Raw genomic sequence first — 144,179 nt, forward strand, 5'->3', positions numbered from 1 at the left:
AGGATATGAGAAATATCTGGTTGATACTTTCGCAGCATAGAGACGTGAAAAACGTCGTGAATACCAGATAAAGACGGAGGAAGTGCAAGTCTGTAGGCAAGATCGCCTATTTTCTCGAGAATTTCGTACGGACCGATGAATCTCGGAGATAACTTTCCTCTCTTACCGAATCTGACGGTGCCTCTGAACGGAGAAATCTTAAGGAATACACGGTCTCCCTGCTCAAAACTCAGAGGTCGACGTCTGACATTCGCATACTTCGCCTGTCTATCTTGAGCTGACTTCATTCTGGTCTGAATGATCTTAACCTGCTCTGCCATATCTCTAAGCATCTCCGGTCCCAAATCTGGTGACTCGGACAATTCATCCCAAAACAACGGAGATCGGCACTTTCTACCATACAAAGCCTCAAAAGGCGCCATACCGATACTCGCTTGGAAGCTGTTGTTGTAAGAAAACTCGACAAGAGGCAAAGAATCCTGCCAACTAGTGCCAAAGTCTAGCACTACCGCTCGCAGCATATCCTCCAACGTCTGGATAGTCCGCTCTGACTGTCCATCTGTCTGAGGATGATAAGCTGTACTCAGATGCAATCGAGTACCAAGTGCCCCCTGAAGAATGTGCCAGAAGTGAGAAGTGAATCTAGGATCTCTGTCTGAAACGATCGACTTCGGCACACCATGCGATCTCACAACATTGCTAACATACAACTCAGCCATCTGATCATGACGATACGTCATCCTGTACGGAATAAAACACGCAGACTTCGTCAATCGGTCGATCACTACCCAAATAGCATCGCATCCTCGAACGGATCGTGGTAGCTTCGTGACAAAATCCATAGAAATGTGATCCCATTTCCATTCAGGAACAGATAGGCTGTGCAAAAGACCACCTGGTCGCTTCCGCTCTGCTTTCACTTGCTGACAATTCAAACATCGAGATACAAATCTCGCAACATCGTCCTTCATTCTCTTCCACCAGAACTGACTCTTCAGATCGTTGTACATCTTACGACCTCCAGGATGAACGCTAAACCGACTGCAATGAGCCTCTCGGAGAATACGCTGTCTCAACTCCGAAATATCAGGCACAATAATACGATTATTCACGAACAAAACATCATCTCTAACCTGGAATTCAGACTGATGGCCCGATCTGACTTTCTCTACTGAAATTTGGATGCTCGGCTCAGACTTCTGTGCTTCTCTGATTGCAACAAACAACTCTGGCTCGGCTTGAATAGCAAACACTCTGATAGTCTCCCTATCTGTTTCAAACTCTAAACCAGAAGTGCAACAATCATCGATCAACTGGGAAACACCCATAGTAGAAAGAGATAAAGAACAAAGCTTTCGGCTCAAGGCATCTGCAACTGCATTAGACTTCCCCGGATAGTACTTGATTTCACAGTCGAAATCCTTCAACAGATCTAACCATCTCCGCTGTCTCATATTCAGCTCTGCTTGAGAAAACAAGTACTTAAGACTCTTATGGTCAGAAAAGATCTCGAAAGACTCGCCATAAAGATAGTGAAGCCAGATCTTCAGAGCAAAGATGATCGCAGCTAGTTCAAGATCATGGACCGGATAACGAGTCTCATGCGGTTTCAGCTGCCTTGATGCATACGCCACCACATGCTTATGCTGCATAAGAACACAACCCAAGCCTCGGTTAGAAGCATCACAATAGACTGTGAACCCTCCAGTACCCTTCGGAATAGAAAGAATTGGAGCACTGGTCAGTCTCCTCTTTAGATCAACAAAGCTAGCCTCACAATCTGGAGTCCAGACAAAAGGCGCATTCTTCTGAGTCAGCTGGGTAATAGGCTTGGCAATAGACGAGAAACCCTCGATGAAACGACGGTAATAACCAGCTAAACCCATGAAGCTTCGGATCTCAGGTACTGATGTCGGTCTAGGCCAATTCATAACCGCTTCGATTTTGCTGGGATCGACAGAAATCCCATCTTCAGAAATAATATGACCGAGAAAGACAACTCGATCTAACCAGAATTCGCATTTCGATAGCTTGGCAAACAACTGCTCAACTCGCAAAATCTGCAAGACGATTCTCAAGTGCTCTGCATGGTCAGTACGGTTCTTCGAGTAGATAAGAATATCATCGATGAAAATAATGACGAACTCATCTAAATAACGCTGAAAGATACGGTTCATAAAACCCATAAAAACAGCTGGAGCGTTAGTCAAACCGAACGGCATGACTATAAACTCAAAGTGACCATACCTCGTTCTGAATGCGGTCTTAGGAACATCTTCCTCTCGCACTCTCAGCTGATGGTAGCCTGACCTCAGATCAATCTTAGAGTAGACAGAAGAACCCTGCAGTTGATCAAACAAGTCATCTATTCGGGGTAAAGGATATCTGTTCTTAACTGTAGCCTGATTCAATTGGCGGTAGTCGATACAGAGCCGCATAGAACCATCCTTCTTTCGAACGAATAGAACAGGAGCACCCCAAGGCGATACACTAGGTCTGATGTATCCCTTGGCAATCAAATCCTCAAGCTGCTCCTTCAACTCTCTCAATTCAACAAGTGCCATACGATAAGGAGCTTTTGAAATAGGTTGAGTACCTGGCACTAAGTCAATGCTGAATTTGACTTCTCGAATGGGTGGCAATCCAGGAACATCTTCCGGAAACACATCAGCAAAATCTCTAACCACTGGTAAGTCAACCAAAGCTGGGCTAGATTTCAGTACATCAACCGCATAAACCAAAAATCCTTCTGCACCTCTCTGTAACAAACGAGTCATAGATAACACTGAAATCAAAGGAATTCTAGATCGAGAACCCTTACCAAAGAATTTCCACTCGTCTGCCATTTCAGGTCTGAACCTGACAACCTTTAGAAAACAATCAACTGTCGCCCTGTACTTGGTTAAAGCATCTATCCCGACAATACAATCAAAATCTGACAGTCCAAGTACAATACAGTCGAATTCTAACAAATTTCCCTCAAAACAAAGTTCACAGTTCCTGACTAGTCGGACAGAAACAATTCCTCCACCCAAAGGTGAAGTAACAGCTACTACAGTAGGCAACAATTCAGTTGGCAAAGCATGCAATAACACATATTTCTCAGAGATAAAGGAATGGGAAGCACTTGTATCTATCAAGACATGAGCAGAATGACCAAAAATCGAACATTTACCTGCTATGACATCGTCAGGTGCTGCCTGAGCCTGATCCTCTGTCAATGCAAAGACTCGTGCTTGCTGTCTCGGAGGCTGATTTGCACTAGAGCTACCTCCCTGTCTGTTCTGCTGTTGCTGGGGTTGGAAAGAGTGCACTGCAGACGACTGCCTCTCCGGCTGAGCTGCAGGTCTAGACGAACTCCCACTCTGAGCTCTACCTCTATTACGTTGAGGGCACACTTTAGAGAAGTGTCCCGGTTGCTGACATGTGTTACAATTTCCGAAGACTCCCACACACTGATCCGGTGAGTGTCTTCCTCCACACTTGCTGCAGTACAAGGATGATGACCCAGAACTCGGTCCTGAACCGAATTGCTTCGAACCACTGGAACTGGACGAACTGTTCCCCTGTCTCTTGAACTGTTTACCTCTTGCCTTGTACTGATCCTTTCTGTTTCCCCCACTGTTTCCACCTTCATACCTCTGCTGCTGGTTCTGATGTTGAGGTGGCTGATTCTGGTACTGAGATGGTTGGTTCTGATACTGCCTCTGCTGCTGAGGTGCCCCCTGATTACCTCTTTGCCTTCACAAGCCTGCTTCTGCTCCCTTTGCGTAATTCATGGCATCCGCAAAGTTGCTAGGCCTGTTGGTGTTAACCAACGTGAAGACATCGGGGTTCAACCCGTTGATGAACTGATCTGCCTTAGCTTCTTCATCTTCGGCAATTAGCGGTGCAAAACGCAACAGACTATCGAACTTAGCCACGTACTCTTCAATGTTCAGATTCCCTTGCCTCAGATTTGCAAACTCTGCTCCCTTATCCTTACGATACGAGATAGGGAAAAACCGCTTATAAAACTCAGATTTAAAAAGAGTCCAAGTAACCTCTGTACCTCTACTCTCAATTGCTTTCTTTGTCATGATCCACCAGCTCTTAGCACCACCACGCAGCTGATGAATTAATAACCTGATTCGGCGGTCATCTGTGTAGTCAATGGAATCAAACAACTGATCCATATCATCCAACCAACTCTCACAGTCAACTGGATTTTCTGAACCCATCAACAATGGCGGATTGAACGACTGAAACCTCTTCAACAAGATTTCCATAGGAGTCGCTGAAGCATCCAACTGATCAACCTCAGTGCTAGCTTGCTCAGTCGCAGGGATAACTGGTGGTGTGTTTCTGTTTATCACTCGACGAGGACCCATCTGATAATCAAAGGTTAGCACACGAGATATCTCAATTGCTACCGTCAGTGCCCTTACAACCGCTTGGAATACCGAATACCAGTCGAGAACAGAAACAATTATATCTCAAGTAGATCATGCTTTATTAATTTAAATCACACAACCATGTAATTCAAATAATGCTCAAACAATAAAGCATGCTCGCATGGAATTAAGTACACAATTAAATAATTCAAACACATACGAGGAGTCATTGCACACAGACTCAATCTACCCAGCTCACTCTAGTTCGACCAAGAATCTTAACGCTTTGATACCACTTAATGTGAGACCTCGATTCTAATCATCTAATATCAGAATAAACAATAATTACGCATACAAGATCTAAGATTAAAAGAAAAGTTTTTTTTTTTTTTTTTTTTTTACACAGGGTGACGCGCGGGCGCGCCACCCGAGGCGCGGGCGCGCATACAGACCTGCCCGGGCCTCTGAGAAAGGGAGCAGAACGCGCGGGCGCTCCTCACCAGGCGCGGGCGCGCATGGCCTGCTGTTTTAGCTCAAAATAAGGCTCCAAAAGTGCAATCCAACACCCGGAAAGGCTCCGACATGATCCAACTAATACTTTTTCAACAACGAAGTATTCAATTACAAGAAAGAGTAGAACATGCATCCATTCTAAGTTTCAAAATCCAAAATACAAATCGAGTTCGAATACAAAACATATCAAGTTCGAGTTCTAACATGCTCCAATCTTAAACTAGATAAACATGCTAATTCGACTTCTAAACCGAGTCTCACTTCTACTACTTGCCCTCGAAGCTAACCATGCCTCTTCTGACTTGTTCCTGCCCCACCTATTGCCAAGTACACATACAAAACAAAGCAACAGCCGGATAACCGGTGAGAACGACATTCCCAGTAAAAGCAACATAACAAGTAATACAAGTAACAAACATTCTTTCAATACAATAACAAAATCAATAACATCGTAATGAATGCATGTCTTTAAACAGGGATATTAAATCTGATAACGAGGGATTGCAGCTGTGCCTTTGGGATCCCGAGGGTAAGATCACGTAACAACTCACCGACTCTCCAAATCGAGGTGGTGCCACGTATCTCACTCCTCTAGACTTTGAGCAACTATAATGAGTATGCTAGCACCAGACGAAATGACTACGACCTGGGCCACTCAATCATAGTTCCCAAACGTCTAAACAAAAAGGGCGGTTCTGCCCGCTGAAAACAATATTGGCTCAAGATGAATGCATAACAGAAACATAAAACATAAGCCAAAACAATCAAACAAAACACAAGTTCCTCATGCTAGAACAAGTGTAGATGCAAGTACGTGATTTCAAAAGGGAAAACTCGAGAACCACAGTCCCGAGTATGCTATCCCGCTGCGATGACTGCTTTTACCTTTCAATGCAGTAGCTCCAACTCTGGATAAGCTACAAAAGAGATTGTATAAACAACTACACAATCTAACAACAACAAGGCAACGGTTCAAGGAAAACTCTTTATACCGTTCTTCGTCCAACTCTCGACGAACAATGCTGCTAACACAGGGCTCGACAAACTCCAACGAATCTGTAAGAATTCAAGAGTTGATCAACAACCACGATCACTCACACACCAAGACTTCAATCAATACAAAAACGATTCGAAAACCCAAAACTCAAACCGACGGCATAACGGCTATAAACTGAACAAACCGGAAATGCAGACAGCAGTTCAATACCGATATCAACTCATATCAATGCCCAAAACAACAATAACAAAGCAAACCCATCAATCTAAAAATCCACATTTTCGAAAATGGCTTCCAAAAATCATAACAAATCCGAACGTCGCTCTAATTCAAAACCGACAGATAATAAACGATCAGAACTCTGTCTAGAACAACATACTCGAATCTCGAACGATTCTAACAACATCCAAAAACTAGAATGTATCCGATCGTAGAAGAACTTACAATATAACAGAGCTCTCACTGCAGTGATCGATAATCTGCCTTCAGAAATAAATTCCAACGGCCGGATCGAGCTCGGGATGAAATCTGGAAGCTTGAAGAATCGATTTCTTCAACAATGGAGGAGGGAGGCGTGAAGAGGAAGGTGATGGAGAAGAGAATGGGTCCAAAAGCCTTATAAATATCTATAAAAACCGATAATTGCGTTTTAGTCCCTGAAAAATCCAATTTTTGCAAAAAGGACCCTGATCAAAATCAAACCGGCTCGAGAACTCTGTAATCTCTGATTAACTCAAATAAATTCAATTAAGATAAAAACGGGGCGTTACAATGGGTAACTAATTGGAGCGATGAGATTTTCTTGAAGATGAGGGAAATAAAAAGTGTGTAATTGTACCTTTTTATATTTTGAGTAATAAAAGTTATTTTCTAAACTGAGTCTTTTTGTGAACAATTTGCTATTCTTAAACTATGTCGATGCAACTACTAAGTTCATAAGGGTAAACTAAAGTAGTAAACGCGAAAATCAATGTTATCAGGTAATGATTACACGCAATCAAGTTTTCAGAGATTTTTTGTCATAAACAGTGCCTTATTTCATGAAAGCTATTCGTAAGAGACTCTTGATATACTAAATATAATAAATGCTAGAAACGCTTCGATATCTGGCCTGTTCAATCTATAAAAAAAAAATTATGTGCGAATAATCATAATATTAAGCAAAAGAAATGGATAGTTGGAGAGTTTCTCATGATAATTTCATCGAGGAGAAAGTTGCTCGTCTACGAGCAAAAATTGATTCAGATGCAGTTCAGAGGTCCAGAGGCACTTGATCCTGAGGAGGTGCGTCGTCTGGAGAAGTACAAGCAAGTTCTTGGAATCAACGACACTGCATATGTCCTTGGTCGTGAGGGCATACTGCTCCTACTGTTGAAGAAGGAGTTAAGGGTAGTAACCCTTCTCCATGGCCTAGAAGAGGTGGAAGATGGTCAACTGGAAGAACATCTTCGCCTCTGGAAAATGGCTGTGGAAATGGAAATAGATATTGTAAAAAGGGTTTATTAATAAAATAAGTTATTTTGTTTGAATGTGTTGTTTATTTTTATTTCGTTTATTGCAAGCCTAAAATATACACTGCACAAGAATGTATTAGTATTCCTCCTTAAAATGTGCTTATAATAGGCAGAGAGGGGAGTTTTTATTCGAGCTTTAACCAAGTAAGATATCAACGAAAGGTTAGTTTAATAACCTTGCGAATAATTCAGTTTAGGTCATGCTAAACTTGTTAAGATAAGTTGCAATGGATAAACTAATTCTAGTTTAATTCAATATGTCCTAAAATATTTCAAAAGTAAGAAAACTTAGACTCTGGGAGTGGTTTTGTGAAGATGTCTGCAGTTTGTTGCTCTGTTGATATGTGCTCCAGCCTGATATTCTTCTTGAGTGCATGATCTCGGATAAAATGATGTCTAACTTTGATATGATTTGTTCTTGAATGAAGAATGGGGTTGTAAGTAATTGCAATAGTGCTGGTGTTATCACAGAAGATTGGTGAATCATGTTCTTCAATTCCATAGTCCCTCAACTGTTGTGGAATCCAGAGCAGTTGAGCATAGCAACTTCATGTAGGCAAGTACTCAGCTTCTGTTGTGGAGGTTGCAATGGATGTTTGTTTCTTGCTAAACCATGAGATCAGTCGATCCCCAAGGAATTGACATGATCCACTTGTACTTTTTCTATCCAGTTTACACCTAGAATAATCAGCATCTGAGTATCCAACTAGATTGAAGGAGTTGTGCTTAGCGTACCATAGACCAACATTTTGCGTTCCCTTAAGATACCTTAGTATCCTTTTTCCAGCTATGAAGTGGGACTGCTTAGGAGTTGATTGAAATCTTGCACATAAACAAACTGCAAAAACAATGTCAGGTCTACTGGTTGTTAAATAAAATAATGACCCTATTAGACCTCGATACATTGTGGCATCAACTGATATTCCCCCTTCGTCTTTGTCAAGTTTGACTGATGCACTCATGGGAGTTGTTGCAACTATGCAGTTTTCCATACCAAACTTTTTTGATTAATTCTTTGGTGTACTTAGTTTGGCTTATGAATGTTCCATTTTCCATTTGACGAACTAGCAATCCAAGAAAGAAATTCAGTTCTCCCATCATGCTCATCTCGAATTTTTCCTACATTAACTTTGAAAATCTTGTGCACAGTTTGGGGTTAGTTGACCCAAAGATGATATCATCAACATATATTTGAACTAATAAAGTATGGTCATCTTTTGTAAATTTGAACAAAGTCTTATCAACTGTGCCTATTGCAAACTCATGTTCAAGAAGAAATTTAGTTAAAGTGTCATACCAAGCTCTAGGAGCCTGTTTCAATCCATAAAGAGCTTTGTTTAAGTGATACACATAGTCTGGAAATTTATGACTTGTGAATCCTGGTGGTTGTTCAACAAAAACTTCTTCTTGGAGTTTTTCATTTAAGAAAGCACTTTTAACGTCCATTTGGTAAACCTTGAAATTTTTGAAGGAGGCATATGCAAGAAATATTCTTATGGCTTTCAGTCTACCTACTGGTGTATAAGTTTCATCATAGTCAATTCCTTCTTCTTGCCTGTATCCTTGGGCTAATAATCATGCTTTATTTCTTACCACAGTTCCTTCTTCATTAAGCTTGTTTCTAAAAACCCATCGAGTCCCAATAACTGATTGATCTTTAGGTCTTAAAACAAGATCCCAGACTTCGTTTCTAGTAAACTGATTTAACTCTTCTTGCATGGCCTCTATCCAACAGCTGTCAGCCAGCGCATCTTCGATTTTCTTGGGCTCTACTTGGGATATAAAGGCTGCATGAAGGAGTTCTTTAATCATTTGCCCTCGAGTCCTTAGTGGTTGAAAGAGTAGGTGCCCGGTGAGCCAACTTGTGGCTAAGGGCTTTGATGACTCTTTGTATAAACAATTTTTTGTTTAATATTATTTACACTTTTATTAATGGCAATGACTTTATCTTTCTTCATATTGTTATATTGTGATATACTATTGTTGTTTTGATAAAGACCTTGAATATACTATAGTGTATGTAAGATGTGGTAGAACATGGAGATGTCTATCATGAAACACATCTTATAGTCACTGTATATTCTAAACTGTTCCTAGTCGATTGAGCCGTCCGATAATAAGGATAAGGATCGCTCGAGTTTGAGACTAGCATTTGCGATGCAGAGTACCACGTTTCATTGGTAAGGAACATAGAGATGTTCGAAGCATGCAAATGGATATTCATATGATGAATGATCGAACTACCCTATCCGGACTTTCCAAGTAGTTATCACTTATCGAGTGGATAAAGTCCGCGGTTTTGGTTGTACACCATTAGTCCTTACTACTTGAAACATCATTGAGACGCTATATGCTAGTACTGTGCTTTGACTCGTTTACCGACTCTATTGGGGTCATCAGGTGTCAGGATTGGGTACAGTTACAACACATATAGGAGTCGATGCTTTGTTGTCAAGGATTCACCACATACTTGCGAGTGTGGATATCCTATGCGATCTGAGGAGATATTAGTGTGACGAATCTCTGGCCAGAGTACATGATGTGGTTTAAGAAATGGTTTCTTAGTAGCACATGCGATGTCACTATTTGATCTTCAAGATGTATTGCATAGTTATCGAATCTCGAACGACTCTCGATATACCAATGGTTGTTGATTCGATCGGGATATATGGATGAAGGGACCGTAATGTACGCTAACCAAAATCTATTGGTTCTTGTAGGCACTATCAGTGATACCTAGGGAATCATGGGGCGATGTTGCTAGGCGCTCTTACCATGATTCGATGGGCAAGTCGGAAATTGTTGTTTCGAGTCACAAGGAGTTGTGAGCCCACGGCTAGCTGTATCCCTGAACCATTGAGGGTCACACAGTGTAATGGATTTTTAATCCTCGTTGAGATAGTTAAATTTAAAGAGTTAAATTTAATGAACAAAGAAGTTGGACTTCTTAATTATGAGTAGAGGAGTAAGATTTCCTAAAATGACATAGGGATGGACATTTTTGGAAACCACTGAATTCGGATTCAGAAAAATTTATCTTGACTTTAAAAGGTGCAGAAATGGTTTCTGTGCACATTGGTGAAATCGGTTTATCAATCGGAGTCACGATGAATTTTATATTAATTTCTGAACATGCGGGCTTTGCTTGTCGGGCTTGAACTTATGACTAATGGGCCCTAAGCTGTTAGTGGCCTACATTATAAATAAGTTATTGCAGTACAGAAATTACACACAACAGGTCACAAAATATTTTTAAAACCCTAGCTGCGTTTTTAATAAGTGGCCGCCCCTCCCTCCCTCTGCTCGAAAAAATCCAGCCTGTGAATTTTGAATTACAGTCTGGTTTAACGGATCAAATTCGTTAATCTCTTCGTAGAAACTTCTGATAGATTTTCTAGTGCAATCTATCATAGGGATTAAATGTCCGTTCGTGGACCTGATTGAAGAACAGTTCATCCATCAGTTCCAGGGATATACAACAAGAGCAGAGCAATCTGTTGGTGTCCAAAAATCTCGATTCGAGATTAAAGGTAAAAATTTATAATTGTTATTTAATTTTTACACACACAATTTAATCGTAAGGTTGATAACCATTATGGAATCGTTCCATATAAAAATTTTAAACTTCCGATGCACCGGGTATCAATTCTGATTGATCTGATCGCCGCGTTTTACAACAGTGGTATCAGAGCCAGGTTGCTCAGATCAAGCGATTAAATTAATCGATTGTACAAAAATTTTTTAAGCCTCGGTTTTTGAAACAAAATAAATATTTAAAAATAAATTTTTTTTTTCGGGCAAAAACCCGTGCAGCGATTGGATCGCTGCCCGGGGCAGGGGCAGCGATCGTCGCTGCCCTGCGCAGCGCTGGGCGCTGCACAGGGCGGCGCACGGTGCTGCCCAGGGCAGCGCATGGCGCTGCCCAGCGCAGCGATTGTCGCTGCCCTAGGGGCAGCCGGGCTGCCCGGCCCGAGCCCTATGGGGCGCGGGCAGCCCGGGAATGTCCCGGGCGGCCCGCGGAAAATTAATTTTTTAATTTTTAAATTAAATTTTAATATGTTAAAATTCTATTTTTGGTCCGATCGAAAATTGTTTTTGATTGGTCCACGAGGCGTCGGATCGAATTGTTCGAGTCCGAAAATTTTAAAATTGATTTTTGGATAAATATGAATTTTTGGAAAATTTAAATATTTTATCCGTTAAATTGAATTTTGAAATTAATTATTTTTGGTACAATTGATGATAAGATATGATCTTATGGATATATTGAGTAAAATATGATTTTATGTATAAAATTGGATTTTATAGATAAAATATGATTTTATTTGATAAAAAGATAAAATATGATTTTGTATATAAAATAAGATTTTATGTATGAAATATGATTTTATCCTTTTAAATTTAAATTGTCATTGCATGTTATCCAATAAATTAATTTTGAATTAAATGTTATTGGATAAGGATGATCGATTGTCATGACCAATTTTGTAGGTGTATGTTAGGAATTTACATTTGTTTTTATTGTTGTTGGTTTTATTAATGGGTCTGGTTTATGGCCCAATATGAATTGTCATATGTAATAAAAGTGGGCTTGGTTTATGGCCCGTTCCCACCCCTTAAAAATGTATCCCCTACTTGTCATTGTTATTTATTGTAAATACATTAGATTTAGTGGGAGATGAAGATTTGAAGACGGTGGTGGGCCCAGCAGACAATAAAGACAGAAGAAATGTAAATTGGAAGCTCAATGTAATAGGATTGCATTGCATAGTGCATATTACCTAGGATTGGACTAAGACTCGTGATTGGCAACCACGGGTCGATTAGAAATGGAATCGATCATCCTATATAATATGTGATATTATAGTTGTATGGATGTTTTAGACAAAATTGTGTGAATCCGACAAGTATACAAAACTTTAAAAATGATGAGACAAATTTTCAAAATTAAAAATCCCTCATTTTAAATATGATTTAAAATTGATATCAAGATAAATAAAGGAAATTTAAATTTGTTTAAATGTTCCTACCTTCCATCAACGATCAATGTATGAGATGCTACCCGCGGATACGGTCCGGCTCATATTATTGGGGGGGCCCGTTCGTCGAAAAGCTGTACATTGGATCGACACATGTTGTAAGTTGGGTGGAACTCCCATGGGATCGGCTCATATTATTGGGGGATCCACATGGCGACCGTCCATCACAACTTAATATTGATGGGTCATCTTGACATGTCACAATAAACGGCGTCATATTATTGGGCCCTTATTGGACATGAGGTAAAAAAACATGGAGGTTGCTTTGGAAGCAATTGGGCTCTACCTTTTGAAAATTATGGTTGGCTGATATTATTCGGGACCATAGTTTGTCAATTGGACTCCATGTTCTCACTAAGGAAAACAGTTTCCCGTTTTCACTAGAGGGTAGTGAAATCGTTAAAATAGTGGGAGTGAGATTCATAAAATAAATTTCGCCTATTTTATGTCTTAGTAAATTACTTAAACAATCACTGATATTTGTCTGTTTCTTTTCAGTATTTCATAAGATGAATTCGCGTAATCCACTTTTCTCGATCCTCGAACAAAATAAGTTGACTGGCGCAAACTATACGGAATGGTTCCGTAAGTTGAAGATTGTCTTGACTTCGGAGAAGATGCTCTACGTGTTAGAAAAATCTCCTCCGAAGGAAGCACCAGCTGACGTAAGTCCGGAAGAGTTAGCCAAACTTGATACATGGTGGGACCATGATATCAAGACCAAATGCTATATGCAAGCCTCGATGTCTGATGAACTCCAGAGGCGATTTGAGGACACCGTGAATGCTGCTGACATTCACGTTCAACTCAAGGAACTTTTTGGGGCTCAATCGAGGGCTGAAAGGTTCGCTACTGTAAATGAGCTAATGACGTGTCGCATGCGTGAAGGGACTTCGGTCCGTGATCATGGGGTACGAGTGATTTGGCTCATACAGAAGTTGGTAACCCTTGATTTAGTGTTGGAGCATGAACTCAACGTGGATTTACTACTTCTGTCTCTTCCTTCTTCGTTTGACGGATTTGTGGTGAATTTCAATATGAACAAGATAGAGGCCTCCCTTGAAGAGATGGTCAATATGCTTGTGACATATGAATCCACATTAAAGAAGGATAAACTGGCTTTCTTGGTGGGCTCCTCTTCTTCTGCTAAGAAGGGGCCAAGTACAAAGGGCAAGAAACGTTCTGCCCCACCCAAGAAAATCGAACCCGAGAAGAAGTACAAGACAAAGGCTTCAAACATGGAAAAATCCAAGGATGTTTGCCATTACTGCAAGAAGCCCGGTCATTGGAAGCGTAACTGCAAGGAATATCTAGAGCAGTTGCGAACTGCGAAGGGTATGTTCTATATTGAAATAAATGTTTCACTTAATACTACTTCTTGGGTATTGGATACCGGATGTGGATCTCACATTTGCAATGATTTGCAGGTGATGACAAGAAGTCGCAGGCTTAGAATGGGTGAGACCCAGCTGAGGCTCGGAAATGGTTCCAGAGTTGAAGCTAAAGCCGTGGGAGATGTTTATTTAATTTTGCAGAACGGTTTTAAGTTACTTTTAAGAGATGTTTTATTTGTTCCGGATTTGATTAAAAACATTATTTCTGTTTCTATGCTTGATAGAGATGGTTACTCTTGCAATTTTGTGAATGAGATTTGCAATATTTACAAGAATGAATGTTTAATTGGAAATGGACAACTTGAAAACGATCTATACAACTTAAAACTAAAAGACGTTCCAATAAATTATGTTGATAAACCGGCAACAACAAACAAAAGGAAAATCGATAGCCAAAACCCGGCAAACCTTTGGTACGCTAGGCTAGGTCATATTTCCTCAAGGAGGATGAACAAGCTAGTGGGAGAGGGCATGTTTGATATGTCTGATATTAACTCTCTACCTATTTGTGAATCCTGCCTGAAAGGAAAAATGACTAAATCTCCTTTTAAGGGGAAACCTGAGCGTAGTCAAAATCTGTTGGATTTGATCCATACAGATGTTTGTGGTCCATTTAGAGTTGGTACTCAATATGGCCACACCTACTTCATTACCTTTACTGATGATTATTCGAGGTATGGGTATTTATATTTAATGAAATATAAGTCTGAAGCGTTTGAAAAGTTCAAAGAATTCAAGGCTGAAGTAGAAAACAAGCTAGGTAAAAGTATTAAAGCACTTCGATCGGAATGAGGTGGAGAATACTTAAGTACCGAGTTTTTGGACTATCTAAAAGAGAATGGGATTCTCTCTCAGTGGACTCCTCCTATGACACCACAGCTTAATGGTGTATCGGAGCGTCGTAATCGAACTTTGTTGGACATGGTTCGGTCCATGATGAGCTTCACTGAGCTTCCACCTTCGTTTTGGGGCTATGCGCTTGAAACGGCGGTATTGTTGTTGAACAACGTCCACACTAAAGCAGTGGACAAAACACCATACGAGTTATGGAATGGCAAAGCTCCTAAGTATTCGTACTTGAGGATTTGGGGATGTCCTGCTTACGTGAAGCGGACAGTGGGAGATAAGTTGGATAGTCGATCCATCTTATGTTATTTTGTAGGGTATCCGAAGAATTCAATCGGATATTATTTCTATTATCCTGCTGAAACAAAGGTGTTTGTTTCAAGGAATGCCACCTTCTTGGAGAAGGAGTTCTTATTGGATAAGAAAGGCGAGATGATGGAACTCGAAGAAATTCGAGAAGAACCCGAAATACAAAATAACGATCCTACACCTCAGGAACCATTGCTGGACACGCCTATACCTAGAAGATCCGAGAGGACTTCTAGACCTCCTATTCGATATGGTCTTCTTCTTGAAGGGGATCAAGATGAACCCGATGTTGGATGTGATCCAAGAAACTTCAAGGAAGCAATTTATGATGCGGATTCAAATTTATGGCTTGAAGCTATGCAGTCGGAAATAGATTCGATGCATACAAACCAAGTTTGGTCTTTAGTAGATCCTCCCGATGGAATTGTTCCAATAGGGTGTAAATGGATCTACAAGAGAAAGCTTGGGCCTGATGGTAAGGTATTGACCTACAAGGCGCGATTGGTGGCAAAAGGTTATACTCAAAGACAAGGAGTTGACTATGATGAAACCTTTTCACCAGTTGCAATGTTCAAGTCCATAAGAATCCTTATTGCCATAGCTGCATGGTATGACTATGAGATATGTCAAATGGATGTGAAGACTGCTTTTCTTAATGGAGACATTAAGGAAGAAATCTATATGAAGCAGCCTGAGGGGTACACATCCATGGGAAACGAGCATAAGGTATGCAAGCTTCAGAGATCAATTTATGGTCTAAAACAAGCATCAAGAAGTTGGAACCAGAAATTTGATGAAACAATAAAAGATTTTGGTTTCATCAAGAATCCGGAGGAACCATGCGTGTACAAGAAAGTAGTTAAGGATGCTGTGACATTCTTAGTACTTTATGTTGATGACATCCTACTCATTGGAAATGATGTAGGGATGTTGCAGTCAACAAAGATATGGTTATCAGGTAGATTCTCGATGAAGGATTTGGGTGAGGCATCCTATATTCTAGGGATACAGATCTATAGAGATAGATCTAAGAGAATGATAGGACTCACTCAATCAACCTACATCGACACCATATTGAAACGGTTTTCAATGGATGGGTCCAAGAGAGGACATCTACCCATGTGTCATGGAGTTTCTCTATCCAAGTCTATGTGTCCCAAGACGGATGAAGAGATAGAGAAAATGACACATGTACCATATGCGTCAGCCATAGGTAGTATCATGTATGGGATGATATCTACCAGACCGGATGTAGAATTTGCTCTGAGTGTCACGAGAAGATATCAAGCTAATCCCGGTCAAATGCATTGGAAAGCCGTGAAGGACATTCTTAAGTACTTACGAAGGACTAAGAATATGTTCATGGTATATGGAGGAAGAGAACTAAAATTGGAAGGCTATACCGACTCTAGCTTCCAAAGTGACGTGGATGACTCGAAGTCAACCTCTGGATTTGTGTTCATGCTCAATGGCGGTGCTGTCTCTTGAAAGAGTTCCAAGCAGGACACCACAGCGGATTCCACCACTTAAGCAGAATACATTGCAGCATCAGCTGCTGCTAAAGAGGCCGTTTGGATGAGGAATTTCGTCCAAGAGTTGGGCGTCATTCCTGAAGTTGTTGGTCCAGTCCCGGTGTACTGTGACAACACGGGTGTCGTTGCTCAGGCAAAGGAACCAAGGTCTCATCAAAGATCCAAACACGTACTGAGGAAATACCACATCATCCGGGAGATTGTGGAAAGAGGAGACATCACTGTCGAAAGAGTGGCCTCTGCAGACAATATCGCTGATCCACTTACTAAGCCCTTGCCAGGACCATTATTTGACAAACATCGCGAAGCAATGGGTCTACGTAGTATGACTAGTTGGCTTTAGGGCAAGTGGGAGATTGAAAGAGTAGGTGCCCGGTGAGCCAACTTGTGGCTAAGGGCTTTGATGACTCTTTGTATAAACAATATTTTGTTTAATATTATTTACACTTTTATTAATGGCAATGACTTTATCTTTCTTCATATTGTTATATTGTGATATACTATTGTTGTTTTGATAAAGACCTTGAATATACTATAGTGTATGTAAGATGTGGTAGAACATGGAGATGTCTATCATGAAACACATCTTATAGTCACTGTATATTCTAAACTGTTCCTAGTCGATTAAGCCGTCCCATAATAAGGATAAGGATCGCTCGAGTTTGAGACTAGCATTTGCGATGCAGAGTACCACATTTAATTGGTAAGGAACATAGAGATGTTCGAAGCATGCAAATGGATATTCATATGATGAATGATCGAACTACCCTATCCGGACTTTCCAAGTGGTTATCACTTATCGAGTGGATAAAGTCCGCGGTTTTGGTTGTACACCATTAGTCCTTACTACTTGAAACATCATTGAGACTCTATATGCTAGTACTGTGCTTTGACTCGTTTACCGACTCTATTGGGGTCATCAGGTGTCGGGATTGGGTACAGTTACAACACATATAGGAGTCGATGCTTTGTTGTCAAGGATTCACCACATACTTGCGAGTGTGGATATCCTATGCGATCTGAGGAGATATTAGTGTGACGAATCTCTGGCCAGAGTACATGATGTGGTTTAAGAAATGGTTTCTTAGTCGCACATGCGATGTCACTATTTGATCTTCAAGATGTATTGCATAGTTATCGAATCTCGAACGACTCTCGATATACCAATGGTTGTTGATTCGATCGGGATATATGGATGAAGGGACCGTACTGTACGCTAACCAAAATCTATTGGTTCTTGCAGGCACTATCAGTGATACCTAGGGAATCATGGGGCGATGTTGCTAGGCGCTCTTACCATGATTCGATGGGCAAGTCGGAAATTGTTGTTCCGAGTCACAAGGAGTTGTGAGCCCACGGCTAGCTGTATCCCTGAACCATTGAGGGTCACACAGAGTAATGGATTTTTAATCCCCGTTGAGATAGTTAAATTTAAAGAGTTAAATTTAATGAACAAAGAAGTGGGACTTCTTATTTAAGAGTAGAGGAGTAAGATTTCCTAAAATGACATAGGGATGGGCATTTTTGGAAATCACTGAATTCGGATTCAGAAAATTTATCTTGACTCTAAAAGATGCAGAAATAGTTTCTGTGAACATTGGTGAAATTGGTTTATCAATCTGAGTCACGATGAATTTTATATTAATTTCTGAACATGCGGGCTTTGCTTGTCAGGCTTGAACTTATGACTAATGGGCCCTAAGCTGTTAGCAGCCCACATTATAAATAAGTTATTGCAGTACAGAAATAAAAAAAAAAAACAGAGGTCACAAAATATTTTTCGAAAACCCTGGTTTTTTTCTAAAGTGGCCGCCCCCCTCCCCTCTGCTCGGGAAAAATCCAGCCTGTGAATTTTGAATTTGCAGTCTGGTTTAACGGATCAAATTCATTAATTCTCTTCGTAGAAACTTCTGATAGATTTTCTAGTGCAATCTATCAGAGGGATTAAATCTCTGTACGTGGACCTGATTGAAGAACAGTTCGTCCATCAGTTCCAGGGATATACAACAAGAGTAGAGTAATCTGTTGGTGTCCATAATCTCGATTCGAGATTGGAGGTAAAAATTTATAATTGTTATTTAATTTTTACACACACAATTTAATCGTAAGGTTTTGATACCCATTATGGAATCGTTCCATATAAAATTTTAAACTTCCGCTGCACCGGGTATCAATTCTGATTGATCTGATCGCCGTTCTCCAACAGTGGTATCAGAGCCAGGTTGCTCAGATCAAACGATTAAATTAATCGATTGTACAAAAATTTTTTAGCCTCGGTTTTTTGAAACAAAATAATTTTTTTTTTAAATTAAAAAATTTTTCGGGCAAAAACACGGGCAGCGAGAGTCGCTGCCCAGCGCAGCGTCTAGGGCAGCGACGTGATCGCTGCCCAGGGCAGCGATCGTCGCTGCCCTAGGGGAAACGACGGGCTGCCCGGCCCGAGCCCCTTTGGGGCGCGGGCAGCCCGGGATCGTCCCGGGCGGCCCGCGGAAAAATTAATTTTTAATTTTTTAAATTAAAATTTTAATATGTTAAAATTCTATTTTTGGTCCGATCGAAAATTGTTTTTGATTGGTCCACGAGACGTCGGATCGAATTGTTCGAGTCCGAAAATTTTAAAATTGATTTTTGGATAAATTTGAATTTTTGGAAAATTTATATATTTTATCAGTTAAATCAGATTTTATGAAATTAATTATTTTTGGTACGATTGATGATAAGATATGATCTTATGGAAATATTGAGTAAAATATGATTTTATGTATAAAATTAGATTTTATATGTAAAATATGATTTTATTTGATAAAAAGATAAAATATGATTTTGTATGTAAAATAAGATTTTATATATGAAATATGATTTTATCCTTTTAATTTAAATTGCCAATGCATGTTATCCAATGAATTAATTTTGAATTAAATATTATTGGATAAGGATGATCGATTGCCATGACCAATTTTGTAGGTGTATGTTAGGAATTTACATTTGTTTTTATTGTTGTTGGATTTATTAATGGGCCTGGTTTATGGCCCAATATGAATTGTCATATGTAATAAAAGTGGGCCTGGTTTATGGCCCGTTCCCACCCCTTGAAATGTATCCCCTACTTGTCATGGTTATTTATTGTAAATACATTAGACTTAGTGGGAGATGAAGATTTGAAGACGGAGGTGGGCCCAGCAGACAATAAAGACTGAAGAAATGTAAATTGGAAGCTCAATGTAATAGGATTGCATTGCATACCTGCATATTACCTAGGATTGGACTTAGACTCGTGATTGGCAACCACGGGTCGATTAGAAATGGAATCGATCATCCTATATAATATATGATATTATAGTTGTATGCATGTTTTAGACAAAATTGTATGAATCCCGCAAGCATACAAATTTTAAAATGATGAGACAAATTTTCAAAATTAAAATCCCTCATTTTAAATATGATTTAAAATTGATATCAAGATAAATAAAGGAAATTTAAAATTGTTTAAATGTTCCTACCTTCCATCAACGATCAATGTATGAGATGCTACCCGCGGATACGGTCCGGCTCATATTATTGGGGGGGCCCGTTCGTCGGAAAGCTGTACATTGGATCGACACATGTTGTAAGTTGGGTGGAACTCCCATGGGATCGGCTCATATTATTGGGGGATCCACATGGCGACCGTCCATCACAACTTAATATTGATGGGTCATATTGACATGTCACAATAAACGGCGTCATATTATTGGGCCCTTATTGGACATGAGGTAAAAACGTGAAGGTTGCTTTGGAAGCAATTGGGCTCTACCTTTTGAAAATTATGGTTGGCTGATATTATTCGGGACCATAGTTTGTCAATTGGACTCCATGTTCCCACTAAGGAAAACAGTTTCCCGTTTTCACTAGAGGGTAGTGAAATCGTTAAATTAGTGGGAGTGAGATTCATAAAATAAATTTCGCCTATTTTATGTCTTAGTAAATTAATTAAACAATCACTGATTATTGTCTGTTTCCTTTCAGTATTTCATTAAGATGAATTCGCGCAATCCACTATTCTCTATTCTCGAACAAAATAAACTGACTGGCGCAAACTATACGGAATGGTTCCGTAAGTTGAAGATTGTCTTGACTTCGGAGAAGATGCTCTACGTGTTAGAAAAATCTCCTCCGAAGGAAGCACCAGCTGATGTAAGTTCGGAAGAGTTGGCCAAACTTGATACATGGTGGGACCATGATATCAAGGCCAAATGCTATATGCAAGCCTCGATGTCTGATGAACTCCAGAGGCGATTTGAGGATACCGTGAATGCTGCTGACATTCACGTACAACTCAAGGAACTTTTTGGGGCTCAATCGAGAGCTGAAAGGTTCGCTACTGTAAAAGAGCTAATGACGTGTCGCATGCGTGAAGGGACTTCGGTCCGTGATCATGGGGTACGTGTGATTTGGCTCATACAGAAGTTGGTAATGCTTGATTTGGTGTTGGAGCATGAAATCAACGTGGACTTATTACTTCTATCTCTTCCTTCTTCGTTTGACGGATTTGTGGTGAATTTCAATATGAACAAGATAGAGGCCTCCCTTGAAGAGATGGTCAATATGCTTGTAACATATGAATCCACTTTAAAGAAGGATAAACCGGCTTTCTTGGTGGGCTTCTCTTCTTCTGCTAAGAAGGGGCCAAGTACAAAGGGTAAGAAACGTTCTGCCCCACCCAAGAAAACTGAACCCGAGAAGAAGTACAAGACAAAGGCTTCAAACATGGAAAAGTCCAAGGATGTTTGCCATTACTGCAAGAAGCCCGGTCATTGGAAACGTAACTGCAAGGAATATCTAGAGCAGTTGCGAACTGCGAAGGGTATGTTCTATATTGAAATAAATGTTTCACTTAATACTACTTCTTGGGTATTGGATACCGGATGTGGATCTCACATTTGCAATGATTTGCAGGTGATGACAAGAAGTCGCAAGCTTAGAATGGGTGAGACCCAGCTGAGGCTCGGAAATGGTTTCAGAGTTGAAGCTAAAGCTGTGGGAGATGTTTATTTAATTTTGCAGAACGGTTTTAAGTTACTTTTGAGAGATGTTTTATTTGTTCCAGATTTGATTAAAAACATTATTTCTGTTTCTATGCTTGATAGAGATGGTTATTCTTGCAATTTTGTGAATGAGATTTGCAATATTTACAAGAATGAATGTTTGATTGGAAATGGACAACTTGAAAACGATCTATAACTTAAAATTAAAAGACGTTCCAATAAATTATGTTGATAAACCGGTAACAACAAACAAAAGAAAAATCGATAGTCAAAACCCGGCAAACCTTTGGCATGCTAGGCTAGGTCATATTTCCTCAAGGAGGATGAACAAGCTAGTGGGAAAGGGCATGTTTGATATGTCTGATATTAACTCTCTACCTACTTGTGAATCCTGCCTGAAAGGAAAAATGACTAAATCTCCTTTTAAGGGAAAACCTGAGCGTAGTCAAAATCTGTTGGATTTGATCCATACAGATGTTTGTGGTCCATTTAGAATTGGTACTCAATATGGCCACACCTACTTCATTACCTTTACTGATGATTATTCTAGGTATGGGTATTTATATTTAATGAAATATAAGTCTGAAGCATTTGAAAAGTTCAAAGAATTCAAGGCTGAAGTAGAAAACAAGCTAGGTAAAAGTATTAAAGCACTTCGATCGGATCGATGTGGAGAATACTTGAGTACCGAGTTTTTGGACTATCTAAAAGAGAATGGGATTCTCTCTCAGTGGACTCCTCCTATGACACCTCAGCTGAATGGTGTATCGGAGCATCGTAATCGAACTTTGTTGGACATGGTTCGATCCATGATGAGCTTCACTGAGCTTCCACCTTCGTTTTGGGGCTACGCGCTTGAAACGGCGGTGTTGTTGTTGAACAACGTCCACACCAAAGCAGTGGACAAAACACCATACGAGTTATGGATTGGCAAAGCTCCTAAGTATTCGTACTTGAGGATTTGGGGATGTCCTGCTTACGTGAAGCAGACAGTGGGAGATAAGTTGGATAGTCGATCCACCTTATGTTATTTTGTAGGGTATCCGAAGAATTCAATCGGATATTATTTCTATCATCCTGCTGAAACAAAGGTGTTTGTTTCAAGGATGTCATCTTCTTGGAGAAGGAGTTCTTATTGGATAAGAAAGGCGAGATGATGGAACTCGAAGAAATTCGAGAAGAATTCGAAATACAAAATAACGATCCTACACCTCAGGAACCATTGATAGACACGCTTATACCTAGAAGATCCGAAAGGACTTCTAGACCTCCTATTCGATATGGTCTTCTTCTTGAAGGGGATCAAGATGAACCCGATGTTGGATGTGATCCAAGAAACTTCAAAGAAGCAATTTCTGATGCGGATTCAAATTTATGGCTTGAAGCTATGCAGTCGGAAATAGATTCGATGCATACAAACCATGTTTGGTCTTTAGTAGATCCTCCCGATGGAATTGTTCCAATAGGGTGTAAATGGATCTACAAGAGAAAGCTTGGGCCTGATGGTAAGGTATTGACCTACAAGGCGCAATTGGTGGCGAAAGGTTATACTCAAAGACAAGGAATTGACTATGATGAAACCTTTTCACCAGTTGCAATGTTCAAGTCCATAAGAATCCTTATTGCCATAGCTGCTTGGTATGACTATGAGATATGACAAATGGATGTGAAGACTGCATTTCTTAATGGAAACATTAAGGAAGAGATCTATATGATGCAGCCTGAGGGATACACATCCATGGGAAGCGAGCATAAGGTATGCAAGCTTCAGAGATCAATCTATGGTCTAAAACAAGCATCAAGAAGTTGGAACCAGAAATTTGATGAAACAATAAAGGATTTTGGTTTCATCAAGAACCCGAAGGAACCATGCGTGTACAAGAAATTAGCTAAGGATGCTGTGACATTCTTAGTACTTTATGTTGATGACATCCTACTCATTGGAAATGACGTAGGGATGTTGCAGTCAACAAAGATATGGTTATCAGGTAGATTCTCGATGAAGGATTTGGGTGAGGCATCCTATATTCTAGGGATACAGATCTATAGAGATAGATCTAAGAGAATGATAGGACTCACTCAATCAACCTACATCGACACCATATTGAAATGGTTTTCAATGGATGGGTCCAAGAGAGGACATCTACCCATGTGTCATGGAGTTTCTCTATCCAAGTCTATGTGTCCCAAGACTGATGAAGAGATAGAGAAAATGACACATGTACCATATGCGTCAGCCATAGGTAGTATCATGTATGGGATGATATCTACCAGACCGGATGTAGCATTTGCTCTGAGTGTCACGAGCAGATATCAAGCTAATCCCGGTCAATTGCATTGGAAAGCCGTGAAGGACATTCTTAAGTACTTACGAAGGACTAAGAATATGTTCATGGTATATGGAGGAAGAGAACTAAAATTGGAAGGCTATACCGACTCTAGCTTCCAAAGTGACGTGGATGACTCGAAGTCAACCTCTGGATTTGTGTTCATGCTCAATGGCGGTGCTGTCTCTTGGAAGAGTTCCAAGCAGGACACCACAGCGGATTCCACCACTGAGGCAGAATACATTGCAGCATCAGCTGCTGCTAAAGAGGCCGTTTGGATGAGGAATTTCGTCCAAGAGTTGGGCGTTATTCCGGAAGTTGTTGGTCCAGTCCCGGTGTACTGTGACAACACGGGTGCCGTTGCTCAGGCAAAGGAACCAAGGTCTCATCAAAGATCCAAACACGTACTGAGGAAATACCACATCATCCGGAAGATTTTGGAAAGAGGAGACATCACTGTCGAGAGAGTGGCCTCTGCAGACAATATCGCTGATCCACTTACTAAGCCCTTGCCAGGACCATTATTTGACAAACATCGCGAAGCAATGGGTCTACGTAGTATGACTAGTTGGCTTTAGGGCAAGTGGGAGATTGAAAGAGTGGGTGCCCGGTGAGCCAACTTGTGGCTAAGGGCTTTGATGACTCTTTGTATAAACAATCTTTTGTTTAATATAATTTACACTTTTATTAATGGCAATGACTTTATCTTTCTTCATATTGTTATATTGTGATATACTATTGTTGTTTTGATAAAGACCTTGAATATACTATAGTGTATGTAAGATGTGGTAGTACATGGGGATGTCTATCATGAAACACATCTTATAGTCACTGTATATTCCAAACTGTTCCTAGTCGATTGAGCCGTCCGTTAATAAGGATAAGGATCGCTCGAGATTGAGACTAGCATTTGCGATGCAGAGTACCACGTTTCATTGGTAAGGAACATAGAGATGTTCGAAGCATGCAAATGGATATTCATACGATGAATGATCGAACTACCCTATCCGGACTTTCCAAGTGGTTATCACTTATCGAGTGGATAAAGTCCGCGGTTTTGGTTGTACACCATTAGTCCTTACTACTTGAAACATCATTGAGACTCTATATGCTAGTACTGTGCTTTGACTCGTTTACCGACTCTATTGGTGTAGTGACCCTTACCTGGATCACCTACTAAACAGAACTTATGCATGCAATTAACTTAATTAAACAGATAACAGAATAAAACTGCGGAGACCAGAAATAATATACAATCCCAAGAAAAGGAATCTGTAATTTATCCAATAATATACAACCAAATCGAATAACTGTATAAACCCAAAACAACAGTAATAAAACATAAGCGAAGCTCCAGCTGGCCAACCACTGACTAGCCCCTCCTGGATCCACCCTCCTTGTCCAATCGCAAACCTGCCCCATGGAATAGGGTGTCCAGAAAATACAAAGTACGAGACGTGAGCATAAAACGCTCAGTGCGAGAGTATGAGTATACATGCATGCAAAGTGAACTCCCTATAGACTCGAGGTCAAGGATCAGATAACAGAGACAGACCGGGCCCTGGTATGTAGCACGCTGTGCCGTCACTTCAGGAGGTGGCTCCCATACCGAGATAACCGTGGATACGCCGGACCCAAATCGATGGAAGTCCATCCACTAACAGGATAGGGTACAACCCTACTAACAGACATCTCGAAAGAGATACAGCAAGATGCAAATGAATGCAGCATAATATCATGGCATATAAATCATGCAGTCACATAATACATGCATACTCAGTCAGGATATCTCGAACAGTATTTTCGTACCTCAATACAGTGCAAGCTCTACCAACTCTAGGTCCATGCCTATAGTCTGCTCTACACTGCCAAATGATACTACTATCATTAAAGTGCTCTAAAAGCCTTAACTAAGCTATTGCATACTCCTAAATATTTATAGGAAGCAAAAGCTATACCTTCGTCCGTCGTTAGCCCTTTGATGTCGATGCCTCCAGAACTTGGGCACAACTCTGCTACGACTACCGAACACCTCGCCGACCTCCGGACCAAGCCTAAGAAGACTAGAACAGCTCCAAAAGGACTAGAATGGAAAGGAGAACTCGGAATTGGCAAATGAAAGTGAAGTCTCGGCCTTCTATTTATAGACAACGATCGGAACTTCCGATCCTCGATCGAAACGTCCGAACCTCGATCGGAACGTCCGATCCTGCCATCGGAGCTTCCGAAGATCCTGATCTGCCACGTGTCAAAATATCACTTGTTGACTTCGGATAGGGGTGATCGGAGCTTCCGGTCCTGATCGGAGCTTCCGATCTTGCCACACGTCATGCCTGACGTAATATCGATCGGAGCTTCCGATCCTGTTCGGAGCTTCCGATCCTGATCGGAGCTTCCGAACTCATCTTCGGAGCTTCTGAACTCATCTTCGGAGCTTCCGAACTCTACCCAAGTAATTATGATTAATTCCTTAATTACTGATTTCGGGTACGGGGTACTACATTCTCCCCCACTTAAGATATTTCGTCCTCGAAATCAGATCTTAAGTACCGAATGCTAATACAGAAATCAGAAACATTTTTTATTCAAATCAAACGTTTACAGAGTTTGCAACTGAATACAACTCAAAGAATGAAATCAAAACAACTCAGGATGGTCTTTACGCATCCTGTCCTCAAGCTCCCAAGTAGCTTCCTCAGTGCCTCGGCGCTGCCACTGAACTAAAACCAAAGGAATGACTTTGTTCCGTAAAACCTTATCCTTATAATCCAGGATACGAAGAGGTTTCTCAACATAAGTCAAATCCTTGTCTACCTGAACCTCAGATCGCTGCAGAATATGAGATTCATCCGCCACATACCGTCTCAACAGAGATACGTGGAACACGTCGTGAATACTAGATAGATGCGATGGCAAAGCTAGTCGATAAGCCAAATCGCCAATGCTCTCCAAGATCTCAAACGGACCGATAAATCTGGGAGACAACTTGCCCTTAAGGCCAAATCTGAGAATCTTGCGGAAAGGTGACACTCTCAGAAACACTTTCTCCCCGAACTCGAACTGCAAAGGCCTACGCTTGATATTAGCATAACTGGCCTGACGATCCTGTGCAGTCTTAATCCGTTTCTTGATCTGATCAACAACGTCTATCGCCTGCTGGATAAACTCCGGTCCCTCAGCCTGTCTCTCCCCCACTTCTTCCCAGAAGAGTGGAGTACGACAACGTCGCCCATACAACGCCTCAAAAGGGGCCATCCCAATACTAGTGTGATAGCTGTTGTTGTAAGCGAACTTGATCAACGGCAAATGATCCTGCCAGGCTGAACCAAAATCCATGACGCACGCTCTAAGAATATCCTCTAACGTACGGATAGTGCGCTCTGACTGACCATCAGTCTCCGGATGATAGGCTGTACTCAAACTGAGAGTAGTACCCATCGCACGCTGAACACTCCCCCAAAATCTAGAAGTAAACCTGGGATCCCGATCGCTGACAATGCTCACAGGCACTCCATGAAGTCGGATGATTTCCTGAATGTACATCCGTGCCATGCAATCCACAGAGTACTCTCGGCTATAGGCAATGAAATGCGCTGACTTGGTGAGCCGGTCCACCACAACCCAGATAGCATCACAGTTCTTCGGGGAAACCGGAAAATGGGTCACAAAGTCCATAGTGATAAACTCCCATTTCCATTCCGGAATAGGCATACTATGAAGCGATCCTCCAGGTCGTCGGTGCTCTTCCTTGACCTGCTGACACACCAAACATCTCGAAACAAACTGATAAACACTGCGTTTCATTTCCTTCCACCAGAAACGAGTACGGAGATCCTTGTACATCTTGTTTCTCCCAGGATGAATATACTCAACTTAGTGCGATGCGCCTGAGACAAAATATCCTCTCGCAACTCTTCATCCTGAGGAATCACAAGTCTACCAGACAAACACAGAAAGCCATCTGACTGATAATGAAATCCAGACGAGCTACCCTCGTTAGCTAGACGAGCTAAACGCTGGGTCTTCGAATCAGACATCTGAGCATCTCGGATCCGCGAATACAAGGCTGGCTCAGATAATATCGCAAAAATCTGGATACTCTGCATACCTTTCTTATGCTTGAAGGTATAACCTGAAGTACAACAGTCACTGATCGCACTAGACATCGAACAAGACTGAAGTGCGGATAGTCGCACCTTGCGACTTAAAGCATCAGCGGTGAGATTAGCAGCTCCCGGATGGTACTTAATCTCGCAATCATAGTCCTTAAGCAAGTCCATCCAACGTCTCTGCCTCATGTTCAACTCAGCCTGAGTGAACAAATACTTGAGACTCTTATGGTCGGTGAAGATCTCAAATTTCTCGCCATACAGATAATGACGCCAGATCTTCAAAGCAAACACAATGGCTGCTAACTCCAAATCATGGACTGGGTAGTTGTCCTCGTGAAGCTTCAGCTGTCTAGAAGCGTATGCGATCACATGCCCATTCTGAGTCAGGACACAGCCTAACCCCTGAAGAGAAGCATCCGTGTAAACTACATACCCTCCAGATACTGACGGTAATGCCAACACCGGCGCAGAAGTCAACCGCCATCGAAGCTCACGGAAATTCTCCTCACACTCGGAGGACCACTCAAAATCCACACCCTTGCGGGTAAGCTGCGTCAATGGTCGAGCTAACTGAGAGAAGTTCAGAATGAAGCGATGATAATACCCTGCTAGACCCAGGAAACTACGGATCTCAGCAACTGTCGTCGGACGCGACCAATTAAGTACCGCTTCAATCTTGCTTGGATCAACAGAAATCCTTTCCCTGGATATGATATGGCCAAGAAAGACCACTCTATCCATCCAGAACTCACACTTGCTCAGCTTGGCATACAACTGCTCATCTCGAAGAGTCTGTAGTACTAACCGCAAGTGAGAAACATGCTCTTCCGTATTACGCGAATAAACCAAGATGTCGTCAATGAAGACCACGACAAACTTGTCCAAATACTCCCTGAAGACACGGTTCATCAGATCCATGAATATATCCGGCGCATTGGTCAAACCAAATGGCATCACTAGGAACTCGTAATGCCCATAGCGAGTACGGAATGCAGTCTTGGCTACGTCCTGTTCACAGACTCTCAACTGATGATACCCAGATCTCAAGTCAATCTTGGAGTAAACTGATGTGCCCTGCAGCTGGTCAAACAAGTCATCAATACAAAGCAACGGATACTTGTTCTTCACAGTGACTCGATTCAGCTGCCGATAGTCAATGCACAGCCGCATCGACCCATCCTTCTTCTTCACGAAGAGAACAGGAGCTCCCCAAGGAGATACACTAGGACGAATGTACCCCTTGTCCAAAAGATCCTGTAGCTGATTCTTCAACTCACGCATCTCTGACGGAGCCAGACGATACGGTGCTCTAGAAATAGGCGAAGTACCCGGCATCAACTCTATGCCAAACTCGACTTCCCTAGCAGGAGGAAAACCCGGAATCTCATCAGGAAACACATCTGGAAATTCATCTACAACAGGAATGCTCTCTATCCCAAAACTCTCAGCGGACAAATCAACTGCATAGATAAGGTAGCCTTCCCCGCCAGACTCTAGAGCTCGACAAGCTCTCAAAGCTGATACCAAAGGCATCGGGGGCCGTGCTCCCTCACCATAGAAAAACCAACTCTCACTCCCTTCTGGATGAAAGCGTACTAATCTCTGATAGCAGTCCACTGAAGCTCGATAGGTAGTCAACATATCTATTCCCATAATGCAATCAAAGTCGTCCATCGCCAGGACCATGAGATTCGCTAACAGAATGTTTCCTTCGAACTCTAAAGGGCAACCCATCACTAGACGCTTAGCCAAAGCAGATTGGCCCGTCGAAGTAGAAACAGACATCACTACGTCTAGTGCGATGCATGGTAACTTATGCCTCTTAACAAAACGTGCAGAAATGAAGAAATGAGATGCACCAGTGTCAATAAGTACAAGAGCAGGCATACCATAAAGCAGAAATGTACCTGCGATGACTTTCTCATTCTCCTCCACAGCCTGATCATGTCTCAGGGCAAACACCTGGCCAGAAGCTCGTGGCCTCAAATGTGAACTCCCAGCAGACTGTCCCTGCGACCTCTGCTGTACGGTGGCCTAAGAACCCGATCCTGAACCAGAACCAGAACCGCCTCCCCCAGACAGTGGACAATCTCTCTGGATATGACCAGTCTCTCCACAACGGAAACAAGCTCCAGAAGCTCTACGGCACTTGTCGGATGGATGGTTCTTCCCACAGTGATCACACTTGTCCTTCTTACCGAAACGGACAACACCTCCAGAACCAGAGGAAGAAGAAGATCCAGACTTCTTGAAAGTTTGGGCACGGGGACCCAAAGAACTAGCAGGTCTCGACTGAGAAAAAGACTTGTTCCGCCGAATGCTGTCCTCCGCCTGGTGACAATGGCTCACCAAACCCTCGTAGGACATGTCGTCACCAACCGCCACACGGTCATGGATCTCAGGGTTAAGGCCCTGAAGGAACAGATTATACTTCATCTCTGAGCTATCAGCAATCTCGGGGCAATAGGATAGCAGATCAAAGAACCTCTGCTGATACTCATCAATAGACATGGCTCCCTGTCGAAGACTCAGTAGCTCGCCTGCCTTCGACTGACGGAGTGCAGGAGGAAAGTACCGCTTTTGGAAAGCTGTGCGGAACTCGGCCCAGGTGGCCACTCCTCTCGCCGCAACAAAAGGTGCAGAAGTAAACCTCCACCATCTGCGCGCACGCCCATCCAAAAGATAGCCTAGGGTCTCCACCTTCTGCTCCTCGGTGCATTGGAAAGTCTGAAAAGTCGTCTCCATGCGGTCTAACCAGTTCTCCGCATCCTCCGGAGACTCACCTCCAACTAAGGGCTTAGGACCCATAGCTAAGAATCGATGCACAGTGAAACGCTCGTCGTCATGATGACGATGACGCCGTTCTCGACGAGGTTCCCGGTCGGCATCACCCCAACGCCCACCAACACTGCCATGAGAACTCCGGTCTTCACGATTTGACATCTACAAAAATATCTCAAGATGAGACTAAATCCCAAGAATTCTTTTGCATGCTCTGATACCATAAATGTAGTGACCCTTACCTGGATCACCTACTAAACAGAACTTATGCATGCAATTAACTTAATTAAACAGATAACAGAATAAAACTGCGGAGACCAGAAATAATATACAATCCCAAGAAAAGGAATCTGTAATTTATCCAATAATATACAACCAAATCGAATAGCTGTATAAACCCAAAACAACAGTAATAAAACCTAAGCGAAGCTCCAGCTGGCCAACCACTGACTAGCCCCTCATGGATCCACCCTCCTCGTCCAATCGCAAACCTGCCCCATGGAATAGGGTGTCCAGAAAATACAGAGTACGAGACGTAAGCATAAAACGCTCAGTGCGAGAGTATGAGTATACATGCATGCAAAGTGAACTCCCTATAGACTCGAGGTCAAGGATCAGATAACAGAGACAGACCGGGCCCTGGTATGTAGCACGTTGTGCCGTCGCTTCAGGAGGTGGCTCCCATACCGAGATAACCGTGGATACGCCGGACCCAAATCGATGGAAGTCCATCCACTAACAGGATAGGGTACAACCCTACTAACAGACATCTCGAAAGAGATACAACAAGATGCAAATGAATGCAGCATAATATCATGGCATATAAATCATGCAGTCACATAATACATGCATACTCAGTCAGGATATCTCGAACAGTACTTTCGTACCTCAATACAGTGCAAGCTCTACCAACTCTAGGTCCACGCCTATAGTCTGCTCTACACTGCCAAATGATACTACTATCATTAAAGTGCTCTAAAAGCCTTAACTAAGCTATTGCATACTCCTAAATATTTATAGGAAGCAAAAGCTATACCTTCGTCCGTCGTTAGCCCTTTGATGTCGATGCCTCCAGAACTTGGGCACAACTCTGCTACGACTACCGAACGCCTCGCCGACCTCCGGACCAAGCCTAAGAAGACTAGAACAGCTCCAAAAGGACTAGAATGGAAAGGAGAACTCGGAATTGGCAAATGAAAGTGAAGTCTTGGCCTTCTATTTATAGACAACGATCGGAACTTCCGATCCTCGATCGGAACATCCGAACCTCGATCGGAACATCCGAACCTCGATCGAAACGTCCGATCCTGCCATCGGAGCTTCTGAAGATCCTGATCTGCCACGTGTCAAAATATCACTTGTTGACTTCGGATAGGGGTGATCGGAGCTTCCGGTCCTGATCGGAGCTTCCGATCTTGCCACACGTCATGCCTGACGTAATATCGATCGGAGCTTCCGATCCTGTTCGGAGCTTCCGATCCTGATCGGAGCTTCCGAACTCATCTTCGGAGCTTCCGAACTCTACCCAAGTAATTATGATTAATTCCTTAATTACTGATTTCGGGTACGGGGTACTACAATTGGGGTCATCAGGTGTCGGGATTGGGTACAGTTACAACACATATAGGAGTCGATGCTTTGTTTTCAAGGATTCACCACATACTTGCGAGTGTGGATATCCTATGCGATCTGAGGAGATATTAGTGTGACGAATCTCTGGCCAGAGTACATGATGTGTTTTAAGAAATGGTTTCTTAGTAGCACATGCGATGTCACTATTTGATCTTCAAGATGTATTGCATAGTTATCGAATCTCGAATGACTCTCGATTTACCAATGGTTGTTGATTCGATCGGGATATATGGATGAAGGGACCATACTGTACGCTAACCAAAATCTATTGGTTCTTGCAGGCACTATCAGTGATACCTAGGGAATCATGGGGCTATGTTGCTAGGCGCTCTTACCATGATTCGATGGGCAAGTCGAAAATTGTTGTTCTGAGTCACAAGGAGTTGTGAGCCCACGGCTAGCTGTATCCCTGAACCATTGAGGGTCACACAGAGTAATGAATTTTTAATCCCCGTTGAGATAGTTAAATTTAAAGAGTTAAATTTAATGAACAAACAAGTGGGACTTCTTATTTAAGAGTAGAGGAGTAAGATTTCCTAAAATGACATAGGGATGGGCATTTTTGGAAATCACTGAATTCGGATTCAGAAAATTTATCTTGACTCTAAAAGATGCAGAAACGGTTTCTGTGAACATTGGTGAAATTGGTTTATCAATCTGAGTCACGATGAATTTTATATTAATTTCTGAACATGCGGACTTTGCTTGTCAGGCTTGAACTTATGACTAATGGGCCCTAAGCTGTTAACAGCCACATTATAAATAAGTTATTGCAGTACAGAAATTAAAAAAAACAGAGGTCACAAAATATTTTTCGAAAACCCTGGTTTTTTTCAAAAGTGGTCGCCCCCTTCCCTCTGCTCGGGAAAAATCCAGCCTGTGAATTTTGAATTTGCAGTCTGGTTTAACGGATCAAATTCTTTAATTTTCTTCGTAGAAACTTCTAATAGATTTTCTAGTGCAATCTATCAGAGGGATTAAATCTCTGTTCGTGGACCTGATTGAAGAACAGTTCGTCCATCAGTTCCAGGGATATACAACAAGAGCAGAGTAATCTGTTGGTGTCCATAATCTCGATTCGAGATTGGAGGTAAAAATTTATAATTGTTATTTAATTTTTACACACACAATTTAATCGTAAAGTTTTGATACCTATTATGGAATCGTTCCATATAAAATTTTAAACTTCCGCTGCACCGGGTATCAATTCTGATTGATCTGATCGCCGTTCTCCAACATGATTATGATTCTTTTGATGATATTGATATGAGATTATAAGTGATCTTGCTTGTTGGATTGTTTTGGATATTGTTTGGATTGCCGGTTTGTAGCCGTTACGCCGTCGATTCGTAAAATGTCAAGACTTTGATATTATTGATTAAAAGGAGCATGGTTTGAGTTGCATCTGATATTATTTGTTATTCGATATGTTATTTCTCAGCTTTCATTCGAAGATTGACGACTCGAGAATCCCGATTCGAACCGAGAAGGAGTTGAAGCAAGGTTTGCTAGCATTGTATTTGAAATGAAGTTGAGAAGCTGAGCAGATTTTGACATATTGTTGTTGATTGTATTTACAGATTTGAAGTACTTTCAAACTCGACATCGAAAGGTATAAATGACTGCTATTCAGATGGGATAGCAAACTCGAGATAGCTATATTTCTCGAGCAAATCACATACAACTTTGCTGTTGTTTGGTTCTATGTTTTTACGTGATTTAAATGAGTGTTATTGCTTTGATTGCTTATTTGATGTGATGTTCAAGATGTTTTACAGTATTGAATGCATACAGCTTATGTTGCATTCATCTTGAACTCCAGCCTATAAAGCATAGAGGGCAGAGTAGCCTAGAGTGCGAAATGACGTTGGGAAAATTATAATTGAGTGGCATGGATTGCAGCCTTTGTTTCCAGAGCTAGAAGACTCTCTATAATTGCACCCAAAGTCAGGAGATTAAAATACTTGATGCCGCCTCGATTGGGAGTGTCGGTGGTTTGATAGTATTTTATTCCTCGGGATCCCAAAGAACCAAGCTTTGTTGATACCAGACTTGATAGCTTATTCTTTTCAAACATGCATTGCATTTATTTTATAACATTAGTTGAGATTTTATTGTTATTGCATGTTTGTTATTTATACTGGGATTTTATTCTCACCGGAGATATCCGGCTATTTCTTTGTTTTGTATGTGTGCATGGCAATAGGTGGGGCAGGAGCTGGTCAGAAAAGACAGGGATAGCTCGAGATAGAGTCTTAGCATGTGAGGACACGGGTTTTAGCAGCAAAACATGTACTTTGAGTGGATAAACATGTTAGAAAGGATACAAGAATGTTGTATAAGTTGTTGAATACATGTCTTAGCTTGTGTATGGAAGCTTATCAGATGTTATTAGATTGCATGTATATTATTTTGAAGCTTGTATCAGAGTATGTGTTTGTATGTTTCAAGTTTGTACAGCAAAAATCTTTCCTGCATTTTTCTGGAATTGTAGCTCGCTCGATCGGTAGAAGTTCGCCGATCAAGCGAGGGCCTTGTTTTGAAAAATAAGGGGTTTGAGTTTTCTTGGCCGCTCGATCGGTAGAAGTTCACCGATCGAGCGAGGCCAAGAATTCCCTGGACCCGAGAGCTTCTAGTTTGAGCTCGCTCGATCGGGCAACTTTCGCCGATCGAGCATGACAATGTAATTTAAAAAAAATAAATAAATTTTTTAGCTCTTGGTTCTTTATATCCTTTGTGTACTTGATTAATTGTTAATTACAATAAATTGCCCTAAGATCAGATTAGCAACCCGGGTCCCCACAACAGGTGGTATCAGAGCATAAGTTTCTGGATTTAGTTAAAAGTTAATGAGCGGGGTAGATTGAGTCTGTCTGATTGTTTGATCTTATGCCATGTTGTATTTGATTATGTGCACTATATGCTAGCATGCTTTATATTGCAATAACTACGTGATTGCATGATTATGTGCATTTATTGCTACTGCATGCTATATATGCAATTGTATTCTAGATTATCCTCAGTCAGAACCTGAATTCTCATGAGAATGCATGAGAATGCTAATCAGAGAAGGATGGAATAAATTGCTGCATGTGATATTGTTTATGGACTAATCTGTTTGACAATCAGATATGCCTCCTCATAAAGCACCGGCCATTAGACAGCCATTAGTGGTTCCTCCAGCTGAACCAGCACCAGTACCACCGCCAACGGTTGAACCCCAGAATGCACAGGGTAGTACATCTGCTGATCCTTTGGATCCTACTGCTACTCCAATGGAGACTTTGTTGAAGCGATTTCAGTCATTCAAACCGCCAAAATTGAAAGGAACAGAAAACTCAGTTGATTGTGAAAATTGGCTTGAAGATATAGAACAGCTGTTTGAATCACTCGACTATACAGATGATCGTCGTATCCGACTGGTAATACATCAACTTCATGAAGTTGCCAAAAGTTGGTGGATTACTACAAAATGGGCATTGGAACAACGAGGTACGATTATCACCTGGACTATCTTTAAAACTGAGTTCTATCAACGTTTCTTTCCAATCTCCTACAGGAAGGATAAGGGTGCTGAATTTTCCAATCTAAGGCAAGGCAACTTGAATATTGAGGAATATGTGAACAAATTTTCAAGTCTTTTGAAGTTTTCTCCACATATAGCTGCAATTGATGAAGCAATGGCAGATCAGTTTATCAATGGCCTTAATCCAGATGTGTTTACCTTGGTGAACAGTGGACGACCTAATACTTTTGCCGATGCTTTGAAAAAAGCTAAGGGAGCAGAAGCAGGTATATTACAACAACGAGGAACACTGTTCATTCCCCAGCCATTTCCACAGCTTGTATCAGCATCAGTTCCACAGAATCCGCCACAGTTTCAGCAACCATCTCCCAGATTTGAGGGAGGAAGCAGTGGCAGAAAGGATTCTCGTTTCAAGCCTAAAGGGAAACAGTTTAAGCAGGCAGGTAATAGTTCTTCCAGTTCTAGTGGACAAAGACAGTTTGGTACAGGTCAGAGAACTGGTGAATCAGGAGTGTTTTGTGGTAAGTGTGGTGGACAACATGCTATCGATCAGTGCAAAGGTGTATCAGGTAATTGCAATATTTGTCGCCAACCAGGTCACTATGCCAAAGTATGTCCTCAACGAGCTATGGGTGAAAGTTCTTCTTGACCAGCACCTTAGGCAAAAAGGCAATCAGTGCATTCATTCCAGCCTCAGCAACAGACCAGAGCAGGAGGAAGCCAAACTGTTATTCAACCTCCTAGACAATAGGCTCGAGTATTTGCACTTACTGAGGAGCAGGCTCAGGCAGCACCTGACGATGTCATAGCAGGTAACTGCTCTATTTATGGTTATCCTGCCTATGTTTTGATAGATACAGGTGCATCACATACATTCATCTCTGAAAAATTTGTTATGATGCATTCTTTATCGTCTGAGCCATTGCCTACTGTTGTTTCTATTTCTTCACCTTTGGGTGAAGGTATTATCTCTGTTCGAATGATTCAAAATTGTGCATTGCAATATGACGGGAATGTGATTGATATAGATTGTATAGTACTTGGAGTATCAGATTTCGATTGTATTATTGGTATAGACATGTTAACCAAGTACAGGGCAACTGTAGATTGTTTCCAGAAAGTGGTTCGATTTAGACCAGAAATGGCATCTGAATGGAAATTCTACGGTAAGGGTTCTCGAGCCAAGATCCCTTTGATATCTGTATTATCTATGACCCGTTTATTACAGAGAGGTGCAGAAAGATTTCTGATTTATGCAGTCGATGTATTGAAATCCAGTCCAGCAGTAACAGATATTCCAGTTGTACATGAATTCGCTGATGTATTTCCTGATGAAATTCCTGGTTTACCTCCAGTCCGAGAGATAGATTTCAGCATTGATTTAATGCCAGGTACGCAACCAATATCCAAAGCTCCTTACAGAATGGCACCTATTGAATTGAAGGAGTTGAAGGATCAACTGGAAGATTTGTTAGCCAAGGGGTACATTAGGCCAAGCGTTTCACCTTGGGGCGCTCCGGTACTGTTTGTACAAAAGAAAGATGGTTCAATGCGCTTATGTATTGATTATCGTCAATTGAACAAGGTAACCATCAAAAATAAATATTCATTGCCTAGAATAGATGATTTGTTTGACCAGCTACAGGGTTCAGCTATCTATTTTAAGATTGATTTACGATCCGGATATCATCAGCTGAGAGTACGAGATGAAGATATTCCAAAAACTGCTTTCAGAACAAGGTATGGACATTATGAATTTATCGTCATGCCTTTTGGTTTAACCAATGCTCCTGCAGTATTTATGGGATTGATGAATCAGGTATTTCAGAAATATTTAGATGATTTTGTCATTATCTTCATTGATAATATCTTGATATATTCCAAGAATGTGGATGATCATGCTGAACATCTCAGAATCATTTTACAGACGTTGAGAAATGAGAAATTATATGCCAAGTTATCGAAATGTGAATTTTGGTTGCAGAAAGTTGTGTTTCTTGGGCATATTATTTCAGGTGATGGGATTTCAGTGGATCCAAGCAAGGTCGAGGCTGTACTAAATTTGCCTAGACCTATATCAGTGCCAGAAATACGGAGTTTTATGGGCTTGGCAGGTTATTATAGATGCTTTATCAGAGATTTCTCCAGCATTGCAAAGCCTATTACTCAATTGACACAGAAAAATATGTCGTATGTCTGGACTGAAGCGTGTGAAACTAGTTTCTTGGAGTTAAAGAAGAGGCTTACAAGTGCACCTGTCTTGACGATTCCATCAGGTACGGGTGATTTTGTTGTATACTGTGATGCTTCTCACAAGGGTTTGGGTTGTGTGCTTATGCAGAAAGGTCATGTTATTGCTTATGCTTCGAGACAGTTGGCGACATTATTTATATGGTGAGAAGTTTGAAATCTTTTCGGATCACAAAAGTTTGAAATATCTGTTTTTGCAATCAGAATTGAATATGAGACAGCGTAGATGGCTTGATTTATTGAAAGATTTCGATTGCGAGATTAAATATTATCTAGGAAAATCTAATGCAGCTGCAGACGCCTTAAGTAGAAAGGTATGTTCTTTATCCTTGTCTACGATAGGTGTATCTCAATTGGTGGAAGATTGTTGTATTTCTGGATTAATATTTGAAACAGATATGCAACCTATCCGTGTTTATGCTATGAAAGCTGAGCCAGAACTTTTGATAAGAATCAAAGAAGCACAGAAAGAGGATCCGACTATTCAGAATTCGATTGCTATTTTCAAATCTGGACATCAATCTGAATATCAGGTCAGTGCTGATGATGTGTTATATGTGAATAACAGACTTGTTGTTCCAGATGTTTCAGACTTGAAACAGCAGATATTGAAAGAGGCTCACAACAGTCGATTCAGTATTCATCCTGGTGGCAGGAAAATGTATAATGATCTAAAGACACAGTATTGGTGGAAACAGATGAAAGCAAATGTCACAGATTTTGTGTCTAAATGTTTGAATTGCCAACAGGTAAAAGCAGAAAGAAAGAAAATAGGTGGTCTATTGCATAGTTTATCAGTTCCATAATGGAAATGGGATCACATTTCCATGGATTTCGTTACACAGCTACCACGTTCATCCAGAGGGTATGATGCCATTTGGGTGATTATTGATCGTTTGACGAAATCAGCATGTTTTATTCCATACAGAATGACGTACAGACATGATCAGATGGCAGAAATCTACGTCGGAGAAGTGGTAAGATTACATGGTGTGCCTAAATCTATTGTTTCAGATCGAGACCCTAGATTTACATCACACTTTTGGCATAGCTTGCAACAAGCTCTTGGTACTCAATTGCATCTGAGTACAGCTTATCATCCTCAAACAGACAGACAGTCAGAGCAGACTATCCAGACACTTGAGGATATGTTGAGAGCTGTAGTACTAGATTTTGGTACTAGTTGGCAAGATTCATTACCACTTGCAGAATTCTCTTATAATAACAGCTATCAGACGAGCATTGAGATGGCTCCTTTCGAAGCATTGTACGGAAAGAAATGCAGATCACCATTGTATTGGGATGATATCTCAAACGTACCAGATGTTGGGCCAGATATGATCCGAGAAATGACAGAAAAAGTGAAGCTTATACAGAAAAGAATGAAAAAAGCTCAAGGCAGACAAGCAAAATATGCAAATATCAGACGACGACCTCTATCTTTTGATCAGGGAGACAAAGTTTTCTTGAAGATTTCTCCGTTTAGAGGTACAGTTAGATTTGGAAAGAGAGGAAAGTTATCTCAACGTTTTATTGGTCCATATGAGATTCTCGAGAAGATAGGCGATCTTTCTTGTCGACTCGCTCTTCCTCCATCTTTGTCTGGTATTCATGACGTATTCCATGTCTCTATGCTGCGGAAGTATCAGCCTGATCCTTCCCATATTCTTCAACCTGATGAAGCTGAACTTGACGAGACTCTCAGTTATTTTGAGCAGCCTATTCAGATTCTTGATTGCAAAGATAAATAGCTCAGAAACAAGACAATTCAGCTAGTCAAAGTTCAGTGGAGTCGACATGGCACTGAAGAAGCGACTTGGGAGACTGAGTCAGACATGAGACAGAGATTTCCAGAGTTGTTTCATTGATGTGAGTTCTTATTCTGCTTTATGTTACTTCATTCTCTTATGTGTATACAGATTGTCTATAGAGCTTGCTTATGATTTCGAAGACGAACTCATGTCTTAGTGGGGGAGAAATGTAAGGCCCGGGATATTATTTAGTTTTAATCCGAGAATATTTCATTTGGGAATATTTAGAGTTTAGAATTAAATTCTAATATTCTTAAATGTATAAGGATTTAAATTGAATTAAATCACTTTTCCGGGGACTGAATTGCAAATAGCCAAAAGTTCAGGGACTAAACTGCAAATATGCTTATATTTATCTCCTCTTCACGTGTAAAATCAGATGAAATGCAAAGAAAAGGGCAGAGGCATGGCTGAAGGGTTTCAAAACGCCATTTTCAGATTTTCAGTCTTTTAAAGCTTCGATTTTGTGCGTTCCGGTTATCAAAAATTCCAGATAAATATATATCTGCGATCACCGCTCCGAGACCTTCATTTTGGTACAAGTTTAATTCATTTTTCTCAGATTTTATTTTGATGTTGAAGATGGAAATTTATGATTTTAAGATATAAGCATTTATGAGCTGTACCGATTACGTATTCGCAGACGGTTCGGAAAAAGACTATCGTTCGGATTTTATATGATTTTAGCAAGCAAAATTCGAACCCTACCTTATCTGATTATGATGCTTTTGATGATATTGATATGAGATTATAAGTGATCTTGCTTGTTGGATTGTTTTGGATATTGTTTGGATTGCCGGTTTGTAGCCGTTACGCCGTCGATTCGCAAAATGTCAAGACTTTGATATTATTGATTAAAAGGAGCATGGTTTGAGTTGCATCTGATATAATTAGTTATTCGATATGTTATTTTTCAGCTTTCATTCGAAGATTGACGACTCGAGAATCCCGATTCGAACCGAGAAGGAGTTGAAGCAAGGTTTGCTAGCATTGTATTTGAAATGAAGTTGAGAAGCCGAGCAGATTTTGACATGTTGTTGTTGATTGTTTTTACAGATTTGAAGTACTTTCAGACTCGACATCGAAAGGTATAAATGACAGCTATTCAGATGGGATAGCAAACTCGAGATAGCTATATTTCTCGAGCAAATCACATACAACTTCAGTGTGCCCTCAACGTAATAGAGATAGAGCTCAGAGTGGGAGTTCGTCTAGACCTGCAGCTCAGACGGAGAGGCAGTCGTCTGCAGTACACTCTTTCCAACCCCAGCAACAGCAGAACAGACAAGGAGGTAGCTCTAGTGCAAATCAGCCTCCGAGACAGCAAGCACGAGTCTTTGCATTGACAGAGGATCAGGCTCAGGCAGCACCTGACGATGTCATAGCAGGTAACTGTTCGATTTTCGGTCATTCTGCTCATGTCTTGATAGATACAGGTGCTTTCCATTCCTTTATCTCTGAGAAATATGTGTTATTGCATGCTTTGCCAACTGAATTGTTGCCTACTGTAGTAGTTGTTACTTCACCTTTGGGTGGAGGAATTGTTTCTGTCCGACTAGTCAGGAACTGTGAATTTTGTTTCGAGGGGAATTTGTTAGAATTCGACTGTATTGTGCTTGGGTTGTCAGATTTTGATTGTATTGTCGGTATAGATGCTTTGACCAAGTACAGGGCAACAGTTGATTGTTTTCTGAAAGTTGTCAGGTTCAGACCTGAAATGGCAGACGAGTGGAAATTCTTGGGTAAGGGTTCTCGATCTAGAATTCCTTTGATTTCAGTGTTATCTATGACTCGTTTGTTACAGAGAGGTGCAGAAGGATTTTTGGTTTATGCGGTTGATGTACTGAAATCTAGCCCAGCTTTGGTTGACTTACCAGTGGTTAGAGATTTTGCTGATGTGTTTCCGGAAGATGTTCCTGGATTGCCACCCATTCGAGAAGTCGAATTCAGCATTGACTTAGTGCCAGGTACTCAACCTATTTCAAAAGCTCCTTATCGTATGGCACTTGTTGAATTGAGAGAGTTGAAGGAGCAGCTTGAGGATTTGATTGCCAAGGGATACATCAGACCTAGTGTATCGCCTTGGGGTGCTCCTGTTCTATTCGTTCGGAAGAAGGATGGTTCTATGCGGCTCTGTATCGACTACCGCCAATTGAATCAGGCTACAGTTAAGAACAGATATCCTTTACCCCGAATAGATGACTTGTTTGATCAACTGCAGGGTTCTTCTGTCTACTCTAAGATTGATCTGAGGTCAGGCTACCATCAGCTGAGAGTGCGAGAGGAAGATGTTCCTAAGACCGCATTCAGAACGAGGTATGGTCACTTTGAGTTTATAGTCATGCCGTTCGGTTTGACTAACGCTCCAGCTGTTTTTATGGGTTTGATGAACCGTATCTTTCAGCGTTATTTAGATGAGTTCGTCATTATTTTCATCGATGATATTCTTATCTACTCGAAGAACCGTACTGACCATGCAGAGCACTTGAGAATCATCTTGCAGATTTTGCGAGTTGAGCAGTTGTTTGACAAGCTATCGAAATGCGAATTCTGGTTAGATCGAGTTGTCTTTCTCGGTCATATTATTTCTGAAGATGGGATTTCTGTCGATCCCAGCAAAATCAAAGCGGTTATGAATTGGCCTAGACCGACATCAGTACCTGAGATCCGAAGCTTCATGGGTTTAGCTGGTTATTACCGTCGTTTCATCGAGGGTTTCTCGTCTATTGCCAAGCCTATTACCCAGCTGACTCAGAAGAATGCGCCTTTTGTCTGGACTCCAGATTGTGAGGCTAGCTTTGTTGATCTAAAGAGGAGACTGACCAGTGCTCCAATTCTTACTATTCCGAAGGGTACTGGAGGGTTCACAGTCTATTGTGATGCTTCTAACCGAGGCTTGGGTTGTGCTCTTATGCAGCATAAGCATGTGGTGGCGTATGCATCAAGGCAGCTGAAACCGCATGAGACTCGTTATCCGGTCCATGATCTTGAACTAGCTGCGATCGTCTTTGCTCTGAAGATCTGGCGTCACTATCTTTATGGTGAGTCTTTCGAGATCTTTTCTGACCATAAGAGTCTTAAGTACTTGTTTTCTCAAGCAGAGCTGAATATGAGACAGAGGAGATGGTTAGATCTGTTGAAGGATTTCGACTGTGAAATCAAGTACTATCCGGGGAAGTCTAATGCAGTTGCAGATGCCTTGAGCCGAAAGCTTTGTTCTTTATCTCTTTCTACTATGGGTGTTTCCCAGTTGATCGATGATTGTTGCACTTCTGGTTTAGAGTTTGAAACAGATAGGGAGACTATCAGAGTGTTTGCTATTCAAGCCGAGCCAGAGATGTTTGTTGCAATCAGAGAAGCACAGAAGTCTGAGCCGAGCATCCAGATTTCAGTAGAGAAAGTCAGATCGGGCCATCAGTCTGAATTCCAGGTTAGAGATGATGTTTTGTTCGTGAATAATCGTATTGTTGTGCCTGATATTTCGGAGTTGAGACAGCGTATTCTCCGAGAGGCTCATTGCAGTCGGTTTAGCGTTCATCCTGGAGGTCGTAAGATGTACAACGATCTGAAGAGTCAGTTCTGGTGGAATAGAATGAAGGACGATGTTGCGAGATTTGTATCTCGGTGTTTGAATTGTCAGCAAGTGAAAGCAGAGCGGAAGCGACCAGGTGGTCTTTTGCACAGCCTATCTGTTCCTGAATGGAAATGGGATCACATTTCTATGGATTTTGTCACGAAGCTACCACGATCCGTTCGAGGATGCGATGCTATTTGGGTAGTGATCGACCGATTGACGAAGTCTGCGTGTTTTATTCCGTACAGGATGACGTATCTTCATGATCAGATGGCTGAGTTGTATGTTAGCAATGTTGTGAGATTGCATGGTGTGCCGAAGTCGATCGTTTCAGACAGAGATCCTAGATTCACTTCTCACTTCTGGCACAGTCTTCAGGGGGCACTTGGTACTCGATTGCATCTGAGTACAGCTTATCATCCTCAGACAGATGGACAGTCAGAGCGGACTATCCAGACGTTGGAGGATATGCTACGAGCGGTAGTGCTAGAATTTGGCACTAGTTGGCAGGATTCTTTGCCTCTTGTCGAGTTTTCTTACAACAACAGCTTCCAAGCGAGTATCGGTATGGCGCCTTTTGAGGCTTTGTATGGTAGAAAGTGCCGATCTCCGTTGTTTTGGGATGAATTGTCCGAGTCACCAGATTTGGGACCGGAGATGCTTAGAGATATGGCAGAGCAGGTTAAGATCATTCAGACCAGAATGAAGTCAGCTCAAGATAGACAGGCGAAGTATGCGAATGTCAGACGTCGACCTCTGAGTTTTGAGCAGGGAGACCGTGTATTCCTTAAGATTTCTCCGTTCAGAGGCACCGTCAGATTCGGTAAGAGAGGAAAGTTATCTCCGAGATTCATCGGTCCGTACGAAATTCTCGAGAAAATAAGCGATCTTGCCTACAGACTTGCACTTCCTCCGTCTTTATCTGGTATTCACGACGTTTTTCACGTCTCTATGCTGCGAAAGTATCAACCAGATATTTCTCATATCCTTCAGCCTGACGAAGCCGAGTTAGACGAGACCCTGAGCTATTTTGAGCGACCGATTCAGATCCTTGATCGGAAAGAAAAGCAACTCAAAACCAAGTTGATTCCATTGGTGAAAGTGCAGTGGAGCCGTCACGGCGTCGAGGAAGCGACTTGGGAGACAGAATCTGACATGAGACAGCGATTTCCGGAGTTATTCGGATGACGTGAGTTCTTCTTACTGTCTTTAGTTCTTTATTCTATCTTATGAGTTATGGTTCTTGTGGATTCGAGGACGAAATCTCTTCTTAGTGGGGGAGAATTGTAACGCCCCGTTTTTATCTTAATTGAATTTATTTGAGTTAATCAGAGATTACAGAGTTCTCGAGCCGGTTTGATTTTGATCAGGGTCCTTTTTGCAAAAATTGGATTTTTCAGGAACTAAAACGCAATTATCGGTTTGTATAGATATTTATAAGGATTTTGGACCCACTCTCTTCTCCATCATCTTCCTCTTCACGCCTCCCTCCTCCATTGTTGAAGAAATCGATTCTTCAAGCTTCCAGATTTCATCCCGAGCTCGATCCGACCGTTGGAATTTATTTCTGAAGGCAGATTATCGATCACTGCAGTGAGAACTCTGTTATATTGTAAGTTCTTCTACGATCGGATACATTCTAGTTTTTGGATGTTGTTAGAATCGTTCGAGATTCGAGTATGTTGTTCTAGACAGAGTTCTGATCGTTTATTATCTGTCAGTTTTGAAATAGAGCGACGTTCGGATTTGTTATGATTTTTGGAAGCCATTTTCGAAAATCTTGGTTTTGAGATTTGTTGGGTTTGTCTTGTTGTTGTTGTATTAGCATTGAATTGAGTTGTTATCAGTATTGAACTGCTGTCTGCGTTGCCGGTTTGTTCAGTTATAGCCGTTATGCCGTCGGTTTGAGTTTTTGGAGATTTTGAACCGTTTTTGAGTTTGAACTTGGCTTGTAAGTTGATCGTGGTTATTGATCAATCATCTCTTGTATCTGAACAGATTCGTTTGGAGTTGTCAAGCCCAGAGTTAGCAGCTGTTTGATCGTTTCAGAGAATTGGACGAAGAACGGTATAAAGAGTTTTCCTTGAACCGTTGCCTTGTTGTTGTTCGATTGTGTAGTTGTTTATACAATCTCTTTTGTAGCTTATCCAGAGTTGGAACTACTGCATTGAAAGGTAAAAGCAGTCATCGTAGCGGGATAGCATACTCGGGACTGTGGTTCTCAAGTTTTCCCTTTTGAAATCTCATACTTGCATCTACACTTGTACTAGCATGAGGAACTTGTGTATTGTTTGATTGTATTGGTTTTTGTTAAAAGGATTATGTTTTATGTTTCTGTTATGCATTCATCTTGAGCCAATCTTGTTTCATCGGACAGAACCGCCCTTTTTGTTTAGACGTTTGGGAACTATGATTGAGTGGCCCAGGTCGTAGTCATTTCGTCTGGTGCTAGCATACTCATTATAGTTGCTCAAAGTCTAGAGGAGTGAGATACGTGGCACCACCTCGATTGGGAGAGTCGGTGAGTTGTTACGTGATCTTATCCTCGGGATCCCAAAGGCACAGCAGCAATCCCTCGTTATCAGATTTGATATCCCTGTTTAAAGACATGCATTTCATTACGATGTTATTGAGTTCGTTATTGTATTGAAAGCATGTTTGTTACTTGTATTACTTGTTATGTTGCTTTTACTGGGAATGTCGTTCTCACCGGTTATCCGGCTGTTGCTTTGTTTTGTATGTGTACTTGGCAACAGGTGGGGCAGGAACAAGTCAGAAGAGGCATGGTTAGCTTCGAGGGCAAGTAGTAGGAGTGAGACTCGGTTTAGAAGTCGAAGTAGCATGTTTATCTAGTTTAAGATTGAAGCATGTTAGAACTCGAACTTGATATGTTTTGTTATTCGAATTAGTTTGTATTCGGATTGTAATCTGAAATCGAAGTATGTTGTTGTCGTATCGATTTAGACTTCTGGTTGTTTTTAGGCCTTCTGAAAGCATGACTTGTTATGGCATGTTTCCCTACACCCTGTTATTGCATATGTATTTGAAGGCATGTCAGACCAAGCGCGGAATCCTTTCTTTATTTTCTGCAGCCTGAGCATTTTCTGCCCAGGCCTTCCGCGCGCGGGCGAGGCGTTCCTCGCGCGCGCGCGAGGCCTCCGTTGGGCCTCTGAATTTTTTGCCCGCGCGCGCGCGAGCCTTTGGTTGGTCTCGGTTGTTGAAGCCCGCGCACGCGCGAGCTTGGTTCCTCGCGCGGGTGCGCGGCGTTTTAAAAAAAAAAAAAAAAAACTTTGAATTGTTTTACTCTTGGATTCTTGTTCGCTTACTTGTTGTTTAATCCGAGATTAGTGGTTTAGAATCGAGGTCTCACATCTGCTTTGGAAAATCACAGGCCGCGCTCGATCGGTGGAGTTCACCCGATCGAGCGGGCACCCTGTCCAGAAAAATAAAATGAATCTTTGTTGTACAATGTGATTCCAAAACTCATACACACTTCATATAAACTTTCTAAACATGCTTCTAGATAATTTACATGCATTCAAACTAATATCAAGTGATCTAGAATACATGAATTCTCAAGTATAAATCAATACTTGGCAAAAACAACATATACAAAGGTTCTTGCTTTCTAACATGTTTACCAAATAATAATTACATGTCATCTGCTTAAAACCCGAATCACCACATGCTATCTCTCTTCTCAAGCTATCCAAGCCAACTCTAGCTTGATCATGCCCCAACCTGATGCAATGCACACATACAAACAAAGCAACAGCCGGATAACTCCGGTGAGAATAAATCTCAGTATGAAAGACATGCATATACATCATTAAAGCATATGGAATCTATATGCCATAAAACTCTAAAATCATAAAACATGTAATAACATGTAGAGCATAGATTCATCATCGATTCTTAAATTCTTAACACATAACGATTCATCTAAAGCAATAGCATATAAAGCATAATAAAACATTCATATCTAGAATGGCATATCACAACATGCTAGCATTTATAACTGCATATTCTAAACCATAGAAAACTCTAGGGTAATGCATAAATGCAATGCATGTGCCAAGGAATAGGCTATCAAATCTGATACCAATAAGCTTAGTTCTTGGGATCCCGGGGAATAAAATCTTTAACTAACCACCGACTCTCCCAATCGAGGTGGTGTTAAATATCTCAATTCCCCTGACTTTGGTGCAACTATAGTGAGTCATCTAGCTCTGGATATAAATTTATATTTCGTGCCATGAGTCATCTGACTCTGGAAGTAAATCTACATTCCATGCCACTCAACTACAGTTCTCCAAACGTCATATGCACTCTAGGCCATTCTGCCCTCTGTGCTATTCAAGGTAGGGTTCAAGATGAATGCAACATAATATGTATGCATTAATCAAATAAATACTGATAAACATCTTGAACACATAAGTCAATATTCATAGCAACAAAAGCAAGTAAATCACATAAGAGCACTTAAACAACTAAGTATGTGATTTCAGGATAACTCGAAAACCACCACGTTCTCGAGTTGTTCTACCTGGCAAGAATAATGTCAACTCATACCTTTCATCACGATTCAAATATCTTGAATCTGTTGTCAATGTTGATCATCTCAAAGCTAGCCAAATTGGTCATCACAATCTGCTCATTTCAATCAGTGCTACTTGAACATGTTTTTGATTCAACTTCAAACACTTCAAGTCATTCGAACTAGAACTCGTCGATTCGACTTAAATAATCTTCAATTCAAATCTTAAATGGTTTATAACATAGCTAAACATCAATGTCCAATCTGAATCGATGTTTCTTTAAAGCTTATACAGTTCAAATCGTGCTAATACAATCGGAATTCAAACCGACGTCGCAACTTATTCGAGTTCGATAAATCTTTTGATTCAAATATCATTATATCTACATTATAAACTCAATCTCATATTCAATTCATCTACAATAAACTTGAAGATGAGCTCTAGACCTTTAGAATGCATATCAATTCAAAATCTTGAACCGACGGCGTAATGGTATGATTTCAGAAATTCTCAAACCATAAGCATCATCAATACCACCATCTCAACACTATATCATCATCAATTCCATAAGATAATTTCGAAATATACAGCCCCATATTTTCAGAATTTCAACAATTCTTTCAAAAATCGAAAACATGTCCAAACGACAATCTTTTCTCGATCCGTCTTAGATATGCTATCGTCGTATATGCTAGAACATATTTATACAATCAACTCTTAATTCTAACAACAACTTAAAATTCAAATATGGTAGAACTTCATAATACTTACGTCAAAACGTAGCACTCGGAGCTGTGATCGCAAATATATGTTCAATCGGAAATTCTACCGGGCGGTTCAATTTTTACGGGAGCTTGAAAGGTTGAAAATTGGCTTGGAACCCTTTCTCCCCATTCTCTCGTTTGCTTCTGCCACAATGCTGATTCTTACGTGAATTGCTAGGAAATATGTGTCAATTTTGATATATATTGGCCTATTTGCAGAGTAGTCCCTGAACTTTGGCCTAATTGCAATTCAGTCCCCGAACAAGTGATTTAATTCAATTTCAATCCTAAATAATTTAAGAATAATAGAATTTAATTCTAAACTCTAAATATTCTCAAATTAAATATTCTCGGATTAAAATTAAATCATTTTGGAACTTATCGCATTTTAGTCCTTGAACTACTCAATATTTGCAAATGGGTCCTTGCTCTGATTTCATCCTCAAATTCAATCTTTGATATTTATCATCTTGGAATTCACATCTTAAATTCCATAAATATCAATTCAAATATTTTTAATCTTTTAATGTACGAATTCCGGATATTAACATCTTAAAATCCGAAAATCCTCAAAGTAAATATTTCTGACCCGAAATTGAAATCTCCAATTTTCATACATTCTTAAATTCATATTTTCTCTCTTATTCAGAATTTAAATCTTAAATCCCGTAATTAAGAACTTAATATTTTCGGGCCTTACAGTTCCTCCCCGCTAAGGAATGATTTCGTCCTCGAAATCGCATTCGATCTGACTGCGGATTCTCGTAAGCTGTATAGCTGACTGAAGTAATACTGACTTCAATTCTCTGAGCTTTCGATATCTATTCTGATATCTTCTCTTCTATCGTATCTTAATCTTCTTTCTGATTGCTTCTGCAATACATATAATCACTGAGTCAACTTATATCTAAGTTGCTCTTCCTCGTGATCTAACTCTGCATTAGTTAGTCTGTCTTTCTTACAATCTTATCGACTTCTGTTGTATCTGAATTGAATGCACATACATATTCTAGCTGATATTCTTCAGCCAATGCATATGGATAACAATTCATCTATCTGACAATTCACGATTGAGTATTAATCAACTAGCTAGATCAAATACTCATAGCTTCTAAAATATCTTTCTGAACCTAATGATGCTTGGGAAAAAATTTCTTTTCTGATCATTATGTTCAGGCTTCAAATCTCTATCTGTTACTCATCTACTAGCTCTGTTAATGCTGCTCTATTCTTATTCTGTTCGAAGCAATCTTCACATTCTCTATCGTTTCTTGACTCATATCTGGTCTGATAGCTGATATTTCTATAAGATTGTTTCAATATAAAGACAATTCTATGTTTCTGATCAATCAATCATTAAAATATTGTCTTTATATCTATCAAATAGCTATCACAGGAATCATAGTAATCACGTGGCAAATAATCAATCAACTAGTACCCAATCTAGTACTATAGTTCTGAGCATATCCTCGGAAATCTGGATAATCACATCTGATAGTCCACTAACCAGATGATGGTATAATGAAATATCATACAACCAAACACTCAGAACATCTGTCAATCAATGCCACAATCTAGAAAACAAATCTAAAGTCTCTATCTTGACAATAGATTGCAATAATTCCTGTAATCTGATCATCTTGTTAAATGCATGACAAGTATCTTTTATGTTTGTATCATATCTAATACAACATATTCATAAATCTGTCGAAATCTACTACACTCTAAATCGCAAAATCATGACGATTCGAGTAGATTCGAACCAAAGTCGTTCAAAAAGTTGATCTGATTTCAACTCTTATGTAACTAATCTGTTACAGAAACCACTTGAGTTCTTCTTTTCTGCTTCTTTTACTGGAATTTTAGTATTGGTAATGTTAATTATGTCGTATATGTTTTCAGTTCTTCTTCCAATACTAATTTCCAAGTACTGACTACATGTAAGTCATACATGTTGAGACAACTGAATGGATATTAAATCTGTTGTCATATGCCTCTTTCAGAATCTGATATTCCATATCTAGAATATCTGGCATAATAAAATGATTATTCACCGCAAAAATTCATCTGTTCTGCTCTACTGTCTTATCTCTTATCTTAATCTAGCGTTCTCAATCAATCTGTTGTTTTTATCTGTCCAAACTAATTCGAGTTTAGCTTGGATCACAATAATTCTGATTCTTTAAGTATCTATCAAGCATAAATATTCAACAAGTATAGATCTATACCCAATAAATTCAGCAATTAGCTAAAACCCATAAATCTTGCTATTATTCTGAATCTGAATTTCTATCAGTTACGAGCCAAATACTTCAAGATACACTGAATAAATACATCAAATAATCAAAATTCTCAAATCTCAGTTCAAAGGAACTTGCTCAAATCAAGATCATCCAAAATAACATATTTTGAATGATAAAATCTGCTAAGTGATACCATATCACTTGCATCATAAAAATCAAGAAGAAGGAATCAAATCAGACTCTAGTAAAAAAAATAAGAGTTCATCAAACTCGATCGAGGTCGAATATAAAAACCTCAGAATCGATAGTAAGAGATTTAAGAATCATGATTTCTATGATGTAATAGCTTCAGCAAAATTGAAGAGAAAGCTCAATTGTAACTGATTTTTCTTATTCTCTATTGACATGAGTTCATTTATTAATTCTTAGCTGACAATAGTCGAATATAATCTTTTCGACTTAACTTATTTTCATAGAATTTATCATCATTTTGGTACTACATAACTCTGTTCTACTCAATCTTCTAGCTGTTTCTGGAGTTCTTGTTCACGTAATGCTCTTCTATACAAGTTGTCATAATACCATTGTACTAGACACCACTGTATATAGAACTGCATTCATGTCGTAGAAAAATCGAAATATGTCATTGAACTATTTCTGTACATTCTAACCATTGACATATCTGTCAATTCTAGGTTAATTCTGTACTAGTTCAATATATCGACTAAACTTCTACTGACATTCTTCCACGATCATCGTGATATAAACAATACCAACATAATAGAAATTTATTTCTGCAACTCATATCAAATAGATCTCTACTCATTGATATTGCTGATCTAACTTAATCACTGCACAGAATCAATCAATTCTTATCTGATACTCAGTTATTGCATTAATATCTATAATGCATATTCAATCTTATTTCCTCAAGTCTGCATTTCATCTTCTATGACTAATCTTACAAATGTATTCCATCTACTCAAAGGCAAAATTTCAGCAAATACAATGAATACAGGCTCATCAGATACAGATTATAGCATAACAAATCACTGATCTATAAATGTATGCTATGCAATCAATATATAAGCGGTTAACAAGAATTAACTCACTTACCTGTAATATTCTTATCTGATACAACTTGAGCCTCATTTTCTGTACTTGCTTATTGCTTATGACATTATCTGTCATTCAAATTTTCTCTTGATCTGTTTCAGCTGGGGAAGTTATGCTTACATGTCTTCATCTGCTGGCGTTTAGACTAAATCAATCTTTGCTGTTATTGTCACTATCGCTTGCTTCATAGCTATACTATTATGCAAGTTGTAGTGGAGGTGATGATCATAGGTTCTCATAATTACAGAGGCGTGAATAAAAATTCAACTCTGCCTCATACTACCGGTTCATGATTTTGTTTTTTCTATTACTGGCTTGAAATCAACTTATGCTTCTATTCTGCAAAGTCTACTGTTCTATCTTCTTTTTCATATACGGAAAGAAACAATTCTGTTTACTTACCTGCCAAACAATTTCAGTACTTCTTCTGGCAACTTCACCAACTTCTTGCTAAGTCCTGGAGTTGATATAAAATCAGGCTGGTTCTATCTTCATCTGAATATGCTTCTCTTGAAGAACTGATCCAGCTCTTCAAATCAACCCCTTTCTAGACATAGCATATTCTGTATCGTTCTGAGTTGATGATCAATAGCTTTGGAGTTGTTCAACTAACATAGTGCGATCGGTTCAAAAATGTACCTCAACACTGTTCTGTTCTATCTGCGATTCTGTTCTGTCTGAGGTTCTCATGCTATCAGCACAATCTATCTTATTCGAGAACAGAAGCAATATATATGGCAGAGATTATAACATACAATTTAAGTATAACATACATATAATCTCATGCTTCTGAATAGAACACATGCTTGCAAATTCTCATGATTTTCAATTAATACATGCTCGCAACGAATTCATTTAATCTAATGAATTCAATAACTCAGGCATACATATCAGCATATAAGCATGTAATTCTATCAGTAAAGCAAGAAGTGGCAATCAATACTCATTGTCGCATACAATTCTGTAAAGCAAGTAAAGCATAATCATGCAATACTATAAATGCATGCGACTCAATCTACCCCGCTTAACTTCTATCTTAGTCCAAGACTTTATGCTCTGATACCACCTGTTGTGGGGACCCGGGTTGCTAATCTCATCTTAGGGCAATTAACAATTAATAAACAATTAATCGAACAATAAAAAAATATTCAAACCAAGAGCTAAATTTTTTTTTTTTTTTAAACTGAGCACGGGTAAATTCACCCGATCGAGCGGGCAAGAAAGTCCAGCTCTCAGGTCTGAATCCATATTGGTCTCGCTCGATCGGTGGAAATCATCCGATCGAGCGAGCCCAAAAACTCACTTCTCTGCTTTGGAAAATCACAGGCCGCGCTCGATCGGTGGAGTTCACCCAATCGAGCGGGCACCCTGTCCAGAAAAATAAAATGAATCTTTGTTGTACAATGTGATTCCAAAACTCATACACACTTCATATAAACTTTCTAAACATGCTTCTAGATAATTTACATGCATTCAAACTAATATCAAGTGATCTAAAATACATGAATTCTCAAGTATAAATCAATACTTGGCAAAAACAACATATACAAAGGTTCTTGCTTTCTAACATGTTTACCAAATAATAATTACATGTCATCTGCTTAAAACCCGAATCACCACATGCTATCTCTCTTCTCAAGCTATCCAAGCCAACTCTAGCTTGATCATGCCCCAACCTGATGCAATGCACACATACAAACAAAGCAACAGCCGGATAACTCCGGTGAGAATAAATCTCAGTATGAAAGACATGCATATACATCATTAAAGCATATGGAATCTATATGCCATAAAACTCTAAAATCATAAAACATGTAATAACATGTAGAGCATAGATTCATCATCGATTCTTAAATTCTTAACACATAACGATTCATCTAAAGCAATAGCATATAAAGCATAATAAAACATTCATATCTAGAATGGCATATCACAACATGCTAGCATTTATAACTGCATATTCTAAACCATAGAAAACTCGGGTAATGCATAAATGCAATGCATGTTCCAAGGAATAGGCTATCAAATCTGATACCAATAAGCTTAGTTCTTGGGATCCCGGGGAATAAAATCTTTAACTAACCACCGACTCTCCCAATCGAGGTGGTGTTAAATATCTCAATTCCCCTGACTTTGGTGCAACTATAGTGAGTCATCTAGCTCTGGATATAAATTTATATTCCGTGTCATGAGTCATCTGACTCTGGAAGTAAATCTACATTCCATGCCACTCAACTACAGTTCTCCAAACGTCATATGCACTCTAGGCCATTCTGCCCTCTGTGCTATTCAAGGTAGGGTTCAAGATGAATGCAACATAATCTGTATGCATTAATCAAATAAATACTGATAAACATCTTGAACACATAAGTCAATATTCATAGCAACAAAAGCAAGTAAATCACATAAGAGCACTAAAATAACTAAGTATGTGATTTCAGGATAACTCGAAAACCACCACGTTCTCGAGTTGTTCTACCTGGCAAGAATAATGTCAACTCATACCTTTCATCACGATTCAAATATCTTGAATCTGTTGTCAATGTTGATCATCTCAAAGCTAGCCAAATTGGTCATCACAATCTGCTCATTTCAATCAGTGCTACTTGAAGATGTTTTTTATTCAACTTCAAACACTTCAAGTCATTCGAACTCGAACTCGTCGATTCGACTTCAATAATCTTCAATTCAAATCTTAAATGGTTTATAACATAGCTAAACATCAATGTCCAATCTTAATCGATGTTTCTTTAAAGCTTATACAGTTCAAATCGTGCTAATACAATCGGAATTCAAACCGACGTCGCAACTTATTCGAGTTCGATAAATCTTTTGATTCAAATATCATTATATCTACATTCTAAACTCAATCTCATATTCAATTCATCTACAATAAACTTGAAGATGAGCTCTAGACCTTTAGAATGCATATCAATTCAAAATCTTGAACCGACGGCGTAATGGTATGATTTCAGAAATTCTCAAACCATAAGCATCATCAATACCACCATCTCAACACTATATCATCATCAATTCCATAAGATAATTTCGAAATATACAGCCCCATATTTTCAGAATTTCAACAATTCTTTCAAAAATCGAAAACATGTCCAAACGACAATCTTTTCTCGATCCGTCTTAGATATGCTATTGTCGTATATGCTAGAACATATTTATACAATCAACTCTTAATTCTAACAACAACTTAAAATTCAAATATGGTAGAACTTCATAATACTTACGTCAAAACGTAGCACTCGGAGCTGTGATCGCAAATATATGTTCAATCGGAAATTCTACCGGGCGGTTCAATTTTTACGGGAGCTTGAAAGGTTGAAAATTGGCTTGGAACCCTTTCTCCCCATTCTCTCGTTTGCTTCTGCCACAATGCTGATTCTTACGTGAATTGCTAGGAAATATGTGTCAATTTTGATATATATTGGCCTATTTGCAGTTTAGTCCCTGAACTTTGGCCTAATTGCAATTCAGTCCCCGAACAAGTGATTTAATTCAATTTCAATCCTAAATAATTTAAGAATAATAGAATTTAATTCTAAACTCTAAATATTCTCAAATTAAATATTCTCGAATTAAAATTAAATCATTTTGGAACTTATCGCATTTTAGTCCTTGAACTACTCAATATTTGCAAATGGGTCCTTGCTCGGATTTCATCCTCAAATTCAATCTTTGATATTTATCATCTTGGAATTCACATCTTAAATTCCATAAATATCAATTCAAATATTTTTAATCTTTTAATGTACGAATTCCGGATATTAACATCTTAAAATCCGAAAATCCTCAAAGTAAATATTTCTGACCCGAAATTGAAATCTCCAATTTTCATACATTCTTAAATTCATATTTTCTCTCTTATTCGGAATTTAAATCTTAAATCCCGTAATTAAGAACTTAATATTTTCGGGCCTTACACTAGGGCAGCGACGATCGCTGCCCCCCCCCCCCCCGGGCAGCGATCCAATCGCTGCCCGGGTTTTTGCCCGAATTTTTTTTTTTTTTATTTTTAAAATATTTATTTTGTTTCAAAAACCGAGGCTCAAAAATTTTTGTACAATCGATTAATTTAATCGCTTGATCTGAGCAACCTGGCTCTGATACCACTGTTGGAGAACGCGGCGATCAGATCAATCAGAATTGATACCCGGTGCAGCGGAAGTTTAAAATTTTTATATGGAACGATTCCATAATGGGTATCAACCTTACGATTAAATTGTGTGTGTGTAAAAATTAAATAACGATTATAAATTTTTACCTTTAATCTCGAATCGAGATTTTGGACACCAATAAATTGCTCTGCTCTTGTTGTATATCCCTGGAACTGATGGACGAACTGTTCTTCAATCAGGTCCACGAACGGATATTTAATCCCTCTGATAGATTGCACTAGAAAATCTATCAGAAGTTTCTACGAAGAGATTAACGAATTTGATCCGTTAAACCAGACTGCAATTCAAAATTCACAGACTGGAATTTCCGAGCAGAGGGGAGAAGGGGGCGGCCACTACTGAGAGAAAAATAGGTTTTTTTTCGAAAATTGTGACCTGTTGTGTGTAATTTCTGTACTGCAATAACTTATTTATAATGTAGGCCGCTAACAGCTTAGGGCCCATTAGTCATAAGTTCAAGCCCGACAAGCAAAGCCCGCATGTTCAGAAATTAATATAAAATTCATCATGACTCCGATTGATAAACCGATTTCACCAATGTGTACAGAAACCATTTCTGCACTTTTTAAAGTCAAGATAAATTTTTCTGAATCCGAATTCAGTGGTTTCCAAAAATGTCCATCCCTATGTCATTTTAGGAAATCTTACTCCTCTACTCTTAAATAAGAAGTCCAACTTCTTTGTTCATTAAATTTAACTCTTTAAATTTAACTATCTCAACGGGGATTAAAAATCCATTACTCTATGTGACCCTCAATGGTTCAGGGATACAGCTAGCCGTGGACTCACAACTCCTTGTGACTCGGAACAACAATTTCCGACTTGCCCATCGAATCATGGTAAGAGCGCCTAGCAACATCGCCCCATGATTCCCTAGGTATCACTGATAGTGCCTGCAAGAACCAATAGATTTTGGTTAGCGTACAGTACGGTCCCTTCATCCATATATCCCAATCGAATCAACAACCATTGGTATATCGAGAGTCGTTCGAGATTCGATAACTATGCAATACATCTTGAAGATCAAATAGTGACATCGCATGTGTTACTAAGAAACCATTTCTTAAAACACATCATGTACTCTGGCCAGAGATTCGTCACACTAATATCTCCTCAGATCGCATAGGATATCCACACTCGCAAGTATGTGGTGAATCCTTGACAACAAAGCATCGACTCCTATATGTGTTATAACTGTACCCAATCCCGACACCTGATGACCCCAATAGAGTCGGTAAACGAGTCAAAGCACAGTACTAGCATATAGAGTCTCAATGATGTTTCAAGTAATAAGGACTAATGGTGTACAACCAAAACCGCGGACTTTATCCACTCGATAAGTGATAACCACTTGGAAAGTTCGGATAGGGTAGTTCGATCATTCATCATATGAATATCCATTTGCATGCTTCGAACATCTCTATGTTCCTTACCAATGAAACGTGGTACTCTGCATCGCAAATGCTAGTCTCAAACTCGAGCGATCCTTATCCTTATTATCGGACGGCTCAATCGACTAGGAACAGTTTAGAATATACAGTGACTATAAGATGTGTTTCATGATAGACATCCCCATGTTCTACCACATCTTACATACACTATAGTATATTCAAGGTCTTTATCAAAACAACAATAGTATATCACAATATAACAATATGAAGAAAGATAAAGTCATTTCCATTAATAAAAGTGTAAATTATATTAAACAAAAGATTGTTTATACAAAGAGTCATCAAAGCCCTTAGCCACAAGTTGGCTCACTGGGCACCCACTCTTTCATGAACATGGACAGGGTAGTACTTCTACTGATGAGTTCAGTGATGCTAATCCGATGGAGAAACTTTTGAAATGATTCCAGTCATTCAACCACCGAAATTGCAAGGAACTGAGAATGCTGTGGAATGTGAGAATTGGTTGGAAGATATTGAGCAGTTATTCGAGTCCCTCGACTATATAGATGATCGTCGTGTCAGACTTGTGATTCATCAACTACATGGCCTTGCCAAAAGTTGGTGGATAGTGACGAAGAGAGCGTTGGAAAATCAAGGTACTGTTATTACCTGGTCTGTATTTCGAACTGCTTTCTATCAGCATTTCTTTCCTGTGTCTTATCGCAAGGACAAAGGAGCAGAGTTTGCAAGTTTACAACAGGGACAGTTAAATATCAAGGAATATGTTGCAAAGTTCACTAGCCTGTTGAAGTTTGCTCCACATATTGTTGTTAGTGATGAAGCTCAAGCCGATCAATTCATCAATGGCTTGAATCCTGATGTGTTTACACTTGTCAATTCGGGAAGACCGAATACCTTTGTCGATGCTCTAAATCGAGCAAAGGGTGCAGAAGCAGAGATATTGAAACAAAGAGGAGCACAGTTTGTGCCACAGCCAGTGAGACAGCCCCAAGAGCAGCCACAGATTCCACCACCTTGATTTGAAGCTGGAGGTAGCAGCAGTGGAAAGAAAAGTTTCTTCAAGGGCAAGAGAAAACAATTCAAGAGATCTGGTGGTAGTAGCTCTTCTAGTTCAGGTAGTTCCCGACAGTCTAGTGCTGGACAGAGGTCTGATGTGTATTGCACCAAGTGTGGTGGTCGCCATACTAATGATCAATGCTGAGGTGTGTTTGGCAGTTGCCACATTTGCAACAAGATGGGACACTTTGCTAGAGTGTGTCCACAACGAGGTTCTGAGGGTGCACAGGGTACTGGATCATCGAGACCGGTGGTTCAATCTACATCTTCTGTTCACTCTTTTCAACCACAGCCTGTAGCACAGAGTAGAGGAGGAGGTCAGACGGTGAATCAACCTCCAAGGCAACAAGCACGCGTGTTTGCATTGACAGAGGAGCAAGCGCAAGCAGCACCAGATGATGTGATTGCAGGTAAATGTTTTCTTTCTGGTTATCCTGCCTATGTCTTATTCGATACTGGTGCGTCGCATACCTTCATATCTGAACAATTTGTTATGTTGTATTCATTGCATGTTGAGTCATTAACTACTGTAGTGTCTAAATCTTCACCGTTGGGAAAAGGTATAGTATCAGTGAAGTCTGTTAGAAATTGTGTACTACAGTACGAAGGTAATGAAGTTGAGCTTGACTGTATCGTTCTTGGTTTATCTGATTTTGACTGTATAATCGGTATTGATATGTTAACCAAGTACAGAGCAACAGTTGACTATTTTCAGAAGATAGTGAGGTTCAGACCAGTGATGGCTGACGAATGGAAATTTTATGGTAAGGGTGCTAGATCTAAAATTCCCTTGATCTCTGTTATTGCTATGACTAATTTGTTACAGAAGGGAGCAGAGGGATTTCTGATCTATGCAGTTGATATACTGAAAACTGGTCCGAAATTGACTGATATACCCGTGGTGAATGAGTTTGCAGATGTATTCCCTAATGAGATTCCAGGATTGCCACCATACCGTGAAGTAGACTTTGGTATTGATTTGATGCCATGTATTCAGCCGATATAAAAAGCACCTTACCGAATGGCACCAATTGAACTGAAAGAACTGAAAGACCAACTTGAAGATTTGTTGGCCAAAGGATATATCATGTAGTAGCCCGTACCCGAAATCAGTAATTAAGTATTAATCAATTCATTAATCCTACTAATTAAGAGTAAACGTGATTAAAGGAACTTTTAATGGGTTAACGGAGTCCGGAATTGGATTCAGAACACTTGAAAATGGTTTGAGGGTCATCGAGTTCGGAGGCTCCGAAGTCAAGGTTCGGACGGTCCGAAGTCAGGGTTCGAACGATCCGAAGAGTGGTTCGGACGCTCGGAACGTCCTGCCGACAGTCGTCATGGATGATGTCATCATGCTGACGTAAGAAATGATGTAATATCGTGTTCGGACGACCCGAACGTGTTCGGACGACCCGAACGTGTTCGGACGACCCGAAGTCCAGTTCGGATGATCCGAACTCCGTCTATAAATATGAGGGCCGAGATTCAGATTTAGGCGCACCAATCACCTCTTCTCTCTTGATTCCTTAACCTTCTAACTCCGATATAGGGAATTCTAGGCGTCCCATCGGGAATCCGGTAGTGGCATAGCGATCCAGGCGTCATAGCGGAGCTGTGGCCTAGTTTTGAGGCACTCGACAGCAAAGGGCTAACAACGGACGAAGGTATAGCTTTTGCTTCCTAAAAATATTTAGGAGTATGCTTTAGCTTAGTTAAGGCTTTTAGAGAACTATAATGATAGTAGTATCATTTGGCAGTGTAGAGTAGATTATAGGCGTGGATCTAGGGCTGATAGCGCTTGCACTGATTTGAGGTACGAAAGTACTGTTCGAGATATCCTGACTGAGTATGCATGTATTATGTGACTGCATGATTTATATGTCATTGATTTATGCTGCATTCATTTGCATACTGAGCTATCTCCTTCGAGATGTCTGTTAGTAGGGTTTTTCCCTATCCTGTTAGTGGTTGGACTTCCATCGATTTGGGTCCGGCATATCCACTGGTATTATGGTATGGGAGCCACCTCCTGAAGCGACGGCACAGCGTGCTACATACCAGGGCCCGGTCTGTCTCTGTTATCTGATCCTTGACCTCGAGTTTATAGGGAGTTCACTTTGCATGCATGTATACTCATACTCTCGTACTGAGCGTTTTATGCTCACGTCTCGTACTCTGTGTTTCTGGACACCCTATTTCATGGGGCATATTTGTGATTGGACGAGGCGGGTGGATCCAAGAGGGGCTAGGCAGTGGTTGGCCAGCTGGAGCTTCGTCTAGGTTTTAATTCTATTGTTTTGGGTTGATACAGCTATTCGATTTGGTTGTATAATATTTGGATAAATTACAGATTCCTTTCCTTGGGATTGTATTTATTTATAGTTTCCGCCAGTTTATTCTGATATCTATTTTATTAAGTTAATTGCATGCCTAAGTTCTGTTAGTAGGTGATCCGGGTAAGGGTCACTACATTTATGGTATCAGAGCATGAAAAAGTATTCTTGGGATTTAGTCTCATCCTGAGGTATTTTTTGTAGATGGCAAACTACGATGATGAGAGTAGCCACGGTAGTGGAGGCGGTCGTTGGGGCGATGCCGACCGAGAGCGTCGTCGAGAACGGCGTCATCGTCATCATGAAGACGAGCGTTTCACTGTGCGTCGATTTTTAGCTATGGGTCCTAAGCCCTTAGTTGGAGGTGAGTCTTCGGAGGATGCGGAGAACTGGTTAGACCGCATGGAGATGACTTTTCAGACTTTCCACTGCACCGAGGAGCAGAAGATGGAGACCCTAGGTTATCTTCTGGATGGACGTGCGCGCAGGTGGTGGAGGTTTACTTCTGCACCTTTTGTTGCGGCGAGAGGAGTGGCCACTTGGGCCGAGTTCCGCACAGCTTTTTAGAAGCTGTATTTTCCTCCTGCACTCCATCAGTCGAAGGCAGGCGAGCTACTGAGTCTGCGACAGGGAGCCATGTCTATCGATGAGTATCAGCAGAAGTTCTTTGATCTGCTATCCTATTGCCCCGAGATTGCCGACAGCTCCGAGATGAAGTATAATCTGTTCCTTCAGGGCCTTAACCCTGAGATCCATGACCGTGTGGTGGTTGGCGACGACATGTCCTACGAGGGTTTGGTGAGCCATTGTCACCATGCGGAGGACAGCATTCGGCGGAATAGGTCTTTCTCTCAGTCGAGACCTGCTAGTTCTTTGGGTCCCCGTGCCCAATCTTTCAAGAAGTCTGGATCTACTTCTTCTTTCTCTGGCTCTGCTGGTGTTGTCTGTTTCGGTAAGAAGGACAAGTGTGATCACTATGGGAAGAACCATCCATCCGACAAGTGCCGTAGAGCTTCTAGAGCTTGTTTCCATTGTGGAGAGACTGGTCATATCCGGAGGGATTGTTCACTATCTGGGGGAGGCGGTTCTGGTTCTGGTTCAGGATCTGGTTCTCAGGCCACCGTTCAGCAGAGGTCGCAGGGACAGCCTGCTGGGAGTTCTCATTTGAGGCCACGAGCTTCTGGCCAGGTGTTTGCCCTGAGACATGATCAGGCAGTGGAGGAGAATGAGAAAGTCATCGCAGGTACATTTCTGCTTTATGGTATACCTGCTCTTGTACTTATTGACACTAGTGCATCTCATTCCTTCATTTCTGCACGTTTTGTTAAGAGGCATAAGTTACCATGCATTGCACTAGACGTAGTGATGTTTGTTTCTACTTCGACGGGCCAATATGTTTTGGCTAAGCGTCTAGTGATGGGTTGCCCTTTAGAGTTCGAAGGGAACATTCTGTTAGCGAATCTCATGGTCCTGGCGATGGATGACTTTGATTGCATTCTGGGAATAGATATGTTGAATACCTATCGAGCTTCAGTGGACTGCTATCAGAGATTAGTACGCTTTCATCCGGAAGGGAGTGAGAGCTGGTTTTTCTATGGTGAGGGAGCGCGACCCCCGATGCCTTTGGTATCAGCTTTGAGAGCCTGTCGAGCTCTAGAGTCTGGCGGGAAAGGATACCTTATCTATGCAGTTGATTTATCCGCTGAGAGTATTGGGATAGAGAGCATTCCTGTTGTGGAGGAATTCCCAGATGTATTTCCTAATGAGATTCCGGGTTTTCCTCCTGCTAGGGACGTCGAGTTTGGCATAGAGTTGATGCCGGGTACTTCACCTATTTCTCGAGCACCGTATCGTCTGGCTCCTTCAGAGATGCGTGAATTTAAGAATCAGCTACAGGATCTTTTGGACAAGGGGTACATTCGTCCTAGTGTATCTCCTTGGGGAGCTCCTGTTCTTTTTGTAAAGAAGAAGGATGGGTCGATGCGGCTGTGAATTGACTATCGGCAGCTAAATCGAGTCACTGTGAAGAACAAGTATCCGTTGCCTCGTATTGATGACTTGTTTGATCAGCTGCAGAGCACGTTAGTTTACTCCAAGATTGACTTGAGATCTGGGTATCATCAGTTGAGAGTCCGTGATCAGGACGTAGCCAAGACTGCATTCCGTACTCGTTATGGGCATTACGAGTTCCTAGTGATGCCATTTGGTTTGACTAATGCGCCGGCTATGTTCATGGATCTGATGAACCGTGTCTTCAGGGAGTATTTGGACAAGTTTTTCGTGGTCTTCATTGACGACATCTTGGTGTATTCGCGTAATACGGAAGAGCATGTTTCTCACTTGCGGGTGGTACTGCAGACTCTTCGAGATGAGCAGTTGTACGCCAAGCTGAGCAAGTGTGAGTTCTGGATGGATCGAGTGGTCTTTCTTGGCCATATCATATCCAGGGAGGGGATTTCTGTCGATCCAAGCAAGATTGAGGTGGTGCTTAATTGGTCGCGCCGACGAAAGTTGCTGAGATCCGTAGTTTTATGGGTCTAGCAGGTTATTATCGTCGCTTCATTCTGAACTTCTCTCAGTTAGCTCGACCTTTGACGCAGCTTACCTGCAAGGGTGTGGATTTCGATTGGTCCTCCGAGTGTGAGGAGAATTTCTATGAGCTTCGACGGCGGTTGACTTCTGCGCCGATGTTGGCATTACCGTCAGGATCTGGAGGGTATGTGGTGTACACTGATGCTTCTCTTCAGGGGTTAGGTTGTGTCCTGACTCAGAATGGGCATATGATCGCATATGCTTCTAGACAGTTGAAGCTTCACGAGGACAACTACCCAGTCCATGATTTGGAGTTAGCAGCCATTGTGTTCGCTTTGAAGATCTGGCGTCATTATCTGTATGGCGAGAAATTTGAGATCTTCACCGACCATAAGAGTCTCAAGTATTTGTTCACTCAGGCGGAGTTGAACATGAGGCAGAGACGTTGGATGGACTTTCTTAAGGACTATGATTGCGAGATTAAGTATCCTCCGGGAGCTGCTAATCTCACTGCTGATGCTTTGAGTCGCAAGGTGCGACTATCCGCACTTCAGACTTGTTCGATGTCTAGTACGATCAGTGACTGTTGTACTTCAGGTTATACCTTCAAGCATAAGAAAGGTATGCAGAGTATCCAGATGTTTGCGATATTATCTGAGCCAGCTTTGTATTCGCGGATTTGAGATGCTCAGATGTCTGATTCGAAGACCCAGCGTTTAGCTCGTCTAGCTAACGAGGGTAGCTCATCTGGATTTCATTATCAGTCAGATGGCTTTCTGTGTTTGTCTGGTAGGCTTGTGATTCCGCAGGATGAAGAGTTGCGAGAGGATATTTTGTCTCAGGCACATCGCACTAAGTTGAGTATTAATCCTGGGAGCAACAAGATGTACAAGGATCTACGTACTCGTTTCTGGTGGAAGGGAATGAAACGCAGTGTTTATCAATTTGTTTCAAGATGTTTGGTGTGTCAACAGGTCAAGGCAGAGCACCGAAGACCTGGAGGATTGCTTCACAGTCTGCCTATTCCTGAATGGAAATGGGAGTTTATCACAATGGACTTTGTGACCCATTTGCTGTTATCCCCGAGGCACTGTGATGCTATCTGGGTTATGGTGGACCGACTCACCAAGTCAGCGCATTTAATTTCCTATAGCCGGGAGTACAATGTGGATCGTATGGCTCGGTTGTACATTCAGGAGATCGTTCGAATTCATGGAGTGCCTGTGAGCATTGTCAGCGATCGTGACCCCAGGTTCACTTCTAGATTCTGGGGGAGTGTTCAGCGTGCGATGGGTACTACTCTCAGTTTGAGTACTGCCTATCATCCGGAGACTGATGGTCAGTCAGAGCGCACTATCCGTACTTTGGAGGATATGCCTAGAGCGTGCGTCATGGATTTTGGTTCAGCCTGGCAGGATCATTTGCCGTTGGTCGAGTTCGCGTACAACAACAGCTATCATACTAGTATTGGGATGGCACCTTTTGAGGCGTTGTACGGGCGACGTTGTCGTACTCCACTCTTCTGGGAAGAAGTGGGGGAGAGACAGACTGAGGGACCAAAGTTTATCCAGCAGGCAATAGACATTGTTGATCAGATCAAGAAACGGATTAAGACTGCACAGGATTGTCAGGCCAGCTATGCTAATACCAAGCGTAGGCCTTTGCAGTTCGATGTCGGGGAGAAAGTGTTTCTGAGAGTGTCACCTTTCCGCAAGATTCTCAGATTTGGCCTTAAGGGCAAGTTGTCTCCCAGATTTATCGGTCCGTTTGAGATCTTGGAGAGTATTGGCGATTTGGCTTATCGACTAGCTTTGCCACCGCATCTGTCCAGTATTCACGACGTGTTCCACGTATCTCTGTTGCGACGGTATGTGGCGGATGAATCTCATATTCTGCAGCGGTCTGAGGTTCAGGTGAACAAGGATTTGACCTATGTTGAGAAACCTATTCGTATCCTGGATTATAAGGATAAGGTTTTGCGGAACAAAGTCATTCCTTTGGTTTTAGTTCAGTGGCAGCACCGAGGCACTGAGAAAGCTACTTGGGAGCTTGAAGACAGGATGCGTGAAGACCATCCTGAGTTGTTTTTATTTCATTCTTTTAGTTGTATTCAGTTGCAAACTCTGTAAACGTTTGATTTGAATAAAGAATGTTTCTGATTTCTGTTTTACATTCAGTACTTAAGATCTATTTTCGAGGATGAAACATCTTAAGTGGGGGAGAATATAGTAGCCCGTACCCGAAATCAGTAATTAAGTGTTAATCAATTCATTCATCCTACTAATTAAGAGTAAACATGATTAAGGGAACTCTTAATGGGTTAACGGAGTCCGGAATTGGATTCAGAACACTTGAAAATGGTTTGAGGGTCATCGAGTTCGGAGGCTCCAAAGTCAAGGTTCGGACGGTCCGAAGTCAGGGTTCGGACGATCCGAAGAGTGGTTCGGACGCTCCTAACGTCCTGCCGATAGTCGTCATGGATGATGTCATCATGCTGATGTAAGCAATGACGTAATATCGGGTTCGGATGACCCAAAGCTCAGTTCGGACGACCCAAACGTGTTCGGACGACCCGAAGTCCAGTTCGGACGATCCGAACTCCGTCTATAAATAGGAGGGCCGAGATTCAGATTTAAACGCACCAATCACCTCTTCTCTCTCGATTCCTTAGCCTTCTAACTCCGATCTAGGGAATTCTAGGCGTCCCATCAGGAATCCGGTAGTGGCATAGCGATCCAGGCGTCGTAGCGGAGCTGTGGCCTAGTTTTGAGGCACTCGACAGCAAAGGGCTAACGACGGACGAAGGTATAGCTTTTGCTTCCTAAAAATATTTAGGAGTATGCTTTAGCTTAGTTAAGGCTTTTAGAGTGCTATAATGATAGTAGTATCATTTGGCAGTGTAGAGCAGATTATAGGTGTGGATCTAGGGCTGATAGAGCTTGCACTGATTTGAGGTACGAAAGTACTGTTCGAGATATCCTGACTGAGTATGCATGTATTATGTGACTGCATGATTTATATGTCATTGATTTATGCTGCATTCATTTGCATACTGAGCTATCTCCTTCGAGATGTCTGTTAGTAGGGTTTTTCCCTATCCTGTTAGTGGTTGGACTTCCATCGATTTGGGTCCGGCATATCCACTGGTATTATGGTATGGGAGCCACCTCCTGAAGCGACGGCACAGCGTGCTACATACCAGGGCCCGGTCTGTCTCTGTTATCTGATCCTTGACCTCGAGTTTATAGGGAGTTCACTTTGCATGCATGTATACTCATACTCTCGTACTGAGCGTTTTATGCTCACGTCTCGTACTCTGTGTTTCTGGACACCCTACCGACAATTGAACAAAGCAACGGTAAAGAATCGCTATCTTTTACCTCGTATCGATGATTTATTTGATCAATTGCAGGGATCGTCAGTATATTCGAAGATTGATCTACGATCCGAATATCATCAATTGAGAGTTAGAGACGAAGACATTCCTAAGACTGCATTTAGAACCAGGTATGGCCATTATGAATTCATAGTCATGCCTTTTGGTTTAACGAATGCACCAACAGTTTTTATGGGATTGATGAATAGAGTATTTCAAAGATATTTAGAAGACTTTGTGATTATTTTTATCGATGATATTTTGATATACTCTAAGAATCTGTGTGAACATGCTGATCATCTCCGAATTGTACTGAGAACATTAAGAGAAGAGAAATTGTATGCCAAGTTATCCAAATGTGAATTTTGGTTGCAGAGAGTTGTTTTTCTTGGTCATATAATTTCAGGAGATGGCATATTAGTTGATCCGAGTAAGGTTGAAGCTGTGATCAGTTGGCAAAGACCGATATCTGTGCCAGAAATTCAAAGTTTTATGGGCTTAGCTGGTTATTATCGTCGATTCATTCGAGATTTTTCATCGATAGCGAAGCCTATTACACAGCTTACACATAAGAATGCACCATTTATTTGGTCTGAGGCGTGTGAAAGAAGTTTTATCGAACTAAAGAAGAGATTGACTACAGCGCCGATTTTAATAATCCCTACAGGTACTGGTGATTTTTTTGTTTATTGTGATGCTTCTCACCAGGGTTTGGGATGTATTTTAATGCAGAAAGGACATGTTGTCGCTTATGCTTCTCGACAACTGAAACCACATGAAGTCAGGTATCCGATTCATGATCTTGAATTAGCTGCAATCGTCTTTGCATTAAAGATCTGGAGACATTACTTATACGGCAAAAAATTTGAAATCTTTTCTGATCACAAAAGTCTGAAGTATCTGTTCTCACAATTCGAATTGAATATGAGACAACGACGATGGCTTGATTTATTGAAGGATTTTGATTGTGAAATAAAATACTATCCAGGTAAATCTAATGCAGCAGCAGATGCCCTGAGTAGAAAAGTGTGTGCTTTATCCTTGTCTACGGTAGGTGTATCTAATTTGATTGAAGATTGTTGTATTTCTGGGTATGTATTTGAGACAGATAGAAGACCGATGCGAGTTTATGCAATCAGTGCTGAGACAGAATTACTAATTCGTATCAAAGAAGCGCAGATAGTCGATCAGAATGTGCAGAAATCGATTGAAATGATCAGATTAGGACATCAGTCTGAGTACAAGGTTAGTGACGATGATATCTTGTATGTGAATAACCGAATAGTTGTTCCCAATATTGCAGACTTGAGAAAGAATATTTTAAAAGAAGCTCATTGCAGTCGCTTTAGTGTTCACCCTGGAGGCAGAAAGATGTACAACGATTTGAAGAATCAGTACTGGTGGAAACAAATGAAGTCTGATGTGACTGAATTTGTATCTAAATGTTTGAATTGCCAACAGGTGAAGGATGAAAGAAAGAAACCAGGGGGCTTATTATAGAGTTTATCGATTCCTGAATGGAAATGGGATCACATTTCCATGGACTTTGTAACGAAGTTGCCACGATCATCTCGAGGATGCGATGCTGTTTGGGTGATCATCGAAAGATTGACGAAATCTGCATGCTTTATTCCCTATCGAATGACTTATCGTCATGATCAAATGGCAGATCTTTATATTCGTGAAGTGGTAAGATTACACGGTGTGACAAAGTCAATAGTTTCTGACCGAGATCCGAGATTCACTTCGCACTTTTGGCATAGCCTACAGGAAGCTCTTGGTACGCGCTTACATTTGAGTACTGCTTATCATCCTCAAACTGACGGTCAATCTGAACGAACTATTCAGACGCTTGAGGATATGCTTAGAGCTATAGTACTTGATTTTGGTGTTACATGGCAAAATTCTATACCACTCGTGGAATTTTCTTATAACAATAGTTATCAGACGAGTATAGAGATGGCACCATTCGAAGCGTTATATGGGAAGAAGTGTCGATCGCCTTTGTATTGGGATGATGTTTCTGAGGTACCTGAGTTAGGACCAGATATGATTAGACAAATGACTGAGAAAGTGAAGCTAATACAGCAGAGAATGAGAACAGCGCAGCATAGACAAGCCAGATATGCGAATGTGTGACGACGACCGTTATCTTTTGATCAGGGAGATAGAGTGTTTCTGAAGATTTCACCGTTCAGAGGCACCGTTCGATTTGGCAAACGAGGAAAATTATCTCCGAGGTATATTGGGCCGTACAAGATTCTCGAGAAGATAGGCAATCTATCTTATCGACTCGCTCTTCCTATGTCTTTTTCTGGAATACATGATGTATCTTTCATGTATCGATGTTGAGGAAGTATATATTTGATGTGTCACATGTGATTCGATCTGATGAAGCTGAGTTGGATGACACTCTTAGTTATTTTGAACAACCTATTCAGATTCTCGATAGGAAGACAAAACAACTCCGAATGAAGACTATTCCATTGGTGAAGATTCAATGGAGTCGACACGGAGCTGAAGAGGCGACGTGGGAAGTCGAAGAAGATATGAAGCAACGATTTCCTTATCTATTTCACTTATGTGAGTTCTTATTCAGTTTTCAGTTATTCTTTATTCTTATGAGCATGCAGTTGCATATCTATACTGTTTATGAATTCGAGGACGAACTCATGTCTTAGTGGGGAAGAAATGTAAGGCCCGGGATTAATTAATATTAATCCGAACTTAATTTGATTTTAATCCGGGTATATTTAATTTGGGAATATTTAGAGTTTCAATTTAAATTCTAATATTCTTAATTATTTAGGATTGAAATTGAATTAAATTAAGGGCCGAGGACCAAATTGCAAATATTGAAGACTTGAGGGGCTAAATTGCAATTTTGGTTGAAATTTATCAGATGTTATTTGCTTCATCAGCATGCATACGTGTGATAAGCATAAGCTTTCAGAATTTTCCGAAGAGAGCAAAGCCGAAAGCCATTTTCTTCATTTTCCTTTGAAATTTTTATCTTTAAATCCTCGTAACTTTTGCTCCGGTTATCCGATTTCGATTCCATAAATTGTTCTGGAATCCTTGCAATGAGGGCTTCGATCTTGTGTAAGTTTTATGATGTTTTATATGTATTTCAAAATCAGTTTGTGGTAGAGATCAGATTTTAAGTTTTTGATTATGTTTATCGACGTTTATGCGATTCTATCTCGAAACCGGATTGAGGAGTTTGTATTAAACGTGTCCAAGCATGATTTCCAACTTATGATTGTTGTTTATAGCTGATATTATGAAGAGTTTGATGATATGGTAGCTGATATATGTTGTACGAATGATTGAAGTGAAGTTAGAAATGATTTTGGAATTACGTCGGTTACCGATTTTCAATCGCTACGCCGTCGAATCGAGTTTTTAGACTGTTTTGATGGTTTATATCTGAGCTGAAGTTGTTATCTAGATGTTGTGAATGTTATAGCATTTTATTCTTTAGTTTCAGTTGAGTTTGGAAGGCCAACAAATCAAGACGTCGACTTTGTACCGAAGAAGGTTGATTGAGGTTTCAAATGAGATTGATTGATGATCTTATGATGCTTTCGCCTCGATTTTGATACGATAGTTTGGAATGAAGTTTGATATATATTTTGATTGTATCTTTTAGATTTGAAGAGTTCAGAATCGAGATAAACGAAGGTATAATGACGACATCGCGAAGTAGGGACTTTGAAACTCAAGAACGACTATTCTTGAGTTGGCCCGCAAAAACCACATACTTGTTTATGTTTTCGATTTGATTGTGATGTTGTCGATCCATCTCAGGTAGTGGATCTTTAAATTTGAGTTGATATGATGCTATATTGAATTGATTCTATGCCAAGGTCGCTGTTAACCTTATTTGCGAGTCGGTTACGAACTCGTTAGATGGATATCCATGTCAAGATCATTTATAAATCTTGATGGCCTCGAAGTTATATGAATCAGTTCTTATGCGAAGCATTAATTACTCTATTTGTTGAGTCGAGTTTTAAATAGAGTCGATATGATTTATTTAACGCTTTCTATATATGTTGGTTATACTGAGAATTGTTTCTCACCGGAGTTTATCCGGCTATTGTCTTGTTTTGTATGTGTGCATGACAACAGAGAGGGCAGGAGCTGATCATCGACGTCATTGATAGCTGGGAGAGAGTCTAGCATGTGAGGACTCGGGTTGTAGATGAAGTCTTGAGATCTAGAAGCATCAAACCTTAGAACTTTTTGGTTTTAAAATACATGTATGAAACTTGAGATAGTTTATGTCGTTTATCGTTCTTTAGCGACTTGTTCGATGTAATAAATGCATGTATAGATGCTTGAGACCTTGGTTATGTTTATATGCATGATTTGGAACTTATATATCATGTTTTGGATCGAGTTTGGTGATTGGAATGGATGACACCAATTCTTGACAGCAAAATGTAGCTGCTGAATTTTTCTGGAAAACAGGCCCGATCGATCGGCTGATTATCCCCGATCAAGCGCGGCCCTATTTTGTTCAAAACAGAGAATCAGGCAATTTGGCTCGCTCGATCGGAGGAAGTTACCCGATCGAGCGAGGCCAAAATGTTTCCAGACAGAGAGCAGGGTGTTGAAGCCCGCTCGATCGGGTGTTTTTCCCCGATCGAGCGAGGCACTGTTTTTAAAAAAAAATATTTTTACTTTGCTCTTGGTTTAGTTAATTGATGTTTAATGAATGTTAATTGTTCATTAATTGTTCTAAGATGTGATTAGCAACCCGAGGTCCCCACAGGCAGTATCAGAACCAACCATCTCAGTATCAGAATCAGCCACCTCAGCATCAGTACCAGCAGCAGAGGTATGAAGGTGGAAACAGTGGGGGAAGCAGAAAGGATCAGTAAAAATCAAGTGGGAAATAGTTCAAGAGGTAGGGGAACAGTTCTTCTAGCTCTAGTGGTTCCAAACAATTTGGTTCAGGACAAAGTTCTGGATCTTCATACATGTACTGCAGCAAGTGTGGGGGGAGACACTCACCGGATCAGTGTGTGGGAGTCTTCGGAAACTGCAACACCTGTCAGCAACCGGGACACTTTTCTAAGGTGTGCCCTCAGCGTAACAGAGATCGAGCTCAGAGTGGAAGTTCATCTCGACCTACAGCTCAGCCTGAGAGGAACTCTTCTGTAGTTCACTCCTTCCAGCCTCAGCAGTAGAACAGACAGGGAGGTAACCTAGTGCAAACCAGCATCCGAGACAACATGCATGTGTCTTTGCTTTGACAGAGGATTAGGCTCAGGCAGCACCTGATGATGTTATAGCAGGTAACTGTTCGATTTTTGGTTATTCTGCTCATGTCTTGATAGATACAGGTTCTTCCCATTCCTTTATCTCTGAGAAATTTGTGTTATTGCATGCTTTGCCTACTGAGTTGTTGCCTACTGTAGTAGTTGTTACTTCACCTTTGGGTGGAGGAATTGTTTCTGTCCGATTAGTCAGGAACTGTGAACTCTGTTTTGAGGGGAATTTGTTAGAATTCGATTGTATTGTACTTGGGCTGTCAGATTTTGATTGTATTGTTGGTATAGATGTTTTAACCAAGTACAGGGCAACAGTCGATTGTTTTCTGAAGGTTGTCAGATTCAGACCTGAAATGACATACGAGTGGAAATTATTTGGTAAGGGTTCTCGATCTAGAATTCCTTTGATTTCAGTGTTATCTATGACTCGTTTGTTACAGAGAGGCGCAGAAGGATTTTTGGTGTATGCAGTTGATGTACTGAAATCTAGCCCTGAATTGGTTGATTTACCAGTGGTTAGAGAGTTTGCGGATGTGTTTCCGGAAGATGTTCCTGGATTGCCGCCTATTCGAGAGATCGAATTCAGCATCGATTTGGTGTCAGGTACTCAACCTATTTCCAAAGCTCCTTATCGTATGGCACCTATTGAACTAAGAGAGTTGAAGGAGCAGATTGAGGATTTGATTGCCAAGGGATACATCAGACCTAGTGTATCGCCTTGGGGTGCTCCTGTTCTATTTGTTCGGAAGAAGGATGGTTCTATGCGACTCTGTATCGACTACCGCCAACTGAATCAGGCTACAGTCAAGAACAGGTATCCTTTACCCCGAATAGATGACCTTTTTGATCAGCTGCAGGGTTCTTCTGTTTATTCGAATATTGATCTGAGGTCAGGTTATCACCAGGTGAGAGTGCGAGAGTAAGATGTTCCTAAGACCGCATTCAGAACAAGGTATGGTCATTTCGAGTTTATAGTCATGTCGTTCGGTTTGACTAACGCTCCAGCGGTTTTTATGGGTTTGATGAACCGTATCTTTCAGCGCTATTTAGATGAGTTTGTCATTATCTTCATCGATGATATTCTTATCTACTCGAAGAACCGTACTGACCATGCAGAGCACTTGAGAATCATCTTGCAAATTTTACGAGTTGAGCAGTTGTTTTCCAAGCTGTCTAAGTGTGAATTCTGGTTGGATTGAGTTGTCTTTCTCGGTCACATTATTTCAGGAGATGGGATTTCTATCGATCCCAACAAGATTGAAGTGGTTATGAATTGGCCTAGACCGACATCAGTACCTGAGATCCGAAGCTTCATGGGTTTAGCTGGTTATTATCGCCGTTTCATCGAGGGTTTCTCGTCCATTGCCAAGCCAATTACCCAACTGACTCAGAAGAATGCGCCTTTTGTCTGGACTGCAGATTGTGAGGCTAGCTTTGTTGATCTGAAGAGGATACTGACCAGTGCTCCAATTCTTTCTATTCCGAAAGGTACTGGAGGGTTCACAGTTTATTGTGATGCTTCTAACCGAGACTTGGGTTGTGTTCTTATGCAGCATAAGCATGTGATAGCATATGCATCGAGACAGCTAAAACCGCACAAGACTCGTTATCCGGTTCATGATCTGGAACTAGTTGCGATTGTTTTTGCTTTGAAGATCTGGCGTCACTATCTTTATGGTGAGTCTTTCGAGATCTTTTCTGATCATAAGAGTCTTAAGTATTTGTTTTCACAGGCAGAGCTGAATATGAGACAAAGAAGATGGTTAGATCTGTTGAAGGATTTCGACTGTGAAATCAAGTATTATCCAAGAAAGTCGAATGCAGTTGCAGATGCCTTGAGCCGAAAGCTTTGTTCTTTATCTCTTTCTACTGTTGGTGTTTCTCAGTTGATCGATGATTGTTGAACTTCTGGTTTAGAGTTTGAAACAGATAGGGAGACTATCAGAGTGTTTGCTATTCAAGCCGAGCCGGAGTTGTTTATTGCGATCAAAGATGCACAGAAGTCTGAACCGAGCATTCAGGTTTCAGTAGAGAAAGTCAGATCTGGGCATCAGTCTAAATTCCAGGTTAGAGATGATGTTTTGTTTGTGAATAACCATATTGTTGTGCCTGATATTTCGGAGTTGAGACAACATATTCTCCGAGAGGCTCATTGCAGTCGGTTCAGTGTTCATCTTAGAGGTCGTAAGATGTACAACGATCTGAAGAATCAATTTTGGTGGAAGAGAATGAAGAGCGATGTTGCGAGGTTTGTATCTCGGTGTTTGAACTGTCAGCAAGTGAAAGCAGAGCGGAAGAGACCGGGTGGTCTGTTGCACAGTTTATCTGTTCCTGAATGGAAATGGAATCACATTTATATGGATTTCGTCACAAAGCTACCACGATCTAATCGAGAATGCGATGCTATTTGGGTAGTGATCGACCTATTGACGAAGTCTGCGTGTTTTATTCCGTACCGGATGACGTATCGTCATGATCAGATGGCTGAGTTGTATGTTAGCAACGTTGTGAGATTGCATGGTGTGTCGAGGTCGATCGTTTCAGATAGAGACCCTAGATTCACTTCGCACTTTTGGCATAGTCTGCAGGAGGCACTTGGTACTCGATTGCATCTGAGTACAGCTTATCATCCTCAGACCGATGGACAGTCAGAGCGGACTATCCAGACGTTAGAGGATATGCTTTGAGCAGTAGTGCTAGACTTTGGCACTAGTTGGCAAGATTCTTTGCCTCTTGTTGATATTTCTTACAACAACACCTTCCAAGCGAGTATCGTTATGGCGCCTTTTGAGGCATTGTACGTTAAGAAGTGCCGATCTCCGATGTTTTGGGATGATTTTTCCGAGTCACCTGATTTGGGGCTGGATAAGCTTAGGATAGGCAGGCGAAGTATGCAAATGTCAGACGTAGACCTCTGAGTTTCAAGCAGGGAGACCGTGTTTTCCTGAAGATTTCTCCTTTCAAAGGCACTGTCAGATTCGGTAAGAGGGGGAATTTATCTCCGAGATTCATCGGGCCGTACGAGATTCTCGAGAAGATAGGCGATCTTGCCTATAGACTTGCACTTCCTCCATCTTTATCCGGTATTCACGACGTTTTTTCACGTCTCTATGCTGCGGAAATATCATCCAGATCCTTCTCATATTCTTCAGCCTGACGAAGCCGAGTTAGATGAGAATCTGAGCTATTTTGAACGACCAATTCAGATCCTTGATCGAAAGGAGAAGCAGCTCAGAACCAAGTTGTTTCCGTTGGTGAAAGTGCAGTGGAGCCTTCACAGCGTCGAGGAAGCAACTTTGGAGACAGAATCCAACATGAGGCAGCGTTTTCCTGAGTTATTCGGATGACGTGAGTTCTTCTTACTGTCCTCAGTTCTTTATTCTATCTTATGAGTTGCGATTCTTAATGATTTCGAGGACGAAATCTCTTCTTAGTGTGGGAGAATTGTAATGCCTCATTTTTATCTTAAATGAGTTTAATTGAGTTAATCGGAGATTACAGAGTTCACGAGCCGACTTGATTTTGATCAGGGTCTATTTTGCAAATTTTGGAAATTTCAGGGACTAAAGTGCAATTTTGGAGTTTAATATATTATCTTGACTTAAGACTAGTCTTCATTCTCTCCATATTCTTCCTCCTTGCACGCCACCTCCATTGAAGCGCCCATTTGGGTTTTCAAGCTTTGGGATTTCAGTCCGAGCTCGATCCGGCCGTTGGAATTTATTTCTGAAGGCAGTTTAGAGATCACAGCAGCGAGAGCTTCATTCTATCGTTAGTATTTCTCCGATCAGATACGTTTTGTTTTTCGGATGTTGATAGAATCGTTTGAGATTCGAGTATGTTGTTCTTGGCAAAGTTCTGATCGTTTATTATCTGTCGATTTTGAATTTGAGCGTCGTACGGAATTGTTATGATTTTCGGAAGCCTTGTTCGAAAATTTGGTTTTGAGATTTGTTGGAATTGCCTTGTTATTGTTGTTTTAGCATTGATTCATATTGATATTGGTACTGAACTTCTGTCTGCGTTTCCGGTTTGTTCAGTTTATAGCCGTTATGCCGTCGATTTGAGTTTTTGGAGATTTCGAACCGTTTTTGAGTTGTTGTACTTTGGGCTTTGAGTTGTTCGATGATGTTGATCATCTTTTGTCTCCGTACAGTTTCGTTGGAGTGGTCAAACCCGGAGTTAACAGCTGTTGAGCGTCAAGAGTTGGACGAAGATAGGTAAAGAGATTACCTTGTACCGTTGTTGTTGTTGTTGGGATTGTTTAGTCTTTGATACAATCTTTTGTTGTAGCTTATCCAGAGTTGGATCTACTGCATTGAAAGATAAAAGCAGTCATCGTTAGCGGGATAGTATACTCGGGACTTTTGGTTCTCGAGTTTTCCCTTAAAATCACATATTGTGTCAATACTTGTTCTAGCATGTGGAACTTGTATTTTGGTTGATTGAGTGAACTCTTATTATGTGCTTATGTTTATCTTTTGTTATGCATTCATCTTGAGACAACTTTGATTTCAGCGGGCAGAACAGCCCTTTTTGTTTAGACGTTTGGGGGGCTATGTTGTGAGTGGCCTAGGTTATAGAAGTTCACCTAGTGTCAGCATACTCCTCATAGTCGCACCAAAGTCTAGAGGATTGGGATACGTGGCACCACCTCGATTGGGAGAGTCGGTGAGTCGTTGCATGATCTAATCCTCGGGATCCCAAAAGCAGAGCAACACTCTCTTGTTTATCAAAATTGATATCCTGGTTTTAAAGACATGCATATCATTAGCTTTGATTTGAATATGTTGTCTTGATAGCATGATATTGATAATTTACGTGTTATGTTGATTTTACTGGGAATATCTTTCTCAACGGTTTATCCGGTTGTTGCTTTGTTTTGTATGTGTACTTGGCAACATGTGGGGCAGGATCAAGTTAGCGAAGACCTGGTTAGCAACAAGAGGGAGAGTTAGTCGTGAGACTCGGTTTAGAAGTCGATTTCAGCATGTCAACCTAGATATGTTAGAACACGTTTGGATATCAAATTTCGTCGTTATGTTGTAGTTGCATGTTCTCTACTTTTGAACAGTTGTTGAACTCCAGAATTTTATGTACTAATTGGAGGAATTGAGTTGTAATGCATGTTTATATTTTGAAGCATTGAATGGCTTGAATGGTATTGGTTAGCTTTGCTTATTGTTTTATTTTTATTTTCTCGGCAGAAGGCGCGCTCGATCTCAACGAGTTCGTAGGATCGAGCGCGACCCTTCAACTTTTGACGCAGCAGCTTTGTTAGAATGGGTGCGCTCGATCGCACGAACTCTTTGCGATCGAGCGCAGCACTTGAGTTCTCGGGCAGAACTTTTGGAATTCTGGTGACCGCGGCCCTTAAAAAAAAATTCTTACTTGCTTTTGGTCTGGGGTCTTGTATGCTTAATTGTTATTTATAATCCGAAATTAGTGGTTTAGAATCGAGGTCTCACACATATATACCCACATTCAACACAATTCAGAAGTAGGGGTTTTCGAATATTGTTTCCAAAATTCATAAGAAATCCAAACAACAGTCTTTTTCCGATTCGTCTGTGAATATACAATCGGTGCAAGCTTATATACTCATATATCCAAGAATAAATAAATTCTATCTTCAACTTGAAAATAAAGTATGAAAGAACTCAATAAAAGTTATACCAAAACGTAGCTCTCGGAGCTGTGATCGCAGATATATCTTCAAATCGTATTTCTGATGGTCGGATCGAAAAATAACGGAGCTCGAAGAAGTTGGAAATGGCGTTGGGAAGCTTACTGTTCTTCTTTCCCTTTCTTAATCTGATATGCCAGGTTAATGAGGATGTAAGGCAAGTGGAAAAAAAGATATATATTGAAAAATTGCAGTTTAGTCCCTGAACTTTTGGCTATTTGCAATTCAGTCCCCGGAAAAGAGAGTTAATTCAATTTCAATCCTTAATAATTTAAGAATATTAGAACTTAATTCTAAACTCTAAATATTTCCAAATTAAATATTCTCGAATAAAATTAAATAATCTCGGGCCTTACAAATAGACTTATCTTTTTCCTTTTTCCCCATGTTCATATCTAACTCTTATGTTCGCAGTGAACTCATCAGTTCATCCAAACTCAGAATTGATGTATCCTTAGATTCATCAATAGCACATATCTTCATTTGAAATCTTTCGGGCAGTGATCGCAGAACTTTGCTTACAAGGCGTTCATTCGATATAGCATCTCCTAGATCGATTACCTCATTTTCAATCTTCCTCAAGCGGCGTCATATTCATCAATCGTCTCACTTTCTTCCATTCTTAAATTTTCAAATTGAGTAGTGAGAATCCTTCTTTTGGTTCGACGCACACTTTCAAATCCTTCACAGTGCATTTGAAGTTTTTCTCATGCCTGTTTAGCACAAACACAGTTAGTAACTAGTGAAAACATGTTAGAATCAAGAGAAGTACATATATCATTAAGGGCTTTGTTATTCATGTTTGAAGCAGCTGTTTCGTCAGCATTCCACTATATTTCTGGTTTGAGTGGAAAGTCTCCTTCACCATCAGTTCTCCTGGGTGGACTCCAGCCTTGTAGCACTCGTTGCCAAACTTTTTCATCAATAGATTTGATGTAGAATCGCATCCTAACTTTCCAAATAGAATAATTGAATCCATCCAAGTTTGGTGGTCATTGAGTAGTACCATAATATGGTATTTTCTGTCAAACACAAAAAAACCAAAATCTCAATTAGTATCGTCAAGTGCTGGGCTCTGATACCACTTAAAAGGATTTGACATCTCAATTATAAAAATACCATAAATAAATTTCAGAGTAAGTGTTATTTGCAGTATTGTCAACACTTCAAGAACACTTATGCAGCGGAATAATTAAACATTAAAATAAATAACATAGATATTTATGCACAAGTAATAAATACTTGTGCAGTGCCTTACGGCAAAAAAAATCACTAGTAAAATAGACCAGTTTACACAAAAAAAAACAACTAGTGAACGCATACAAAAAATACTCTCAACAAATTGAGAAAACAATAAAACATCCTAAACACTAGTCGAAACTAGAACAAAAAACCCAATAGGATGTTTCCACAATCTGCCGAATAACAAAGAATCCAAAACAACCACTTTCAGAACACCCTTCACTCGCGTGCTCTTCAGTGTCTTCAACACTCCTCGGCAACACTGGATATCGACATAAAGAACTTCATAATTTCTTCAATGGCATGCCTTTATTCTCTGCACTTCTCGTTCTCTGTCTCTCTTCATTTCTGTAGGATTGTTCTCTTAAATAGATCTTCTTAGAAATCCTACTAAAAAATTCAAACACAAAAGTTGTTAGGATAAAATATTTGATCAACAGTCTTGATAAGATATAACTCATATCTTTAAACAAGAGATAAGTTATTAAATTAAAATATATATGATAAGATAAATATGATAAGATCAATTTAAACTCATGAGGCCAATTTAAACACATGTCAAGAAAAGGCAAAATCTAAAATAACGAAACGTGATATGTACGTTCTTTCAAATAACAACTAAATTACAAATACAATGGCTTGCAAAACCAAAAACAAAAGTAAATTCTACTTTTTGGGGGATTAAACTATATTCTACTATTTTCCAGACAATTTAAATTATTAACTTTTTCCATATTTTTCCAATATGATATCTTGTTACTTAAAATATTAACATAAAAAGGTAAGTGAGATCTTAGGTCTTAGAAAAGAATTAACAAAAACGACATGAAGAAGATTTCAAAAAACAAACAAAAACAACATGAAGAAACTATGATCCAACAATTGGAAAAAAAAGTAACAAAATAAAATTCTATGAAAAATCCGTTGTGTTATATAATGCACATCATATATGTCACCTTTTCAAAAAATCTATGGATTCAATATTTCCAATAACAAAAAGATATTGCTGAGAATAGAATTAAAACGATAGACATCTATAATAAAAAATAAATGAAATATATGTCACATGACTTCAGTTGAATGACATGATTACAAAATTATGTCATCCTATTTGATGGAAAACATATATAAGATTCTTGATAGTTTGCGTAGTTATTTCCATTTTGTTAGAATGTGGAATAGTAATGATGAGACATGCAAAGTATTACATGTCAAAAGAGACAACACTGCATTACAGATACGAACTCGCATATCACTTCGAATGAGTAAAAATTCCAATCAAGATTAAATGGAAAACTTTCCAGAATACAACACCAGATTACATAATTTATAGTGAATGAGTAAACATGTGAAATGGCCAAATGGATCAGTTTGTAATGTAAGATCATGTTACACGTATTTATCTGAATACTTCAATATTTTCATCAATCAATAATTCCTATAAGCCACTACAGAAAATCGGAAAAATAAAAAAAAAACATAGAATTGAAAGAGCGGTGAATCTAAACAAAGATAAGATGACACCTTCGATCTTGAAGCAATAGATGATGCAATTTCCATATCATTCATTCCTTGTAAAAACCTGCATATGGTAAATTTATGAAATATTTGATATGGTAAATTTGTGCGCAGAAAAAACAAAAACACAGTTGAACGGAAGATGAACACAATATCGTTTATTGCTTAAATCAGAGACGACAAACTGACACCTCCAACAGTTTGATTACATGTCGTATGTACTGTCTTTTAACCAATTCAACATTGAATATAAAACATCAGCAGACGACGTAAATTAAAGACAAAATAGAGAATTGTTAAACATAGCATTTGTCGTTTGGATTGGTCTATTCAAAATAATGTTCAATTTTGAGAGATTGATGGGAATAGAAAAGATTCCCACCTGCAAAAGCCCGATGATTTTTTAGCCATCACTAAGCTCACTCATTTTCTTCACCTAATTGTTAAAAGGCATTCGATCTAAGGAAGATATTCTGAGTGAATTAATATAACTCTTTGGACAGAACATCAATACCTTTTTGCAAGCAATGGCAATCTACACCATACAACAAAAAAAGAAAAAGAAAATTGCATTATATTGTAATAATAATGTTCTTCTATATAATACCAATCGATCAATTCAAAAACAACGAACCTGCTTTCGAAAGGGCACTGTCCAAGAATCCCATTCACCAATACCAATTTCTCTAAAACACAGAAACAGGACAAAATGAACCATTGGCATACAGAAAGGTGTTCCATCCACATTTTATATCCGTTTTTCGATACTAAAAAAGCAAAATCTGAAGTAAATGTACTCTATGTAGTTCAAATTTATATCCTATGTTCATACGAATCGAATTAAAAACAACATGCAATAATTAGGTGAACCAGACCAATTACTCAAAACCTTGGTGAAATGTGAGTTTTCTTTATGATCGCAACCGTGCGATACTCCTGAAATATTACAGCTCAAAATGAGAACCATATTTAATATCTAATCCTTGGATGATTTGTGTAAGGTTGCATTGTAGAATCTTAAAACTGGGAATTCGATGTATCCTCTAAATTCATCATATTAGCATAGTTCCCATAAGATCAAAGACATAATATTTCCAAGAAAAGTGAATACCCGCGATTGAAAAGCACCAAATCCGCCTTTGAAAAAATAAATCCTTAAATTTCTAGCCATCTAAGAAATCATCAAACTCTGAAACTAACAGAACCCAAATTTAAAGTGTGATGCAACAGCTGATTGGTAACTGTTTGGAAAAGAAGAAAGATCACAAAACAACCCAATTATCTAATCAAATATAGGCAGCATGAATCATATTATTCCAATATAACATATAACATCACAGCAGAATCTCAGAGTTACCATGAAATACAACAAAGGGGACGAAATGAACAGTTGTTGAGGTAAAGAAAAACTGAAACTATGCATAGAAATAAGAATAATTTCAAGAAGATTTTGAGGGCCATTTGTTCTTGCAAATGGTGGTTTGAATCCGCTATTTTGAAGATCCAATTATCAATCTCTGAGTTCCAGAAACTTTTGGGTTTTCGTGGAAAATGATGGTTGGAGAGTTGAATGAAGGGACAATGAATAATTCGTTACACACCTTCTGTATCCCATAAATAGACCAATCCAAAAGACAAATGTAAAAATAAGCTAAGCAGAACCCAAAATCCTGAAACCTAAAAATAAACAGATACTCAGATAACATTCAATGAATTGGTGATATAGGAAACTGAAATTAAAAATTTAATGTATGAATCGTTAAAAGCCCGAATCATCAAAAACGAAAACTTGAAAATAAAATCAAAATTCATTAAAATGAAAACTTGAAAATAACAAACAGATTAAAAATAAAGAAACCCAATATGAATAGTGTTCCTATTGGATATGTCTTCTCGAAATTTTGAGATGGAAGAGGCAAAACAACATAAACAAATTAAGAAAAAAGAATATACAATACTTGCTCTTGATTTCCCAGAAATTTTGGGATGGGTTTTTCTTCTAGGTTGAAGAAGAAACAAAAATATTTGGGGGTCGGTTTCTCTGGGTAATTAAAGAATAGGAAACTTTTGCTTTGAGAAGTTACGATAATAATATGAACGTGGATAATGAGATGAACGTGGCCTATAATAGCGTGAAATTTAAGATTATTGGCAAGGTTATATTTGTAACAGAATGTGGTGTGTCAAAACATATCAAATCAGTTATTAAATACCACTCAAATTTAATTAAATAATAAGAGATAGTAATAGATATTAATGGTTGTATGTAATATAACACAAGTAAAATAAATATCATTCGTAAGTAAATAAATACAAGTTGCAATTAAATTTTAAATTTGTAATTATAAAATTTAATAAATATCAAGTAATTATTTATTTAACAAACTATAAGAAATAAAAATATATATAATAAGAAAATGAATTCGTGATATAATATATTTCTATCTAGCTGATATATGAAAATGAAATCAATATGTATTAAAAAAAGAAGAAGAAAAAAAGAAAATTGAAGTTTTCATACTTTATTTTCCTAATTTCTTTCTTGATTTGATTTAATTGGCTAAAAATAATATGTGTGAGCATGTGATTATATAATATATTATATAATAAAAAAATGTGGCATTGAAGCTTACATTTATTGTTTGCTGCCCTTTATCATGTTAATTGTTTGATTTAACTGCACTTCGTAGGAATAGAATCTTCTTATTTGTTAATTTGGTTAAACATAATACGGTTTTCGTTCTATATCCAAAATTCAACAAGTTATTAATTTTGTAATAAAAACAAATTTGATGAAGTGCTTATATATAGCATTGAAGCTTACATAAGTGTATTAGGCTCACTTTCGATTGTTTTTCTATTGGCTTGGATACCCCATTCAATGGGGCAGATGCATATAGTTCTTCTAAGGATAGGGAGTTTAGATGGTGACCAAGGCTGGATAGCAGGTTGACCACTAGGTTTTGCTTACCTGGTATTGGTTTATTTTAAAGTTTCGCATTTACTTTGATTAAGATTATTTAATTGTTTAGTTGCATGCTTAGGTTTCTGATTAATAGGTGATCAGACGCGGGTCATTACATCGATGGTATTAGAGCATGCAATAAGTTTCTTTTGTTTGGACCTATCGTATTTGTAGGAGTCAAATCTTCGTTGTTGCATAAATTCAATGTTCAATATCAACTTGTGTCAAATACTTACCGTGAAAGCTTTGCTTGATGGGTTAGAAAATAAATCGACCAAACAAAACAACTATGTATGTGAGAGAATTCATTTAACTACATAGAAAATTAAAGAAACCAATTAACTAACATTACACAAAAATCCCAGTAGATGAAGGCTGAAGCAGCAACACCAAAGAAATCAAAATCGTTGGACCCAAAACTCCATTAAATTATGAAGTTGGTTCCTGTCAATCACCTTTAAATTCAAGCCAGATTTATGGTTTGGTGAAAATGTGTTGTATAATAGAGTTAGAAAAGGAAAAGTATGAGTATGAGTACACAGTACACATGCATTATGGGAAAGTACTTTCGTGGGAATTTCATTCAGCAACATAAAATTTTTGAACAAATTAAACCCAAAAATCTATCTCATAATTGAGCCCATTACATTTTTTTTAATATAAAAAAAGGCAAATAGGAAAATGAAGAAAAAAAAGAGGGGGACTAGGTCAAGATCTACACATGTTAACTAATCTTCCAACGAGTTCTGATGTAAGGGAAGCTCGTCCTATCTAATCTGCAAATTCCTCGCAGTCTATTCTGGAATTGCGATGGGATAAGAATAGAAGCTTCTTTCAAAAATCCCATGTTAGCAAGTTCGTCGGAAGCCGCATTAGCTTCCCTATAGATATGAGATTTGTGCACTTGATAAATGGACAAAATGTTCTGGATTTGAACCAATATGTGAGTCAGACTCCATGAAGTGGTATCAACATCAATGATTTTGAGCGACATTAGTGAGTCAACCTCCAACCAAAGAGGGAAAAAGTTATGCTCTCTGCAAATGATCAGTCCTCGAAGGATTGCATGGAGCTCTGCTGTGATACTATTCCCCGGCTTGATCTCCTCATGGAAAGTCACCAGCGGGTTCCCTAAATGGTTCCTCACAATGCCACCAATGCTAGAAGCCCCATCCTCTTTAGAGCATCCGTCCGTGTTGAGTTTAAAAGTACCGATTGGAGGTGGCATCCACCTTACCACCTTGAGGGATCTCCGAGTACAACGGTACTTCATTCCAAAGATACCAAACACTCTTTCAATACCTTTCCAATGAATTGCATGAATCACACCTACAAGAGATAAAAGCACAATGTAAGCATTAATGTTCCTAATAGTGCGTGCAGCCAAAGACAGGCTTCCTTGGTGGCGGTAATCATTCCGAGTTTTCCAGAGGAACCAAATTATAAGAAATGGCATAATTTCTCTGACGATTCCCTGTTTCCTCCAGCAGTCCTTGCACTTCCAATTTCCGAAAGAGAGGGGGTTGAGGACTCCAAATATAGCAGTTTAATAAGCCCACACTGATGTAGCCAAATTTCCAGAAATGAATAAGTGATCAAAGGTCTTCGCATGTTGGCAGCAATGACACATAGAAGTTAGAGACAGGCCTCTAGACTAAAGAAAATCATCCACTGGTAACCTGCGATAATACCATCTCCAGCAGAAGAAAGAAATCGAGGCTCTAAGTAACTTTGACCAACCTCCAATTACAATCCAATCAATGGTTGGTTTCTTATTTCTTACTAACTCCCAAGCCGATTTTGTAGAGAATTTACCATTAGGAGAGTTTTTCCAAACTGGTCTGTCTCTGTTGGACGGATGAAACCCCGCATTGAGAATTCTAGGCAAGAACTCTTGGGGAATTACAGACGAGAGTTTATTCAAGTCCCACCTGCCATCAATAAGAAACCAGTTAACGAGCCTATGAGGATCACCCTGAATGTTTATCATGGAAGATAACGGGCCTTCCGGGAGCCAAGAGTCGAACCAAAAACTCAAATCCCTAGATCCGATCATCCAACCTATGTTTGATTCATCTAATACGCGAATCTTCAAAAGCCTTTTCCAAGTGGGAGAGACAGATTTCTTAACATGAACCGCAGAAGGCAGCTCAGAGTGACAGTATCTAGAATGCAGAAAATTACTCCAAATGGAATTAGCAGTTCTGAAGCGGTACCAAAGTTTAATAGAGAACGCCGTAACCGAATCTTTTAATCTCCTAATTCCAAGACCACCTTCTTCAGTAGGCAATCAAACTTTCTCCCATGCAATCCAATGAGTTTACTTAGCCCCCTGTTTAGAACCCCAGAGAAAGCATGCACACAACATTTCAAACCTGTGAATAATATTGCCGGGAGGCTGTAAGATGTGAAAAAGATAGACTGGAATAGAGCAAAGAACACTCTTGATCAGCATCAATCTACTCCCAAAAGACAAAGTCTCCAGGTTCCATCCCTGCAGTTTTCGTTGAGCATTGGCAATGACACTTTGGAAATAGATGCTCTTTATGCGCCCTTTAAAGAGAGGAGCTCCAAGATACCTGATAGGGAAGTTCCCTTCACCAAATCCGGTGATGTTGTAGTATCTTCCCCTAGTAGAAGCACTGCAATTTTTTGATACCAGGACCACACTTTTAGCATTACTAATCAATTGTCCAGAGCACTCCTCGTAATGGTAAAGAAAATTCCTCAAGCGTCTGACATTACTAATCGTACCATTAGAAAATATCATGATATCATCAGCGTAAGCAAGGTGGGAAATCCCATAGGTACGACCAATGTGAAATTTTATCAAAGGATATCTAAGGAATACATTATCCAATCCCCTAGATAAATATTCTGCAGCAATAACAAATAGTAACGAAGATAAAGGGTCCCCTGACGGAGACCTCTATAGGATTTAAAAAAACCGGACAGAGAGCCATTAATGCAGATTGAGAACCAACAATGATTAACGCATCTCAAGATCAGACTACAAACCACTTCTCAAAATCCAAAAACTCTAAGAACATAATCCAAGAAGTCCCATCTAACACGATCATAGGCCTTCGTCATGTCCAATTTTGAGATAATATTGAAAGAGTGGGTGTCCGGTTAGCCAACTTGTGGCTAAGGGCTTTTATGACTCTATATGTAAATAATCTTTGTTTAATATAATTTACACTTCTTATAATGACATTTACTTTATCTTTTATCATATTATTATGTTGTGACATACTATACGATGTTTAGATGAAGACCTTGAATATACTAGAGTGCATGTAAGATGTGATAGTACATTGGGATGACTATCATGAAACACATCTTATAATCATTGTATATTTTAAACAGTTCCTAGTCAATTTGAGCCGTCCGCAAATAAGGATAAGGATTGCTCGAGATTGAGACTAGCATTTGCGATGCCTAGTACCACGTTTCATTGGTATGGAACATAGAGATGTTCAAAGCATGCAAATGGATATTCATATGATGAATGATCGAACTACCCTATCCGGACTTTCCAAGTGGTTATCATTTATTGAGTGGATAAGTCCGTGGTTTTGGTTGTACACCATTAGTCCTTACGACTTGAAACATCATGGAGACTCTATATGCTAGTACTGTATTTTGACTCGTTTACCGACTCTATGAGGGTCATCAGGTGTCGAGATTGGGTACAGTTACGACACATATAGGATTCGATGCTTTGTTGTCAAGGATTTCACCACATTCTTGCGAGTGTGGATATCCTATGCGATCTGAGGAGATATTAGTGTGACAAATCTCTGGCCAGAGTACATGATGTGCTTTAGGTTACTCGGTTTCCTAGTAGCACATGCGATGTCATTATTTGATCTTCAAGATGCATTGCATAGTTATCGAATCTCGAACGACTCTCGATATACCAATGGTTGTTGATTTGATCGGGATATTTGGATGAAGGGACCGTACTGTACGCTAACCAAAACCTACTGGTTCTTGCAGGCACTATCAGTGATACCTAGGGAATCATGGGGCGATGTTGATAGTCGCTCTTACCATGATTCGATGGGTAAGTCGAAAATTGTTGTTCCGAGTCACAAGGAGTTGTGAGCCCACGGCTAGCTGTATCCCTGAACCATTGAGGGTTACACAGGTAATGGATTACTAATCTCCGTTGAGATAGTTAAATTTAAAGAGTTAAATTTAGTGAAAGAGAAGTTGGACTTCTTAACTAAAGGGAGTGGAATTTCCTAAAATGACATAGGGATGGACATTTTTGGAAATCACTGAATTCGGATTCAGAAAAATTATCTTGATATTAAAAGGTGCAGAAATGGTTTTTTTTTAGTATTTCATTATGATGAATTCGTGCAATCCACTATTGACTATTCTCGAACAAAACAAACTGACTAGCGCAAACTATACGGAATGGTTTCGCAAGTTAAAGATTGTTCTAAATTCGGAAAAGGTTTTCTACGTGTTAGAAAAGTCTCCTCCGAAGGAAGCCCCAGCTAATGTGAGTCTGGAAGAGTTGGCCAAACTTGATAAATGGTGGGACCATGATATCAAGGCCAAATGCTACATGCAAGCTTCAATGTCTGATGAACTTCAAAGACGATTTGAGGATGCAGTGAATGCTGCTGACATTCACAAGACCCTCAAGGAACTTTTTGGAGCTCAGTCAAGATCCGAGAGGTATGCCACTGTCAAAGAGCTCATGACATGCCGCATGCAAGATGGGACTTCGGTCCGTGAGCATGGGGTACACATGATTGGGCTAATTGAAAAGTTGGTAACACTCGAATTGACATTGGAGCACGAACTAAGTGCAGACTTATTACTTCTATCTTTTCCTTCGTCGTTTGACGGTTTTGTGATTAACTTCAATATGAACAAGATAGAGGCCACCCTTGAAGAGATGATCAATATGCTTGTCACATATGAAGCCACATTAAAGAAGGAAAAACCGGTACTCTTGGTTGGCTCCTCTTCTAACTCAAAGAAGGGGCCAAGTGGAAAGGGTAAGAAACGTTCTGCCCCACCCAAGAAAATTGTACCAAAGAAGAAGAGCAAGACAAAGGCTTCAAGCGGGAACAAAAATGAAGATGTTTGCCATCACTGCAAGAAACCCGTTCATTGGAAACGTAACTGCAAAGAATACCTCGAGCAGTTACAAACTGCAAAGGGTATGTTTAACATTGAAATAAATGTTTCACTTAATACTACTTCTTGGTATTGGATACCGGATGTGGATCTCACATTTGCAATGATTTGCAGGTGATGACAAGAAGTCGTAAGCTAAGGATGGGTGAGACCCAGCTAAGGCTCGGAAATGGTTCTAGAGTTGAAGCCAAAGCTGTGGGAGACGTTTATTTAGTTTTGCAGAACGATTTTAAGTTATTTTTTAGAGATGTTTTATTTGTGCCAGATTTGGTTAAAAACATTATTTTTGTTTCTATGCTTGATAGAGATGGTTTTTCTTGCAATTTTGTGAATGGGATTTGCAATATTTACAAGAATGAATGTTTGATTGGAAATGGACAACTTGAAAACGATCTATATAACTTAAAATTAAAAGACATTCCAATTAATTATGTTGAAAAATTGGCAACAACAAATAAAAGAAAAATTGATAGTCAAAACCCAGCAAACCTTTGGCATGCTAGGCTAGGTCATATTTCCTCAAGGAGGATGAACAAGCTAGTGGGAGAGGGTATGTTTGATATGTCTGATATTAACTCTTTACCAACTTGTGAGTCCTGCCTAAAAGGAAAAATGACTAAAACTCCTTTCAAAGGAAAACCTGAGCGTAGTCAAAATCTATTGGATTTGATCCATACAGATGTTTGCGGACCATTTAGTATTGGTACTAAATTTGATCACACCTACTTCATTACCTTTACTGATGATTATTCTAGGTACGGGTATTTATATTTGATGAAATATAAGTCTGAATCATTTGAAAAGTTCAAAGAATTCAAAGCTGAAGTAGGAAACAAACTAGGTAAAAGTATTAAAGCACTTCGATCGGATCGAGGTGGAGAATACTTAAGTACCGAGTTCTTGGACTATCTAAAAGAGAATGGGATTCTCTCTCAGTGGACTCCTCCTATGACACCTCAACTTAATGGTGTTTTGGAGCGTCGCAATCGAACTTTGTTGGACATGGTTTGATCCATGATGAGCTTCACTGAGCTCCCACCTTCGTTTTGGGGCTATGCACTTGAAACGGCGGTATTGTTGTTGAAAAATGTACACACTAAAGCAGTGAACAAAACTCCATACGAGTTATGGAAGGCAAAGCTCCTAAGTATTCGTACTTAAGGATTTGGGGATGTCCTGCTTACGTGAAGCAAACAGTGGGAGATAAGTTGGATAGTCGATCCATCTTATGTTATTTTGTAGGGTATCCGAAGAATTCAATCTGATATTATTTCTATTATCCTACTGAAACAAAAGTGTTTGTTTCGAGGAATGCCACCTTCATGGAGAAGGAGTTCTTACTTGATAAGAAAGGCAAGATGATGGAACTCGAAGAAATTCGAGAAGAACCCGAGATACAAAATAATGATCCTACACCTCAGGAACCATTAAACGACACGCCTATTCCTAGAAGATCCGAGAGGACTTCTAGACCTCCTATTCAATATGGTCTACTTCTTGAAGGGGATCAAAGTGAACCCGACATTGGATGTGATCCAAAAAACTTCAAGGAAGCAATTTCTAATGTGGATTCGAATTTATGGCTTGAAGCTATGCAGTCGGAAATAGACTCGATGCATACAAACCAAGTTTGGTCTTTAGTAGATTCTCCCGATGGAATTGTTCCAATAGGGTGTAAATGGATCTACAAGAGAAAACTTGGGTCTGATGGAAAGGTATTGACCTACAAGGCACGATTGGTAGCAAAAGGTTATACTCAAAGACAAGGTGTTGACTAAGATGAAACCTTTTCACCAGTCGCAATGTTCAAGTCTATAAGAATCTTTATTTCCATAGCAGCTTGGTATGACTATGAGATATGACAAATGGATGTGAAGACTGCATTTCTTAATGGAAACATTAAGGAAGAGATCTATATGATGCAGCCCGAGGGATTCACATCCATGGGAAGTGAGCATAAGGTATGCAAGCTTCAGAGATCAATTTATGGTCTCAAACAGGCATCAAAAAGTTGGAACCAGAAATTTGATGAAACAATAAAGGACTTTGGTTTTATCAAGAACCCGAAGGAACCGTGCGTGTACAAGAAAGTAGTTAAGGATACTGTGACATTCTTAGTGCTTTATGTTGATGACATCCTACTCATTGGGAATGATGTAGGGATGTTGCAGTCAACAAAGATATGGTTGTCAGGTAGATTCTCGATGAAGGACTTGGGTGAGGCGTCCTATATTCTAGGAATACAGATCTATAGATATAGATCAAAGAGAATGATAGGACTCACTCAAGCGACCTACATCGACACCATATTGAAAAAGTTTTCTATGGATGAGTCTAAGAGAGGACATCTACCTATGTGTCATGTAGTTTCTCTATCCAAGTCTATGTCTCCCAAGACTGACGAAGAGAAAATGACACACGTACCATATGCGTCATTCATAGGTAGTATCATGTATGGGATGATATCTACCAGACCGGATGTAGCATTTGCTCTGAGTGTCACGAGCAGATATCATGCCCACCCCGGTCAAATGCATTGGAAAGCTGTGAAGGATATTCTTAAGTACTTGAGAAGGACTAAGAATATATTCATGGTTTATGGGGAAAGAGAATTGAAATTGGAAGGCTATACCGACTCTAGCTTCCAAAGCGACGTGGATGACTCGAAGTCGACCTCTGGATTTGTATTCATGCTTAATGGCGGTGCTGTCTCTTGGAAGAGTTCCAAGCAGGACACCACAGCGGATTCCACCACTGAGGCAGAATACATTGCAACATCAGCTGCTGCTAAAGAGGCCGTTTGGATGAGGAATTTCATCCAAGAGTTGGGGGTAATTCCTGAAGCTGTTGGTCCAGTCCCGGTGTACTGTGACAACACTGGTGCCATTGCTCAGGCAAAGGAACCAAGGTCTCATCAAAGATCCAAACACATACTGAGAAAATACCACATCATCCGGGAGATCGTGGAAAGAGGAGACATCACTGTCGAGATAGTGGCCTCTGCAGATAATATCACTGATCCACTTACTAAGCCCTTGCCAGGTCCATTATTTGACAAACATCGCAAAGCAATGGGACTACGTAGTATGACTAGTTGGCTTTAGGGCAAGTGGGAGATTGAAAGAGTGGGTGCCCGGTTAGCCAACTTGTGGCTAAGGGCTTTTATGACTCTATATGTAAATAATCTTTGTTTAATATAATTTACACTTCTTATAATGACATTTACTTTATCTTTTATCATATTATTATGTTGTGACATACTATACGATGTTTAGATGAAGACCTTGAATATACTAGAGTGCATGTAAGATGTGATAGTACATTGGGATGACTATCATGAAACACATCTTATAATCATTGTATATTCTAAACAGTTCCTAGTCAATTGAGCCGTCCGCAAATAAGGATAAGGATTGCTCGAGATTGAGACTAGCATTTGCGATGCCTAGTACCACGTTTCATTGGTATGGAACATAGAGATGTTCAAAGCATGCAAATGGATATTCATATGATGAATGATCGAACTACCCTATCCGAACTTTCCAAGTGGTTATCATTTATTGAGTGGATAAGTCCGTGGTTTTGGTTGTACACCATTAGTCCTTACGACTTGAAATATCATGGAGACTCTATATGCTAGTACTGTATTTTGACTCATTTACCGACTCTATGAGGGTCATCAGGTGTCGAGATTGGGTACAGTTACGACACATATAGGATTCGATGCTTTGTTGTCAAGGATTTCACCACATTCTTGCGAGTGTGGATATCATATGCGATCTGAGGAGATATTAGTGTGACAAATCTCTGGCCAGAGTACATGATGTGCTTTAGGTTACTCGGTTTCCTAGTAGCACATGCGATGTCACTATTTGATCTTCAAGATGCATTGCATAGTTATCGAATCTCGAACGACTCTCGATATACCAATGGTTGTTGATTCGATCGGGATATTTGGATGAAGGGACCGTACTGTACGCTAACCAAAACCTACTGGTTCTTGCAGGCACTATCAGTGATACCTAGGGAATCATGGGGCGATGTTGATAGTCGCTCTTACCATGATTCGATGGGTAAGTCGAAAATTGTTGTTCCGAGTCATAAGGAGTTGTGAGCCCACGGCTAGCTGTATCCCTGAACCATTGAGGGTTACACAGGTAATGGATTACTAATCTCCGTTGAGATAGTTAAATTTAAAGAGTTAAATTTAGTGAAAGAGAAGTTGGACTTCTTAACTAAAGGGAGTGGAATTTCCTAAAATGACATAGGGATGGACATTTTTGGAAATCACTGAATTCGGATTCAGAAAAATTATCTTGACATTAAAAGGTGCAGAAATGGTTTCTTTTCAGTATTTCATTATGATGAATTCGTGCAATCCACTATTGACTATTCTCGAACAAAACAAACTGACTAGCGCAAACTATACGGAATGGTTTCGCAAGTTAAAGATTGTTCTAAATTCGGAAAAGGTTTTCTACGTGTTAGAAAAGTCTCCTCCGAAGGAAGCCCCAGCTAATGTGAGTCTGGAAGAGTTGGCCAAACTTGATAAATGGTGGGACCATGATATCAAGGCCAAATGCTACATGCAAGCTTCAATGTCTGATGAACTTCAAAGATGATTTGAGGATGCAGTGAATGCTGCTGACATTCACAAGACCCTCAAGGAACTTTTTGGAGCTCAGTCAAGATCCGAGAGGTATGCCACTGTCAAAGAGCTCATGACATGCCGCATGCAAGATGGGACTTCGGTCCGTGAGCATGGGGTACACATGATTGGGCTAATTGAAAAGTTGGTAACACTCGAATTGACATTGGAGCACGAACTAAGTGCAGACTTATTACTTCTATCTTTTCCTTCGTCGTTTGACGGTTTTGTGATTAACTTCAATATGAACAAGATAGAGGCCACCCTTGAAGAGATGATCAATATGCTTGTCACATATGAAGCCACATTAAAGAAGGAAAAACCGGTACTCTTGGTTGGCTCCTCTTCTAACTCTAAGAAGGGGCCAAGTGGAAAGGGTAAGAAACGTTCTGCCCCACCCAAGAAAATTGTACCAAAGAAGAAGAGCAAGACAAAGGCTTCAAGCGGGAACAAAAATGAATATGTTTGCCATCACTGCAAAAAACCCGTTCATTGGAAACGTAACTGCAAAGAATACCTCGAGCAGTTGCAAACTGCAAAGGGTATGTTTAACATTGAAATAAATGTTTCACTTAATACTACTTCTTGGTATTGGATACCGGATGTGGATCTCACATTTGCAATGATTTGCAGGTGATGACAAGAAGTCGTAAGCTAAGGATGGGTGAGACCCAGCTAAGGCTCGGAAATGGTTCTAGAGTTGAAGCCAAAGCTGTGGGAGACGTTTATTTAGTTTTGCAGAACGATTTTAAGTTATTTTTTAGAGATGTTTTATTTGTGCCAGATTTGGTTAAAAACATTATTTCTGTTTCTATGCTTGATAGAGATGGTTTTTCTTGCAATTTTGTGAATGGGATTTGCAATATTTACAAGAATGAATGTTTGATTGGAAATGGACAACTTGAAAACGATCTATATAACTTAAAATTAAAAGACATTCCAATTAATTATGTTGAAAAATTGGCAACAACAAATAAAAGAAAAATTGATAGTCAAAACCCGGCAAACCTTTGGCATGCTAGGATAGGTCATATTTCCTCAAGGAGGATGAACAAGCTAGTGGGAGAGGGTATGTTTGATATGTCTGATATTAACTCTTTACCAACTTGTGAGTCCTGCCTAAAAGGAAAAATGACTAAAACTCCTTTCAAAGGAAAACCTGAGCGTAGTCAAAATCTATTGGATTTGATCCATACAGATGTTTGCGGACCATTTAGTATTGGTACTAAATTTGATCACACCTACTTCATTACCTTTACTGATGATTATTCTAGGTACGGGTATTTATATTTGATGAAATATAAGTCTGAATCATTTGAAAAGTTCAAAGAATTCAAAGCTGAAGTAGAAAACAAACTAGGTAAAAGTATTAAAGCACTTCGATCGGATCGAGGTGGAGAATACTTAAGTACCGAGTTCTTGGACTATCTAAAAGAGAATGGGATTCTCTCTCAGTGGACTCCTCCTATGACACCTCAACTTAATGGTGTTTTGGAGCGTCGCAATCGAACTTTGTTGGACATGGTTTGATCCATGATGAGCTTCACTGAGCTCCCACCTTCGTTTTGGGGCTATGCACTTGAAACGGCGGTATTGTTGTTGAAAAATGTACACACTAAAGCAGTGAACAAAACTCCATACGAGTTATGGACAGGCAAAGCTCCTAAGTATTCGTACTTAAGGATTTGGGGATGTCCTGCTTACGTGAAGCAAACAGTGGGAGATAAGTTGGATAGTCGATCCATCTTATGTTATTTTGTAGGGTATCCGAAGAATTCAATCTGATATTATTTCTATTATCCTACTGAAACAAAAGTGTTTGTTTCGAGGAATGTCACCTTCATGGAGAATGAGTTCTTACTTGATAAGAAAGGCAAGATGATGGAACTCGAAGAAATTCGAGAAGAACCCGAGATACAAAATAACGATCTTACACCTCAGGAACCATTAAACGACACGCCTATTCCTAGAAGATCCGAGAAGACTTCTAGACCTCCTATTCAATATGGTCTACTTCTTGAAGGGGATCAAAGTGAACCCGACATTGGATGTGATCCAAGAAACTTCAAGGAAGCAATTTCTGATGTGGATTCGAATTTATGGCTTGAAGCTATGCAGTCGGAAATAGACTCGATGCATACAAACCAAGTTTGGTCTTTAGTAGATCCTCCCGATGGAATTGTTCCAATAGGGTGTAAATGGATCTACAAGAGAAAACTTGGGTCTGATGGAAAGGTATTGACCTACAAGGCACGATTGGTAGCAAAAGGTTATACTCAAAGACAAGGTGTTGACTAAGATGAAACCTTTTCACCAGTCGCAATGTTCAAGTCTATAAGAATCCTTATTGCCATAGCAGCTTGGTATGACTATGAGATATGACAAATGGATGTGAAGACTGCATTTCTTAATGGAAACATTAAGGAAGAGATCTATATGATGCAGCCCGAGGGATTCACATCCATGGGAAGTGAGCATAAGGTATGCAAGCTTCAGAGATCAATTTATGGTCTCAAACAGGCATCAAAAAGTTGGAACCAGAAATTTGATGAAACAATAAAGGACTTTGGTTTCATCAAGAACCCGAAGGAACCGTGCGTGTACAAGAAAGTAGTTAAGGATACTGTGACATTCTTAGTGCTTTATGTTGATGACATCCTACTCATTGGGAATGATGTAGGGATGTTGCAGTCAACAAAGATATGGTTGTCAGGTAGATTCTCGATGAAGGACTTGGGTGAGGCGTCCTATATTCTAGGAATACAGATCTATAGATATAGATCAAAGAGAATGATAGGACTCACTCAAGCGACCTACATCGACACCATATTGAAAAATTTTTCTATGGATGAGTCTAAGAGAGGACATCTACCTATGTGTCATGTAGTTTCTCTATCCAAGTCTATGTCTCCCAAGACTGACGAAGAGATAGAGAAAATGACACACGTACCATATGCGTCAGTCATAGGTAGTATCATGTATGGGATGATATCTACCAGACCGGATGTAGCATTTGCTCTGAGTGTCACGAGCAGATATCATGCCAACCCCGGTCAAATGCATTGGAAAGCTGTGAAGGATATTCTTAAGTACTTGAGAAGGACTAAGAATATATTCATGGTTTATGGGGAAAGAGAATTGAAATTGGAAGGCTATACCGACTCTAGCTTCCAAAGCAACGTGGATGACTCGAAGTCGACCTCTGGATTTGTATTCATGCTCAATGGCGGTGCTGTCTCTTGGAAGAGTTCCAAGCAGGACACCACAGCGGATTCCACCACTGAGGCAGAATACATTGCAACATCAGCTGCTGCTAAAGAGGCCGTTTGGATGAGGAATTTCATCCAAGAGTTGGGGGTAATTCCTGAAGCTGTTGGTCCAATCCCGGTGTACTGTGACAACACTGGTGCCGTTGCTCAGGCAAAGGAACCAAGGTCTCATCAAAGATCCAAACACATACTGAGAAAATACCACATCATCCGGGAGATCGTGGAAAGAGGAGACATCACTGTCGAGATAGTGGCCTCTGCAGACAATATCACTGATCCACTTACTAAGCCCTTGCCAGGTCCATTATTTGACAAACATCGCAAAGCAATGGGACTACGTAGTATGACTAGTTGGCTTTAGGGCAAGTGGGAGATTGAAAGAGTGGGTGCCCGGTTAGCCAACTTGTGGCTAAGGGCTTTTATGACTCTATATGTAAACAATCTTTGTTTAATATAATTTACACTTTTTATAATGGCATTTACTTTATATGTTATCATATTATTATGTTGTGACATACTATACGATGTTTAGATGAAGACCTTGAATATACTAGAGTGCATGTAAGATGTGATAGTACATTGGGATGACTATCATGAAACGCATCTTATAATCACTGTATATTCTAAACAGTTCCTAGTCAATTGAGCTGTCCGCAAATAAGGATAAGGATCGCTCGAGATTGAGACTAGCATTTGCGATGCCTAGTACCACGTTTCATTGGTATGGAACATAGAGATGTTCAAAGCATGCAAATGGATATTCATATGATGAATGATTGAACTACCCTATCAGGACTTTCCAAGTGGTTATCATTTATTGAGTGGATAAGTCCGTGGTTTTGGTTGTACACCATTAGTCCTTACTACTTAAAACATCATGGAGACTCTATATGCTAGTACTGTATTTTGACTCGTTTACCGACTCTATGAGGGTCATCAGGTATCGAGATTGGGTATATTTACGACGCATATAGGAGTCGATGCTTTGTTGTCAAGGATTCACCACACGCTTACGAGTGTTGATATCCTATGCGATCTGAGGAGATATTAGTGTGACAAATCTCTGGCCAGAGTACATGATGTGCTTTAGGTTACTCGATTTCCTAGTAGCACATGCGATGTCACTATTTGATCTTCAAGATGCATTTCATAGTTATCGAATCTCGAACGACTCTCAATATACCAATGGTTTTTGATTCGATCGGGATATTTGGATGAAGGGACCGTACTGTACGCTAACCAAAATCTACTGGTTCTTGCAGGCACTATCAGTGATACCTAGGGAATCATGGGGCGATGTTGCTAGGCGCTCTTACCATGATTCGATGGGTAAGTCAAAAATTGTTGTTCCGAGTCACAAGGAGTTGTGAGCCCACAGCTAGCTGTATCCCTGAACCATTGAGGGTTACACAAGTAATGGATTGCTAATCCCCGTTGAGATAGTTAAATTTAAAGAGTTAAATTTAGCGAAAGAGAAGTTGGACTTCTTAACTAAAGGGAGTGGAATTTCCTAAAATGACATAGGGATGGGCATTTTTGAAAATCACTGAATTCGGATTCAGAAAAATTATCTTGACATTAAAAGGTGCAGAAATGGTTTCTGTGCACATTGGTGAAATCGGTTTATCAATCGGAGTCAAGATGAATTTTATATTAATTTCTATAATAATAGGCTAGGCTTGTTGGGCTTATGTTATGGATTATGGGTCCTAAGGAGTTAGTGTCCTAATAGACATATAACTTAATCCAGTCTAGAAATTATAAATATATATAGGTAATTTTCAAAAAACAGGATCATTCCAACCTTGCAATTTTTGAAAATCACAATATATTTTCTAAGGGAATTTTCGAAATTTCCTTCTCCTTTTTTAGAGAATTCAGTGTGTGATTTTTCTGAAAAATTACATTCTGAATTGACAGATCAAATCTATTTAATCTCTTCGATAAACATCTGATTGATTTCTAGTGCAATCAATCAGAGAGTTTTAGTTTTCTGTTCGTGGACCTAATTCAGGAGTTGATCGAGCGAGTCATTAGTTCCTGGGATTTACAACAAGAGCAGATTAATCTGTTGGTGTCCATAATCAAGTCATAGCTTGAAGAGGTAAAATATTAATTGTTGTTATTATTATTTTACTTGTTTATTTTAATCGTAGGATTTGATACCCACGATATGGAATCGTTCCATATCAAAAAATAAAAAATTTTTAAACTTTCGCTGTTCCGGGTATCACATCTTTGATCCGAGAACACGTGTTCCAACAAATATTACCCCCTCGAACCTTATAATTAATGTGGTTAAGCAATTCCTGCGCCAATAGAATATTATCAGAAATCAGCCTCCCTGCAACAAATCCACTCTGAGTCGGGGAGACGATTTTGGTTAAGATTAACCGCATCCGCATCCCTAATAACTTAGATAAAATTATATTGATCACATTGCAAAGACTGATTGGCCGAAAATCAGTCCAATTCTCAGCATCCATAACCTTAGGAATAAGAAAAATTGTGGTAGCAGTAAAAGCCCTCGGAAATTGCGCCCCTTGCCAAAACTCTTGAATTGCTTCAACGAGATCTTCCTTAATAATATCCCAACATCGCATAAAAAAACTCGCAGAATAGCCATCTGGCCCGGCCGCGCTGTCAACATGCATGTAATTGATGCACTCGAAAACTTCCTGCTCAGAAATAGCGGCCATCAGCAAATTATTATCCTCCTCCAGAACTAAAGATGGAATATGTCTCATGTCTGCTTTGTTAAGCACAGTAGGTTCTTCGGTAAGAAGAGATTTGAAGAATTTGGCTCCAGATTCAAGAATCGTCAATGGGTTATCCCCGGGTTTGCCATTGTCCCAGATGCGATAAATTTTATTCGTCGACCTCTGCCTATTAACCATGTTATGGAAAAGTTTAGTGTTTCTCTCACCCTCAGCCGCCCATTTACAAGCCTCTTTCTGTTTCCAAAAAGCTTCCTCCATAGCAAGCCCCAGGGACATATTCGCCTTAGCAAGATTCAGAGCAGCTCTGTTAGAGTCTGAAGGATCTTTGTCAAATTGATCCTCTGCCTGCAAAGCTAAGTTCGCAAGAGCTTTAACTTTATCAAGAACTTTACCAAATATATCTTTGTTCCACCATTTGAGATGAAGTTTCAACCACTTTAACTTGACACTCATCCGAAGCATTCCCTTTTCAGAACACGGGTTGTTCCAATTAAGTCTGACTGTTTAAAAAAAATCAGGATGTAAAATCCACATATTTTGAAATCTGAAGGAAGAAGTTGGTTTAGGCAAGAAAGGAGCAGAGATCTGCAAAGGACAATGATCGGAAGATCCTCTGTGAAGATGTTCAACTTTGAATGAATTAAAATCCTCTGACCAAGCAGACGAAATAAGAACTCTGTCTAATATCTTCCAAACCCTCGAGTTAGTCCAAGTGAAACGAGAACCCACATAGCCTGCATCAATCATACCAGCATCGACGATAAACTCAGAGAAATCATGCATGCCTGTAGGATGACTAACGGTACCCAAAGAATGCTCCGAAGGATCCGCAATAACATTGAAATCACCACCAATTACCCATGGAAACCGATCTGCAGGTTTGCAGTTAAGGAGACCCTCCCATAACAACAAACGCTCACTTCTGTTACACTTAGCATACACAATCGATAAAAAGATCTCAACTGGAAAGAGGGGTGACGAAAGTTTTAAATGCAAAAACTTCTCATGATCACACACGAAAACAACCGCCACCTCATCCTCATGGAAAAACCAGATTTTGTTAGACGAGTTTGAAATAACATTGGGAAAGCCAAAAAGCCTAGACATAAGAACACTATCCAACTGACGCATCGGCTCCAAAATGCCCATGAACAATAGTTTGTTTTCTTGCTTCAAGAGCTTAATTCTCTACTGACACCTCTAATATTCCAAATCAGACAATTCATGGAGAAAGAGCATAGTTACCTTCCTGGAGATTTGAAGAGTTACCTCTCGATTCTAATGGTACCGATTTATTTTTTTTCGGCGGTCTTCCATGGCCTATTTTTACGGGGATATCCATGCAAGAATCCTGCTCAACGCCCAGATTGATGTTTTTAGTAAATTCGATTGATCTTAACAAAGAGTGTTCCGGGCTTACTGCTAATCCAATCTCGTCCAGAACCAAAGGCCTAACCACTGCTCGTGGCTCCATCTCTGAAATATGAACAGAGCTCGACAACAAACTCTGAGAACCATGAAGAATGGACTGTTCCAAGGATCCATGTGTTATGGATTATGCCGAAGCGATCATGACGATAATAAAATTGCAAAATAAAATAATCAATAAAGATTTACGTGGTTCACCCAATATAGGCTACGTCCACGGAGCTGCTGCAATATTTATTACCGGAGAAATATTACAAGTGTATACAAAACACTATATCTCTCACCACACCCAAACCTCGATTATTACCAAGAAAATATTTCTCTAACTCACACAAAAGGAACACTCAAGAAAACCCAAGAAACTATTTTGTTTCTTTTTCTTTTGCTCTATATTTTTCTTTTTGTTGGGATGCGTATAAACTGAAACGGGGAAGCCTATTTATAGGCATTCCTATACGCGTGAACTTCCCCAACTTTCCAACCAACGCCTGCCACCTAACAAATCTCCCACTTGAAGACTTTATTTCAATCATGGCTTCACACAGTCAATGTAGCAGCTCATGCTTCTTCTCTTATATTTGCAGTCCAACTGAAGTCGAACATAACTTTAGTTTATCAGTGGTCACCGCCTTTGTGAACATATCAGCTGGATTTTTACTTCCATGAATCTTCTCAAGCATAAAGATTCCATCTTCCAAAACGGATCTGATGAAATGGTACCGAACCTGTATATGCTTCGTCCTAGCATGATAAACAGGATTCTTTGTCAAATGTATAGCACTCTGACTGTCACAGTGTAATGTGATATCCTCAAGCTTCTGAGCCAACTCCTCAAGGAATGATCTCAACCATATCATCTGCTTGCTAGCTTCTGTCACTGCAACATACTCAGCTTCAGTAGCCGAAAGTGCAACAATATTTTGCAACTTGGACACCCAACTTACTGCCGTGCCACCCAATGTGAACACATATCCAGTAGTACTCTTCCTGCCGTCTAGGTCACCACCCATGTCGGCATCTACAAAACCTTGTAAGCATGAATCTGACTTTCTGAAGCACAGAGATGAACTGATAGTACCTTTCAAATATCTGAGAATCCACTTCACTGCTTCCCAGTGTTGTTTTCCAGAGTTGCTCATAAACCTGCTCACAACTCCCACTGCATGTGCTATGTCTGGTCTGGTGCACACTATTGCATACATGAGGCTTCCGACAGCAGATGCATAAGGAACCTTATTCATATAAGCATGCTCCTGCTCCGTCAATGGTGATTGGGCTTTGGTTAGTTTGAAATGACTAGCCAAAGGAGTATTCACCGATTTAGCTTCATCCATGTTGAATCTGCTAAGCACCTTTTTCACGTACTCTGCCTGAGATAGCTTCAAGACTCCGTTCACCCTATCTCTCAAGATCCTCATACCAAGAATTTGTTTTGCAACTCCCAAATCCTTCATATCAAATTCTTTTGATAACTCTCTCTTGAGCTTATCAATCTCTTCCAGACAAGATCCTGCTATTAACATGTCATCCACATATAGTAGTAGAATGATATAAGAACCATCAATCTTCTTCATATAACAACAGTGATCCGCCTGGCACCTCAAGAAACCGTTGTTATTCATGAATCCATCAAACTTCTTGTACCACTATCTTGGAGCTTGTTTGAGACCGTACAAGCTCTTCTAAAGTTTGCATACCATTTTCTCCTTCCCTCGTACTTCAAATCCTTGTGGCTGCTTCATATAAATTTTTTCATCCAAGTCACCATGAAGAAATGTCGTCTTTACATCCAACTGCTCCAGATGTAAGTTTTCATTCGCCACTAATCCAAGTACAGTTCTGATAGTGGTCAGCTTAACCACTGGAGAGAAAATCTCGATGTAATCAACGCCTTCTCGCTGTTGAAAACCTTTCACAACAAGTCTTGCCTTGTACCGCTTGCTACCATCAACTTCTTCTTTGATCTGGTACACCCACTTGTTGTGTAATCCATTCTTGCCTTCCGGAAGTTCCGTCAACTTCCACGTCTGATTGGATGGCAGTGAATCCATCTCATCTTTCATGGCTAACTCCCACTTGGTTGAATCATCATTTTGCATCGCTTCTTCAAAGGTCTCCGGTTCACCTTTATCAGTCATCAAAATATACTGAAGTGCAGGGGAGTATTTTTGAGGTGGTCTGATTATTCTTGACGATCTCCTGAGTTCAATTTCCGGAGTTTGCGGGTCATCATCTTGTGCATCGGTTTCTTTATCCTTTAGGTTACTGGTTTCTGACTCATTCACAGGAATATACATCAATGGTACTTCATCCGTCTTCTTGACTTCAGGACATTCATCTTCAGCTCCAACGCTTGACCTGACCTTATACATCACAAACTCATTGAAGATTACATTTCAGCTCCGAATGATCTTTCGATTTTGGTCATCCCAGAACCGATAACCAAACTCATTTCTCCATAACCAATAAAAAAACACTTCTTTGATTTCGGATCAAGTTTCGTTCTGCTGGCTGAATCGATGTGAACATATGAGAGACAATTAAACACTTTCAAGAACAAAAGGTTTACTCCTTTGCCGCTCCAGACCTCCTCTGGTATTTTGCAATCAAGTGGTACCGAAGGTCCTCTGTTGATCAGATATGCTGCAGTATTAACTGCATCAGCCCAGAATGATTTCGGCAGTCCAGCGTGCAATCTCATGCTCCTGGATCGCTCATTCAGGGTCCTGTTCATTCTTTCAGCCACACCATTCTGTTGACGTGGTTCACCCAATATAGGCTACGTCCACGGAGCTGCTGCAATATTTATTACCTGAGAAATATTACAAGTGTATACAAAACACTATATCTCTCACCACACCCAAACCCCGAGTATTACCGAGAAAATATTTCTCTAACTCACACAAGAGGAACAATCAAGAAAATCCAAGAAACTATTTTGTTTCTTTTTCTTTTGATATCTTATTTTTCTTTTTGTTGGGATGCATATAAATTGAAACAGGGAAGCCTATTTATAGGCATTCCTATACGCGTGAATTAAATGCTTCACTTCCCCAACTTTCCAACCAACGCCTGCCACCTAACACCATGCAATATTCTCTTCTCCACCATGTCTAAAATAAGAGAAGTCTGGGCCCCATTTCCACAAGTGCCATCAGTGATTGTTTGCTTTAAAGGCTCCAAAGCGTGCTGTCCTTCCACTACCTTAACCATAATAGATCCTGCTTTAGAAGTCCCACCGCCAATTCCATTGCCATTAACATTTACCTCCTTCAATAGGTTCGGGCTCTCCCTAATCGTATGCGCCAACGCTCCATCAGATATCGCCGCCTAGATAGGAGAAGGCAGCGTTCCATCTAGTACGGCTTTTTTAGAATTGTTAGCTCCATCTTTCCAAGGGCCGCTGCCTTCAACACCTTTGTAAATCGGGTGGCTCGATATTTTAACCTGTTGTTCCTCCAAGTTAGCTGCTACAGACCGAAGGGCGTCCATTCTTGAATCAGTGCGTCTCTTCGGCCTGAATCAGTGCGCCCCTTCATCTGAACCAGTGCACCACTTCGACTGAACCAGTGCGTCTGAAGTGATGCAAATCGTCGAGGCAGTCTTCCAACGCCTATAAATACCTCACGTCTGACTCCATTTGAACTCGCTCATTTCTGATCTGATTCTCTCTTTCTCTTCTTGCATACTCATATTCGAGTCTGAGTTTCCTAAAGCACTTCTGTTCGAAGTTCTTTGAGTTTACAGTGCTGCTACTCAAAAGTTGTCAGCGTTCTATCTTGGGAGACATTTTGCGCAATCCCATTAGCACCTAGGCGGGGCAAATTTTGTCTTAAAGATAAAGAGTTAAACTCTTGGCTCGCTGTTTTGATCGTGTGGATTGCAAGTGATTGAAATATTCATTACAAGTTTAAGACAAAATTTTGTATGATGGCTACTGTTCCTTCTGCCAAAGTCACGCCGCCCTCTGTTACGCCCCCACTACTGCCCCCTGTTACGCTGCCGCCTGTTACACCGGCTGTTGTCACGACCCCTACTGCTTCAAATGCACATGCCGAGAGACCTGAGAAGTTCTCCGGTACTGACTTCAAGACATGGCAGCAGAAGATGTTGTTTTACCTCACAACACTTCATCTTGCGAGGTTTTTGAAGGAAGTTGTTGCTGTTCCGGCACCAGATGCTGACACACAAGCAATGTAGTGACCTGCACCGTGATCACCTACTAATCAGAACTTAAGCATGCAAATTAATTAATAAAATAATCTTAATCAGAATAACTGAGGAATTAAAGTAAGTCAAATACCAGGTAAGTAAAACCTAGTGGTCAACCCTGCTATCCAGCCTTGGTCACCACCTAACCTCCCTGTCTCCGGAAGAACTACCTGCATCTGCCCCATGGAATAGGGCATCCAGCCAACAGAAAATAACCGGAAGTAAGCCTAACATGCTCAGTACGAGAGTATCAGTATACACTATTATATGCGCATGAATGCAAATGTACTGGGTATCAAGACACAAGGTCAAGAATATCTGATAGAGAACAACTTGGGCCTTGGTATGTACCTCGCTGAATCATCGCTACAGGAGGTGACAGACATACCTAGATGCACTGATGGTGACCTAACACAAGTCCATGTGTCCAACCAAATATTAGTGACCTGACACGAGCTCATGTGTCCAACTAATATTGGTGACCTGACACGAGCATGTTGGATAACGCGGCTTTCAGATCAAACAAGATTGATACCCGGTGCAGCGGAAGTTTAAAAATATTTATTATATGGAACGATTCCATATTGGGTATCAAATCTTTACGATTAAATTGTGTGTGTAAAAATTAAATAACAATTATAAAATTTTTACCTTTAATCTCGAATCGAGATTTTGGACACCAACAGATTTCTCTGCTCTTGTTGTATATCCCTGGAACTGATGGACGAACTGTTCTTCAATCAGGTCCACGAACAGAGATTTAATCCCTCTGATAGATTGCACTAGAAAATCTATCAGAAGTTTTCTACGAAGAGATTAACGAATTTGATCCGTTAAACCAGACTGTAATTCAAAATCACAGGCTGGATTTTTCTCGAGTAGACAGGGAGGGGGGCGGCCACACTTGTTAGAAAATTACTTAGGTTTTCGAAATTGTGACCTTGTTATTTTTTAATTTCTGTACTAAAATAAATTATTTATAATGTAGGCCACTAACAGCTTAGGGCCCATTAGTCATAAGTTCAAGCCCGACAAGCAAAGCCCGCATGTTCAGAAATTAATATAAAATTCATCGTGACTCCGATTGATAAACCGATTTCACCAATGTGCACAGAAACCATTTCTGCACCTTTTAAAGTCAAGATAAATTTTTCTGAATCCGAATTCAGTGATTTCCAAAAATGGCCATCCCTATGTCATTTTAGGAAATCTTACTTCTCTACTCTTAAATAAGAAGTCCAACTTCTTCGTTCATTAAATTTAACTCTTTAAATTTAACTATCTCAACGGGGATTAAAAATCCATTACACTGTGTGACCCTCAATGGTTCAGGGATACAGCTAGCCGTGGGCTCACAACTCCTTGTGACTCGGAACAACAATTTCCGACTTGCCCATCGAATAATGGTATGAGCGCCTAGCAACATCGCCCCATGATTCCCTAGGTATCACTGATAGTGCCTACAAGAACCAGTAGATTTTGGTTAGCATACAGTACGGTCCCTTCATCCATATATCCCGATCGAATCAACAACCATTGGTATATCGAGAGTCGCTCGAGATTCGATAACTATGCAATGCATCTTGAAGATCAAATAGTGACATCGCATGTGCTACTAAGAAACCATTTCTTAAATCACATCATGTACTCTGGCCAGAGATTCGTCACACTAATATCTCCTCAGATCGCATAGGATATCCACACTCGCAAGTATGTGGTGAATCCTTGACAACAAAGCATCGACTCCTATATGTGTTGTAACTGTACCCAATCCCGACACCTGATGACTCCAATAGAGTTGGTAAACGAGTCAAAGCACAGTACTAGCATATAGAGTCTCAATGATGTCTCAAGTAGTAAGGACTAATGGTGTACAACCAAAACCGCGGACTATATCCACTCGATAAGTGATAACCACTTGGAAAGTCCGGATAGGGTAGTTCGATCATTCATCATATGAATATCCATTTGCATGCTTCGAACATCTCTATGTTCCTTACCAATGAAACGTGGTACTCTGCATCGCAAATGCTAGTCTCAAGCTCGAGCGATCCTTATCCTTATTATCGGACGGCTCAATCGACTAGGAACAGTTTAGAATATACAGTGACTATAAGATGTGTTTCATGATAGACATCCCCATGTTCTACCACATCTTACATACACTATAGTATATTCAAGGTCTTTATCAAAACAACAATAGTATATCACAATATTACAATATGAAGAAAGATAAAGTCATTGCCATTAATAAAAGTGTAAATTATATTAAACAAAAGATTGTTTATACAAAGAGTCATCAAAGCCCTTAGCCACAAGTTGGCTCACCGGGCACCCACTCTTTCAATCTCCCACTTGCCCTATAGCCAACTAGTCATACTACGTAGACCCATTGCTTCGCGATGTTTGTCAAATAATGGTCCTGGCAAGGGCTTAGTAAGTGGATCAGCGATATTGTCTGCAGAGGCCACTCTTTCGACAGTGATGTCTCCTCTTTCCACAATCTCCCGGATGATGTGGTATTTCCTCAGTACGTGTTTGGATCTTTGATGAGACCTTGGTTCCTTTGCCTGAGCAACGGCACCCGTGTTGTCACAGTACACCGGAACTGGACCAACAACTTCAGGAATGACGCCCAACTCTTGGACGAAATTCCTCATCCAAACGGCCTCTTTAGCAGCAGCTGATGCTGCAATGTATTCAGCCTCAGTGGTGGAATCCGCTGTGGTGTCCTGCTTGGAACTCTTCCAAGAGACAGCACCGCCATTGAGCATGAACACAAATCCAGAGGTTGACTTCGAGTCATCCACGTCACTTTGGAAGCTAGAGTCGGTAGAGCCTTCCAATTTTAGTTCTCTTCCTCCATATACCATGAACATATTCTTAGTCCTTCGTAAGTACTTAAGAATGTCCTTCACGGCTTTCCAATGCATTTGACCAGGATTAGCTTGATATCTGCTCGTGACACTCAGAGCAAATGCTACATCCGGTCTGGTAGATATCATCCCATATATGATACTACCTATGGCTGATGCATATGGTACATGTGTCATTTTCTCTATCTCTTCATCAGTCTTGGGACACATAGACTTGGATAGAGAAACTCCATGACACATGGGTAGATGTCCTCTCTTGGACCCATCCATTGAAAACCGTTTCAATATGGTGTCGATGTAGGTTGATTGAGTGAGTCCTATCATTCTCTTAGATCTATCTCTATAGATCTGTATCCCAAGAATATAGGATGCCTCACCCAAATCCTTCATCGAGAATCTACCTGATAACCATATCTTTGTTGACTGCAACATCCCTACATCATTTCCAATAAGTAGGATGTCATCAACATAAAGTACTAAGAATGTCACAGCATCCTTAACTACTTTCTTGTACACGCATGGTTCCTCCGAATTCTTGATGAAACCAAAATCTTTTATTGTTTCATCAAATTTTTGGTTCCAACTTCTTGATGCTTGTTTTAGACCATAAATTGATCTCTGAAGCTTGCATACCTTATGCTCGCTTCCCATGGATATGAACCCCTCAGGCTGCTTCATATAGATTTCTTCCTTAATGTCTCCATTAAGAAAAGCAGTCTTCACATCCATTTGCCATATCTCATAGTCATACCATGCAGCTATGGCAATAAGGATTCTTATGGACTTGAACATTGCAACTGGTGAAAAGGTTTCATCATAGTCAACTCCTTGTCTTTGAGTATAACCTTTTGCCACCAATCGCGCCTTGTAGGTCAATACCTTACCATCAGGCCCAAGCTTTCTCTTGTAGATCCATTTACACCCTATTGGAACAATTCCATCGGGAGGATCTACTAAAGACCAAACTTGGTTTGTATGCATCGAATCTATTTCCGACTGCATAGCTTCAAGCCATAAATTTGAATCCACATCAGAAATTGCTTCCTTGAAGTTTCTTGGATCACATCCAACATCGGGTTCATCTTGATCCCCTTCAAGAAGAAGACCATATCGAATAGGAGGTCTAGAAGTCCTCTCGGATTTTCTAGGTGCAGGCGTGTCCAGCAATGGTTCCTGAGGTGTAGGATCGTTATTTTGTATTTCGGGTTCTTCTCGAATTTCTTCGAGTTCCATCATCTCGCCTTTCTTATCCAATAAGAACTCCTTCTCCAAGAAGGTGGCATTCCTTGAAACAAACACCTTTGTTTCAGCAGGATAATAGAAATAATATCCGATTGAATTCTTCGGATACCCTACAAAATAACATAAGCTGGATCTACTATCCAACTTATCTCCCACTGTCCGCTTCACGTAAGCAGGACATCCCCAAATCCTCAAGTATGAATACTTAGGAGCTTTGCCATTCCATAACTCGTATGGTGTTTTGTCTACTGCTTTAGTGTGGACGTTGTTCAACAACAATACCGCCGTTTCAAGCGCATAGCCCCAAAACGAAGGTGGAAGCTCAGTGAAGCTCATCATGGATCGAACCATGTCCAACAAAGTTCGATTACGATGCTCCGATACACCATTCAGCTGTGGTGTCATAGGAGGAGTCCACTGAGAGAGAATCCCATTCTCTTTCAGATAGTCCAAAAACTCGGTACTCAAGTATTCTCCACCTCGATCCGATCGAAGTGCTTTAATACTTTTACCTAGCTTTTTTTCTACTTCAGCCTTGAATTCTTTGAACTTTTCAAATGCTTCAGACTTATATTTCATTAAATATAAATACCCATACCTTGAATAATCATCAGTAAAGGTAATGAAGTAGGTGTGGCCATATTGAGTCCCAACTCTAAATGGACCACAAACATCTGTATGGATCAAATCCAACAGATTTTGACTACGCTCAGGTTTCCCCTTAAAAGGAGATTTAGTCATTTTTCCTTTTAGGCAGGATTCACAAGTAGGTAGAGAGTTAATATCAGACATATCAAACATGCCCTCTCCCACTAGCTTGTTCATCCTCCTTGAGGAAATATGACCTAGCCTAGCGTGCCAAAGGTTTGCCGGGTTTTGGCTATCGATTTTCCTTTTGTTTGTTGTTGCCGGTTTATCAACATAATTTATTGGAACGTCTTTTAGTTTTAAGTTGTATAGATCGTTTTCAAGTTTTCCATTTCCAATTAAACATTCATTCTTGTAAATATTGCAAATCCCATTCACAAAATTGCAGAATAACCATCTCTATCAAGCATAGAAACAGAAATAATGTTTTTAATTAAATCCGGAACAAATAAAACATCTCTTAAAAGTAACTTAAAACCGTTCTGCAAAATTAAATAAACATCTCCCACGGCTTTTGCTTCAACTCTGGAACCATTTCCGAGCCTCAGCTGGGTCTCACCCATCCTAAGCCTGCGACTTCTTGTCATCACCTGCAAATCATTGCAAATGTGAGATCCACATCCGGTATCCAATACCCAAGAAGTAGTATTAAGTGAAACATTTATTTCAATATAGAACATACCCTTCGCAGTTCGCAACTGCTCTAGATATTCCTTGCAGTTACGCTTCCAATGACCGGGCTTCTTGCAGTAATGGCAAACATCCTTGGATTTTTCCATGTTTGAAGCCTTTGTCTTGTAATTCTTCTCGGGTTCGATTTTCTTGGGTGGGGCAGAACGTTTCTTACCCTTCGTACTTGGCCCCTTCTTTGCAGAAGAAGAGGAGCCCACCAAGAAAGCCGGTTTATCCTTCTTTAATGTGGATTCATATGTCACAAGCATATTGACCATCTCTTCAAGGGAGGCCTCTATCTTGTTCATATTGAAATTTACCACAAATCCGTCAAACGAAGAAGGAAGAGACAGAAGTAGTAAGTCCACGTTGAGTTCATGCTCCAACACCAAATCAAGGGTTACTAACTTCTGTATGAGCCAAATCACTCGTACCCCATGATCACGGACCGAAGTCCCTTCACGCATGTGACACGTCATTAGCTCCTTTACAGTAGCGAACCTTTCAGCCCTCGATTGAGCCCCAAAAAGTTCCTTGAGTTGAACGTGAATGTCAGCAGCATTCACGGTGTCCTCAAATCGCCTCTGGAGTTCATCAGACATCGAGGCTTGCATATAGCATTTGGTCTTGATATCATGGTCCCACCATGTATCAAGCTTGGCTAACTCCTCCGGACTTACGTCAGCTGGTGCTTCCTTCGGAGGAGATTTCTCTAACACGTAGAGCATCTTATCCGAAGTCAAGACAATCTTCAACTTACGGAACCATTCCGTATAGTTTGCGCCAGTCAACTTATTTTGTTCGAGGATCGAGAAAAGTGGATTACGCGAATTCATTGTATGAAATACTGAAAAGAAACAGACTAATATCAGTGATTGTTTAAGCAATTTACTAAGACATAAAATAGGCAAAATTTATTTTATGAATCTCACTCCCACTATTTTAACGATTTCACTACCCTCTAGTGAAAACGGGAAACTGTTTTCCTTAGTGAGAACATGGAGTCCAATTGACAAACTTATAGTCCCAAATAATATCAGCCAACCATAATTTTCAAAAGGTAGAGCCCAATTGCTTCCAAAGCAACCTCCACGTTTTTACCTCATGTCCAATAAGGGCCCAATAATATGACGCCGATTATTGTGACATGTCAAGATGACCCATCAATATTAAGTTGTGATGGACGGTCGCCATGTGGATCCCCCAATAATATGAGCCGATCCCATGGGAGTTCCACCCAACTTACAACATGTGTCGATCCAATGTACAGCTTTCCGACGAACGGGCCCCCCCCCAATAATATGAGCCGGACCGTATCCGCGGGTAGAATCTCATACATTGATCGTTGATGGAAGGTAGGAACATTTAAACAAATTTAAATTTCCTTTATTTATCTTGATATCAATTTTAAATCATATTTAAAATGAGGGATTTTTAATTATAAAAATTTGTCTCATCATTTTTTTAAAAATTTTGTATGCTTGCCGGATTCACACAATTATGTCTAAAACATGCATACAACTATAATATCACATATTATATAGGATGATCGATTCCATTTCTAATCGACCCGTGGTTGCCAATCACGAGTCTTAGTCCAATCCTAGGTAATATGCAGTATGCAATGCAATCCTATTACATTTGCTTCCAATTTACATTTCTTCTGTCTTTATTGTCTGCTGGGCCCACCTCCATCTTCAAATCTTGATCTCCCACTAAATCTAATGTATTTACAATAAATAACAATGACAAGTAGGGGATACATTTTTAAGGGGTGGGAACGGGCCATAAACCAAGCCCACTTTTATTACATATGACATTCATATTGGGCCATAAACCAGGCCCATTAATAAAACCAACAACAATAAAACAAATGTAAATTCCTAACATACACCTACAAAATTGGTCATGGCAATCGATCATCCTTATCCAATAACATTTAATTCAAAATTAATTTATTGGATAACATGCAATGGCAATTTAAATTTAAAAAGATAAAATCATATCTCATACATAAAATCTTATTTTACATATAAAATCATATTTTATCTTTTTATCAAATAAAATCATATTTTATCTATAAAATCCAATTTTATACATAAAATCATATTTTACTCAATATATCCATAAGATCATATCTTATCATCAATTGTACCAAAAATTAATTAATTTCAAAATTCAATTAAAGGATAAAATATTAAAATTTTCCAAAAATTCAAATTTATCCAAAAATCAATTTTAAAATTTTCGGACTCGAACAATTCGATCCGACGCCTCGTGGACCAATCAAAACAATTTTCGATCGGACCAAAAATAGAATTTTAACATATTAAAATTTAATTTAAAAATTAAAAAATAATTTTTCCCGCGGGCCGCCCGGGACGTTCCCGGGCCGGGCAGCCCGGCTGCCCCTAGGGCAGCGACGATCGCTGCCCTGGGCAGCGATCACATCGCTGCCCATGGGCAGCGCCGTGCGTTGCCCGGGTCAGCGACCATCGCTGCCCCTCCCGGGCAGCGATCCAATCGCTGCCCGGGTTTTTGCCTGAAAAAAATATTTTTATTTTAAAATATTTATTTTGTTTCAAAAACCGAGGCCTAAAAAATTTTTGTACAATCGATTAATTTAATCGCTTGATCTGAGCAACCTGGCTCTGATACCACTGTTGGATAACGCGGCTTTCAGATCAAACAAGATTGATACCCGGTGCAGCGGAAGTTTAAAAATATTTATTATATGGAACGATTCCATATTGGGTATCAAATCTTTACGATTAAATTGTGTGTGTAAAAATTAAATAACAATTATAAAATTTTTACCTTTAATCTCGAATCGAGATTTTGGACACCAACAGATTTCTCTGCTCTTGTTGTATATCCCTGGAACTGATGGACGAACTGTTCTTCAATCAGGTCCACGAACAGAGATTTAATCCCTCTGATAGATTGCACTAGAAAATCTATCAGAAGTTTTCTACGAAGAGATTAACGAATTTGATCCGTTAAACCAGACTGTAATTCAAAATCACAGGCTGGATTTTTCTCGAGTAGACAGGGAGGGGGGCGGCCACACTTGTTAGAAAATTACTTAGGTTTTCGAAATTGTGACCTTGTTATTTTTTAATTTCTGTACTGCAATAACTTATTTATAATGTAGGCCACTAACAGCTTAGGGCCCATTAGTCATAAGTTCAAGCCCGACAAGCAAAGCCCGCATGTTCAGAAATTAATATAAAATTCATCGTGACTCCGATTGATAAACCGATTTCACCAATGTGCACAGAAACCATTTCTGCACCTTTTAAAGTCAAGATAAATTTTTCTGAATCCGAATTCAGTGATTTTCAAAAATGGCCATCCCTATGTCATTTTAGGAAATCTTACTCCTCTACTCTTAAATAAGAAGTCCAACTTCTTCGTTCATTAAATTTAACTCTTTAAATTTAACTATCTCAACGGGGATTAAAAATCCATTACACTGTGTGACCCTCAATGGTTCAGGGATACAGCTAGCCGTGGGCTCACAACTCCTTGTGACTCGGAACAACAATTTCCGACTTGCCCATCGAATCATGGTATGAGCGCCTAGCAACATCGCCCCATGATTCCCTAGGTATCACTGATAGTGCCTACAAGAACCAGTAGATTTTGGTTAGCGTACAGTACGGTCCCTTCATCCATATATCCCGATCGAATCAACAACCATTGGTATATCTAGAGTCGCTCGAGATTCGATAACTATGCAATGCATCTTGAAGATCAAATAGTGACATCGCATGTGCTACTAAGAAACCATTTCTTAAATCACATCATGTACTCTGGCCAGAGATTCGTCACACTAATATCTCCTCAGATCGCATAGGATATCCACACTCGCAAGTATGTGGTGAATCCTTGACAACAAAGCATCGACTCCTATATATGTTGTAACTGTACCCAATCCCGACACCTGATGAACCCAATAGAGTCGGTAAATGAGTCAAAGCACAGTACTAGCATATAGAGTCTCAATGATGTCTCAAGTAGTAAGGACTAATGGTGTACAACCAAAACCGCGGACTATATCCACTCGATAAGTGATAACCACTTGGAAAGTCCGGATAGGGTAGTTCGATCATTCATCATATGAATATCCATTTGCATGCTTCGAACATCTCTATGTTCCTTACCAATGAAACGTGGTACTCTGCATCGCAAATGCTAGTCTTAAGCTTGAGCGATCCTTATCCTTATTATCGGACGGCTCAATCGACTAGGAACAGTTTAGAATATACAGTGACTATAAGATGTGTTTCATGATAGACATCCCCATGTTCTACCACATCTTACATACACTATAGTATATTCAAGGTCTTTATCAAAACAACAATAGTATATCACAATATTACAATATGAAGAAAGATAAAGTCATTGCCATTAATAAAAGTGTAAATTATATTAAACAAAAGATTGTTTATACAAAGAGTCATCAAAGCCCTTAGCCACAAGTTGGCTCACCGGGCACCCACTCTTTCACATGTGTCCAACCATCTACTGACAAGGTAAATATCCCAATACCGGATATCACAAGGATACAGGTTCAATATGCTCATGTATGAAACATACAGTCATGACATGCTATATATAAAGGCATATAATACATGCAATCACATAATCCATGCAAACAAATAATACATGCATACTCAATCTGGATATCTCGAATAATACTTTCGTACCTCATACACTAGGCAAGCTAGACCAGCACTATGTCCAAGCCTACAGTCCGCACTACAATGCAAAGTACTCATGCATTACAACTTTATTCTAAAAGCCTTAACTACGCTATAGCATACTCTCTATTTACTATAAGGAGCCAGAGCTATACCTGCGTCCATCGTCAGCCCACTGATGACGATTGCCCCAGAACTTGGGCACTACTCCGCAGCAACCCTGGAGCGCCTCGCCAACCTCCGGACCAAGCTTAGGAAGGCTGGAATCACCCCTAAAACTCCTAGAATGCTCTAAAACCGAGAGAGAAAGATAGGAATTGGTGTGATATTGTGACCCTCGGAACCTATATTTATAGGCCACGATCGGAAGCTCCGATCAGTGCATGTTTTCCACGTTTTGGACGGCCGAGATCGGAAGCTTCGATCGCAGGATCGGAAGCTCCGATCTCCACCTGCAGCTACGTGTTCAATCCTCGAAGACACTTGGCACTGGACAGGGATCGGAAGCTCCGAATAGGGATCGGAAGCTTCGAACTGATCGGAAACTCCAAACTGGTTCGGAAGCTCCGATCGCACCTCTTCTTCCGAACTATTTTCAGGTGCTTCCGAACTGTTTTTGGACCCCCGAGACCTACCCTACCATTTTTGGACGTTCCAGATCTGATTTTTCACTTATTTTTACCAAATAAGGACTCCTTAAACATGTTTTGACACTTTTAAAATTATATGTCATTTTCTAACATGTTTAAAATCACTTAATCTTGTAAAATGGAACCGGGCTACTACATTCTCCCCCTACTTAAGATATTTTCGTCCTCGAACAATCTTAAGTACTGAATGCAGTAAAATATTGAATAAACATCTTTTATTCAAACTGATTCATTTTACAAGTTACAACCTGAAAATACAACAATTCAAAATAGCTCTGGATAATCTGTACGCATACGACTCTCAAGTTCCCAAGTGGCCTCCTCAGTTCCTCGGTGCTGCCACTGAACTAGAACAAGAGGAATGGTCTTGTTGCGTAATATCTTATCCTTATGACCTATGATACGCAAAGGTCTCTCCACGTATGTCAAATCAAAATCCAACTGTACCTCAGACGGCAGTAAGATATGAGACTCATCTGCCACATACCGTCGTAACAGTGAAACATGGAACACGTCATGGATTTTTGACAAATACGGTGGTAACGCCAACCTGTAAGCCAGATCTCTAACACTTTCCAGAATTTCAAATGGACCAATGAACCTAGGAGATAGCTTACCTTTGTGACCGAATCTAAAAATCCTGCGAAATGGTGAGACTTTCAGGAATACTTTCTCACCCACCTCAAACTGTAAAGGTCTGCGCTTGACATTCGCATAACTAGCTTGTCGATCCTGTGCAACCTTAATTCTCTTCTTGATCTGTCCAACAATATCAACAGCCTGCTGGACTAACTCTGGTCCCTCAACCTGTCGCTCCCCCACTTCCTCCCAGAACAGTGGAGTACGACATCGTCGCCCGTACAACGCCTCAAACGGAGCCATCCCAATACTGCTATGGTAACTGTTGTTGTACGCAAACTCAATCAATGGAAACTGATCTTGCCATGCTGGACCAAAATCCATAGAACATGTTCGCAACATGTCTTCAAGAGTACGAATCGTGCGCTCTGACTGCTCGTCAGTCTCTGGGTGATATGCTGTACTCAAACTGAGAGTAGTACCCATAGCGCGTTGAATACTCCCCCAGAACCTGGAAGTAAACCTGGGATCTCGATCGTTGACTATGCTCACAGGCACTCCGTGCAATCGAACAATATCCTGGATGTACAATTGTGCCATCCTATCAAAATTGTAGTCCTGATTATAAGGAATGAAATCTGCTGACTTGGTGAGTCGGTCCACCATAACCCAGATAGCATCACAATTCCTCGAGCTCACCGGTAAATGGGTCACGAAGTCCATCATGATCAACTCTTATTTCCACTCAAGAATGGATAAACTGTGAAGCAATCCTCCAAGTTGTTAGTGTTCTGCCTTGACCTACTGATACACCAAAGATATAGAAGCATGCTAATACACATTTTTCTTCATTCCTTTCCACCAGAAAGAACCTCAGATGCAAATCTTTCTACACCGAAAGGATTCACATACTTTATGACTAACACTTGTCATAACACCTGTGACAACGTCGTTGTCCACAATTCTTGATTTTTTGAACCTCTCAGGTTCTCTTCTTGGAAAACATCAATACAATTATTCTGTTGATTAACAAATCGATTAGTGCAGGATGAACAAAACTGTTTCATCCCTCTTAGGCAAAGTCCTAAAACCAATACAACCTAGCAAAAACCCCTGAATCGATCTCATCGAATCAGACTTATCAATGCATCCATTAGACATCCTGAAAAATCAGTGACAACAATCTCGCTGGATCTGATAACCTTAGATCTCAGCTGCTGTCTTTTTTTCATGTCTAAACACTTGATGTTATCCTGTTAGTATTCATTAAAATTCAAACGCTTGCTAGATAAATTTCTGACACCGAAGTCCCAGAATTACTGCAAATCATTCCTGAGAACTGAATATCTGAGTACTCTACTCATCTTTTCAGTCTATCAAAAAGTGAATAATTTTAATCATTCTTTATGCAAAAGAATATTTAGCTCCCCCATCACGGGTTATAACATCTGTATCAACCTCAGACAAATAATTGCAAATAGTCACTGGGCACCAAACTTGCACCAGTTTAACTGACCATTTCAAAACATACATGAACACCTAAGTGTTCATCTTTCCACTATCCAAGTGAATTCTTATATTGTCGCATCCATGCTGTAACTTAGCAGGCTCATGACATCTATCAATAGAATCAAGAATCCTTTCAAAGTTATCAAACTGACACCAAATTATACTTTATCGTAACTGTTGATCATAGTTCACGTCTCCCAGTATAAGTCATCCCAGTGTTCTCATCTTTGCTTGATAACCCATCAATAAAATTCCAATTCTTACAGGGAAACTTACCTAAGTATATTCATCACTTAGAATTTCCTGTTCATCTTGTAATCAAGATCCTGATCACTAATTATACCTCTGATAGAATCAGACAATACTGGTAAAACCTCCTGGTTCTCCCCCAGTATCACATGCGAGGACTATCCGTTCAGAATATTCACTTGTCAAGGAATCCTTTCCAAGACTATTCTGTCCACGGAAACCAAAGTTTGTATCTCTGATAAAGTCAGACAATAACTCACCACAATCCCTTTGGCACTAATCCAGCACCAAATGCAATTCCAGAAGACTCAAATAAATCCTGAATATTTTCCTGATAGTTATACCCATTGCTATGACTGTACATACAACGAGACTGAGGTAAGCCTTCCTATAATGCCAATCTGGAACAAAAGAATCCTTCCAGAGTATGCCGGCATAAGGTTGCACTTACTATACCATCTCGAAACCCGACAGTCAAGAGCATCCTGGCATAACTCATCCCCGAGTCTCTGATATTATGAAATATTCCTATCTGGACCAAAATCACTGGTCAAGGAAAATTATCTGCAGAGGCACAACTCAAATCCCGAGTTTGCAAACATCTGATAATTAAATCCTGTTGAATATCAATTCATCTAATCTTTGAAATCATAAATCTAGATCAAAACTTATCTACTCAGAACAATTACTTGTCAAGGAAAAATCTATTCCAAGACTGTTCTGACAACGGAACATCTGTATCTCAAACAGAGGATAACTAAACCTTGATACCATACCTGGTATTTGTCCTATCCAAAGTCATACCCTGCTGTGACAGTGCCAAATTTCCAGACTGAGTAGCCTTACCTATATAGTCTATGGAGCACAAAGGCCTCCAAAACAACCTCTGAAGTAAGAAAACTTCCAGAGTAATACCAACTAAGGGTCGCGCTTCCTCATGTCTAGTACTGGTCACAATCCACAACTCTTGGTATTACTTAGTGTAGTAGCCCGTAACCAAAATCAGTAATTAAAGGATTAATTACTTGGGTAGAGTTCGGAAGCTCCGAAGGTGAGATCGGAAGCTCCGATCACGATCGGAAGCTCCGAACAGGATCGGAAGCTCCGATCGATATTACGTCAGGCATGACGTGTGGCAAGATCGGAAGCTCCGATCAGGACCGGAAGCTCCGATTACCTCTATCCGGAGTCAACAAGTGATATTTTGACACGTGGCAGATCAGGATCTTCGGAAGCTCCGATGGCAGGATCGGACGTTCCGATCGAGGTTCGGACGTTCCGATCAAGGATCGGAAGTTCCGATCGTTGTCTATAAATAGAAGGCCGAGACTTCACTTTCATTTGCCAATTCCGAGTTCTCCTTTCCTTTCTAGTCCTTTTGGAGCTGTTCTAGTCTTCTTAGGCTTGGTCCAGAGGTCGGAGAGGCGTTCGGTAGTCGTAGCGGAGTCGTGCCCAAGTTCTGGAGGCATCGACATCAAAGGGCTAACGACGGACGAAGGTATAGCTTTTGCTTCCTATAAATATTTAGGAGTATGCAATAGCTTAGTTAAGGCTTTTAGAACACTTTAATGATAGTAGTATCATTTGGCAGTGTAGAGCAGACTATAGGCATGGACCTAGAGTTGGTAGAGCTTGCACTGTATTGAGGTACGAAAGTACTGTTCGAGATATCCTGACTGAGTATGCATGTATTATGTGACTGCATGATTTATATGCCATGATATTATGCTGCATTCATTTGCATCTTGATGTATCTCTTTCGAGATGTCTGTTAGTAGGGTTGTACCCTATCCTGTTAGTGGATGGACTTCCATCGATTTGGGTCCGGCGTATCCACGGTTATCTCGGTATGGGAGCCACCTCCTGAAGCGACGGCACAGCGTGCTACATACCAGGGCCCGGTCTGTCTCTGTTATCTGATCCTTGACCTCGAGTCTATAGGGAGTTCACTTTGCATGCTTGTATACTCATACTCTCGTACTGAGCGTTTTATGCTCACGTCTCGTACTCTGTATTTTTCTGGACACCCTATTCCATGGGGCAGGTTTGCGATTGGACGAGGAGGGTGGATCCAGGAGGGGCTAGTCAGTGGTTGGCCAGCTGGAGCTTCGCTTAGGTTTTATTACTGTTGTATGGGTTTATACAGCTATTCGATTTGGTTGTATATTATTGGATAAATTACAGATTCCTTTTCTTGGGATTGTATAACGTTTATGTTTTCCGCAGTTTTATTCTGATATCTGTTTAATTAAGTTAATTGCATGCCTAAGTTCTGTTTGGTAGGTGATCCGGGTAAGGGTCACTACATTTATGGTATCAGAGCATGCAAAAGATTTCTTGGGATTTAGTCTCATCTTGAGGTATTTTTGTAGATGTCAAATCGTGACGACCAGAGTTCTCATGGCAGTGTTGGTGGGCGTTGGGGTGATGCCGACCGGGAGCCTCGTCGAGAACGGCGTCATCGTCACCATGACGACGAGCGTTTCACTGTGCGCCGATTCTTAGCTATGGGTCCTAAACCCTTAGTTGGAGGTGAGTCTCCGGAGGATGCGGAGAACTGGTTAGACCGCATGGAGACGACTTTTCAGACTTTCCAATGCACCGAGGAGCAGAAGGTGGAGACCCTTGGCTATCTTTTGGATGGGCGTGCGCGCAGGTGGTGGAGGTTTACTTCTGCACCTTTTGTTGCGGCGAGAGGAGTGGCCACCTGGGCCGAGTTCCGCACAGCTTTCCAAAAGCGGTATTTTCCCCCTGCACTCCGTCAGTCAAAGGCAGGCGAGCTACTGAGTCTACGACAGGGAGCCATGTCTATCGATGAGTATCAGCAGAGGTTCTTTGATCTTCTATCCTATTGCCCCGAGATTGCTGATAGCTCAGAGATGAAGTATAATCTGTTCCTTCAGGGCCTTAACCCTGAGATCCATGACCGTGTGGCGGTTGGCGACGACATGTCCTACGAGGGTTTGGTGAGCCGTTGTCACCAGGCGGAGGACAGCATTCGGCGGAACAAATCTTTCTCTCAGTCGAGACCTGCTAGTTCTTTGGGTCCCCGTGCCCAAACTTTCAAGAAGTCTGGATCTTCTTCTTCCTCTGGTTCTGGAGGTGATGTCCGTTTTGGTAAGAAGGACAAGTGTGATCATTGTGGGAAGAACCATCCATCCGACAAGTGCCGTAGAGCTTCTGGAGCTTGTTTCCGTTGTGGAGAGACTGGTCATATCCGGAGGGATTGTCCACTGTCTGGGGGAGGCGGTTCTGGATCTGGTTCAGGATCTGGTTCTAAGGCCACCGTACAGCAGAGGTGGCAGGGACAGTCTGCTGGGAGTTCTCATTTGAGGCCACGAGCTTCTGGCCAAGTGTTTGCCCTGAGACATGATCAGGCTATGGAGGAGAATGAGAAAGTCATCGCAGGTACATTTCTGCTTTATGGTATACCTGCTCTTGTACTTATTGACACTGGTGCATCTCATTCCTTCATTTCTGCACGTTTTGTTAAGAGGCATAAGTTACCATGCATTACACTAGACGTAGTGATGTCTGTTTCTACTCCGACGGGCCAATCTGCTTTGGCTAAGCGTCTAGTAATGGGTTGCCCTTTAGAGTTCGAAGGGAACATTCTGTTAGCGAATCTCATGGTCCTGGCGATGGACGACTTTGATTGCATTCTGGGAATAGATATGTTGACTACCTATCGAGCTTCAGTGGACTGCTATCAGAGATTAGTACGCTTTCATCCGGAGGGGAGTGAGAGCTGGTTTTTCTATGGTGAGGGAGCGCGACCCCCGATGCCTCTGGTATCAGCTTTGAGAGCCTGTCGAGCTCTAGAGTCTGGCGGGGAAGGCTACCTTATCTATGCAGTTGATTTCTCCGCTGAGAGTATTGGGATAGAAAGCATTCCTGTTGTGGATGAATTTCCAGATGTATTTCCTGATGAGATTCCGGGTTTTCCTCCTGCTAGGGAAGTCGAGTTTGGCATAGAGTTGATGCCGGGTACTTCGCCTATTTTTAGAGCACCGTATCGTCTGGCTCCGTCAGAGATGCGCGAGTTGAAGAATCAGCTACAGGATCTTTTGGACAAGGGGTACATTCGTCCTAGTGTATCTCCTTGGGGAGCTCCTGTTCTCTTTGTAAAGAAGAAGGATGGGTCGATGCGGCTGTGCATTGACTATCGGCAGCTGAATCGAGTCACTGTGAAGAACAAGTATCCGTTGCCTCGTATTGATGACTTGTTCGATCAGCTGCAGGGCACATCAGTTTACTCCAAGATTGACTTGAGATCTGGGTATCATCAGTTGAGAGTCCGTGATCAGGACGTAGCCAAGACTGCATTCCGTACTCGCTATGGGCATTACGAGTTCCTAGTGATGCCCTTTGGTTTGACTAATGCACCGACTATATTCATGGATTTGATGAACCGTGTCTTCAGGGAGTATTTGGACAAGTTTGTCGTGGTCTTTATTGACGACATCTTGGTGTATTCGCGTAATACGGAAGAGCATGTTTCTCACTTGCGGTTGGTACTGCAGACTCTTCGGGATGAGCAGTTGTACGCCAAACTGAGCAAGTGTGAGTTCTGGATGGATAGAGTGGTCTTCCTTGGCCATATCATATCCAGGGAGGGGATTTCTGTTGATCCAAGCAAGATCGAAGCGGTACTTAATTGGTCGCGTCTGACGACAGTTGCTGAGATCCATAGTTTTCTGGGTCTAGCAGGATATTATCGTCGCTTCATTCTGAACTTCTCTCAGTTAGCTCGACCGTTGACGCAGCTTACCCGCAAGGGTATGGATTTCGAGTGGTCCTCCGAGTGCGAAGAGAATTTCCGTGAGCTTCGACGGCGGTTGACTTCTGCGCCAGTGTTGGCATTACCGTCGGGATCTGGAGGGTATGTAGTTTACACGGATGCTTCTCTTCAGGGGTTAGGTTGTGTCCTGACTCAGAATGGGCATGTGATCGCATACGCTTCTAGACAGCTGAAGCTTCACGAGGACAACTACCCAGTCCATGATTTGGAGTTAGCAGCCATTGTGTTCGCTTTGAAGATCTGGCGTCATTATCTGTATGGCGAGAAATTTGAGATCTTCACCGACCATAAGAGTCTCAAGTATTTGTTCACTCAAGCGGAGTTGAACATGAGGCAGAGACGTTGGATGGATTTGCTTAAGGACTATGATTGTGAGATTAAGTACCATCCAGGAGCTGCTAATCTCACCGCTGATGCTTTGAGTCGCAAGGTGCGATTATCCGCACTTCAGACTTGTTCGATGTCTAGTGCGATCAGTGACTGTTGTACTTCAGGTTATACCTTCAAGCATAAGAAAGGTATGCAGAGTATCCAGATGTTTGCGATATTATCTGAGCCAGCCTTGTACTCGCGGATCCGAGATGCTCAGATGTCTGATTCGAAGACCCAGCGTTTAGCTCGTCTAGCTAACGAGGGTATCTTGTCTGGATTTCATTATCAGTCAGATGGCTTTCTGTGTTTGTCTGGTAGGCTTGTGATTCCACAGGATGAAGAGCTGCGAGAGGAGATTTTGTCTCAGGCACATCGCACTAAGTTGAGTATTCATCCTGGGAGCAACAAGATGTACAAGGATCTCCGTACTCGTTTCTGGTGGAAGGGAATGAAACGCAGTGTTTATCAGTTTGTTTCGAGATGTTTGGTGTGTCAACAGGTAAAGGCAGAGCACCGACGACCTGGAGGATTGCTTCACAGTTTGCCTATTCCTGAATGGAAATGGGAGTTTATCACAATGGACTTTGTGACCCATTTGCCGGTATCCCCGAGAAACTGTGATGCTATCTGGGTTGTGGTGGACCGACTCACCAAGTCAGCGCATTTCATTGCCTATAGCCGAGAATACTCTGTGGATCGCATGGCACGGATGTACATTCAGGAGATCGTTCGACTTCATGGAGTGCCTGTGAGCATTGTCAGCGATCGGGACCCCAGGTTTACTTCTAGATTCTGGGGGAGTGTTCAGCGTGCGATGGGTACTACTCTCAGTTTGAGTACAGCCTATCATCCGGAGACTGATGGTCAGTCAGAGCGCACTATCCGTACGTTAGAGGATATGCTTCGAGCGTGCGTTATGGATTTTGGTTCAGCCTGGCAGGATCATTTGCCGTTGATCGAGTTCGCTTACAACAACAGCTATCACACTAGTATTGGGATGGCACCTTTTGAGGCGTTGTATGGGCGACGTTGTCGTACTCCACTCTTCTGGGAAGAAGTGGGGGAGAGACAGGCTGAGGGACCGGAGTTTATCCAGCAGGCGATAGATATTGTTGATCAAATCAAGAAACGGATTAAGACTGCACAGGATCGTCAGGCCAGTTATGCTAATATCAAGCGTAGGCCTTTGCAGTTTGAGGTCGGGGAGAAAGTGTTTCTGAGAGTGTCACCTTTCCGCAAGATTCTCAGATTTGGCCTTAAGGGCAAGTTGTCTCCCAGATTTATCGGTCCGTTTGAGATCTTGGAGAGTATTGGCGATTTGGCTTATCGACTAGCTTTGCCACCGCATCTGTCCAGTATTCACGACGTGTTCCACGTATCTCTGTTGCGACGGTATGTGGCGGATGAATCTCATATTCTGCAGCGGTCTGAGGTTCAGGTAGACAAGGATTTGACTTATGTTGAGAAACCTCTTCGTATCCTGGATTATAAGGATAAGGTTTTACGGAACAAAGTCATTCCTTTGGTTTTAGTTCAGTGGCAGCACCGAGGCATTGAGGAAGCTACTTGGGAGCTTGAGGGCAGGATGCGTAAAGACCATCCTGAGTTGTTTTGATGTCATTCTTTAAGTTGTATTCAGTTGCAAACTCTGTAAACGTTTGATTTGAATAAAGAATGTTTCTGATTTATGTATTTTCATTCGGTACTTAAGATCTAATTTCGAGGACGAAATATCTTAAGTGGGGGAGAATGTAGTAGCCCGTAACCAAAATCAGTAATTAAAGGATTAATTACTTGGGTAGAGTTCGGAAGCTCCAAAGGTGAGATCGGAAGCTCCGATCACGATCGGAAGCTCCGAACAGGATCGGAAGCTCCGATCGATATTACGTCAGGCATGACGTGTGGCAAGATCGGAAGCTCCGATCAGGACCGGAAGCTCCGATTACCTCTATCCGGAGTCAACAAGTGATATTTTGATACGTGGCAGATCAGGATCTTCGGAAGCTCCGATGGCATGATCGGACGTTCCGATCGAGGTTCGGACGTTCCGATCAAGGATCGGAAGTTCCGATCGTTGTCTATAAATAGAAGGCCGAGACTTCACTTTCATTTGCCAATTCCGAGTTCTCCTTTCCTTTCTAGTCCTTTTGGAGCTGTTCTGGTCTTCTTAGGCTTGGTCCAGAGGTCGGAGAGGCGTTCGGTAGTCGTAGCGGAGTCGTGCCCAAGTTCTGGAGGCATCGACATCAAAGGGCTAACGACGGACGAAGGTATAGCTTTTGCTTCCTATAAATATTTAGGAGTATGCAATAGCTTAGTTAAGGCTTTTAGAACACTTTAATGATAGTAGTATCATTTGGCAGTGTAGAGCAGACTATAGGCGTGGACCTAGAGTTGGTAGAGCTTGCACTGTATTGAGGTACGAAAGTACTGTTCGAGATATCCTGACTGAGTATGCATGTATTATGTGACTGCATGATTTATATGCCATGATATTATGCTGCATTCATTTGCATCTTGCTATATCTCTTTCGAGATGTCTGTTAGTAGGGTTGTACCCTATCCTGTTAGTGGATGGACTTCCATCGATTTGGGTCCGGCGGATCCACGGTTATCTCGGTATGGGAGCCACCTCCTAAAGCGACGGCACAGCGTGCTACATACCAGGGCCCGGTCTGTCTCTGTTATCTGATCCTTGACCTCGAGTCTATAGGGAGTTCACTTTGCATGCTTGTATACTCATACTCTCGTACTGAGCGTTTTATGCTCACGTCTCATACTCTGTATTTTTCTGGACACCCTATTCCATGGGGCAGGTTTGCGATTGGACGAGGAGGGTGGATCCAGGAGGGGCTAGTCAGTGGTTGGCCAGCTGGAGCTTCGCTTAGGTTTTATTACTGTTGTATGGGTTTATACAGCTATTCGATTTGGTTGTATATTATTGGATAAATTACAGATTCCTTTTCTTGGGATTGTATAACGTTTATGTTTTCCGCAGTTTTATTCTGATATCTGTTTAATTAAGTTAATTGCATGCCTAAGTTCTGTTTGGTAGGTGATCCGGGTAAGGGTCACTACACTTAGTCTGTCATCCTGATGAAAATCCATTACCACTAGGTAACAACCTAAAAAGATCAAAACAGCCAACTGTTCTGAATAAATCCGTCTAGAACAAACATTCATGCATCCTGATGAATCACATCATCTCTGAAAACACTTGGTTTACTAGAATATTCTAGGTAAAACATCTAGAACTATTCATTGAAAACATGCAAAATCCCAAGTACTCATTAAAACAATGATCAATCTTTTATTCAAAATAACCAAGTTAATCTCAAAGATTACAACACTTGAACCACAAATCCAGGTTCTAATATAATCTTTATTACAATCCCATGAATACACAACTTAATCAAAAGATTACACTGAAAGATGTACAATACAAAAATAACTGAGTACATCAAATACTGAAATCTTTAATAAATCTGATTACAACTGAAATACTGTTTACAACCAAATACAGTATTTAAATTCATGCGGAAGTCTTTCATTCCGTCTACTGATCTTGAACATGAAGTTTTCCTCAGGTCAGCAGACCTTCTTCATCGAAAGATCTCAAAGATAAAATCTTGCTAATCTACCGGATCCTTCCAATATTGTTGGGTTCCTTATCTGGTAGATGAGACAAGATTTTCTCGTCAATCTCTCCAACTACTAGAGGAGAGTATTCCGGGGTGGCTTCCTTGGTCAACTCAGAATGGATGACTACATGTCACACATTCCTTTCAACCTGGAGAAGCACCTAGCATTGAAAACTGGATCTTCTCTACCAGCTCCATCCTGCTGGGATCCACATAATACAAACTTCTGCTGCCAACCTTGGCAATGACGATTTTGGAAAAGCCTAAACATCTTGCTATTCCAATTCCTGATAATGCTATCGATATTGAATCCAACTTATAACCCTACAAAGGATAACCCAAAATCAATACTATATCCCAAAGAATCTTATTGCATGCTCTGATACCATAAATGTAGTGACCCGCACCGTGATCACCTACTAATCAAAACTTAAGCATGCAATTAATTAATAAAATAATCTTAATCAGAGTAACTGCGGAATTAAAGTAAGTCAAATACCAGGTAAGTAAAACCTAGTGGTCAACCCCGCTATCCAACCTTGGTCACTATCTGCCCCATGGAATAGGGCATCCAACCAACAAAAAATAACCGAAAGTGAGCCTAACATGCTCAGTACGAGAGTATCAGTATACACTATTATATGCTCATGAATGCAAATGTACTGGGTATCAAGACACAAGGTCAAGAATATCTGATAGAGAACAACTTGGGCCTTGGTATGTACCTCGCTGAGTCATCGCTACAGGAGGTGATAGACATACCTAGATGCCCTGATGGTGACCTAACACAAGTCCACGTGTCCAACCAAATATTAGTGACCTGACACGAGCTCATGTGTCCAACTAATATTGGTGACCTGACACGAGCCTATGTGTCCAACCATCTACTGACAAGGTAAATATCCCAATACCGGATATCACAAGGATACAGGCTCAATATGCTCATGTATGCAACATACAGTCATGACATGCTGTATATAAAGGCATATAATACATGCAATCACATAATCCATGAAAACAAATAATACATGCATACTCAATCTGGATATCTCGAATAATACTTCTGTACCTCATACACTAGGCAAGCTAGACCAGCACTATGTCCAAGCCTACAGTCCGCACTACAATGCAAAGTACTCATGCATTACAACTTTATTCTAAAAGCCTTAACTATGCTATAGCATACTCCCTATTTACTATAAGGAGCCAGAGCTATACCTGCGTCCGTCGTCAGCCCACTGATGACGATTGCCCCTGTAGTGACCCGTATCCAGAATTAATGATTAATAGATAATTAATCAAGTGATCATGTTTAGATTTAATAAAACATGATTAAAGAAATTTCAAATGGATTAACGGAGTCCAGAAATGGATCCGGAATGCTCGAAAATGGTCGGGAGGGTTCCGAGGGTTCGGATGGTTCGGAGGCTCCGAACTGGGTTAGGAGGCTCCGAACTGGAACGGAGGATCCGAACCTAAGATTGGAGGATCCGAACTCGGATCGGAGGCTCCGAAGATAATGCGTCATGGATATTTGCATTGTAGTAGCTAGTAGACTGGACTAGTAGGCTTGGAGTCTAGACCAGCAGAGCTAGGTTTGACCAGCAGTGTTAGAGGTACGTAAGTACTGACCGAGATAGCCGGCATGATATATTTGCTTGTATGTTGCATGAGTATGTGCTATATGCTTTATCGTGTTTTAGCATGTTTTACCGTCTTAGCACATACATGATTTTACGTGTGACTGCATCCGGAGAGATGTGAGTCATTGACAGTCTCCATAGGGAACAATGATCTCATTTTGGACTCGAGTCAGGTATGACAGTTTCCATATGAGGATTGTATCCTGTTTTGGATTCGGGTCAGGATGGGGTTGGCTCAGCCCTGATATGGAGTATACGAGTACCCCGCAGAGTATCTCTCTAGCCGGTACTGTATATTCTCGGCGCCATGAGCAAGTGTTTTCACTTGAGTTTTAAATCATTTGTTTGCGCATATTTGTATTTATATCATTGCTTCGTATTGAGCGTTCTAGCTCACGCCCCTGTGTTTGGGTATTGTGTACCTTGTGGTGGGGCATGTTTGAGGCTGGACGGTCTAGGTGGCTCTCAGCAGGATTGAGCTTTGGAGAGTGTGAGGTTTCAGAGGGTAGGGATTTATTTACCCTGAATCTTCGATTTGGTTGTATAACAGTACTTATACACTTGTGATAGCATCGGTTGTATTCTTCCGATTGGATTTGTTGTATTTTAATTATCCCCTCTTTACGCTTTAAGCTTTTATTGCGTGCGCTTTTACTATAACTCTGATTAGGTAGTGGATCCGGGTTGGGTCACTACATTTTTGGTATTAGAGCGACGCATTGCACTGGGAATATCGTAAAGCATATTAAGTAATTATCTGTTCTTATGTAACAGATGGCAGATTACGACGAGAGCCACGATAGTGTAGACGGCGGTCGTTGGGGAGATCCGGATGATTGTAGACGTCGGGGATAGCCCGAGGAGCGCAGGCGAGTGAGCATGCGTAGATTCAAGGAGGTTAGCCCGAAGCCTTTGACGGGTGGTGAGACAGCTGAAGAGGCGGAGGATTGGATGGAGAGGATGGAGCAGTGCTTCCAGGAGTTCCGTTGCACGGCTGAGGATAGGATGGAGATTCTTGCCTTTATGCTTGAGGGCAGAGCGAGGAAGTGGTGGAGATCTACTTCCGCACCGTTCATAGCAGCTAGAGGTGCAGCTACTTGGGTTGAGTTCCGTACTGCTTATCAGAGATTTTATTTTCCTCCAGCTCTTCGTCAGGCGAAAGCCAGTGAGTTGTTGAGTTTGCGACAGGGGACGATGACGATCGAGGAGTACCAGCAGAAGTTCTTTGATCTGCTACCTTTTTGTCCTCATATTGCTGATAGTTCTATGGCGAAGTTTGATCATTTCCTTTAGGGTTTGAATCCGTATATTCATCGGATGGTTGCAGTGGGCGGCGATGGGACTTACGAGGATTTGGTGGACCCTTGTCGCCAGGCCGAGGACAGTATTCGGAGGAACCGGGGACTTTACTCTTCTTCTTCCAGGCCAGTGAGCTCTAGTCCTTTGGGTCCGAGAGGACAGTCTTTCAAGAAGCCAGGAGGTACTTCTTCTTCTTCCTCTGGATCTGGTGGAGTGCATAACTTTGGGGGCCAAAGGCAACCGTTGTCGTCAGTGCCGATGCAGACATCCGCCAGGGCAGTGTGGTCGATCGACCACTGCATGTTTCCAGTGTGGCCAGGAGGGTCAAATGAAGAGAGATTGTCCTATGCTGATTGGGGCAGCGAGTGGTTCCGGAGGTTCTCAGGCATCTGTTCAGCCACCTCAGTACCAGCAGCCACCTTTCCAGCAGCAGTACTCGCAGCAGCGCCAGCAGCCGCAGCAGTCTCAGAGACAGCCTACTCAGACTCCTTCTTGGGGTCATTCTTCGTTGAGGCCACGTACCCAGGGTCAGGTCTTTGCGCTTAACCAGGAGCAGGCAGAGGCTGACAGCGATCGGATGATTGCAGGTATATGTAGTTTATGTGGTTTTCCTACATATGTTTTAATTGATACCGGTGCATCGCATTCTTTTGTCTCAGCACATTTTCTAAGAAGTATAGATTGCCGTTTATTCCTTTAGACGTGTTGCTAGTGGTTTCTACTCCTATGGGGAGCGAGGTTTTAGCCAAGCGTCTAGTTGTGGGTTGTGTTTTGGATTTTGAGGGACATCAGCTTAGTGCTAACCTGATGATTCTAGCGATGGAGGATTTCGATTGCATCATTGGGATAGATCTATTGACTACCTATCGAGCGATAGTGGATTGCTATCAGAGGTTTGTTCAGTTTCGTCCAGAGGATGACGGGTCATGGTATTTCTATGGTGAGGGAGCGCGACCCCCGATGCCAGTGGTTTCAGCTCTGAAGGCCTGACGTGCTTTAGAGTCTGGGGGGAAGGCTACCATATCTACACCATTGACGCATCCTTAGGAGAGCCAGATATCCAAGAGATACCAGTGGTTCGTGACTTTTTAGAAGTGTTTCCGGAGGAGATTCCAGGTTTGCCACCAGTAAGGGAGATTGAGTTTGGCATTAAGTTAATGCCAGGGACTACACCGATTTCAAGAACTCCTTACCGATTGGCACCGTCAGAGATGAAAGAGCTGCAGAAGCAATTGCAAGATCTTCTTGATAAGGGTTATATTCGACCTAGCGTTTCGCCATGGGGAGCCCCAGTACTGTTTGTCAAGAAGAAGGATGGTTCGATGCGGTTGTGTATTGACTACCGTCAGTTGAATCAGGTGACAGTGAAGAATAAGTATCCTATTCCGCGGATAGATGATCTCTTTGATCAGTTGCAGGGTACTTCTGTCTATTCGAAGATTGATCTTCGGTCTGGGTATCATCAGTTGCGAGTTCGACTGGAGGATGTTCCTAAGACAGCATTTCGTACGCGGTATGGACACTATGAGTTTCTAGTGATGCCGTTTGGTTTGACGAATGCTCTAGCTATTTTTATGGATCTGATGAACAGAGTTTTCCGTGACTTTCTGGATAAGTTCGTGGTGGTGTTCATCGATGACATTTTGGTGTATTCTCGCAGCATGGATGAGCATGCCTACCATCTCTATACTGTACTGCACGTCTTGAGGGAGAGACAGTTGTACGCGAAGCTGAGTAAGTGTGACTTCTGCATTGATCGAGTTGTGTTCCTTGGTCATGTCATTTCTCAGGAGGGCGTATCTGTTGATCCTAGCAAGACAGAGGCTATTCTGAATTGGTCACGTCCAACTACAGCTTCTGAGATTCGTAGTTTCCTTGGTTTAGCAGGATACTATCGTCGTTTTGTGGAGAATTTCTCTCAGATAGCTAAGCCTTTGACTCAGTTGACGAAGAAAGACGTTTCTTTCGTTTGGTCTGATGCTTGTGAAGACAGTTTTCGTAAGTTGAGACGTCGTTTGATGACAGCTCCAGTTCTTGCTTTACCGTCAGGATCAGGTGGTTTTGTAGTCTTCACTGATGCTTCTCTCCAGGGTTTGGGGTGTGTGTTGACTCAGAATGGCCACGTGATCGCTTATGCTTCCAGACAGTTGAAGACTCGCGAGGAGAACTATCCCGTACACGATTTAGAGCTTGCAGCCATTGTCTTTGCTCTTAAGATATGGCGTCACTATTTGTACGGAGAACGATTTGAGATCTTCACCGATCATAAGAGTCTGAAGTATCTGTTCACTCAGGCTGAGTTGAACATGCGACAGCATCGTTGGATGGATCTGTTGAAGGATTACAATTGTGAGATCAAGTACCATCCAGGTTCTTCAAATCCTGTTGCTGATGCGCTTAGTCGCAAAGTTTATATTAGTTTCCTTCATACTAGTTCAGTTTCGAAGGCAGTGGAAGAGTGTTGTTCTTTGGGATTCACATTCCGTCATAAAAAAGAACAGCAAGGGATTCGTGTTTCTTCTGTGCTTGCAGAGCCAACGTTGTATCGACGAATCCGTGAAACTCAGAATTCTAATCTAAAGACTCAGAAGTTGGCCCGTTTGGCTGAGGGTAGTAATACTTCTGGTTTCCATTTGTAGGGAGACGGTCTGTTGTGTCTTTCTGGTCGAGTTGTGGTACCCGAGGATTCTACTTTGAGGGATGAGATCTTATCGCAAGCTCACCGTAGTCGATTCTCTGTACATCCAGGCAGCATGAAGATATACAAGGATCTTCGCACTCGATTTTGGTGGAAAGGGATGAAGCGCAGCGTTTATTAGTTTGTGTCCCGATGCCTTGTGTGTCAACAAGTCAAGGCAGAGTTTAGACGACCCGGAGGGTTGCTTCACAGCTTAGAGATTTCTGAATGGAAGTGGGAGCATGTGACGATGGAATTTTTCACTCACTTGCCTATGTCTTCCAGTAATTGTGATGCTATTTGGGTTGTCGTGGATCGGTTGTCGAAGTCAGCGCATTTTCTTCCCTATAACCGCGATTACACCTTTGATAGGATGGCGCAATTGTATGTGCGGGAGATTGTTCGATTGCATGGAATTCCGTTGAGCATTGTCAGCGATAGAGATCCGAGATTCACCTCGAGATTTTGGGGTAGTTTCCAGCGAGCCCTTGGTACTACTTTGAGCTTGAGCACGGCTTATCATCCAGAGACGGACAGACAGTCAGAGCGTACTATTCGCACTTTAGAGGATATGCTTCGTGCGGAGGTGATGGATTTTGGTCCAGCGTGACATGATCATTTACCATTGGTGGAGTTCGCCTACAACAATAGTTTCCATCACAGCATTGGAATGGCACCATTTGAGGCTCTTTATGGACGCCATTTTTGTACACCTTTGTTTTGGGACGAGGTTGGCGAGCGTCAGGTTGAGGGTCCTCAGATGATTCAACAGATGATTGATGCAGTAGAGTTGATCAGACGCAGGGTTAAGGCAGCCCAAGATCGACAGGCTAGCTACGCGAACACCCACCGCAGGCCACTTCATTTTGAGGTAGGGGAGTATGTTTTCTTGCGTGTGTCACCTTTCCGAAAGGTGATGAGGTTTGGTCGCAAGGGTAAACTGACACCTAGATTTATTGGTCCTTTTGAGATTCTCGAGAAGGTTGGGGATGTGGCTTATCGTCTGGCCTTGCCACCCGATCTTTCGGAGATCCACAATGTGTTCCACGTGTCCTTGTTGAGGCAGTATGTGGCAGACGAGTCGCATATTTTACATTCGACCAAGGTAAAGGTAGATCGGGATCTATCGTATGTGGAGAAACCCCTACGGATTCTTGACAGGAAGGACAAGGTACTTCGTAACAAGCGTATATCGTTGGTGATGGTACAGTGGCAGCGCAGAGGTACAGAGGAAGCTACTTGGGAGTTGGAGAGCCGGATGTTAGCCGAGCATCCCGAGTTATTTTGAGATTTTGTACTTCTTAGTATCGAGTTTGTACTTGTTCAGTTGTAATAAAGAACGTTCGTGTGGAGTTTCGTACTTTTCCTCTAACTTTAATTTCGAGGACGAAATTTCTTAAGTGGGGGAGAATGTAATGACCCGTATCCAGAATTAATGATTAATAGGTAATTAATCAAGTGATCATGTTTAGATTTAATGAAACATGATTAAGGAAATTTTAAATGGATTAACGGAGTCCAGAAATGGATCCGGAACGCTCGAAAATGGCCGAGAGGGTTCCGAGGGTTTGGATGGTTCGGAGGCTCCGAACTGGGTTAGGAGGCTCCGAACTGGAACGGAGGATCCGAACCTAAGATTGGAGGATCCGAACTCGGATCGGAGGCTCCGAAGATAATGCGTCATGGATATTTGCATTGTAGTAGCTAGTAGACTGGACTAGTAGGCTTGGAGTCTAGACCAGCAGAGCTAGGTTTGACTAGCAGTGTTAGAGGTACGTAAGTACTGACCGAGATAGCCGGCATGATATATTTGCTTGTATGTTGCATGAGTATGTGCTATATGCTTTATCGTGTTTTAGCATGTTTTACCGTCTTAGCACATACATGATTTTACGTATGACTGCATCCGGAGAGATGTGAGTCATTGACAATCTCCATAGGGAACAATGATCTCATTTTGGACTCGAGTCAGGTATGACAGTTTCCATATGAGGCTTGTATCCTGTTTTGGATTCGGGTCAGGATGGGGTTGGTTCAGCCCTGATATGGAGTATACGAGTACCCCGCGGAGTAGCTCTCTAGCCGGTACTGTATATTCTCGGCGCCATGAGCAAGTGTTTTCACTTGAGTTTTAAATCATTTGTGTGCGCATATTTGTATTTATATCATTGCTTCGTATTGAGCGTTCTAGCTCACGCCCCTGTGTTTGGGTATTGTGTACCTTGTGGCGGGGCAGGTTTGAGGCTGGATGGTCCAAGCGGCTCTTAGCAGGATTGAGCTTTGGAGAGTGCGAGGTTTTAGAGGGTAGGGATTTATTTACCCTGAACCTTCGATTTGGTTGTATAACAGTACTTATACACTTGTGATAGCGTCGGTTGTATTCTGACGATTGGATTTGTTGTATTTTAATTATCCGCTCTTTACGCTTTAAGCTTTTATTGCGTGCGCTTTTACTATAACTCTTATTAGGTAGTGGATCCGGGTTGGGTCACTACAGCCCCAGAACTTGGGCACTACTCCGCAGCAACCCTGGAGCGCCTCGCCAACCTCCGGACCAAGCCTAGGAAGGCTCGAATCACCCCTAAAACTCCTAGAATGCTCTAAAACCGAGAGAGAAAGATAGGAATTAGTGTGAAATTGTGACCCTCGAAACCCATATTTATAGGCCACGATCGGAACTCCGATCGGTGCATGTTTGCCATGTTTTGGACGGCCGAGATCGGAAGCTCCGATCGCAGGATCGGAAGCTCCGATCTCCACCTGCAGCTACGTGTTCAATCCTCGAAGACACTTGGCACTGTATAGGTATCAGAAGCTTCGAATGGGGATCGGAAGCTCCGAACTGATCGGAAGCTCCAAACTGGTTCGGAAGCTCCGATCGCACCGCTTCTTCCGAACTATTTTCAGGTGCTTTCGAACTGGTTTTGGACCCCCGGGACCTACCCTACCATTTTTGGACGTTCCGGATCTGATTTTCCACTTATGTTTACCAAATAAGGACTCCTTAAACATGTTTTGACACTTTTAAAATTATATGTCATTTTCTAACAAGTTTAAAATCACTTAATCTTGTAAAATGGAACCGGGCTACTACAAGCAAGGTCTGCGTTCGATGCATGGTATCACAGCGACTTCTTGTGCCAAAACTACATACTGAATGGGTTGGACAATACGCTGTATAGTGTATATTCTGCAACCAAGACTGCTAAGGAACTGTGGGAATCCTTAGAGAAAAAGTACAAGACAGAGGATGATGGCACGAAGAAGTTCGTAGTCGGTAAGTTTCTCGAGTTCAAAATGGTTGATGCCAAGACGGTGATTAGCCAAGTGCAAGAGTTCCAAATCATCCTCCATGATATAATGGCTGAAGGGATGATGATCAGTGAGTTCTTCCAAGTGGCTGCATTAATCGAAAAACTGCCACCCTTATGGAAAGAGTTCAAGAATTATTTGAAGCACAAACGCAAAGAAATGGGGCTCGAAGACTTGATCGTCAGGATGTGAATTGAGGAAGACAATTGCAAAGCGGAGATCAAAGTTGGTAAGATGCCGATGGAAACAAAGGCAAAATTGGTAGAGCCGAACGCTATGAAGAAATTGAAAAAGTTTGGGAAAGATGTGATGCAAGGGAGAAATAAAAAGTGGAAAGGAACCTGTTGAAACTGTGGAAAAACGAACCACAAAGACAAGGATTGTCGCTTACCGAAGAAGGACAATCAGCACCGGGCAAATGTGGTCCAACACAAATCTGTGCCTATTGATTTGTCCGAGATAGAACTGTCAGCAGTGATCTTCGAGGCTAACATGGTTGATCATCCCAAAGAATGGTTTATCGACACCGGAGCTACGCGACATGTCTGTGCTGACAAGGATCTATTCTCGAAGTATACTCCTATAAGTGGACGAGAGCTTTATATGGGTAACAATGCGACTTCTAAGATCGTTGGATTAGGCAAAGTGGTGATCAAGATGACTTCGGGAAAAGAGCTTACTCTTATTGATGTCCTTCATGTTCCGGACATAAGGAAGAATTTTGTATCCGGTTCTAGGCTGGTTAAGGCCGGATTTAGAATAGTTTTTGAAGCTGGAAAAGTTGTAATCATGAAAAATGGACAGTTCCCGCTTAACCAGCCTAGAACCAGATACAAGATTAAAAGTGCGATAGATAAAACATGCCGTTTTAGGTTTGTTGAAGAAAATTGTTCCCGCTTCCTTCTTTTTCTTCACCTAATTGTGGATTTTTGTGGATTTGTTTTGAATTTTTGTGGATTTGTTTAGAAATTTGAAGATAAGACATACCAAGATACCATATGGGACTCTCTTGCTTAATAAATAGAAATAGATTAAAATAACATTATAATAACAAATAAAATGGAAGAAGATATCATATTAATCTAAAAAACAACTTCAAATATCTTAAATATTTGTATATTTATTGATAGATTTAAAATTTATCCTCTATTTGTTTCATATATAATCATTTTTTCATTTTTCCCCAAAATATATAGACTTGTACGATAATTAATAATATTTTCCACTTTTTTTAATGAATACGTTCATATTTAATTGAGATTTTCATTAAATATATAGATTACTTTCAATAATTTTTTACACCATATAATTATTCATTAAATAAGAATAAACTTGAAAAGTTATTTACCGATTGACATTTCCAAAAAAATTGTTAATATGTGTGAAAAATAAGTAAGTATATATATATATATATATATATATATATATGTGTGTGTGTGTGTGTGTGTGTGTATGTGTGTGTATGACAAATTGAGTATAAAATAAAACGATATATATATATATTGAAAGTAATACAATAACATATTTCAAATAAATAAAAGAGAATGAGAAACAATATAGATGTAGGATATTGGTTCTAGATTGATCGTGTTTGTTATTATTATTATTTTTTCAGTTTTTATAATTATTACAGTAAAAAAAAGTCATTCTCAGCATGTATATTAACAAATTAAACTAAGTTTCATAGCAAAATGGAAAACAATTTTTTTTTGATGCATTGATGATATGTATTGAAATAAAAATTGCTAAAAAAAATTTGTACTGATATTATAATCGAAAACTTTAAAAAAATTCTAATGAACGTCGAATTCTTTTAACGCACAAATATTTTGTTTGAAACATATAGTTGATGCTTAATTAGTTGAATATAACTGATACTGTAATTTTTATTTTATTCTTTAATCTTATGTCTAACTTGTAAACGGACCCAAGACCGAAATCTTGGATCCGCCCTTGCAAAAGACCACTTGTCAAAGCTTTGCGAGCCATATCTGGATTGGGCCTAAGTTGAAGTGAGTCCAATCAAGTTTTAATGGTCGATTCCTGGCCCGTCGTTTCTCCTACACAATTGGGTCACGCCTACTCTTAAATATTATTATTACTAAATAAAAATCATCCGAAGAAAAAATAGAAATGAGGATCGTGGCCCATTGAAAAGTGGAAACCCACTAGTCAATCGGTATTCGCGTCTTGGCCCTTTAATTTTTTAGATTAGATAATAATTTCTTCTAAATAATTAAAGATACACTTATTTGGTGTTGGTAAAAGATACTACCAGTAGCATATATATCGAGTTTTTAATGATATTAAAAAAAGGAAAATGGTTAAGAAATAAAATATTAAATATAAAATATATTCAATTAACTATGTCTATGTTAACAAATCATAGAAAGATATTGATGGTTAAAAAAAATTATTGGTATATAGGATATATTTTTATTTAACTTGTATATATATAAATTGATCCCCAACTTATTTCAATGTTAATGTCTAGTCTGATGGCTGAAGGCCTTTAAATTTTCGCGCGATACATTCATGTCGAATCTTCCCGTTTTAAATTTAAATATTCCTCTCACTTAATTTTTTTGCAAACAAAATGTTGGGCCTTTACACTTAAAACCTATTATTATTATTATTATTATTATTATTATTATTATTTTTTGACAAAACTTAAAACCTATTATTAAATAAATAAAATATATAAACGTACAAGTAGGGGTGGGTCGGTACGGTATACCGTATCGAAAATCGGTTACCGTATACCGTACCGTACCATATCGATATGAAGAATTTCATACCTATACCATACCGAAATCTCGGTATGCCGAATTTTCGGTATACCGAATTTTCGGTATGAAAAATTTTTATACCGAATACCATACCGGAAATTTAAAAAAATCGGTATACCGACAAATTTTGGTATACCGATAAAAAACTCGGTATACCGAAAAAAATTTTGGTATACCAAGTTTTTTTTCGGTATACCGTGAAAAATTTAAAAAAATAAATAAATTCGGTATATTCGGTATATTCGGTATACCGAAATAAAAAATTTTATATACCGTTATCGATACCGAAAATTTCGGTACCGTACCGAAATTTTTGGTATATTCGGTAAATTTTTCGGTACGGTATGACAGTATTTTCGGCATTTCGGTATATTTTTCCAGCCCTACGTACAAGTCATTTCTCTGGACAATATATATAACCAAGTAATTTGTTTGCCAATTGAACTCAATTATCAAAATTCATATCAATTTTAATTATTTGTTAATCAATCAGATTTAAAAATTTTAATGATTGAATTAGGTCCCAATAAAATAAACGAAATTAAATTGAATTCACACAAAAAAATTATCTCCTCAAATGCAAAATAGAAAATTTTTATTTGGTCAAACACATCTATATATAGACACAACGATATTTTTTCATTTAATTTTATGTATATGTATTATTTTAGATTAGATATCATTAAAACTCGATTTTATAAAATCATCGATAAAGATCATTTTTTTAAAATTCATTGATCAAAATTATTTTTCACGATTTTCCCATTTTGAAAATTTTATAACTCTGGGATGTCATTTTTCTAAAATTATTGATAAAATTATGTTTGGCTTCCCTCTTTTTAGTAATATAGCAATATTATCTTTAGGTATTTTATTTATTTTTTAATTATTGTATTCTTGATAGAAATTTTTATGCAAACATATAATAATTATTTTCCTGACTTATTCTAAAAAAAAATTATTTTCCTGACTTTGTATGTGTGGACATACCAGCCCCCAAAATTATAATCCTGCATCTGCACCTGTTCGTAAGTAAATAAATACAAGTTGCAATTAAATTTTAAATTTGTAATTATAAAATTTAATAAATATCAAGTAATTATTTATTTAACAAGCTATAAGAAATAAAAAATATATAATAAGAAAATGAATTCTTGATATAATATATTTCTATCTAGCTGATATACGAAAATGAAATCAATATGTATTAAAAAAAGAAGAAGAAAAAAAATTGAAGTTTTCATACTTTATTTTCCTAATTTCTTTCTTGATTTGATTTAATTGGCTAAAAATAATATGTGTGAGCATGTGATTATATAATATATTATATAATAAAAAAATGTGGCATTGAAGATTACATTTATTGTTTGCTGCCCTTTATCATGTTAATTGTTTGATTTAACTACACTTCGTAGGAATGGAATCTTTTTTTATTTGTTAATTTGGTTAAACATAATACGGTTTTCGTTCTATATCCAAAATTCAAGTTATTAATTTTATAATAAAAATAAATTTGATGAAGTGCTTATATATAGCATTGAAGCTTACATGAAATAAAACTGCAGGTTCTTGAAGCTTTATCCGAACTAAACATTGTGCAGGATAAAGATTTTAGAAAAATATTATATATACAAATGCAATTACAAATTTGATTATAAAGTGTAATTGAAATCACAAAATTATCCGTACACTTTATTTGGAAAAAAAAATTTAAAAAACGTATTAAGATAATTTCGTAATTACAAATGTAATTTGTAACTCAATTTATAATCTATTTTGTATGTGTAACATGTCCATTTTTTAATATTATCAATTTGAATTAAACTTATATCATAAACAAATTGAATAGTCTCGTCTTGTAATAAACTCATCTTTCAAACTCAAAATAGTGAAATCTAACAAATTTGTGTATGATGTTTGATGTGTCATAGTTAATTTTCAAATTCTGGCCCAAAAATATATGTGTTCTTTAAAGTTTTTCAATATCTTTTTAAAGATAGAGAATTTTAAATATAAGGCATGAATTATAAATTTTTATAAAACTTGTTATTTCGTCGTACGTTTTCTCTCTTACCAAATTCAAGGATTGTGCCAAAATGAATCAAGCATGGCTATTAGATTTCTGCAATCCCTGGTTCTCCAATTCCGTCGAATTATACGGTGAAGCCCATATGTGATGAATGTGTTCACCATAGAAATTGAGTAGTTAAAAGTGAGGCAAATGAACAGGTATAATCAATTCAGTGGTTTGTATGACTCATTTTTCAGAACCCATATCGTTCTTACAAGAATTCATCAGGTGGTGTACGTGTGATAATGAAAATTCTCCATAACAGCTTATTTTTAAAGATCACAAATACTATTTAATATAATTAATTCTCCGGATTCTTCCCCAATTACTTCTCCTATTTTGGAAAGTATTTATTTATTTTTGGAATATACCCAAATATAAATTTTTACAAAGATCTCTTGCCTTTATTAAGTAACGCAACTCGCCAAGTAATTTAAGATAAGATATTAAAATATGTTCATACATACATATATATGAGTTTATTGTATTTTTTTTTTTTTAAAAAAAAAAGGGCCCCCATTTTAGCCGGGTCTGAGGCAGCTGCATCTTGGGCCTCAGTAGCAAGATAGAATTTGGAAGAATTAAGTCGGATCCAATTAAATTCCGTAGTTTTTAGTTAGAATCAAGCTCAGTACACAATTATGTCGATATATCAATTAAAACTGACCCAAAAATTTATAATAAATTTTGAAGGACTTTGTTTCTTCTAATGTTCAATATTTTTTAAAAGCCTTTATTTTAATTCAATTATAAAACAGTAATAATTAATAAATACTAATAAACACATTTCTAATTTTCTAGCACATTTTTTTTAATTTTATCTCCTCTAATTTGAAAAAAAGTTAATAATTATGATTTATTCTCATTCAACTAATCCGTGATTAAATTGAAACTTTGAAGAGAATTAAGTCAAATCACAGAGCATCTCTAAAGTATTAATGTTTAAAAACTATATTTGGAAAATAATTTTTAAAAAATATTTTACAAAAATTGTAAACAGACACATACTTAAGTTTTTTCCCTTATAAAACGCTAAAAATATTTTAAAGGAACGTGTTCAAACAAAACTTAAATATTTTAATTCTATCAGTTTATTTAAACTTAGGTAATGTTTGAGAGAGCTTCTTTGAAGCACTTTTTAGTTTTTCCGTTAACAAAAATTTGAATTTTTTTGAACTTTTGTTAATGAAAAGTTGAGAAGTTCTTCTAAGAAGCTCTCTCAAACACTACTTTAATAATATACTGCATTGCAAGCGGATATTTTTATATTTTTTTAAAATAAATTTCTAATGAATCTCAATAACGATAGTTTAGAGAAAAAATGACGGCAAGATTAAAATATGTTAATTTCAGTGAGCAAAATAAACAGATAATCTATTTTTTATGCTTTTCTATAAATTTTTATACTGGTTAAAACTCAGTTTTATCTAATTTTAGGATTTTTAATTGTAGTAAAAAAAAAATTTTACTTCATCATTGAAAAAATATATGAAACGAGAATACATATCAAATTGTAACATGGTGCGTGTAAGGAGAATTTTTATTATGTTTTTGCACTTGAAATTCTCTAATATAACTTTCTCATTTTTCCAAAATAAATAATATGTACAAGTTTTAGATTTGTGCAAGCAATTTTATTAATGTTTTAGAGATTTTTTTTAGGCAAAACTTGTAATTTTGTTAATTATAATCAACCATTACAAGTCTAACTAACCACGAGACAAACTCACCATGCATCCAAACAAATGATGAATGAGAGGAATATTTAAATTATAATTAAATAAGTACTCTTTCTGTCTCAAATCGAAACGCTTAATAAAATTAAAATTATTGTTTGAAATATAAGAAGTCTATGATTAAAATTGCAAAGTAAAAACATACTTGCAAAGCAGCAAAATATAGAATGAGAGTTTTTTTTTTTTTGAGAGAGAAAAACCTGTAATTTTATTAAATATAGTTCATTACAAGGTTGAACAACCAAAAAGAAAAATCACCATTCATCTAAACAAACGGAGAATAGGATAAAGATACAAAATAAGCAATGTTGTGGGCAACGACATTAGACGACCTAGATACATGAATGATGTTATCTACTACTAGTTTATTCATAATATTCTTAATATCTTTTGCGCAAAAACCTTCGTAATCCAAGTTTTCCTGCTTAGCCGTAACTGTTTGCACTGCCAAGATGGAATCTGTTTCCACCATTAAATTTTAAAATTTTTGATCATATAGAAATTTTACTCCTTCACGAATTGCCAGTAACTCCCCATGAACCACTGATATATTGGTTGATTTATTTGTTTACCAAAAGCCATCAACAATCTTCCTTGACAATCTCGTAACACTTCACCCACAGTTGCTTTGTTCAGATTTTGATTAGCCGAAGCATCGACATTAAGTTTGAGTTTATCAAAATTTGGTGCTATCCATACTGCTTCTGATTTTTCCTTTTCTCGACCACAGTAAATTTTCCCATGTTTTTGGCTTCACGGAATTTCTGGAGCATGGCCCGTCCCCATGAGATGTTATTTGTAAGATATCTTGTTCTATCTCCATGAATGTATTTATGTTTTTCTTTCCAACAAGCCCAAGTTTGCATAGTAAATTCCTCAAACTCCCTTTTAGATAAATGTTTTTTCATTCACAAACATACATCCAAGGTGTTTGCATTTTCCACAGCTCTAAGTAGGCCGAAGAACTCAGTTTTCCCCCACCATTTCTTTATTGCCTTGAAAAAGAATAGTGCATGGGTTATAGAATCTGCAAAAAAGCGACACAATTCACATGCAAGATTGACAAGAACATGATGTTTAGCTAAGTTCAGCTTAGTCGGAATATTTTCATGAGATAAACTCCACCAAAACAATCAAACTTTGGGTGTTAAAGACAGACTCCACAAAAATGCCCACCATTGCTCATTCAAGAGTTCCGAATGATTTCAGGTGGTTTAAAAAGACCTCTCTGAATACGACATTCATCTCTCACTGAATACCGACCCTTTGAATCAAATCTCCAATATTGTGTATCCTATGAGTTTGATGAGTGTAGAGGTATATTAAGGATTTGTGAAGCTACCAACACGTTAAATGATTTCATAATTAAGTCTACATCCCACTCACCATTTTTTATCAATGCATTGACTGTTCTCTCATGAGTCCAAGGTTCTGGCAGAGGTCCAATAGTCGATTTCATG

This window comes from Henckelia pumila, chromosome 2 (genome assembly GCF_033568475.1).
Source record: "Henckelia pumila isolate YLH828 chromosome 2, ASM3356847v2, whole genome shotgun sequence".
Lineage (NCBI taxonomy): Eukaryota > Viridiplantae > Streptophyta > Magnoliopsida > Lamiales > Gesneriaceae > Henckelia > Henckelia pumila.